The 144,179-nt window shown below is 46.8% G+C and overlaps 2 protein-coding genes and 1 long non-coding RNA gene across 6 annotated transcripts in view; 2 read left to right on the forward strand and 1 right to left on the reverse strand.

Annotated features, from left to right (window-relative positions):
• Positions 1 to 9,453, forward strand: part of LOC138661677 (uncharacterized) — a 13,539-nt gene extending 4,086 nt beyond the window's left edge. The window contains exon 2 of the long non-coding RNA XR_011317958.1: positions 7,738 to 9,453. This is a non-coding gene — a long non-coding RNA (uncharacterized lncRNA). The remainder of the gene's footprint in view (positions 1 to 7,737) is intronic.
• An 8,733-nt stretch (positions 9,454 to 18,186) lies between these two features.
• Positions 18,187 to 50,897, reverse strand: SAMD4B (sterile alpha motif domain containing 4B). 4 transcript variants are annotated; one of them, XM_069746524.1, is made up of 13 exons: positions 50,800 to 50,897; positions 44,479 to 44,800; positions 42,560 to 43,015; positions 42,241 to 42,480; positions 42,043 to 42,152; positions 41,655 to 41,741; positions 31,880 to 32,177; positions 31,716 to 31,801; positions 31,513 to 31,613; positions 30,649 to 30,847; positions 30,444 to 30,567; positions 19,854 to 19,937; positions 18,187 to 19,130 (listed from the first exon to the last, which is right to left on the reverse strand). In XM_069746524.1, exons 2-13 carry the CDS (start codon positions 44,672 to 44,674, stop codon positions 19,102 to 19,104), a joined length of 2,010 nt encoding a protein of 669 aa, XP_069602625.1. In that variant the 5' UTR covers positions 44,675 to 44,800; positions 50,800 to 50,897; the 3' UTR covers positions 18,187 to 19,101. The 4 variants fall into 4 exon arrangements, with proteins under 4 accessions (XP_069602625.1, XP_069602624.1, XP_069602621.1 ...); XM_069746523.1 differs by having other exon boundaries at positions 30,649 to 30,862; XM_069746520.1 differs by having other exon boundaries at positions 30,649 to 30,862; positions 31,489 to 31,613.
• Positions 50,898 to 52,812: 1,915 nt separating this feature from the next.
• On the forward strand, positions 52,813 to 83,746 carry GMFG (glia maturation factor gamma). Its single transcript, XM_069746525.1, is given in 7 exon segments — positions 52,813 to 52,935; positions 68,234 to 68,330; positions 68,423 to 68,472; positions 75,219 to 75,264; positions 76,239 to 76,325; positions 79,179 to 79,252; positions 83,604 to 83,746. Coding segments are annotated over 7 exon segments (540 nt in total). The 5' UTR covers positions 52,813 to 52,821; the 3' UTR covers positions 83,676 to 83,746.
• The last annotated feature ends 60,433 nt before the right edge of the window (positions 83,747 to 144,179 follow it).

The following is a 144,179-nucleotide window of genomic DNA, read 5'->3' on the forward strand; positions in this document are numbered from 1 at the left end:
CGTTTTGGAAACTAGACCCCCCAAGGAACTTATATAGATGTGTGGTGAGAACTTTGAATGCCCAAGTGCTTCACAGAAGTTTATAATGCAGAGTCATAAAAAAAATATATATATATATTTTTCCACAAAAAGGATTTTGTAGCCCCCAAGTTTTTATTTTCACAAGGGTAACAAGAGAAATTGGACCCCAGAAGTTGTTGTCCAATTTATCCCGAGTATGCTGATGCCCCATATGTGGGGGTAACCCACTGTTTGGGCGCACGGCAGAGCTCAGAAGGGAGGGAGCACCATTTGACTTTTTGAGCGCAAAATTGGCTGTCGTGTTTGGAGACCCCCTGATGTACCTAAACAGTGGAAACCCCCCAATTCTAGCTCCAACCCTAACCCCAACACACCCCTAACCCTAATCCCAACCTGATCCATAATCCTAATCACTAACCCTAACCATAATTACAACCCTTACCCCAAAACAACCCTAATGTCAACCCTAACCATAACCCTAATCAAAACCCTAAATCCAACACACCCCAATCCTAATCTCAACCCTAACCTCAAACCTAACCCTAATCCCAATACACCCCTAATCACAACCCTAACCTTAACCCTAATCCCAAACCTAACCCTAATCCCAAGCGTAACCCTAATGCCAACCCTAACCCTAATACCAACCCTAATCCAAACCCTAACCCTAATCCCAACTCTAACCCTAACTTTAGCCCCAACCCTAGCCCTAACTTTAGCCCCAACCCTAACCCTAGCCCTAATCACAACCCTAACCATAACCCTAATCAAAACCCTAAATCCAACACACCCCAATCCTAATCTCAACCCTAACCTCAAACCTAACCCTAATCCCAATACACCCCTAATCACAACCCTAACCTTAACCCTAATCCCAAACCTAACCCTAATCCCAAGCGTAACCCTAATGCCAACCCTAACCCTAATACCAACCCTAATCCAAACCCTAACCCTAATCCCAACTCTAACCCTAACTTTAGCCCCAACCCTAGCCCTAACTTTAGCCCCAACCCTAACCCTAAGGCTACTTTCACACTTGCGTTGTTTGGCATCTGTCGCAATCCGTCGTTTTGGACAAGAAACGGATCCTGCAAATGTGCCCGCAGGATGCGTTTTTTGCCCATAGACTTGTATTGCCGACGGATCGTGACGGATGGCCACACGTCGCGTCCGTCGTGCACTGGATCAGTGTTTTGGCGGACCGTCAGCACAAAAAAAGTTCAATGTAACTTTTTTTGTACGTCGCATCCGCCATTTCTGACCGCGCATGCGTGGCCGTAACTCCGCCCCCTCCTCCCCAGGACATAGATTGGGCAGCGGATGCGTTGAAAAACTTCATCCGCTGCCCACGTTGTGCACAATTTTCACAACGTGCGTCGGTATGTCGGGCCGATGCATTGCGACGGCCCCGTACCGACGTAAGTGTGAAAGAAGCTTAACCCTAAATTTAGTGCCAACCCTAACTCTAAATTTAGCCCCAACCCTAACCCTAAATTTAGCCCCAACCCTAACCCTAAATTTAGCCCTAACCCTAATCCTAGCCCTAACCCTACCCCTACCCCTAGCCCTAACCCTAGCCCTAACCCTACCCCTAGCCCGAACCCTAGCCCTAACCCTACCCCTAACCCTACCCCTAACCCTAGCCCTAACCCTAACCCTAACCCTAATTTTAGCCCCAACTGCTCTTCTCCTGCCGGCCGGCAGATGGAGACAGATGGCGGGCGCACTGCGCATGCGCCCGCCATTTTCTTTTGCCGGCGGCCAGGAGGAGCAGCAGGAGGACCCAGGGACACAGGTGAGTATGGCAGGGTCCCCGAATCCCCCTATTTCTCTGTCCTCTGATGTGCGATCACATCAGAGGACAGAGAATTACACTTTGACTTTTTTTTTTTTTGCGGTCGCCGGTAAACAGTTAATTACCGGCGATCGCAAAACAGGGGTCGGTAAAACCGTGCCCGATCATGCTCTTTGGGGTCTCGGCTACCCCCGGCAGCCGAGACCCCAAAGATTCTCGCGGGGCCGGCCGGCGGGCGCACTGCGCATGCGCCCGCCATTTTGAAGATGGCGGCGCCAACCGGGAGACACGAGGAGCATCGGGGGAGATAGGTGAGTATTGGGGGGCTACCTGGGACCCCTTTTTTCTGTCCTCCGATGTGCGATCACATCGGAGGACAGAGAAATTAAAAAGAGATCGTGTTTTGTTTTTTTTGCGATCGCCGGTAAACGGTTAATTACCGGCGATCGCAAATGCGGGGTGGGTTAAAAAACCCCCGAATCATGTTCTCTGGGGTCTCGGCTACCCTCGGCAGCCGAGACCCCAGAGAAAATCCGACTCTGGGGGGCGCTATTTACTTTTTCCACAGCGCCGTTAATTAACGGCGCTGTGGTTTAAGTACCCTTAGCGGCCGCCGTTAAAAGGCGTATTGGCGGTCGCTAAGGGGTTAAAACGTGGTTCCCAGAACTGGACACAGTATTCCAGATGCGTGCTGACGACGGAGGAGTAGAGCGGGATTATTACTGCGCGTCACCTAGACTCTATGCTTCTCTTAATACATCCTAGAACTGTGTTTGCCTTTTTTGCTGCCTCATCACTCTGTTGACTCATGTGCAGTCTGTGATCTATTAGTATACCCAATTCTTTTTCACATGTGCTGTTTCTTAGTTCTATATCTCACATTCTATAGTTGTAATTTTCATTTTTCTTGCCCAGATGTAGAATCTTGCATTTCTCCGTTAAATGCAAGATTCTACATCTGGGGGTGTGTGGGGGTCTGTGAGGGCATCATACTGTGTGCGTGGGGGTATCATACCGTGTGTGGGGGTCATGTGTGAGCATCATAGTGTGTGTGGTGTGATTTGTGAGGGCATCATAGTGTGTGTGTGTGTGTGTGTGTGTGTGTGTGTGTGTGTGTGTGTGTGTGTGTGTGGGGGGGGGGGGGTCTGTATCATACTGTGTGTGGGGTATCATACTGTGTGTGTGGGTTATGTGTGGGCATCATAGTGTGAGTGGGGATCATACTTTATGGGCCTAATAGAGATGAGCGAATCAAGACGTATTCAATTCATTTTAACATTTCTGAAAAATTCAGATTTGCCAGAATCCAAATTTTGCAGGATTCGATTTGCAGCAATTCCCAGAGAAGAATTGTAAAATTAAAAAATAATTGTACATACCTGTCCTAGTCCCGTCCCACACCTGTCCTGCCACCACAGCTCCTCGTCCCGGCACTCGTCTCTTCGGATTGGTTTTTGGTCCTAGGCCTCAGGACATTGATGTGACCAAGCGAGGCCAATTCAGCATCGGAAAATCTGGACCGAGGACCAAACCAAAGAGTGTAGCGGACACAGCTCCGAAGTGAACGGAGGACAGGGAAGGGAACTGTGGCGGCAAGGCGAGTGAGAAAAAAGGTTTAATATTGTTTTAACCCCTTCCAGGTCCACTGATTTTTATGCAGGGGTCTAGCGATACCTCAGGCAATACTAAACATGTTTTCAGACAGATATGATTCAGACCAAATTTTTCCAATTCAAATCTACTGGATGATGACAAATATTGCAAGAATGGTTCATCTGTGGTGCCTAATCTTCTGGGAGACAGGCCGAATCCCCAAAAGAGTAGCCGTGGTCCTTTAAAGGTGCCATCATGGTAAAAGGAATCGGCATTCGTCCTACTTTGCATGCACGCCCGTTTCGCCACAATGTGAACCCCCAAGTGGCATCATGACTAAGGGTCATAAGGCGAGACCTAGTTATCCAGTTCTTCTTGACAAGGGGTAAGTGTCGGAACTGGAGTTTTGGGGGATGCAGAATTATTACTTATTATTTTATACCAGTCTGAGCTCTTTTCTAAATACCGGTATATGTTTTTTAATAGTTGGTAAATTTCTTTATTTTCATCCTAATTTGCAAATGTCAATTCTGCACTGAAAATTTGCAACTTTTTTTTTCCCAGTCACTTTTTAAAAGTTGGTAGGGTTGACACAAGGGCAGGGAGACTATTGGTCGAGTAAAATTTGGGCAGAATTGACTCAGATGTGCCTAAGTGTGTGCTATTAATACACACTTCTAAATCTGCGTATTTAACCACTTGTAAAAAAAACAAAAAAAAAACAACTTTCAATGCAGAACATTTTTCAAGCATTTTTCATTTTTTTCTTAGAAGGGCTTTGGTGGCATCTCTAGATTTTGTTACCTTTGTAAACCGCACTTTCCTATAGAGAAACTGGGAGAATAAAATGCTACACCCGGAGCATGCAGCATGAAAAATAAGTCTGACTCCAAAAAATAGTAAAATTTCTACAAAACGTAACGCTTTTCTTTAATATATAGTGCGTTCTATACATCACACTATGGATCGGTCACCAGATTTCACAATACATTATTAGGCTAAGTTCACACTGGGCATTTTTTAATGCAAATTTTCAGCTGTGTTTTACAGCACCAGCAAAGCCTATGAGATTCCAGAAATCTCATGCACACACATTGTTTTTTTGTGTCATCAATATTTTGTGCTTTGCATGGTTTCATGGACAAAGACAATGTCACTTCTTTTAGCGTTTTTCACCCTTTGATTTGAATGGGTGGTGAAAAAAACGCACCAAAACGCCAGTATTGTGTTTTGCCGCATTTCTTGTGCCAAAACGTTTTTTTTTTCAACACTAAACTTTATCAGCATGCACAAGAGACAAATCTTGCATGCCAAAACTGTATAAAAAAACGCAGCAAAAATTGTAAGGAAAATATGCTTTTTTTCTGCAGCTTCTTTCCTGCCAAGAGATCAGGTTTTGTTGCAAAAACAAAAAATGCTGAAAAAATGCCTAGCACCCTTACTCTTAAATGGATCTTTTAGCTCTGATGAGGCTGGAGCATTCACTATAAATATCCGCATCAGAATGACTGTGTAAACCTTTTTGTAGGTTTAGACTGAATTTCTGACCACCTAACCAGACAGCTCCTCAGTTTTCCTCCTCCCTGCTTTTGCTGAATCTGCACCTATCTAGACAGATTGACAGCTCATCAGTGTCCCGCACTCCTGCTGCTGGGTCTCCACATCTAACTTGATTGACAGCTGCTTTTTCTCCTCCCTCCTGTTGAATCCCCCACCCATCTAGACTGATTGACAGCTTCTTTGTGTCTCTCCCTCCTGCTGAACCTCCACCCAATTAGCCTGATTGACAGATCCTCAGTGTCCCTCCTCCCTACTGCTGCTGAATCTTTAACCAATTAAACTGATTAACAGCTCCTCAGTGTTCCTCCTCCCTGATTCTCCTGAATCTCCTCCCACCTAGTCTGGCTGCCAGCTCCTCAGTGTCCCTCCTCCCTACTGGTGCTGAATCTTTAACCAATTAAACTGATTAACAACTCCTTAGTGTCCCTCCTCCCTGATGCTGCTGAATCTCCTCCCACCTAGTCTGGCTGCCAGCTCCTCAGTGTCCCTCCTCCCTACTGCTGCTGAATCTTTAACCAATTAAACTGATTAACAACTCCTTAGTGTCCCTCCTCCCTGATGCTGCTGAATCTCCTCAAACCTAGTCTGGCTGCCAGCTACTCAGTGTCCCTCCTCCCTACTCCTGCTGAATCTTTAACCAATCAAACTGATTAACAACTCCTTAGTGTCCCTCCTCCCTGATGCTGCTGAATCTCCTCAAACCTAGTCTGGCTGCCAGCTCTTCAGTATTTCTCCTCCCTGATGCTCCTGAATCTCCTCCCACCTAGTCTGGCTGCCAGTTCCTCAGTGTCCCTCCTCCCTACTGCTGCTGACTCTCTAACCAATTAAACTGATTAACAACTCTATAGTGTCCCTCCTCCCTGATGCTGCTGAATCTCCTCCCACCTAGTCTGGCTGCCAGCTCCTCAGTGTCCCTCCTCCCTGATGCTGCTGAATCTCAAACCTAGTCTGGCTGCTAGCTCCTCAGTGTCCCTCCTCCCTGATGCTCCTGAATCTCCTCAAACCTAGTCTGGCTGCCAGCTCCTCAGTGTCCCTCCTCCCTACTGCTGCTGAATCTTTAACCAATTAAACTGATTAACAACTCCTTAGTGTCCCTCCTCCCTGATGCTGCTGAATCTCCTCCCACCTAGTCTGGCTGCCAGCTCTTCAGTATTCCTCCTCCCTGATGCTCCTGAATCTCCCCCCACCTAGTCTGGCTGCCAGCTCCTCAGTGTCCCTCCTCCCTACTACTGCTGAATCTTTAACCAATTAAACTGATTAACAACTCCTTAGTGTCCCTCCTCCCTGATGCTGCTGAATCTCTTCCCACCTAGTCTGGCTGCCAGCTCCTCAGTGTCCCTCCTCCCTGATGCTGCTGAATCTCAAACCTATTCTGGCTGCCAGCTCTTCAGTGTCCCTCCTCCCTGATGCTGCTGAATCTCCTCAAACCTAGTCTGGCTGCCAGCTCCTCAGTGTCCCTCCTCCCTGATGCTCCTGAATCTCCTCAAACCTAGTCTGGCTGCCAGCTCCTCAGTGTTCCTCCTCCTTGATGCTCCTGAATCACCTTCCACCAAGTCTGGCTGCCAGCTCCTCAGTGTCCCTCCTCCCTACTGCTGCTGAATCTTTAACCAATTAAACTGATTAACAACTCCTTAGTGTCCCTCCTCCCTGATGCTGCTGAATCTCCTCAAACCTAGTCTGGCTGCCAGCTCCTCAGTGTTCCTCCTCCCTGATGCTGTTGAATCTCCTCAAACCTAGTCTGGCTGCCAGCTCCTCAGTGTTCCTCCTCCCTGATGCTCCTGAATCTCCTCCCACCTAGTCTGGTTGCCAGCTCCTCAGTGTCCCTCCTCTCTACTGCTGCTGAATCTTTAACCAATTAAACTGATTAACTCCTCCGTGTCCCTCTTTCCTGCTGCTGAATTTGCACCCATCTAGTGTGATTGACATCTCCTCACTGTCCCTCCTCCCTGCTGGTGCTGGATCTCCACCCATCTAGAGTGACTGACAGCTTCTTTGTGTTTGTTCCTCCTGCTGAATCTCCACCCACTTAGCTTGATTGACATCTCCTCAGTGTCCCTCCCTCCTGTTGCTGAATCTCCACTCACTTAGCTTGATTGACATCTCCTCAGTGTCCCTCCCTCCTGTTGCTGAATCTCCACTCACTTAGCTTGATTGACAGCTCCTCAGTGTCCCTCCCTCCTGTTGCTGAATCTCCTCTCACTTAGCTTGATTGACAGGTCCTCAGTGTCCCTCCCTCCTGTTGCTGAATCTCCACTCACTTAGCCTGATTGACAGCTCCTCAGTGTACCTCCCTCCTGTTGCTGAATCTCCACTCACTTAGCCTGATTGACAGCTCCTCAATGTGCCTCCTCCCGGAGATCTCACACTGCTCACCACAGGCTGCAACTGGCAGACTGTGTGGGCACTTGGACTAATGAGCTCTCTGTATCTCTAGCAGGACTCGAAAAGTGTTCATCTCAGTATTACACAGCCATACTTACAAGGATTTTCAAAGTAAGTACTCCAGTCTCATCAGGTCTGCAAGATCTATTAATAAGACATGCATTGTGCATTGTGAAATCTAGCAACAGATCTGCATTGAAGAGTTTTTCTACATTTGCCCAACTTGTCTGGTGCTGCAGCTCAGCCCATAAAAGGGATATACCTATATTATACCATGATGGCGTATCACTAGGGTATGCGACCGCTGTCTGATCAGTAGGGTACAGACCCCCGGGGCACTTATGGGTACTGGTAATGTATCTAATGTACAATCTGCTTGCTTGCAGGTCACTTAGGATGAAGATTTGGTTGGGAAATAACGTTGACTGGTAACAAAAGCGTTGTGCCAAAATGTCTCCACCAGCCGCAATCGAAGATGGAGAGAGGAACGGAGAGGACGATGGCTTCTACACTTGCATCGAGATCCATTTCAGGTGCCCCACCATCCCCGATCTCCTGGCCGCCACAAGTCTTCCCTACTACTGGGGTGCCCTGAACAAGAACCAGGCAGATACTTTATTACTGGGCCGCCCTGACGGGACATTTCTCCTCCGTAACTCCTCCCAGGAAGGTTGCGCATTTGCCGTCAGTTTCCGCCGCCGAGGACGTACACGTCACGCCCGTGTCCAGTACAGGGGTCAACATTTCAGCTTCCATTGGGGCAGTTTTCATTCTCCCTCTATCCGCCACCTACTGGAGCATTATAATGACCCCAGATCCTGCACATTTTTCGAGCCGCTCTTGTCCATGCCTTTAAATCGCACCAACCCCATAAGTCTCCAAGACCTCTGCCGGGCGTCCATCAACGCGCTCATCCCGCATGAGAGAATCGGGCGACTTCCCATACCGAGGGCTATGAAGGATTACCTGTTCGACTACCACTACACGGAGACATATCCAGCTACTGAAGAAGAACGTTGGTGAGGTCGATGATGGAGAGTCAATGACTGGGGATTATACGAGGGTCAACAACCTTAGTGGCGGCTGCATCCTATGGTCAGAACGGCACGGTTAGAGGTCCATCTATACCGGCTGCTCTCCTAAGGCTGGACTTACAAGTCCAAATTCCATTGTCTGAGCATGGACTGCCGTTTATTGACCGTATGGTGGTCTCCTGAGCCAAACTCATTGGCCTCATGTAAGGACAGAGTCAGACGGCTGTAGAAATCGGAGCAATATCAGAACGCAATGCTCGGACTGGCTGGCGGCTCTCCTGTCCAGAGCGAGACAGCTTCATAGAAATACATGAAGCGGTCACTTTCAGGTAGGGAGAGCTGCCAGCCAGTTCAATCTCTCTCCGATTTATACGGTGGTCTGACTTTACCAAAAGCTGCCGATTTTGGATCAAGAGAACCTCGGCCGTTCACGGATGGATCCGACCTAAAGTAGGGATCTGCAGTCCGTGGCTTTCCAGCCGTTACACTACAACTCCCAGCATACTTTGATAACCATAGGGTATCAGATCTTGAAGACCATTGCCGTTTCCTCACCAGAACTTGCTTTTAAGATCTGTCCCTCACATCACGGCCTTAATATCGGTGAATCTTGTACTATGTGACTCTTTACGGGCGCTCGGCCTCTTTTTTTGTTGTTGGAGGGATGTTCCTGTTTTATGTTACTGAATCTTTTCAGTTTTTTGTTTCATGGTTTTTATACTCTGCTAGCTGTCAGTGAATGGAAACATTCATGTTTGAAAGAAAAAAAAGAAACCCACCCATGAACTGGTTACGGGTGTCGGTTGTGGTACAGAGTATTAATTCTCTCCTGTCTCTCTGTTGGCTTTGACCAGTTTCTGCTCACTGACAGCAAGCACAAACTGTAGAAATGGTTAAAAAAAAAAAAAAAAAGTTTTAGTATCTGCACAAAACAGAATAATAAAAAAAAAGGAATATATGTGAACTATGTAATGAAGGATTGACAGATTGTCAGACTCCGGCGCTGAGTTCTAGTAAACACGGGTGATAATGACAGGATACTAATAAAAACTTTGTGTTACTGAGAAATGTGGTTCCGCCGGTTCCGTCACTTATGAAAGCAACGTGAGCGATGACAATCCTGGCTATTCGGCAGATGTGCGCGGATAGTTCCTGGTCTTATATAACAGGGGAGGCTCCGGCGGCTCCCCAATCACCTGTGTTCTCCCCGTACACAGGGTGCGCTCTGGCACACGTGTGTCTGAGCATGGCCGGCACATGATGTCACTGCGTTGGCTTCCCGCCCATGTGTTGCACCCGTTATGTAACATCCGTTCACATTATTACAACCTGTTCTCATCGGGTACATGGACACCTGCGTAAACAGAAGAAAAACTCACAGGCTGCTCCGGGCACAAATTACCTACGGGAAGGAAATTGTAGCTGTGATAATAAACAGTTTCCACATACTAAAGAACTGGAAGGCGGCAACAAAAATCTCATGTTGGAGGATCCGGAATATCCAGGAAGGGTTGTACAGTAGCAGTGTGTGCAAAAACATGGAGCTATTCACAAAAGCTTTATTATAGTTATTTTCGGCACTGGAAACGTCGCACACGGGGATTGGGCCGGCCGCACCATAGCCTCAATTTCGTAGGACTGGAACCAAGATTTTGCTCATTTACTTGAGGGTTTAGGGTCGTTGTCTTGTTCAAGCCCCCATTTCAAGGTCACATCCTCTTCAGCATAACACAACATGGACTCTTCAAGTATTTTAATATCTGCAAACTGGTCCATGATGCCTGGTATGCGGCAAATAGGTCTGGCACCATAGTTAGAGAAACCTGTCCATATCATGATGCTTCCACCATGCTTTACTGTGTGCAGAGTGTACTGTGGCTGAATGCAGAGTTTGGGGGTCGTCTGATGAATTGTCTGCAGCCTTGGACCCAAAATTAACAATTATACTTTCATCAGTCCACAATTTTTTTTTCTATTTCTCTTTAGGCCGGTTGATGTGTTCTTTGGCAAATTGTATTCGCTTCAGTACGTCTTTTTAAACAGTGGGACTTTACAGGGACTTCTTGCCAAGAGATTTGCGTCACACAGTCGTCTTCTAATGGTCACAGTCATCACAGGTAACGTGACTCTGTCTGTGATCAGCCCGGAGCTGATCATTAGCTGAGCCTTTGCCATTCTGGCTATTCTTCCATCCATGGGAATGGTGGTCTACTGTTTTCTTCAACGTCTCTCTGATTTGGCTTTCTATTGTAAAGCATTGGAGAGCATTTAAGCTGAACAGCCGATCATTGTCTGCACTTCTTTAAAAAGTTGATTGGAGAGGGTAAAACTTATAATCAACGTACACTTCTTCTGAACAATGTCTCGAACAACACATTTCTCAGGCTTTCAAGAAGAAATGCATGTACATGTCCTGGCTTCACCCTTCGATAAGGTCCACCTGAATCACACCAGTTTCTTCACAGAATGATTGACCTCACTAATTGATCTCCACACTGCTATTATTTTGAACACAACTGTAGCTCTCAATGACAATGGTGTAATACCGCAATTGGCCTGCGGGAGTGCTGTAGCACAGATGAACATTCGTTGATTGCAACGTGTAATTAATCAACTTAATTGTTTTGTTTTTTTTTTCAGAAAAAAGGGGGGTTGGAAAATTTTCCGATTTAGCTATGGGCACGGAAAAGTTTGTACAATAATAAATCAAGAAATCGGCTTGGTCATAGTTCAGCTTGGCCTGTGTAATGTGGAGCCAGTTTACTAGAATGGAAACCAGTGGAGGAGAAAAGGAAAGAGTTAGCGCTCACCATTAATGTAGTGACAATCTTGCCGAGAAGCGCAAGGAAAAGCATGGGATCCGGCTGAGGTAAACGAGAGCAAAAATCCAGCATGGAAGAAGTAAAATGTCCAATTTTATTGAAAAAATAAATCACATCCATAAGGCATCTTAAGTGCGGTTCTGGTCACAGTGGATATAACCGACTCGTTTCAGCTCCGATTAGACTGCCAAACAACCAATATACTCACACACTAGGTATTGTGCCCCCCATTCGACATCCATAGTCATTAACCCCTCTCTGACCTTAGACATACTATCCCGTTGAGGTGACCTGGGAATATCTGACCCTCGACGGGATAGTACGTCATAGCGATCGGCCGCGCTCACGGGGGGAGCGCGGCCGATCGCGGCCAGGGGTCAGCTGACTATCGCAGCTAACATCCGGCACAATGTGGCACAATGACATTAACCCCCGGCACACCCTGATCAAACATGATCGCAGTGTGCCGGCGGTATAGGGAAGCATCGCGCAGGGAGGGGGCTCCCTGAGGGCTTCCCTGAGACCCCCGCAGCAACGCGATGTGTTCGCGTTGCTGAGAGGATCTCTTACCTCCTCCTTCTCCTTGCAGGCCCGGATCCAAGATGGCCACGGCATCCGGGTCCTGCAGGGAGGGAGGTGGCTTCACAGTGCCTGCTCAGAGCAATGTTATAGTGTAAAAAAAATTTTTTTTCACATGTGTAAAAAAAAAATTAAAAAAAATCCCCCCCCCCCAAAAAAAAAATATTGTCCCTATAAATACATTTCTTTATCTAAATAAAAAAACAAAAACAAAAGTACACATATTTAGTATCGCCACGTCCGTAACGACCCCACCTATAAAACTGTCCAGCTAGTTAACCCCTTCGGTGAACGCGGTAAAAAAGAAAAAAAAAAACGGGGCAAAAAACAACGCTTTATTCTCATACCGCCAAACAAAAAGTGGAATAACACGTGATCAAAAAGACCGAAATAACCATGGTACCGCTGAAAGCGTCATCTTCAGCCCATCTGCAGATATAATGACCCCGCTCTTCTGGGAAGGTTTTTCACAAGATTTAGGACTTTGCTTGTGGGAAATGTTGCTCCTTCATCCAGAAGAGTATTTGTGAGGTCAGACCCTAATGTTGGGGGGAGGCTGGGTTCATAATCTCGTCTTGGATGGGGCAGAGGTTGGAGCTCTGTGCGGCTGCTCATGTTCTTTCCCATCCATGTCTATATGGATCTTGTGCACTGGGCGCAGTCATGGGGAACAGAAAAGGGTCTCCCCCAAACTGTTCCCACAAAGCTGAAGCTACAATTGGCTACTGTCTGGTGCTGAAGGATTAAGATTTCCCTTCACTGGACCTAAGAGGCCAAGGACAGCCCCGGATTACATCATAGGGTACTGAAAGAGTTAGCAGAGGAAATTGCAGAACCACTAGTCAGAATCTTTGAAAAATCCCAAAGAACAGGAGAAGTCCCAGAAGATTGTAGGAGGGCAAATGTTCCCAAAAAGGAAAGAAGATAGATCCAGGAAATTACAGGCCAGTGAGCCTTACATCTAAGATGTTTGAACAAATTATTAAACAGCATGTATGTAAGTACTTGGATCAGAATATGGTAATTAACCTGATGCAGCATGGGTTTGTAGCAAACGAGTCATGCCAGACTAATCTAGTTTCCTTCTATGATGGAATGACTGACTGGGTGGATCAGGGAAATGCAGTACATATAGTATATCTCAACTTCAGCAAAGCATTTGATAAAGTATCGCATAAGTGGGATACCACAACGCTGTCCTGGCCTTAGTGCTGTTCAAAATTTTTATAAATGATCTAGATAAGGGAACTGAAAATTAATCAAATTTGCAGACAATGCAAAGTTAAGAGGGATAGCTAACACTAGAGAAGACAGAAAGGATGCAGAAGGATCTAGATAATTATTATTTATATAGCACCATTGATTTCATGGTGCTGTACATGAGAAGGTGTTACATACAAATTACAGATATCACTTACAGTAAGCAAACTAACAATGACAGACTGATACAGAGGCACTAGTAAAGACACAACTTTATTTCGACAACGTATGTAAGTAGCAAAACACAGACAATTTAAAAGCATTTAAAAACATGTAATTATACAAAAGGCCCATAATAAGGCTACAACCCACACAGGACTAAACAATTTTTACTAGATATTATTATAGAAGGAGGTGGCTAATACCACCATGCCTACATAGACAGCTCTGCCACATTCCCAAGAGTATAATAATGATGTATAAATGTTCTATATTGAACTAGAGGTAACAGAGCCCTATTAGTACTCAGAATGTCCGTACATATACACCCAAGAAGATGAGTGACAGAGTACACTTGGTCCTGAAAGGACACATACACAAGCACACCTTGCAATCAGTCAAAACCGATATAAATAGGCTGAAAGGCTGTAAATAGTGTGAGATAAACACAGTCCCAAGGCCATTACAGCACTAAACAACGGTACCAAGGCAACACATGAGCCTAACAGACTGAGTATACCAGAGGCACGGTATCCAATGAAGCCCAAACAAGATGTGCAAAGCGGGTGTGCATGCAGACAAAGTCCTGATGTGGGCTGCGCAAAAGCCCAATGCGTGTCGCCAACAACAGGTGGCTTCGTCACCCCTGCACATCTTGTGCTTGTGTCCTTTCAGGACTTGGGAATGTGGCAGAGCTGTCTATGTAGGCATAGTGGTATTAGCCACCTCCTTCTATAATATCTAGTAAAAATTGTTTAGTCCTGTGTGGGTTGTAGCCTTATTATGGGCTTTTTGTATAATTACATGTTTTTAAATGCTTTTAAATTGTCTGTGTTTTGCTACTTACATACGTTGTCTAAATAAAGTTGTGTCTTTACTAGTGCCTTATCCTTATGTGTGGTGATCCCCTTCTACGAGACCGTCTCTGTTTCTTTTGTTTCAAATCATTGGTTTATTTACAGGTCTTGGTGTGATCCCACTGACCGTGGTGCCCCCTCTAAGCTTTTCTAAGACTGATACAGAGGGGCGAGGACCCTGCCCTTGCGGGCTTACATTCTACAGGATGGTGGGGATGGAGACAATAGGTTGAGGGTTGCAGGAGCTCCGCTGTTGGTGAGGCGGTAGCTTCGGTAGTGGTGAGGAGGCAGCGGGGTCAGTGCAGGCTGTAGGCTTTCCTGGAGAGATGGGTTTTCAGGTTCCATCTGAAGGAGCAGAATGTGGTGGATAATCGGATGTGTTGGGGCAAAGAATTCCAGAGGATGGGGGATATTCTGGAAAAGTCTTGGAAGCGGTTGGGTGAGGAGCGAATAAGTGTGGAGGAGAGTAGGAGGTCTTGGGAGGACCAGAGATCACGTGAGGGAAGATATTGGGAGATTAGTTCAGAGATATATGGAGGAGACAGGTTATGGGATGGCTTTGTAGGGCAGTGTTAGTAGTTTATTATTATGTGCACATTGTTATTCTAGTAGTGCATAATACAATATATGCAGGCCTTCTTGCCCCGTTTCTTACTTTCGGTCTTATAGGGTTTAATAGGAGTGCAGGGACAGCCATCGCACGATCGGGGGTGCCAGTCTCGTATTTCTTAGGGTGCCAACCTCCGCACCTAGGTAGGCACTCAGACAGAGTTGATATCTAGGGACCGGTCACTCATTTCCACACATCGGCTGAGTGAGCTTGTTGTGACATAGCAACACTTTTTGTCACTAATTAGATATTATCAATTTTGGTGCTGCTAGTTGTTTTTCATGAGGAAGAATACTGGGCGTACCTGTTATATGTGCACATAGATATTTTTGATGGAGGTTTTTCTAGCATTCCTACATCATTGCTCACCAGCTAGTTGGGGAGTGTAGGGTATTTCATTGGTTAGTTGGGGAGTGTAGGGTATTTCATTGGTTTTTCTTCCCTATCACCTCTCAACCCGGTTTACATAGGCATTTTTTCACGGAGGGGGGATTTATTCTATTTTTTATATAGATGGTTATATTTTAACAATAGGGGCTTCTTCTTTGGTAAGCAGTGGTAGGATAGAGTCAGAGAGTGTGTGGGTGTCTAGGTGTGGGAGGTTCCTGCGTTGGTGTGCATGTTGCTGGACATGGGTGACCAGTGAGGACAGGGATGGGAAGGTGAGCAGATGGTGGTCGAATAGAGGGAGAGAGGAGGTGGTGAAGTTGGATAGAGAGCAGAGACGGGTGAAGACCAGGTCTAATGAATGTCCATCTGTGTGGGTGGCTGCGGAGGACCACTAAGTCCAAAAGATGAAGTAAGGGACAGAAGTTTGGAGGCTGTTGCCTGAGGAGTATCAGTGGGGATGTTGAAGTCACCCATGATGATGGTAGGAATGTCAGCAGACAGAAAGTGAAGAAGCTGGGTGGAGAATTGGTCAATTAAGGCAGTGGCCAGGCCTAGAGGTCGGTATACGACGGCCACTTGGAGGGAGAGCAGATGCCGACAGAGTGGTCTTCAAAAGAGGGGAGGATAAGGGAGGGTAGAGGTGGGATTGGGTTAAAGGTGCAATTAGAAGAAAGGAGAAGGCCCACTCCTCCACCATGTCTGTTGCCGGGACGATAGATAAGCTTGAACAATGGGCAGCAACTAATAGAACGGTATTTAATAGGGAGAAATGCAAAATTCTACATCCGGGCAAGAAAAATGAAAATTACATCTACAGAATGGGAGGAATAGAACTAAGCAACAGCACGTGAAAAAAAAAAAAACACTTGGGCATACTAATAGATCATGTGCTGTAGCAGCAAGAAATAGGTAAACACAGTTCTAGGATGTCTTAAGAGAAGCTAGATCACGTGCAGTAATTATCCCCCTCTACTACTCCTTGGTCAGGCCTCATCTGGAATACTGTGTCCTGGGCACCAAATTTAAAAAAACAAAAAAAAAACAAACAAAAAAAACATTGAAAAACTGGAGCAAGTTCAGAGAAGAGCTACCAGGATGGGGAACGGACTATAAAGTATGTCCTATGAAGAAAGTTTGAAGGATCTGGGAATGTTTAGCTTGCAAAAAAGGCGAAGAGGAGACTTAATAGCTGTCTACAAATATCTGAAGGAATGTCACAGTGTAAAGGGATCATCATTATTCTCACTTGCACATAGAAACACGAGAAGCAATGGGATGAAACTGAAAGGGAAAAGATTCAGATTAGATATTCGCAAACACTTTTTGACAGTGAGGGTGATCAATGAGTGGAACAGGCTGCCACGAGAGGTGGTGAGTTCTCCTTCAATGGAGGTCTTCAAATAGAGGCTGGACAGACATCTGTCTGAGATGGTTTAGTGAATCCTGCATTGAGTCGGGGTTGGACACGATAACCCTGGCGGTTCCTTTCCAACTCTTGCATTCTATGATAACAAGCCCATGCCATTATCCTCCTTCACCATCTGTACAGCAGGCACCATGCAGTCAGGGGGTAACGTTCTCCTGGCATTTATCAAACCCAGACTCCTGCATCAGATACAGATGTGTGGTCGGTCACTGCACAGAACACGTTTCCTCCAGAGTCGGCGGCTTTACACCACCCATCTGACGCTCGGCATTGTGCTGGGTGATGTACGGCTGTATGCAGCTGCTCAGCCATGAAGCTCCTAGTGGAGGCACAGTTTGTGCTGTTATACCAGAGATCTGGACTCTGCAGTTATGGAGTCAGCAGGGCGTTGGTTACATTTTTGCCCTCTGCTCCTCAGCACCCACCACTCTGTCACAGAGTCTCCACTTTGTGGCTGCGGTTCCTTCCACTTCCCAATATCATCACTCACAGGTGAGGGGGGAAGATTTAGGAGGGAAGAAATGTCATGAACGGACTTGTTACCCCGGTGGCTCCTATTACAGGACCGCGCTGGTATCGGTGAGCTCTGCACCACCGGCCGTTCTGTTACGATAGTAAAAGGCAGACAGCACGGCGGAAGTTATACACCAGAGGGGCTGCTCTGTTATTTCAAGCAAAGTATTGGGGTATGTTCACATGCTGCAGACACCGGAGGGACCCGTCCATAAGGGGGTGTTGAAGAAGCAGGTGCAGGGATATGTCCAAGCACCACTAAGATGAACGAGAGTGTGAACAGGCTGCTATGGGATCTCCGGGTACGTAAAAGTTTAACAGAAGAGCCAAATGCTGCCATACAGTGTCGGCCATAGGACTTTACCGACACAAAAAACAAACAAACCCCGAAACATTGTTTTTACAGCATGATGTTGCAGAGTGGTCTCTGCTTCTCCATCCAATAGTGTTGAAAAACAGAAAGCCCAAAGAAAACCTCCCAAAAAAGAAGCTAAATTTAGATATAATTTAAGTGTAACCAGCATTTATTATTTTTGCCCCTTCCCCGTCCTACAGATCAATGAGGAGCCGAAGCCCAAGACCCCAAACTGATCGCTGCATCATTTTTTTTGGAATTGGTATTGTGGATGGAAGCAACAAAATCCATCCACACTGTGGCCACGATCAGACCTGGATCTTGAGACAGTAGGCTCAAATACTTTATGCACTAAGGCTAAAGCACCCCCACAATGCTTTAAAAGCGTAAGTAAAAAAAAATGAATAATAATAAAAAAAAAAATCTTCAAACTATATAGAAAAAATATATATAAAAAACCCCCTATAAAAATATATATAAAAAACCCCCTATGTTTGCAATGAACAAGCAGTGGTAAGTGTGTGTGTGTGTGTGTATATATATATCTATCTATCTATCTAAAGTTACCACTTCTTGGTCATTGCAACCCTAGAAAAAAAAAAATCAATACAAAGTGATCAAAACGTCATCTGTACTGTAAAAACTTCAGCTCGGCCTGCTGATGACAGGCGCTCACATACACCCACTAACAGGAAAAAAAAAAAAGATAAAAAGTTAAGCCTCTTTTTTTTTTTTTTTTTTACAGAGTTCTTAAGATTGTATACACCAGTAAGTGGGGCAGACATACGCAGAAGCAGTCACATATTTTTTTTTTTTTTAGATTTTCTTTTAATAATTTGTACTCATGGTTACCAGCCATAGTCATAACAAAAGTTATCCATAATAAAATGTATCTAAAATAAGAATTTTGTTTCTATCAGAAAAGGAGCCGTGTTTTTCTATGTTAGAAATAAATAGTTAGCGCTATTCGGAAAATACTTTGGAGAGGGTGGCCACAGGCGATGCCCAGCTCTTCACCTCCACGCTCCGCGTGTGGCACAGGGGGGCAGCTTCCGAGTCCACCGCTACGAGAAGAGGAGGAGGGAGGCGATGTGGAGCGGAGAAAGACGGTCAATCGCGAGGGATTACGGGTATAAGGTGTGCGCTGCGGACCCCAGAAGGGTGTGTCGTTACGTATGACAGCACCGCAATACCCAATTTGTAACAGTCCCCCCTCCTGTGACTGCACACAGCAGCGTCCTGTCCGACAGGCGCCAGTCCTTGTAGTGGGAACACCCGGTCGGGTTCCTTAGCTTAGTGTGCTCGCCCGGCCGAGGTTCCTTCCCCGGAGCTCCTGGCTCCACATACGATCGGCAAACCTCTTTGGCGGAGTGATGCTTCTTCCTGCTTACCACAACCAGGCTTCTTTGCCACCTGAATGGCGGCTTTAAGTGCGTGCATCAGAAAAGACTCTTCGGTAAGCCCCCCCCCCCCTCGTCATGGTCATCGGGTATAGACAGAAAAAAAAGCTCCTTCCTCAACATGAACGCTTAGCCGTGCCGCGTGGACTTAGATATTAAACCAAAGTTAAAAAAAAAAAAAGAAGTTATGATAGCTGAAAGGATTATTAGAACGCAGTGGGTGGATGATGTAGTGATGGCCTCGGGCGGGATCGGGGGGAAAGATCGCTCGCTTCCCTGGCCGAGGACATGGGGAAGGTCAAGGTTCTGCAGGTCCTCGTGGAGGAGGGTTGCCCCAGCGTCAGGTCAGATTGTCGACGTCTTGTCTGTGCCTTCTGTCAGAAAGGAAAAGAAGGTAAATGGGTTAGAAAGCTCATGACCATGAGCGCAGCACGTCCCCGACACATGCGAGTGCTTCCTCACGGAGCTGCAGTTTCCATTGATCCCATCTCAGGCTACACACAACGTTTCGATGACCTTTTATTGTCTTTCTCGAGGCGATTCCATTTTGGATTTATTTCTCGTTATGACGATTACTATATGGGTTAACTGATTTTATATTTTCATGGATCGCACTTTCAGGGATGTGAAGATACCAAAATATGATTTTTTTGTAATTTAGAACAAAAGTGGGGAAGGAAGGAGTCAAACTTTTAGACATTTTATTTTTGTTCCTTCAGGAATTGTTTGTTCCATCTACTGCTTTACTACAATGGTGACAACGATGGTCTTCTAAAAGGGAGTACCTAGATAGTGGCAGGTCCGCGGCACACCATGATCGCATCGGCAAATGGGCCACAATCAGAGAATGACAGCAGGACTTAAGGGGTTAAATAGCAGCAACCAGAGCCGGCTGCGGTCGCTGCAGTTAGGAGGCCGGCTGTGTTACCCAGTGTGGAGCAGACTCTGCTCCTCACCCGTCTTGACATGTACGTCACATCACAATGGGGTTGGTGTAACTTTGCGCTATGGAAGCGCTTGGTATATAAAGATTGGGGTAGACTGGGACCCGCTGTAGTAATAGCCCACCAATCTGCTCACCCCGGACGTGGCCTTACCCTCCAGCGCGTGCTCCGTCATACTCAGGCATAAAGACTCCAGTCGGGGGTTAATCTCCAGATCCGCCCCAGGAACCTGGCAATCTGAAGACAGACGAGCCTTTATCACTACAAGGCATACGGTTTCAGGTCTATTCATTTTCTACTCATTATTCCAACATGGAGCAGCCTTAAAGGGGGTTACCTCTAAAAGACATTATCACCTATCAGGAGGTGGTAGGCAACTGCTGGGACCCCCACGGTTTATGAGAACTTGGGTCCTGATCCCACATTAATCACATTACCAGTAAATGTGCTGACCCGATCAGACATGGAAGCCTCCTTTGACCTGTTAGGCTACTTTCACACTAGCGTTAACTGCAATCCGTCACAATGCGTCGTTTTGCAGAAAAAACGCATCCTGCAAAAGTGCTTGCAGGATGCGTTTTTTCCCCATAGACTTGTATTGATGACGCATTGCGACGGATTGCCACACGTCGCATCCGTCGTGTGACGGATGCGTCGTGCTTCTGCGGACCGTCGGGAGCAAAAAACGCTACATGTAACGTTTTTTGCTCCTGACGGACCGCTTTTTCCGACCGCGCATGTGCGGCCGGAACTCCGTCCCCACCTCCCAGCACCTTACAATGGGGCAGCGGATGCGCCGGAAAAATGCATCCGCTGCCTCCATTGTGCAATGCGTTAAACGCTAGCGTCGGAATCTCTCCCCGACGCATTGCGACGGGGAGATTCCGACGCTAGTGTGAAAGTAGCCTAAATGAAGAAAAAAAAAAAAAAAGCCTATCGGTGGCCAATAAAAGGGTTGTCCACTACTGGACCATCCGTTCTTAAAGGGTTTGTTTCCTCAACATGGTAAACTATTAGGCCGGCTTCACACTTGCGAGTTTTACGGACGTAAGAGCGCAGAAACTACGTCCGTAAAACTCGCAAAAAATACGGCACAATTATTCTCTATGCCTCTGCTCCTATCTGCCGTATTTTACTGATCAGTATTATACGGCTTTCTACGGCCGTACAAAATCGCAGCATGCTGCGTTTGTCACCGTACTGCGCAAGAAATACGCCAATGAAAGTCTATGGAAGCGTGAAAAATACGGATTACACACGGACAAGCAGTGTGACTTGCGAGAAATACGCAGCGCTGTTTGAGAGAAAAGCCGGTAATTCAGTGCGGTGTACAGTAAAATCACACTGACAGCTTACAGTCCAATAGGTAGAATAAATGTGTACACATAGAATAGAGATATATATATATATATATATATATATATATATATATATATATATATATATATATATATATATATATATATATATATGTCAGTGAGACACATATATGTATATATATTAATATTTTTACCAGCGCTATACAGCTTGAAAGCCGGTAATTCAATTACCGGCTTTTTCTTTCTCCTTCCTAAAACCCGACATGATTTGAGACATGGTTTACATACAGTAAACCATGTCTTCTCTCCATTTTTTTTTGCAGATTCCACACTACTAATGTCAGTAGTGTGTATCTGCAAAATTTGGCCGTTCTAGCTCTTAAAATAAAGGGTTAAATTGGCGGAAAAAATTGGCGTGGGCTCCCGCGCAATTTTCTCCGCCAGAGTAGTAAAGCCAGTGACTGAGGGCAGATATTAATAGCCTGGAGAGGGTCCACGGTTATTGCCCCCCCCTGGCTAAAAACACCTGCCCCCAGCCACCCCAGAAAAGGCACATCTGGAAGATGCGCCTATTCTGGCACTTGGCCACTCTCTTCCCATTCCCGTGTAGCGGTGGGATATGGGGTAATGAAGGGTTAATGCCACCTTGCTATTGTAAGGTGACATTAAGCCTAATTAATAATGGAGAGGCGTCAATTATGACACCTGTCCATTATTAATCCAATTGTAGTAAAGGGTTAAATAAAACATCAGAGAAAAGAAAAAAAAAAGTTGAATTCCAGCTCCTTAAAACATGACGTTTATTGTATCCAAATAAAAAATCCAAATGTCCATGGTGTGCAACCTCCCACCGGTAAGTGCCTGGGATGACAGAGATAAACGGCTACGCGTTTCGATCGGAGTGATCTTTATCAAAGCCATACCTGGATCAGGCAGCTTCTCCTACTTATAAGGAGGCTCACCCAACCAGATCATTCATTTGAGTCACATGGCAATTTGACAGGTCCTTTCATCTAAAATCATTGTTCTATATGTAACAACATAACAAAAATAAAGGATTAAAATCACATTCAGCAATAATGTAACATAACTTCATGTCTTTTATTCAATCCTGTTGGGACACAGGTGTTCAATTGGAAAATCCAATATGCTTCTCGTGTGAGAAGCCGGCGTCTAATGTCACCACCCCGACTAGGGGTATTAACCCGTTCTATGCCCTGAACCTGAAGAGTGACAGTGCTGCGTGCATGGTGCCTAACAAAATGTTTGGATGCTGCTGATATATTCCTGTCATTATTCTGAGTGTTACCTATGTCATATAAGTGTTCCCTAATGCGTGTTTTCAATTTTCTGGATGTACAGCCCACATACGACAGGTTACACTCTATACATTTGATTTTGTATACCACATTGCAAGAATTACAATTGATGTACTGCTTTATATCAAATTTGATAGTTTCATCCGCATTATAAAATGTCTTTTCAATACTGGCGAATTTACATGTGCTACAATTTCGTGTGCCACACCTGAAAAATCCTGGATAATTTAACCAGGTTCTGATGGATTTATTTTTGGAGCAGAACAAGCTAGGGGCTATTTTATTACCAATGGTCGGGGCTCTTCTCGACACCACATTAATGCCAGAATTTAGTATGTTATACAGCTGCGGATCTTCATATAAAATAGGTAAATATCTGTTGACAATATCTCTAATTCTAGCGAACTGCGGGCTATATTGAAAGCATATGTATGGCTTTTGTTCCATTTGTAAATTTCTATGCTTTTGTGCTGTAACTAGTTCTTTACGATCTTTTCCTGCTACTATTTTTTTGGCCCGATTAATTGTCCATTGAGGGTATTGTCGATGTGTTAATTTATTTGCTATTTGCTCGATTTCACCCTTGAGATCTTTTTCTGAACTGCAATTCCTTTTAATCCTGGTGAACTCACCCACCGGAATTGATTTAATTGTATGCCTGCTATGGCTGCTTTTGGCATGCAGTATTGTGTTACCCCTCACTGGCTTGTGATGTGTTCTGGTGACGATATTTGAATCTATTTGCCCCGTGAGCTCCAGATCTAGAAATGATATACTTTTGCTATCTGCCCTATGCGTGAATCTAATATTGTACTCATTCTGATTCAGGTACTCCATGAAGCGCGGTATGGCAGACACATCACCCTCCCATATCATGAGCGTATCATCAATGTATCTGCCATACCACGCCACATATTCCAAATACGGATTGTTCACGGAAAAAACGCACTCCATCTCCCAGACGGACATAACCAAATTAGCAAGGGAGGGAGAGTATTTCGCACCCATGGCCACTCCAGCTTGCTGCATATAAAATTGATTATCAAATGCAAAAAAATTACTAGTGAGCAAAAAATGTATTACCATCAGCAGATATTCAATCAAATCCTCAGAATACTGACTGAATTTGACAAGGTGATATTGGATCGCTCTGATTGCTAGATCGTGCGGGATGCATGTATATAAAGATATAACGTCGCAGCAGAGCCAGGAATAATTTTTTTGCCATATCTTACCATCAAAAATACGTAATACCTCCTTAGAGTCTTTTATATATCCAGGGGAACGTTTTACAAGTGGCTGGAGGAGAGAGTCTACCCATTGACAGAGTCTTTCATTGCAGGACCCGATTCCAGATACTATGGGTCGCATTGGGGGAATCCCCTCTTTTTTATGTATTTTAGGGACCCCATATATTATAGGAGTGACTGGACATTCAACTATTAGATATTCCATTTGTGTTTTAGTTAATACCCCCAGATCGAATCCCTCCTTGATAATGACATCTCTCTTTTTAATAATTTCTTGTGAGGGATTATTTGTTAGTTTTTTATACGTGATTTGATCAGATAATAGTTCCAGCATTTTTTTCTGATAGTCCACTGTGTCCAATACCACTACCACCCCTCCCTTATCTGACATTTTAATTGTAAGATCTGGCATATTTTGTAGCTCTCTTATAGCGTTACGTTTTTTTATAGATATATTCTTAGGGTTGTATTTATTATTAGTTTTTATTTCCTTGTTTAATTGTCTGAGTTCCCTTTCTATGTTTTCTTGAAATTTGTCCATACACTCAGATCTGGCCTGGATTGGATAATAGTAGGGATTTTTTGTAGTAAAATTCTTGGAAACATGCACCCGGTCACTATCCAGCAATGTATCTGAGCTGAGATCTTGTAGCGCAATTAGTGCTACTTGTTCTTTAAAGTCCATCTGTGAGTACTCATTATCCACCATAGGTGGTGCTACAGATCCTTCCTGACTTAATTCCTCTTCAGTATTTTGCTCCTGATAAAAATGTTTTCTGATGGTCAGGTTGCGGATAAATTTATTAGTGTCCATAATTGTTGCAAATAGGTCAAAATCCTGGTCAGGAACAAAATTTAATCCCAAGGATAAAACTTGGACCTGTTCTGATGATAAACTTCTGGATGACAGGTTAAGTACATTCGTATATTCATTTATCTTTTGTGCAGTTTCTTGTTGCGTGTAGTCATTCCCCCGTCGTTTGTGTTTTCTCCCCCCCCGCCTGCTGCGTTTTTTGGCTGGCGGTAGTTATTTCTTGGGGTGTATACTCTGTTTTCATTCAGGGAAATGTCTGACGCACTGGCCTGATTGTCTGATGAGTCAGGGTCTGACGAAGTAAAATATACATGCGATTTTTCTTTGCTCTTAGCGTTTTTTCGTTTATGGCGAGATTGACTATACTTCAGTATCGATCTCGGGGTTTTATTTATATTAGTCCAGTTACCCCAATCATACACTTTATTAGTCGCATAATCGTCAGAGTCTCTAGTAAATTTTCTTTTTTTCCGATCCATGATTTGTTCCTCCAAACCCATTATTTTTTCTTTGGTTTGTATCATAAGTGCATCAAACTGTGCACCTGTTTTATAATCATTCAAAAGAAGATTTACTTCATCTATTTCCTGCTGTATATTTTTCAATTTGTCCTCCTCGTGTTTAATAATAAGATTCATCAAATCCTTCGAACATTTGCTTAGAATAGAATTCCACTCCTCCAAGAATTCTGCTGAGTATACGGTTGTGGGTATTTTTCTAATTCGCAGACCTCTTGGGATCATGTTCTTAGCCACATAATTATTCAATGTGGTTTGATCCCACCACACTTTTGTTTCCTGCATCATAAGTGCATATCGCATGTATATTTTACTTCGTCAGACCCTGACTCATCAGACAATCAGGCCAGTGCGTCAGACATTTCCCTGAATGAAAACAGAGTATACACCCCAAGAAATAACTACCGCCAGCCAAAAAACGCAGCAGGCGGGGGGGGAGAAAACACAAACGACGGGGGAATGACTACACGCAACAAGAAACTGCACAAAAGATAAATGAATATACGAATGTACTTAACCTGTCATCCAGAAGTTTATCATCAGAACAGGTCCAAGTTTTATCCTTGGGATTAAATTTTGTTCCTGACCAGGATTTTGACCTATTTGCAACAATTATGGACACTAATAAATTTATCCGCAACCTGACCATCAGAAAACATTTTTATCAGGAGCAAAATACTGAAGAGGAATTAAGTCAGGAAGGATCTGTAGCACCACCTATGGTGGATAATGAGTACTCACAGATGGACTTTAAAGAACAAGTAGCACTAATTGCGCTACAAGATCTCAGCTCAGATACATTGCTGGATAGTGACCGGGTGCATGTTTCCAAGAATTTTACTACAAAAAATCCCTACTATTATCCAATCCAGGCCAGATCTGAGTGTATGGACAAATTTCAAGAAAACATAGAAAGGGAACTCAGACAATTAAACAAGGAAATAAAAACTAATAATAAATACAACCCTAAGAATATATCTATAAAAAAACGTAACGCTATAAGAGAGCTACAAAATATGCCAGATCTTACAATTAAAATGTCAGATAAGGGAGGGGTGGTAGTGGTATTGGACACAGTGGACTATCAGAAAAAAATGCTGGAACTATTATCTGATCAAATCACGTATAAAAAACTAACAAATAATCCCTCACAAGAAATTATTAAAAAGAGAGATGTCATTATCAAGGAGGGATTCGATCTGGGGGTATTAACTAAAACACAAATGGAATATCTAATAGTTGAATGTCCAGTCACTCCTATAATATATGGGGTCCCTAAAATACATAAAAAAGAGGGGATTCCCCCAATGCGACCCATAGTATCTGGAATCGGGTCCTGCAATGAAAGACTCTGTCAATGGGTAGACTCTCTCCTCCAGCCACTTGTAAAACGTTCCCCTGGATATATAAAAGACTCTAAGGAGGTATTACGTATTTTTGATGGTAAGATATGGCAAAAAAATTATTCCTGGCTCTGCTGCGACGTTATATCTTTATATACATGCATCCCGCACGATCTAGCAATAAGAGCGATCCATTATCACCTTGTCAAATTCAGTCAGTATTCTGAGGATTTGATTGAATATCTGCTGATGGTAATACATTTTTTGCTCACTAGTAATTTTTTTGCATTTGATAATCAATTTTATATGCAGCAAGCTGGAGTGGCCATGGGTGCGAAATACTCTCCCTCCCTTGCTAATTTGGTTATGTCCGTCTGGGAGATGGAGTGCGTTTTTTCCGTGAACAATCCGTATTTGGAATATGTGGCGTGGTATGGCAGATACATTGATGATACGCTCATGATATGGGAGGGTGATGTGTCTGCCATACCGCGCTTCATGGAGTACCTGAATCAGAATGAGTACAATATTAGATTCACGCATAGGGCAGATAGCAAAAGTATATCATTTCTAGATCTGGAGCTCACGGGGCAAATAGATTCAAATATCGTCACCAGAACACATCACAAGCCAGTGAGGGGTAACACAATACTGCATGCCAAAAGCAGCCATAGCAGGCATACAATTAAATCAATTCCGGTGGGTGAGTTCACCAGGATTAAAAGGAATTGCAGTTCAGAAAAAGATCTCAAGGGTGAAATCGAGCAAATAGCAAATAAATTAACACATCGACAATACCCTCAATGGACAATTAATCGGGCCAAAAAAATAGTAGCAGGAAAAGATCGTAAAGAACTAGTTACAGCACAAAAGCATAGAAATTTACAAATGGAACAAAAGCCATACATATGCTTTCAATATAGCCCGCAGTTCGCTAGAATTAGAGATATTGTCAACAGATATTTACCTATTTTATATGAAGATCCGCAGCTGTATAACATACTAAATTCTGGCATTAATGTGGTGTCGAGAAGAGCCCCGACCATTGGTAATAAAATAGCCCCTAGCTTGTTCTGCTCCAAAAATAAATCCATCAGAACCTGGTTAAATTATCCAGGATTTTTCAGGTGTGGCACACGAAATTGTAGCACATGTAAATTCGCCAGTATTGAAAAGACATTTTATAATGCGGATGAAACTATCAAATTTGATATAAAGCAGTACATCAATTGTAATTCTTGCAATGTGGTATACAAAATCAAATGTATAGAGTGTAACCTGTCGTATGTGGGCTGTACATCCAGAAAATTGAAAACACGCATTAGGGAACACTTATATGACATAGGTAACACTCAGAATAATGACAGGAATATATCAGCAGCATCCAAACATTTTGTTAGGCACCATGCACGCAGCACTGTCACTCTTCAGGTTCAGGGCATAGAACGGGTTAATACCCCCAGTCGGGGTGGTGACATTAGACGCCGGCTTCTCACACGAGAAGCATATTGGATTTTCCAATTGAACACCTGTGTCCCAACAGGATTGAATAAAAGACATGAAGTTATGTTACATTATTGCTGAATGTGATTTTAATCCTTTATTTTTGTTATGTTGTTACATATAGAACAATGATTTTAGATGAAAGGACCTGTCAAATTGCCATGTGACTCAAATGAATGATCTGGTTGGGTGAGCCTCCTTATAAGTAGGAGAAGCTGCCTGATCCAGGTATGGCTTTGATAAAGATCACTCCGATCGAAACGCGTAGCCGTTTATCTCTGTCATCCCAGGCACTTACCGGTGGGAGGTTGCACACCATGGACATTTGGATTTTTTATTTGGATACAATAAACGTCATGTTTTAAGGAGCTGGAATTCAACTTTTTTTTTTCTTTTCTCTGATGATTGGATCGTCTTCCTGCAGCGGAGTTCCGTGCACCTGCGGTGATTTACCGGTGAGCTGGCTACAAACTCTTTTTCTCTTTGTTAAATAAAACACACACATTATTTAAAATTATTTTAATGAAATAAAAACAAAGGTTGTTGGAGTATTTTATTCTACGCCCAATCCAGTCACTGAAGACCCTCGTTCTGTAAGTAAAAAAACATAATAAACCAACAATATCCTTACCCTCCGCAGATCTGTAACGTCCAACGATGTAAATCCTTCTGAAGGGGTTAAAACATTTTGCAGCAAGGAGTTCCGCTAATGCAGGCTGCTCCTTGCTGCAAAACCCCGGGGAATGAGGCTAAATATAGATCAATGATCTATATTTAGCTTCATTTGCGGTGAGGCGCCCTCTGCTGGCTGTTCATAGATCGTGGGAACTTAACTAGAAAGCTCCCAGGCGTTGGACGTTACAGATCTGCGGAGGGTAAGTATATTCAGTGACTGGATTGGGCGTAGAATAAAATACTCCAACAACCATTGTTTTTATTTCATTAAAATAATTTTAAATTATGTGTTTGTGTTTTTTTTTAACCCTTTACTACAATTGGATTAATAATGGATAGGTGTCATAATTGACGCCTCTCCATTATTAATTAGGCTTAATGTCACCTTGCAATAGCAAGGTGGCATTAACCCTTCATTACCCCATATCCCACCGCTACACGGGAATGGGAAGAGAGTGGCCAAGTGCCAGAATAGGCGCATCTTCCAGATGTGCCTGTTCTGGGGTGGCTGGGGGCAGGTGTTTTAGCCAGGGGGGGGCCAATAACCGTGGACCCTCTCCAGGCTATTAATATCTGCCCTCAGTCACTGGCTTTACTACTCTGGCGGAGAAAATTGCGCGGGAGCCCAAGCCAATTTTTTCCGCCATTTAACCCTTTATTTTAAGAGCTAGAACGGCCAAATTTTGCAGATACACACTACTAACATTAGTAGTGTGGAATCTGCAAAAAAATGGAGAGAAGACATGGTTTACTGTATGTAATCATGTCTCAAATCATGTCGGGTTTTAGGAAGGAGAAAGAAAAAGCCGGTAATTGAATTACCGGCTTTCAAGCTGTATAGCGCTGGAATAAATATTAATATATACACACACATACATTATATATATATATATATATATATATATATATATATATATATATATATATATATATATATATACAGTATACACACACATACATTATATATATATATATATATATATATATATATATATATATATATATATATACACAGTATTTTTTTTATATATATATATACATATATATATATATACATATATATATATATATACATATATATATATATATATATATATATATATATATACATATACATATATACATATATATATACATATATACATACATATATACATATATATATACATATATATATATATATATATATATATATATATATATATATATATAGTATATATATATATTTTTTTTCTTTTTGGGACACATTGATCACTTCTATAGCGGTATGTTGGTTTTGCAAGCCTGCGATAAAAACACGCAGTACGGATGCCATACGGATTACACACGGAGGATGCCAAAAAACGCTGACACACCGTGCCTACGGAGGAGCTACGGACCACTATTTTCGGGACTTTTCAGCGTATTACGGCCGTAATATACGGACCGTATTTTCATACGCTGAGTGTGAAGCCGGCCTTAATATTGCAAAGTGCTTGTAAAATCGAAAAACTCTGCAATTTTCTCGTTACTAAAAATCCTCTCCGATCTCAAGCTAGAGGGCATTTTAACACTATAGTTTACTGCACGTTGCCTTGGTTACTGACCACTTTTGCAATCTATCAATGGTGACTGTTCTAGACCTACAGAAAGAGTGCAGGACTGAAGCTGGATGGATCGGTGCCCCTGTGATACTGCACAGGCCGAGCGGCCTCATATAGAAGCCTGGCCGAGCATACAGTTGGGGCCAGCGGTGCGGCCATACTGGCACTGCCCCCCGACAAGTAGGAAACCAGGAGGCAGAAGAGCAGCGCGCTCCTAAAGATTGTGGGGCAAACCAAAATCTGAAAGATGTATGGCTTACTTCCTGGACTGTGTCCATCCCTCTGATATCGGGACTGTCTGCCGGGAGGCACCGGGCCGACAGAGGAACAGCGACAGTCCAGGAAGGAAGTATTGCTTCTTTTTTTTTTTTGCTTTATTTCCCCCAGATTTTTATTTTCCATCCGCTTCAATAACTTACCGGGGGGAAACTTGAGGATGCTCTGTGGAGACGTGTGCACGGGCAGCGAGTGGGTGCGCTGCACGGAGCTGTGACTCTGGCACGGCATACTGTTACTTCCTCCGGGATTGGCGAACCACAGATTCTACAAGAACAGAGAAGGTAAATGTTCTGCCCCATGGAGCGTGTCCCGCGCCATGTCAGCCAATCCCAGCTACTCGCTCACCTGTCGGCCCTGGCTCGCAGTGCTTTGGCTGGTAAGCGAATGTCGTGGAGAGACGCCGCCAATTGACCCGGGACTTATAACGCCAATGCGGGTAGGCGGTACAGCCCTCGGGGGCATCGGAAACGGGCGCTGCCCTCTTCGTGCCAAAGATGGCCCCACAGATCCAGCTATGGGGAGGGAGTTAGAAGCGAATGCCCAGCTGGAAACACAAGAACTGAACAATTAAGATGATTAGATTGAGTACTGTGGTGTGAATGTGGCCCAATCCCCTCCACAAATCTGAGCCCACCTGTGCTGCCACCTAGTGTTCAAACATTACTCTACATGTCTGGCAATGTACGATGCTTTTACAGCACATCACAGAGGGTCTCCTAAAATAGTCTAAGGAATTGGTGAAAGGTACGACAAAGCCAGACCAAGCAGCACAACCCTTTTTCCCTGCGACTTAAAAAGCCATACCCATTTTGGACATTTCTAGCATATTCATGAAACATGCCAAAAATGTCTGACGGACGTAGGGACCCTTAGGTATGGAGAGAGCAGGCACCTAGTGATCCGGGGGTGAGGCACTGTAACTCCTATAGAAGTGAAATGGTCACACGTGTCGCCATCTCCAAGCCACAATCTACTCCTCGGGGGGCCTCGTCTACACATGGATGCTTGGACCACCTTCGGGACCCATCAGACACTTACGGCGTATGCTGTGGATACCGCAGGGCAGGAATACGCTGTAGCTCTGATACATGAACCCTTGCCCACATATTACCGCTCTGAAGCACAGGGCACCCAGCATCTCTCCAGCTCCTCTCCTGCACCCTACAGCTCCCATATACAGCCCACCTGCACCCCTTCTGGTGTCTGTACCCCTGCATATCCAGCATTGTCTTGCGGGGTATTGTCCGGATCAGCTTCATGATCTGCTGTTTCCAGGAGCCGATTCTTTTTTTCTGTGTCTCGGTAAATGCCTGTTGGAAGCAATGACAGCGGAAATGTCAGTAAATGGAGCGAATGGTCACCACATACCACACGTCACAGATGCCAGGTGACTGGCGCCCGATCCTACTTGCCTCATGTGTTATACACTTCTCTAGAAGCTGCAGGTAACCGGATATATTATCTTCATCCGGCCGAGACACCAATAACTGTGTACAGACTGTGCGGAGAGAAAAATGTCAGCGCGTAGACGGGCTGGTCCATATAAAGAGCAATGTCCTGATGATGGGGTGCTCACCTTTACCCAGTACTCTCGTGAGCTGTCCGGGGATGTCGCCATCTGCTATCGGTGGCAGAGAAGTCTCCAGGTCCCCAGTCGGGGTACTCTGCTGCTGGAAGCCGTCCGCCGTCAGTCCTGTGGGCGGCTCGTTCTCATCCGAGCCTTTGCTGGCAGAGTCTGGATTTGGCCGGCGTTGGGACGTCTGCTCGCTGCTTGTCGAGTCTGTCTGATTAGGGCGGTAGAACTTGATAGGTGTAATAACGACCTGCTGAAGCTCTTGTAGAGCGTTGCGGACGTTTCCTCCTTCTAAAATATCCTGTAAAAAAACAAAGCTTAGAACTTAGTGGAACCAGTGGGGATAGTAGAAGTGATCCGTGCAGCTGGGAGCAAACCCTGAACAGAATCAGTTACCTTCCCCCTCTGGCAGCTAAAAATACAGTCCCTTTTTATTACCCCTACAAAAGAAATTATACTGCCAGGCTATAGCAAACAGCGAAGAAAGCCACTCCAATTGGTTTCTCCAGTGACTGAGCACCTGTGCCCACCAGCATAATCGTGCATGCAGATACACACTGCACACCAGGTGGCGCTATACCATATACTTCCTGGGTTTTGTCCTATATAGCCCCTTTAACCCCTTTCCCCCATTTTTTGCATTTTTGGTTTTTCCTCCCCTTATTCCAAGAGCCATAACTTTTTCATTCTTGTATTTCTTGGGTGTCAAGTTCTACTTTTGAATGACCCCAGAATAACTAGAAATTGTGGGAAAAAAAGAAAAGTGCAGTTCAACAGTTTTTTTTCTCTTTTTATTAAATGAGAGGGCGATTCTCAAGGGCACTACGCTAACAGAAATAAGAAAAAAACCCTGTACATTTGGAAAGTGCCGAAAAAGATGTGGAAATTTGTGCAAAAAAGGGAGTTTTGTGTACTCACCGTAAAATCCCTTTCTCTTAGCCTCTAATTGGGGGACACAAGACCATGGGTGTTATGCTGCTGTCCACTAGGAGGCGACACTATGCATAATCTGAAAAAGATTAACCGTGGCTCCTCCTCTGCAGTATACACCCCTGGACGGCGTCAGACTTCTCCAGTTTTGAGCAAAAGCATTAGGAGGAACGTAACATGAATAACATAACCATGCCTATAAGAAGGCAGCTATGTACGAGCTCAAGAAAACAATATGAGAACTCAACAGTAACAACGGCCCGGAAAGGGCAACAGGGTGGGATCTGTGTCCCCCAATTAGAAGCTAAGAGAAAGAGATTTTACGGTGAGTACACAAAAATCTCCTTTACTCTGTCGCCTCATTGGGGGACACAGGACCATGGGACGTCCCAAAGCAGTCCCAGGGTGGGAAGCAATGAACAAATATTGTGCAGACAGGCCCCTAAACTTAGGGCACCGCCGCCTGCAGAAACCGTCTACCTAGGCTCGCGTCCGCTGAGGACTGGGTATGAACTCTGTAGTGTTTAGTAAACGTGTGTAGGCTAGACCATGTGGCCGCCTTACACACTTGTGCTGAATGGCCCAGGAGGCCCCTACCTCCCGTGTAGAGTGTAATACCGGCTGGAAGAGGAGAATTCTTAAGGCGGTAGGCCTCTTGTATGGTGGATTTGATCCACCTGGCAAGGATAGCTTTGGAAGCTGGCAGACCCTTGCGCCCGCCTTTTGGAAGAAGGAAAAGAGAATCAGACCTCCGGAAGGACGCAGTTCTAGACACGTATATACGCGATGCCCTGACAAGGTCAAGCGTATGCAAAGCCTTCTCCACTCTATGAACCGGGACCGGACAAAGGGAAGGCAGAGAAATTTCCTCATTGAGATGGAAGTTGGACACAACCTTCAGAAGGAAGGATGGGACGGTACGGAGGACTACCTTGTCCTGGTGAAAAACGAGAAAGGGCCGTCTGCAGTAGAGTGCTGTCAGATCAGGCACCCTGTGTAGCGATGTGATTGTCACCAGGAAAAAAAAACAAACCACATTTTGGGATAGAAGGCGGAGCGGGACCTCCTTAAGGGGTTCGAAGGGTGGTTCCTGCAATGCTGTCAGGACCAGGTTGAGGTCCCACGTTTCTAGTGGTCGTCGTAGGGGGGAACTAATCGCCTTTGAAAAAGCACTGAAGGGCTGACACCTGGCTCTTAAGCGAGCCTAGGGACAGCCTGACCTCCAGACCCGATTGGAGAGAACCAGGTAGTTTGGGGAGGGAATACGGGAAAGGGGTCTGGCCGCAAGATTCGCACCAGGTAAAGAGAACTTTCAAGGTACGGTAATAGATCTTGGCAGAGGCTGGCTTCCGTGCCCTGATCATGGTCCTAATGACGTCCGTTGAGAGTTCTGCCTGGGATAGAACCCAGGTTTCAAGGGCCACGCTGTCAAATTGAGAGCCCATGAGTTCTGGTGGTAGAACGAGCCTTGTGATAAAAGGTCCGGGCGGTCGGGGAGGCGCCAGGTGGCGTCTGCTGGAAGTTGTAAGACGGCGGCGTACCATGTACGTCTAGGCCAGACCGATGCGATTAAGATGGTTGGAACTCCCTCTTGCTTGATCTTCCTCACCACTCTGGATATCAGGGGGAGAGGTGGAAAATGTACAGAAGCTGGAACTGGGTTCAGTCCTGAACCAGAGCGTCTGCTCCGAGCGACCGCGGATCGTGTGTTCTGGCCATGAAGATGGAGACCTTGGCATTGAAGTGGGATGCCTTTAGGTCTACATCTGGGGTCCCCCAGCGATGGCAGATCTGGCAAAAAATTTCGGGATGGAGAGACCACTCTCCTGAGTCTATTCCTTGTCGTCTGAGGAAGTCTGCTTCCCAGTTGTCCACACCCGGAATGTGGACCGCCGAGAGAACCGAGCCTGTGTCCTCCACCCAGTGGAAGATGTGTGACACTTCTCACATCGCCTGGGTACTGCGGGTCCCCCTTTGGTGATTCACATATGCCACGGCCGTGGCATTGACCGACTGTATTCTGATGTGAGAGGCTGACAGTAAGTGATGAAAGGCCCTCAATGCCAGGAGGATGGCACGAATTTCCAGGATGTTGATGGGCATGGTCGCTTCCATTGGGGACCACTTGCCCTGTGCCCTGTGGTGTAGGTGCACCGCACCCCAACCAGTCAGGCTCGCATCGGTGATCAGAAACTTCCATTGACCTGTGAGAAAGGATTTCCCCTTTGCTAGCAAGGTTGGCTTGAGCCACCAGTGCAGGGACCTCCTGGTTGACGACGTTAGCTGGAACTCCCTGTCGAGAGAAAAAGGATTCCTGTCCCAGGACTTGAGAACGGCTAGTTGGAAAGGCCTGAGGTGAAACTGGGCAAATGGGACCGCTTCTATTGCTGCCCCCATCCTGCCGAGGACTCTGATGGCAAACCGGAGATCGAGGGTGTTTGCGGAGGAGGGTGCGAACTCCTAGGCGGAGAGCCAGTATCTTGTCCCTGGGAAAGAGCACTAGACCCCTGGAGGTGTTGAATAGTATTCCCAGGAAGGTCAGAGACTGACTCGGGGTTGGTGATGACCTTTGTAAGTTGACTAACCAGCCCATGCGACTCAGTGTCGGTTGTGATTGAGACGCTGAGCTCGCAGTCCTTGAAGGTGGGAGCCTTGATGAGTAGATCGTCCAGGTATGGAACGACTACTATGCCTCTGGAGTGCAGGACGTCCATGGTGGCTGCCATGACCTTGGTAAACAATCTGGGAGCCGTGGCAAGTCCGAACGGGAGAGCCACGAACTGGTAGTGGTCCTGGTCGATTGCGAACCTGAGAAAAATGATGAGCAGGTGCAATCGGTATATATGCAGGTATGCGTCTAGTATGTCTATGAAGGCGAGATATTCTCCCTTCTCCATGGACGCAATGATGGACCGTAGGGACTCCATGCGGAAGTGACGAACCCGCACATATTTGTTGAGTTGTTTTAGGTCCAGTATGGGCCGTACACTGCATCCTTTCTTGGGGACTACGAATAGATTGGAGTAGAACCCTCGGAAGCGCTCGGCCGCGGTAACCGGTACTATGACTAAAGCAATTGTTACCATCCACCTCTCGTGTCTCCCCTTTTCCCCATAGTTTGTAAGCTTGCGAGCAGGGCCCTCACTCCTCCTGGTATCTGTTTTGAACTGTATTTCTGTTATGCTGTAATGTCTATTGTCTGTACAAGTCCCCTCTATAACTTGTAAAGCGCTGCGGAATATGTTGGCGCTATATAAATAAAATTATTATTATTATTATTATTATATTATTATGACTCCTGCTTGAAGAAGCGAGGAAACCTCTTGGTGGAAGGCACGAGCCTTGGCTGGCGGTTTTGGGGGAACAGAGAGGAAGAATCGGTTCGGTGGGTTGGAATTGAACTCTATTTTGTATCCGGAAGACACTGGTTCCCTGACCCACCTGTCTTCTGTAATAGGCAGCCAGACTTGCTGAAAGATAAAAGAGCCGCCTACGGGTGGGATGTCTTCCGGAGTCCGTGAGTCATGAGGAGGAGAAAGTCTGAGGTTTTCCTCCTTTGGGCTTTGACTGGTCTGCTTTTGACTTCCAGGTCTTGTCCGACCTTCGCACCAACAGTGAGTTGTCCCTGCATGGGGAACGGTTACAATTTTGTGCTGGATGTGAGACGGACTAGCCCGAAGAATTCCAAAAGGATCGAATCAGGTTTGTTACGCTTCTTGTAAGTGCGTTTAGGTTTCAGTTGAGGGAGAGAGGTACTCTTACCCCCGGTGGCGTTGGATATCATTGTGTCCAACTTTTCACCGAAAAGTCGCCAACTGGGATACAGGAGGTGTGGGAGGGCCTTCTTTGAGGCTGCGTCCCCTTTCCATTCCGCAGCCAGAGGATATGCCGAATCGTGATGCTATCCCCGCTACACCCCTTGCTGAATCCAGAGCTGCATGAAGCATGTAATCTGCTACAACTGCTATTTGAACTGCTTGGTCCGACAGCTCAGGAGCAGATGCTTGGAGACCAGCTTGTAAATTTTTGGCCCAAGCCAGGATGGCCTTGGCAGCCCAAACTGAAGCGAACGCAGGAGCCAGGGATGCCCCTGCCGCCTCGAAAATTGAACGAGCCATGCGTTCTATCTGCCGGTCTGCTGCGTCCCTGAGGGTTGAGCTATCTGGCAGTGAAAGGAGGGTCTGTGCTGCTACTCTAGAGACTGGGGGGTCCACTTCGGGTGGATCTGTGCTGGGGCGGAGGCCTTCTCTGGTCGGGGATTGCAGAGATCTGCATTGTCTGCTCCTGGAAGGGGACAGTCTAGCTGACCTGGAACTACGGTGTCTCTCCCTAGAAGGGGATCACCGTGTACTATGGGATGACGCATGGACTTGACCTATGGGTCCGCTTGCGTCCTGACCTAGACGTGGATGTGCCAGGTCATCCTGTCCCTGAGTCAAGCTCTCCCTTTGCTGGGTAACGGTCATAGCCGAGGCATGACGCTGCAGAGCCTGAAGCAATGTGGAAGTTTGGTTATCTATAGACTGCGTCATAGATTGCGACCTCTGAGCGACCCATTTCGGCGTGGCATTAGATACCGAGGCATTGGCAGGGGCTTCTTGGGGCTCTGACGCAGTAGTCTGGATGCAGTCCTGGCAGTGCGGTTATGTGCTGCCACTGGGGAGAGCGGTCCTGCAGGCTGTGCAGAATGTATAATAGCAGTCCTGCCCGGTTCTCTTGGACCTTGAGCCCAGCATAGTGCACAGAGTGCAGAAGGGCTGGCTCTACAGTGGACCCTTAGGGGTGACTATGCAGAGGTACCTATAAGGGAGCCTTATAGGGAATATGGATTCACAGCCGAGTAAAACAACCCAGCTGTGATCTTACCCCCGGAGACTGGCTGGCCTGGTCCTGCTGACTGGGAGGTGCAGGGTTATCCCTGCAGCAGAAATAGCCGCCGAGAAGAAGAGGAAGGGGGAGAAGGGGGCGGAGAGCTTAAAAAAGGCGGCAGAGCTGTGTAAAAACGTACCCTTTCTGTCTCGATCCGCCCCCTCTATGACACTGTAGATGTACAGTGTCATATTTGCATTCTGGGGTTGGGCCGGGGGCGGAGAGGAGGTGGCAGTTTCAGCTAGGCCGAAGCCGTGGCCTAAATTAGATGCCTGGGGCCCAGAAGGGCTCCAGGCCAGCGCAGAAGTCCGGGAGGGGTTGGATCTGAACCGGACCCCCCCCCCCCCCCCCGGATTTAAAGGCAGGATAGCGGTGGGGCTATAAGCGGAAGGGGGTCTGTGAGGGGTCCCCTGAGGCAGTATAGAGCTGGTGCTGCCGCAGATACAGGGGCGCAGGGAGCCCTGTGTCTCTGTTGTGCCATGCCTGCCTGCACTCCCCCCGGCCCTGACAGGAGCCCGCAGCTGGGCTGGGGTCTCTGCATGCAGGCGCAGTGTGGTGGCCCATTGCTGGGAGCTGCAGAGTGCTGCCAGTACAGGCCCTACCTGAGGCGTCTCAACCTAATGCCCCCAGAGGGGGATTAGGGAGGGTGCTGCTATCACCATCAGGGGGCTTTATCCTCGCCTCGACCTCAACCCAGAAACCAAAAGGAATTGGGGGAGGAGGGGGGGGCTCGACTTCGAACCAGCACCCGAGGGACTGGGGAAGGAGCGACATGGGGAATAGCCATCTCAACTTCAACCGGGCACCCTGTAATAGGGGGCCGAGGAAGGAGCCATGCCAGGCGAGACCCCCTTTTCTTCATCTGTAATCCCGTCGGAAAAACGGAGTAAAGAAAAAATTTTTAAGTGTGCCTCCTATGCGACACTAAGCAAACACTGGAGAAGGCTGACGCCGTCCAGAGGTGTATACTGCAGAGGAGGAGCCACGGTTAATCTTTTTCAGATTATGCATAGTGTCGCCTCCTAGTGGACAGCAGCACAACACCCATGGTTTTGTGTCCCCCAATGAGGCACATTGAAAAAGCATATATATATATATATATATACACACATTCACACACAGTTGTGGCCAAAAGTACTGACACCCCTGCAATTCTGTCATATTATACTCAATCTCTTCCTGAAAATGATTGCAATCACACATTCTTTGGTATTATTATCTTCATTTAATTTGTCTTAAATGAAAAAAAAACAAAAGAGAATGAAGCAAAAAATTGATCATTTCACACAAAACTCAAAAAATGGGCCAGACAAAAGTATTGGCACCCTCAGCCTAATACTTGGTTGCACAACCTTGAGCCAAAATAACTGCGACCAACCGCTTCCGGTGACCATCAATGAGTTGCTTCCAATGCTCTGCTGGAATTTTAGACCATTCTTCTTTGGCAAACTGCTCCAGATCCCTGATATTTGAAGGGTGCCTTCTCCAAACTGCCATTTTTAGATCTCTCCACAGGTGTTCTATGGGATTCAGGTCTGGACTCATTGCTGGCCACCTTAGAAGTCTCCAGTGCTTTCTCTCAAACCATTTTCTAGTGCTTTTTGAAGTGTGTTTTGGGTCATTGTCCTGCTGGAAGACCCATGACCTCTGAGGGAGACCCAGCTTTCTCACACTGGGCCCTACATTATGCTGCAAAATTTGTTGGTAGTCTTCAGACTTCATAATGCCATGCACACGGTCAAGCAGTCCAGTGCCAGAGGCAGCAAAGCAACCCCAAAACATCAGGGAGCCTCCGCCATGTTTGACTGTAGGGACCGTGTTCTTTTCTTTGAATGCCTCTTTTTTTCTCCTGTAAACTCTATGTTGATGCCTTTGCCCAAAAAGCTCTACTTTTGTCTCATCTGACCAGAGAACATTCTTCCAAAACGTTTCAGGCTTTTTCAGGTAAGTTTTGGCAATCTCCAGCCTGGCTTTTTTATGTCTCGGGATAAGAAGTGGGGTCTTCCTGGGTCTCCTACCATACAGTCCCTTTTCATTCAGACGTCGACGGATAGTACGGGTTGACACTGTTGTACCCTCGGACTGCAGGGCAGCTTGAACTTGTTTGGATGTTAGTCGAGGTTCTTTATCCAACATCTGCACAATCTTGCGTTGAAATCTCGTCAATTTTTCTTTTCCGTCCACATCTAGGGAGGTTAGCCACAGTGCCATGGGCTTTAAACTTCTTGATGACACTGCGCATGGTAGACCCAGGAACATTCAGGTCTTTGGAGATGAACTTGTAGTCTTGAGATTGCTCATGCTTCCTCACAATTTGGTTTCCCAAGTCCTCAGACAGTTCTTTGGTCTTCTTCCTTTTCTCCATGCTCAATGTGGTACACACAAGGACACAGGACAGAGGTTGAGTCAACTTTAATCCATGTCAACTGGCTGCAAGTGTGATTTAGTTATTGCCAACACCTGTTAGGTGCCACAGGTAAGTTACAGGTGCTGTTAATTACACAAATTAGAGAAGCATCACATGATTTTTCGAACGGTGCCAATACTTTTGTCCACCCCCTTTTTTATGTTTGGTGTGGAATTATATCCAATTTGACTTTAGGACAATTCTTTTTGTGTTTTTTCATTTAAGACAAAATAAATGAAGATAATAATAACAGAATTTTTGTCAGCAATCATTTTCAGGAAGAAACTGAGTATTATCTGACAGAAACACGAATTGCAGGGGTGTCAATACTACTTTTGGCCACAACTGTAAAATAAATTGTATATATATATATATATATATATATATATATATATATATATATATATATATATATATATATATATATATATATATATATATATATATATATATATATATATATATACATATATATATATATATACATATATATATATATACACATACATATATATATATATATATATACATATATATATATATACACATACATATATACATATATATATATATATATATATATACACATATATACATATATATACATACATATATACATACATATGTGTATATATATATATATATATATATATATATATATATATATATATATATATATATATATATATAAATAATCTTTGCTTGTGTTGCTTTATTTCCAATAACGCTTTCAGTTTTTGGTGGATAGTGCTGTGTGAGGGCTGGTTTTCTACCACCCTCAGCGGATGTTTTTATTGATATCATTTTGGAGTACATATGACATCCTGATGGTTACTTATTGCATTTTTTTGCACTGTTACGGAGTCTGCGAAGAAAAAGAAAAAAAAAAAAAAAAAAAAAAGATTCTGGCGTTTAGATTTTTTTTTTCCCCACGTTTAACTGTACTTCTTAGTGCCCTTAAGGGACTGGAACCTGTGATCATTCGATCACTTGTGCCTCTTGCAGCAATACCACACTGCTGTATAGCGGAGATCACGATCTCCTGTAAGAGGCAGCGAAGGGCCGGCTTTCACAGGAGTACTGTAATGACGAGTTAGGGGGGCTCAGCAGAGACCTCCACTCGTCACGGCAACCCTTGCGATTATGTCACAGGCGCGCCGATGGTCGCATAGATAGTGGCGTATAACAGGTTAACAGCCGCAGAGCTGCACCCGGGGCTGTTAGGAGGCAGATGATGACCGATTATCACAGCCATCATCTGCTAGGAAAAGTTGCGGGCTCGGGTTATGAGTCCCAAAGTCAGGAAGCTGAAATATGACATAACTGTGCGTCAGTTACCGTTAAGGGGTTAGTCGAGTTACGAGGTTGCTTTTTTGTGCTGCCCCCACTATTGGCCATGTCGGGGTTCTCTCTGTTGTAGCCGTGAACGTGAATAAACTTCAGTTCATGTTTTCGCAAAAAATAAAAAATCTGTGACAATAGCTGCTAAACACTTGGGATTTCTTAAAGAAACCACCCCAAAAAAATCGGAATAAATGTATAAAACTTGCAGAAAACTAAGATGTCTTTTACCTTCTCTAGTGAACGGAGGACGCTCTGTCTTTCGCGTAACTTCTGAATGCTCAGAGCGATTTTATGTCGGGCTCCCTTAGTAACATTCTGATGGAAAAAGAAGGAGAAACACAAATACTAAGAGCCGGGGACTTATCCTGGACACCAACAATAATCACACGAGATTTCCCCAGGGCCGTTATTTACTGTGGCCGTGTCTGACTATCCCAATGACTGGGCCGAGCTGCGTCCTTACATCCGGCGTGTGCCAGGACGGAGAATGACGTTTTGCATTTTGCTAGAGACACACAAGCACTAGATCCAATTACTTAAGAAATCAATTAACCCATCGGTATCTTAGGAATGCCCGTGTACACGGCGGAGGTGGAGGGACGTGTCGTCCGCTTACTTGGGATTCCAGGTGCTGCTCCGTCAGCATCATCATCTCCTCGTAGCTCATCTGCGCGAACAGCGATGCGTATTTATGGAGACGTAAACTTTTCAGCCAGGAGGGAACATCTGTAGAGGGCGAAAAAGTAAAATTGTATCAATAATCATCAATCAGATATAAATGGATAAACCCGATGCCATTTCTTGCGTTCCGTACCTTTCATCCCGCTCCCATCCTCTTGAAATGTGTTGCGTCCAGAGCCCAGCTCCTCTGTCTGCTCGCTTCCCGAAGAAGCCACGCTGCTCTGCGGGGAGAGGGGAGCATGGTCGGGGGTGAGGAAGACGGGGCGCCCGACAGCCTCCTCGCTCCCTCCCCACTCGTTAGACGATTGCTGGGAGGTAGGTATCAGGGACATGGAGCGCTTTAAGGGACTTGGGTGTATTTGGCAGGAAAGCACTGCAAAACAGAACGGCACGTGTGAGATCTAGCACCGGGGGTCCGCAGTCACCGCCGCTCCTCGGTGCTTCACTCCTACCTGAGCTGCCGCCCACATTCTGGATGGCAGAGGGCACTGAACTGGAAGAAGGAAAGGGCATGAGTCCATTTTCTCGCATTGGCTTTTCATGCCAGCTGTGCCCTGACTCTCCCATGCTGGGATCCCCCGGGGCCTGCCACTCATCAGAACCCTGCCGCATGTGTGTGCCGTGCCGGCTGTAACCTGCAGACATTCGCTCTTCCAGGTGGTTGAGCCACAGCGCCAGAGAGTTGCGATCGTCCAGCGTGGTGGCGGGATGGATCAGTGCATAGGACAGGAGCTGTCGGCTCTCCTCGATGTACAGGTTGCTCTCGGTGGTGTACGCCAGCACCTTCTGCAGCAGCTTCATGTACTCGCACTTGGCTTCCGTGTTGCGGGGCTGCAGTAGGGGCAAGTGGGACAGCAGCAGCGAGATCACCTTCTCCTTAGACTCCTGGTGCCACTGGCTGATGAGCGCTGCAGAGGAGGAGACAGAATACCAGATAAACATCACTATTACCGGTCACGGCTCACATTTCACCCCGCCGCTTCCTCTACAGGAATGTGGGACCGCTGCAGCCAGTCAGTGGTGATCAACGAGTCATAGCAACAGTCAGTATGGGGCTAAAGTGGACAAGGGAGTGAGGACTAACAGATGACCTGAGCAGTGCTTTTATTTATTTTTTTTATTAAGAGGGGGCCCTTTGAAAAAAAAGCAAAAAAAATAAAATAAAATAAATGACCATCACTAAGTGTTTGGCAGCAGCAGTCACTTGGGTTTCAGAACTTAGTGAGTGATGGCGGCACCTAAAAGGTATTGGCGGGGGATCAGTAAGAGGAGTGATTTCGTTATTTTACTGCATTACGAGTGTTTCTTGAACCCCTCCAAGACATATGGCGTATATTTACATCACCGGCCGTGTCCATCCCTTTAATGCAGGCTCACACACTGATGCCGCACCTTTACAGCCGAGGCCCTGTGCCTGTCATTGTGAATCTCCTGTGAATGCTGGCTCGTGGCCGCCGTTCATAGGAGAGCATAATTTCTGCTATAAGTAGAAGGGCTGAAACTCTGCTACTTATAACACAGGCGACAGGACGATCGCAGCTTCAAGTCTCCTACAAAAATTTTAAAAAGTTCAAATCACCCCCTTTTTGCCACATAAAAATAAAACAAAAAAATACACATTTGGTATGGCTTCGTTCAGAAATGTCCAAACAAAATATAAAAAATTAATCCGATCGGTAAATGGCGTAACAATAAAAATAAAATCTAGAGCCAGAATTACAATAGGAGGAGATCAAAACATTGTATCTACCCAAAAAAGGGACCAGGAGTGGCTAAACGTGTCCGACCAAGTCATCATGAGTTATATCACAAAAAGGATGTAAGTTACGGTACAATAGAAATGTGGGTCAGCACCGGCCCGGAATAAGATTTCTAGTGGGGCCAGCTGACCACAGACTAATGATGGCTGAACCCACCGGTATCAATGGTCCGCCTAATGTGTACGGGGCGCCGGACGACTGATGGTCGGGAGAGGTGTAGACTGGATAAGTCCAGTTTCGGACTGCAGATCGCATTGTTCTCCAGTCTCCGGCTCTCACAGGATGCAGGAGAGCTCGGCGGAATGAGCTCTGTGGATGGGAGACAGCAGGGATGGCGGTCTGTAAAAAGGTCTGTGGACCGCCATCTAATGTGTATGGCCACTCTACTGCAGCGCTCCTTTCCCGGCTCAGTTTTTATTCCAGTAAGAAGATTAATAACACCTTAAAGGCGCAGTACAAGATTTTAGGAAACTGCAAACGCCATCCCTGGCACATTTTCACATGGCAGTGGCCGGTTAAGGACAGTATGCAAAAGAACAGGATATTTATTAAAAAAAATTAAAAAAAAGAATGATCTTTCTGGCGGCAGTCAGCAAGTTGGTCTCACTCACCAGCGCTGTTGGCCTCCGTCTCGAGGATGTGGATCTCGGAGCAGTCCGATAGCGAGTGCTCCAGGCATAGCTGGAGGAAGCGCGCCTGGGTCCGGGTGATCCTCTTCAGGAGGGACAGCAGGGCCACCGTCTGCTCACACTCGTTCCAGCCCTTGAACCACTCGGATAGCGTGCTCACCTGGTCTCGGAATTTCATTGTGCAGGTGAGAAGGTCAACGACTGAGGGATGCGGGCGCTCCTATGACATGGCGTAACGTCGTCTGTACAGGGGGGGCCCGGTCAAAGGATGGCACATGGGGTGTAACGGGGTGTGACGTGTAACCTGGGAACACAGGGAAATAAAGAAGACGAGGGTTACGGCATCAGTCACGGTGTGCTTAGCATCATTACTATACAGCACATGTACCGAGGGTATACAGAGATCCAACAGCAATGTACACACAGTGCACATACACTACACACCAGGCACTGCACGCGCCCAACGCATACACACTGCACACACCAGGCACTGTACACACATTGAATATACACTGCACACCTCGTACACACCAGGCACTGCACACACACACACATCGCATACACACTGCATGCGCCCAACGCATACACACTGCATGCGCCCAACGCATACACACTGCATGCGTCCAACGCATACACACTGCATGCGCCCAACGCATACACACTGCATGCGCCCAACGCATATACACTGCACACACACAACAAATATACACTGCACACCCCATACACATATACCTAGTACAGTCTGTACACTCCCTGTATATACAGTGGCAGTCTGTACACTCCCTGTATATACAGTGGCAGTCTGTACACTCCCTGTATATACAGTGGCAGTCTGTACACTCCCTGTATATACAGTGGCAGTCTGTACACTCCCTGTATATACAGTGGCAGTCTGTACACTCCCTGTATATACAGTGGCAGTCTGTACACTCCCTGTATATACAGTGGCAGTCTGTACACTCCCTGTATATACAGTGCACAGTCTGTACACTGCCTGTATACCTAGTACAGTCTGTACACTCCCTGTATATACAGTGCAGTCTGTACACTCCCTGTATATACAGTGACATTCTGTATACTCCCTATATACCTAGTACAGTATGTACACTCCCTGTATATACAGTGACATTCTGTATACTCCCTATATACCTAGTACAGTCTGTACACTCCCTGTATACCTAGTACAGTCTGTACACTCCCTGTATACCTAGTACAGTCTGTACACTCCCTGTATACCTAGTACAGTCTGTACACTCCCTGTATACCTAGTACAGTCTGTACACTCCCTGTATACCTAGTACAGTCTGCACACTCCCTGTATACCTAGTACAGTCTGCACACTCCCTGTATACCTAGTACAGTCTGCACACTCCCTGTATACCTAGTACAGTCTGCACACTCGCTGTATACATAGTACAGTCTGTACACTCCCTGTATACCTAGTACAGTCTGTACACTCCCTGTATATACAGTGACATTCTGTACACTCCCTGTATACCTAGTACAGTCTGTACACTCCCTGTATACCTAGTACAGTCTGTACACTCCCTGTATACCTAGTACAGTCTGCACACTCCCTGTATACCTAGTACAGTCTGCACACTCCCTGTATACCTAGTACAGTCTGCACACTCCCTGTATACCTAGTACAGTCTGTACACTCCCTGTATACATAGTACAGTCTGTACACTCCCTGTATACCTAGTACAGTCTGTACACTCCCTGTATATACAGTGACATTCTGTACACTCCCTGTATACCTAGTACAGTCTGTACACTCCCTGTATACCTAGTACAGTCTGTACACTCCCTGTATACCTAGTACAGTCTGTACACTCCCTGTATACCTAGTACAGTCTGTACACTCCCTGTATACCTAGTACAGTCTGTACACTCCCTGTATACCTAGTACAGTCTGTACACTCCCTGTATACCTAGTACAGTCTGTACACTCCCTGTATACCTAGTACAGTCTGTACACTCCCTGTATACCTAGTACAGTCTGTACACTCCCTGTATACCTAGTACAGTCTGTACACTCCCTGTATACCTAGTACAGTCTGTACACTCCCTGTATACCTAGTACAGTCTGTACACTCCCTGTATACCTAGTACAGTCTGTACACTCCCTGTATACCTAGTACAGTCTGTACACTCCCTGTATACCTAGTACAGTCTGTACACTCCCTGTATACCTAGTACAGTCCGTACACTCCCTGTATACCTAGTACAGTCTGTACACTCCCTGTATACCTAGTACAGTCTGTACACTCCCTGTATACCTAGTACAGTCTGTACACTCCCTGTATACCTAGTACAGTCTGTACACTCCCTGTACACCTAGTACAGTCCGTACACTCCCTGTATACCTAGTACAGTCTGTACACTCCCTGTATACCTAGTACAGTCTGTACACTCCCTGTATACCTAGTACAGTCTGTACACTCCCTGTATACCTAGTACAGTCTGTACACTCCCTGTATACCTAGTACAGTCTGTACACTCCCTGTATACCTAGTACAGTCTGTACACTCCCTGTATACCTAGTACAGTCTGTACACTCCCTGTACACCTAGTACAGTCCGTACACTCCCTGTATACCTAGTACAGTCCGTACACTCCCTGTATACCTAGTACAGTCCGTACACTCCCTGTATACCTAGTACAGTCTGTACACTCCCTGTATACCTAGTACAGTCTGTACACTCCCTGTATACCTAGTACAGTCTGTACACTCCCTGTATACCTAGTACAGTCTGTACACTCCCTGTATACCTAGTACAGTCTGTACACTCCCTGTATACCTAGTACAGTCTGTACACTCCCTGTATACCTAGTACAGTCTGTACACTCCCTGTATACCTAGTACAGTCTGTACACTCCCTGTATACCTAGTACAGTCTGTACACTCCCTGTATACCTAGTACAGTCTGTACACTCCCTGTATACCTAGTACACTCCATGTACACTCCCTGTATACCTAGTACATTCTGTACACTCCCTGTATACCTAGTACAGTCTGTACACTCCCTGTATACCTAGTACAGTCTGTACACTCCCTGTATACCTAGTACACTCCATGTACACTCCCTGTATACCTAGTACAGTCTGTACACTCCCTGTATACCTAGTACAGTCTGTACACTCCCTGTATACCTAGTACAGTCTGTACACTCCCTGTATACCTAGTACAGTCTGTACACTCCCTGTATACCTAGTACAGTCTGTACACTCCCTGTACACCTAGTACAGTCTGTACACTCCCTGTACACCTAGTACAGTCTGTACACTCCCTGTACACCTAGTACAGTCTGTACACTCCCTGTACACCTAGTACAGTCTGTACACTCCCTGTATACCTAGTACAGTCTGTACACTCCCTGTATACTTAGTACAGTCTGTACACTCCCTGTATACCTAGTACAGTCTGTACACTCCCTGTATACCTAGTACAGTCTGTACACTCCCTGTATACCTAGTACAGTCTGTACACTCCCTGTATACCTAGTACAGTCTGTACACTCCCTGTATACCTAGTACAGTCTGTACACTCCCTGTATACCTAGTACAGTCTGTACACTCCCTGTATACCTAGTACAGTCTGTACACTCCCTGTATACCTAGTACAGTCTGTACACTCCCTGTATACCTAGTACAGTCTGCACACTCCCTGTATACCTAGTACAGTCTGCACACTCCCTGTATACCTAGTACAGTCTGTACACTCCCTGTATACCTAGTACAGTCTGCACACTCCCTGTATACCTAGTACAGTCTGTACACTCCCTGTATACCTAGTACAGTCTGTACACTCCCTGTATACCTAGTACAGTCTGTACACTCCCTGTATACCTAGTACAGTCTGTACACTCCCTGTATACCTAGTACAGTCTGTACACTCCCTGTACACCTAGTACAGTCTGTACACTCCCTGTATACCTAGTACAGTCTGTACACTCCCTGTATACCTAGTACAGTCTGTACACTCCCTGTACACCTAGTACAGTCTGTACACTCCCTGTATACCTAGTACAGTCTGTACACTCCCTGTATACCTAGTACAGTCTGTACACTCCCTGTATACCTAGTACAGTCTGTACACTCCCTGTATACCTAGTACAGTCTGTACACTCCCTGTATACCTAGTACAGTCTGTACACTCCCTGTATACCTAGTACAGTCTGCACACTCCCTGTATACCTAGTACAGTCTGTACACTCCCTGTATACCTAGTACAGTCTGTACACTCCCTGTATACCTAGTACAGTCTGTACACTCCCTGTATACCTAGTACAGTCTGTACACTCCCTGTACACCTAGTACAGTCTGTACACTCCCTGTATACCTAGTACAGTCTGTACACTCCCTGTATACCTAGTACAGTCTGCACACTCCCTGTATACCTAGTACAGTCTGTACACTCCCTGTATACCTAGTACAGTCTGTACACTCCCTGTATACCTAGTACAGTCTGTACACTCCCTGTATACCTAGTACAGTCTGTACACTCCCTGTATACCTAGTACACTCCATGTACACTCCCTGTATACCTAGTACAGTCTGTACACTCCCTGTATACCTAGTACAGTCTGTACACTCCCTGTATACCTAGTACACTCCATGTACACTCCCTGTATACCTAGTACAGTCTGTACACTCCCTGTATACCTAGTACAGTCTGCACACTCCCTGTATACCTAGTACAGTCTGTACACTCCCTGTATACCTAGTACAGTCTGTACACTCCCTGTATACCTAGTACAGTCTGTACACTCCCTGTATACCTAGTACAGTCTGTACACTCCCTGTATACCTAGTACAGTCTGTACACTCCCTGTATACCTAGTACAGTCTGTACACTCCCTGTATACCTAGTACAGTCTGTACACTCCCTGTATACCTAGTACAGTCTGTACACTCCCTGTATACCTAGTACAGTCTGTACACTCCCTGTATACCTAGTACAGTCTGTACACTCCCTGTATACCTAGTACAGTCTGTACACTCCCTGTATACCTAGTACAGTCTGTACACTCCCTGTATACCTAGTACAGTCTGTACACTCCCTGTATACCTAGTACAGTCTGTACACTCCCTGTATACCTAGTACAGTCTGTACACTCCCTGTACACCTAGTACAGTCTGTACACTCCCTGTATACCTAGTACAGTCTGTACACTCCCTGTATACCTAGTACAGTCTGTACACTCCCTGTATACCTAGTACAGTCTGTACACTCCCTGTATACCTAGTACAGTCTGTACACTCCCTGTATACCTAGTACAGTCTGTACACTCCCTGTATACCTAGTACAGTCTGTACACTCCCTGTACACCTAGTACAGTCTGTACACTCCCTGTATACCTAGTACAGTCTGTACACTCCCTGTATACCTAGTACAGTCTGTACACTCCCTGTATACCTAGTACAGTCTGTACACTCCCTGTATACCTAGTACAGTCTGTACACTCCCTGTATACCTAGTACAGTCTGTACACTCCCTGTATACCTAGTACAGTCTGTACACTCCCTGTATACCTAGTACAGTCTGCACACTCCCTGTATACCTAGTACAGTCTGTACACTCCCTGTATACCTAGTACAGTCTGTACACTCCCTGTATACCTAGTACATTCTGTACACTCCCTGTATACCTAGTACAGTCTGTACACTCCCTGTATACCTAGTACAGTCTGTACACTCCCTGTATATACCTAGTACAGTCTGTACACTCCCTGTATACCTAGTACATTCTGTACACTCCCTGTATACCTAGTACAGTCTGCACACTCCCTGTATACCTAGTACAGTCTGTACACTCCCTGTATATACCTAGTACAGTCTGTACACTCCCTGTATATACCTAGTACAGTCTGTACACTCCCTGTATATACCTAGTACAGTCTGTACACTCCCTGTATACCTAGTACACTCCCTGTATACCTAGTACACTCCCTGTATACCTAGTACACACACTGTCTCCGTCCAGGCTCCCGCACAGCTGCCATCACCGGGAGGAGAGGAGCAGACAGCCGAGCACACGCACACATTCTGTCACACTCACACATTCTGTCACACGCACTCCTCGCCCTCCACCACCAACTTCCCACACTCACACTCCTCACTTCTGCCCCTCAGTGAACAGCCTCCTGCCCGTTGCTATGGAGATGAGTTGGGGACAGGGGGAACGACTAGTGCTCCCTCCGCCTCTTCTACCTGATCGCGTCCCCACCGCTGCGTAACCCAGCCCTCCGCCTTCCTTCCCGCCCGACCCCCACACTGACCATAACACCCCTCACTCACCGCCCGGTCAGGCCTCTGCACTCCCCCGGGGAGCCACACAGGCAGCCACCGCTGCCAGCACGTCGCACGTTACGTTCTGCGTGCTCACCGACGTCACCACGCACGCACTACTGCACAGAACCAGCCCTCTGAAACTGATTGGCTGACGGATCAAAGCGACGAAGGGGAACATCAGAGGCCCCGCCCTTCGGACCCGCCTTTCACATCGACGCCTTGATTCTATTGGTCAGTCTCATTTTGAGTGACGGGAGTGGAACAATGCAGGGGGCGTGGCTTAAAAGTGACTGCTGCGGCGGGGACTCGGGAGTTGTGAGGAGGACTGGGGCGGAAGAGCGGGGAGGCACCGGGCGGTGCGGGGGCAGAGGGGCGACCGCGGGGAGGCACCGGGCGGTGCGGGGGCAGAGGGGCGACCGCGGGGAGGCACCGGGCGGTGCGGGGGCAGAGGGGCGGAAGAGCGGGGAGGCACCGGGCGGTGCGGGGGCAGAGGGGCGGAAGAGCGGAGAGGCACCGGGCGGTGCGGGGGCAGAGGGGCGACCGCGGGGAGGCACCGGGCGGTGCGGGGGCGGAAGAGCGGGGAGGCACCGGGCGGTGCGGGGGCAGAGGGGCGACCGCGGGGAGGCACCGGGCGGTGCGGGGGCAGAGGGGCGACCGCGGGGAGGCACCGGGCGGTGCGGGGGCGGAAGAGCGGGGAGGCACCGGGCGGTGCGGGGGCAGAGGGGCGACCGCGGGGAGGCACCGGGCGGTGCGGGGGCAGAGGGGCGACCGCGGGGAGGCACTGGGCGGTGCGGGGGCGGAAGAGCGGGGAGGCACCGGGCGGTGCGGGGGCAGAGGGGCGACCGCGGGGAGGCACCGGGCGGTGCGGGGGCGGAAGAGCGGGGAGGCACCGGGCGGTGCGGGGGCAGAGGGGCGACCGCGGGGAGGCACCGGGCGGTGCGGGGGCAGAGGGGCGACCGCGGGGAGGCACCGGGCGGTGCGGGGGCGGAAGAGCGGGGAGGCACCGGGCGGTGCGGGGGCAGAGGGGCGACCGCGGGGAGGCACCGGGCGGTGCGGGGGCAGAGGGGCGACCGCGGGGAGGCACTGGGCGGTGCGGGGACAGAGGGGCGGAAAAGCGGGGAGGCACCGGGCGGTGCGGGGGCAGAGGGGCGACCGCGGGGAGGCACCGGGCGGTGCGGGGACAGAGGGGCGGAAGAGCGGGGAGGCACCGGGCGGTGCGGGGGCAGAGGGGCGACCGCGGGGAGGCACCGGGCGGTGCGGGGACAGAGGGGCGGAAGAGCGGGGAGGCACCGGGCGGTGCGGGGGCAGAGGGGCGACCGCGGGGAGGCACCGGGCGGTGCGGGGACAGAGGGGCGGAAGAGCGGGGAGGCACCGGGCGGTGCGGGGGCAGAGGGGCGACCGCGGGGAGGCACCGGGCGGTGCGGGGGCAGAGGGGCGACCGCGGGGAGGCACCGGGCGGTGCGGGGGCAGAGGGGCCATCGCAGTCGGCCTGTTGCAGGTTTCTTATTCGGTCATTTTTTATTTTTTTTTATTTTTTTTAATAGATTTTTAGGTTTAAGGACAAAAATAAAAGAAATTTCCGAATGAAAAACCTCAGCTTATTAGTTCTTAGAAATAAGACAAAAAATATATATTTTTTTAAATAAATGATTTGCAGCACGCTGGAAAGTGTGAGGCTTGTAAAAAGTGTGCGCTCTGCTGCCATCTAGTGGTGAAGCACAACGATTGCCGTACATTTCCTATTGGCAGGTATTACTGCGCTTGTTTACAAAGTTTCTGCTGTTGCCGTTGGTAACTGCGATTTATCCCCGCCCTGTTGTCAGACTGGTGACAGCTCCCACAATGCACTGCTCTTCGGTATGAGGCAGCCGGATTCTGCGTCCACTTCGGGTGTGAACAGAGGTATAAAGTTATTTCAGGGCCAATTGGGCAAAGCGACGTTTCCATGAAGTTCTTCGCATATTTTTTTTCTTCCTTGGCAAAATGCCAGGCGTGTTGCTGAGTGTGATAACAGGATGTGGTGAGCAGATGTGCAGCGCCCCCTCCTCCTCCGGCCCCCCACATCCTGCTGTCATCCAGGTCAGGGGTACAAAACCCGCAGAGGGGACCCTGGGGGCAGAGGAGACGCCCGGGCGCAGGATGGTGAGCAGTGGGTGATAGCTTCCTGGTGATTCCCGACTGAGGGCGATGGGGTCTGTGACCTCCGTGCTCCCTGCAGCCCCCCGTAGTGTACGGGACAGTCGTACTGGTGCTCGGGGGCGGCGTTATCCAAAACATACCCTGCAGGGAATTGTTATCTAAGCAATTGTCTGATATCTTCTGTAAAATCGGGGATTTTATGTCTTATCCATAGGAGGTAATAAGTCGTTATACATCATCTGATGAGTGATCCCTACCTTATATGTATAACTGCGGTGAGTGATCCCTACCTTATATGTATAACTGAGCGGTGCGGTGAGTGATCCCTACCTTATATGTATAACTGAGCGGTGTGATGAGTGATCCCTACCTTATATGTATAACTGAGCGGTGTGATGAGTGATCCCTACCTTATATGTATAACTGAGCGGTGTGATGAGTGATCCCTACCTTATATGTATAACTGAGCGGTGCGGTGAGTGATCCCTACCTTATATGTATAACTGAGCGGTGTGATGAGTGATCCCTACCTTATATGTATAACTGAGCGGTGCGATGAGTGATCCCTACCTTATATGTATAACTGAGCGGTGTGATGAGTGATCCCTACCTTATATGTATAACTGAGCGGTGCGATGAGTGATCCCTACCTTATATGTATAACTGAGCGGTGTGATGAGTGATCCCTACCTTATATGTATAACTGAGCGGTGTGATGAGTGATCCCTACCTTATATGTATAACTGAGCGGTGCGATGAGTGATCCCTACCTTATATGTATAACTGAGCGGTGCGATGAGTGATCCCTACCTTATATGTATAACTGAGCGGTGCGATGAGTGATCCCTACCTTATATGTATAACTGAGCTGTGCGATGAGTGATCCCTACCTTATATGTATAACTGAGCGGTGTGATGAGTGATCCCTACCTTATATGTATAACTGAGCGGTGCGATGAGTGATCCCTACCTTATATGTATAACTGAGCGGTGTGATGAGTGATCCCTACCTTATATGTATAACTGAGCGGTGTGATGAGTGATCCCTACCTTATATGTATAACTGAGCGGTGTGATGAGTGATCCCTACCTTATATGTATAACTGAGCGGTGCGATGAGTGATCCCTACCTTATATGTATAACTGAGCGGTGCGATGAGTGATCCCTACCTTATATGTATAACTGAGCGGTGCGATGAGTGATCCCTACCTTATATGTATAACTGAGCGGTGCGATGAGTGATCCCTACCTTATATGTATAACTGAGCGGTGTGATGAGTGATCCCTACCTTATATGTATAACTGAGCGGTGCGATGAGTGATCCCTACCTTATATGTATAACCGAGCGGTGCGATGAGTGATCCCTACCTTATATGTATATCTGAGCGGTGTGATGAGTGATCCCTACCTTATATGTATAACTGAGCGGTGTGATGAGTGATCCCTACCTTATATGTATAACTGAGCGTTGCTGTGAGTGATCCCTACCTTATATGTATAACTGAGCGGTGCGATGAGTGATCCCTACCTTATATGTATAACTGAGCGGTGTGATGAGTGATCCCTACCTTGTATGTATAACTGAGCGGTGCGATGAGTGATCCCTACCTTATATGTATAACTGAGCGGTGCGATGAGTGATCCCTACCTTGTATGTATAACTGAGCGGTGTGATGAGTGATCCCTACCTTGTATGTATAACTGAGCGGTGTGATGAGTGATCCCTACCTTATAGGTATAACTGAGCGGTGTGATGAGTGATCCCTACCTTATATGTAAAACTGAGCGGTGTGATGAGTGATCCCTACCTTGTATGTATAACTGAGCGGTGTGATGAGTGATCCCTACCTTATATGTATAACTGAGCGGTGTGATGAGTGATCCCTACCTTATATGTATAACTGAGCGTTGCTGTGAGTGATCCCTACCTTATATGTATAACTGAGCGGTGCGATGAGTGATCCCTACCTTATATGTATAACTGAGCGGTGTGATGAGTGATCCCTACCTTGTATGTATAACTGAGCGGTGTGATGAGTGATCCCTACCTTATAGGTATAACTGAGCGGTGTGATGAGTGATCCCTACCTTATATGTATAACTGAGCGGTGTGATGAGTGATCCCTACCTTATATGTATAACTGAGCGGTGCGATGAGTGATCCCTACCTTATATGTATAACTGAGCGGTGCGATGAGTGATCCCTACCTTATATGTATAACTGAGCGGTGCGATGAGTGATCCCTACCTTATAGGTATAACTGAGCGGTGCGATGAGTGATCCCTACCTTATATGTATAACTGAGCGGTGTGATGAGTGATCCCTACCTTATATGTATAACTGAGCGGTGCGATGAGTGATCCCTACCTTATATGTATAACTGAGCGGTGCGATGAGTGATCCCTACCTTAAGGAGAGTAAAACTAATCCCAAACTGTTCTTCAACTATATCAATAGTAAAAGAATAAAAACTGAAAATGTAGGCCCCTTAAAAAATAGTGAGGAAAGAATGGTTGTAGATGACGAGGAAAAAGCTAACATATTAAACACCTTCTTCTCCACGGTATTCACGGTGGAAAATGAAATGCTAGGTGAAATCCCAAGAAACAATGAAAACCCTATATTAAGGGTCACCAATCTAACCCAAGAAGAGGTGCGAAACCGGCTAAATAAGATTAAAATAGATAAATCTCCGGGTCCGGATGGCATACACCCACGAGTACTAAGAGAACTAAGTAATGTAATAGATAAACCATTATTTCTTATTTTTAGTGACTCTATAGCGACAGGGTCTGTTCCGCAGGACTGGCGCATAGCAAATGTGGTGCCAATATTCAAAAAGGGCTCTAAAAGTGAACCTGAAAATTATAGGCCAGTAAGTCTAACCTCTATTGTTGGTAAAATATTTGAAGGGTTTCTGAGGGATGTTATTCTGGATTATCTCAATGAGAATAACTGTTTAACTCCATATCAGCATGGGTTTATGAGAAATCGCTCCTGTCAAACCAATCTAATCAGTTTTTATGAAGAGGTAAGCTATAGGCTGGACCACGGTGAGTCATTGGACGTGGTATATCTCGATTTTTCCAAAGCGTTTGATACCGTGCCGCACAAGAGGTTGGTACACAAAATGAGAATGCTTGGTCTGGGGGAAATTGTGTGTAAATGGGTTAGTAACTGGCTTAGTGATAGAAAGCAGAGGGTGGTTATAAATGGTATAGTCTCTAACTGGGTCGCTGTGACCAGTGGGGTACCGCAGGGGTCAGTATTGGGACCTGTTCTCTTCAACATATTCATTAATGATCTGGTAGAAGGTCTACACAGTAAAATATCGATATTTGCAGATGAGCGGTGCGATGAGTGATCCCTACCTTATATGTATAACTGAGCGGTGTGATGAGTGATCCCTATCTTATATGTATAACTGAGCAGTGCGGTGAGTGATCCCTACCATATATGTATAACTGAGCGATGCGATGAGTGATTCCTACCTTATATGTATAACTGAGCGCTGTGATGAGTGATCCCTACCTTATAGGTATAACTGAGCGGTGTGATGAGTGATCCCTACCTTATATGTATAACTGAGCGGTGCGGTGAGTGATCCCTACCTTATATGTATAACTGAGCGGTGTGATGAGTGATCCCTACCTTATATGTATAACTGAGCGGTGTGGTGAGTGATCCCTACCTTATATGTATAACTGAGCGGTGTGGTGAGTGATCCCTACCTTGTATGTATAACTGAGCGTTGCTGTGAGTGATCCCTACCTTATATGTATAACTGAGCGGTGTGATGAGTGATCCCTACCTTATATGTATAACTGAGCGGTGCGATGAGTGATCCCTACCTTGTATGTATAACTGAGCGGTGCGATGAGTGATCCCTACCTTATATGTATAACTGAGCGTTGCTGTGAGTGATCCCTACCTTATATGTATAACTGAGCGTTGTGATGAGTGATCCCTACCTTATAGGTATAACTGAGCGGTGTGATGAGTGATCCCTACCTTATATGTATAACTGAGCAGTGCGATGAGTGATCCCTACCGTATATGTATAACTGAGCGTTGCTGTGAGTGATCCCTACCTTATATGTATAACTGAGCGGTGTGATGAGTGATCCCTACCTTATATGTATAACTGAGCAGTGTGATGAGTGATCCCTACCTTATATGTATAAATGAGCGGTGCGATGAGTGATTCCTACCTTATATGTATAACTGAGCGGTGTGATGAGTGATCCCTACCTTATATGTATAACTGAGCGGTGTGATGAGTGATCCCTACCTTATATGTAAAACTGAGCGGTGTGATGAGTGATCCCTACCTTATAGGTATAACTGAGCGGTGCGATGAGTGATCCCTACCTTATAGGTATAACTGAGCGGTGTGATGAGTGATCCCTACCTTATATGTATAACTGAGCGGTGTGATGAGTGATCCCTACCTTATATGTATAACTGAGAGGTGCGATGAGTGATCCCTACCTTATATGTATAACTGAGCGGTGCGATGAGTTATCCCTACCTTATATGTATAACTGAGTGGTGCGATGAGTGATCCCTACCTTATATGTATAACTGAGCGTTGCTGTGAGTGATCCCTACCTTATATGTATAACTGAGCGGTGTGATGAGTGATCCCTACCTTATATGTATAACTGAGCGTTGCTGTGAGTGATCCCTACCTTATATGTATAACTGAGCGGTGTGATGAGTGATCCCTACCTTATATGTATAACTGAACGGTGTGATGAGTGATCCCTACCTTATATGTATAACTGAGCGGTGCGATGAGTGATTCCTACCTTATATGTATAACTGAGCGGTGCGATGAGTGATCCCTACCTTATATGTATAACTGAGCGGTGCGATGAGTGATCCCTACCTTATATGTAAAACTGAGCGGTGTGATGAGTGATCCCTACCTTATAGGTATAACTGAGCGGTGCGATGAGTGATCCCTACCTTATAGGTATAACTGAGCGGTGCGATGAGTGATCCCTACCTTATATGTATAACTGAGCGGTGTGATGAGTGATCCCTACCTTATATGTATAACTGAGCGGTGCGATGAGTGATCCCTACCTTATATGTATAACTGAGCGGTGCGATGAGTGATCCCTACCTTATATGTAAAACTGAGCGGTGCGATGAGTGATCCCTACCTTATAGGTATAACTGAGCGGTGCGATGAGTGATCCCTACCTTATATGTATAACTGAGCGGTGTGATGAGTGATCCCTACCTTATATGTAAAACTGAGCGGTGTGATGAGTGATCCCTACCTTATATGTAAAACTGAGCGGTGTGATGAGTGATCCCTACCTTATAGGTATAACTGAGCGGTGCGATGAGTGATCCCTACCTTATAGGTATAACTGAGCTGTGCGATGAGTGATCCCTACCTTATATGTATAACTGAGCGCTGCGGTGAGTGATCCCTACCTTATATGTATAACTGAGCGGTGCGATGAGTAATCCCTACCTTATATGTATAACTGAGCGGTGCGATGAGTGATCCCTACCTTATATGTATAACTGAGCGCTGCGGTGAGTGATCCCTACCTTATATGTATAACTGAGCGGTGCGATGAGTGATCCCTACCTTATATGTATAACTGAGCGGTGCGATGAGTAATCCCTACCTTATATGTATAACTGAGCGGTGCGATGAGTGATCCCTACCTTATATGTATAACTGAGCGGTGCGATGAGTGATCCCTACCTTATATGTATAACTGAGCGGTGCGATGAGTGATCCCTACCTTATATGTATAACTGAGCGGTGCGATGAGTGATCCCTACCTTATATGTATAACTGAGCGGTGCGATGAGTGATCCCTACCTTATATGTATAACTGAGCGGTGCGATGAGTAATCCCTATTTTACAGGTGCATCTTACAAAATTAGAATATCATCAAAAAGTTAATTTATTTCTTCACTACATAAAGTGAAACTCATATAGAGTCATTACAGACAGAGTGATCTATTTCACATGTTTATTTCTGTTAATGTTGATGATTATGGCTTACAGCTAATGAAAACCCAAAAGTTGTTATCTCAGTAAATTAGAATAATTAACAAAAACACCTGTAAAGGCTTCCTCAGCGTTTATAAAGGTCCCTTAGTCTGATTCAGTAGGTCCACAATCATGGGGAAGACTGCTGACCTGACAGCTGTCCAGAAGGCAGTCACTGACACACTCCACAAGGAGGGGAAGACACAAAAAGTCATTGCTATAGAAGCCGGCTGTTCACAGAGTGCTGTATCCAAGCATATTAACCCCTTTACCACCAAGGGTGGTTTGCACGTTAATGACCAGGCCAATTTTTACAATTCTGACCACTGTCCCTTTATGAGGTTATAACTCTGGAACGCTTCAACGGATTCCAGTGATTCTGACATTGTTTTCTCGTGACATATTGTACTTCATGATAGTGGTAAAAATTCTTTGATAGTACCTGCGTTTATTTGTGAAAAAAACGGAAATTTGGCGAAAATTATGAAAATTTTTGCAATTTTCCAAATTTGAATTTTTATGCAATTAAATCGCAGAGATATGTCACACAAAATACTTAATAAGTAACATTTCCCACATGTCTACTTTACATCAGCACAATTTTGGAACCAAAATTTTTTTTTGTTAGGGAGTCATAAGGGTTAAAATTTGACCAGCAATTTCTCATTTTTACAACACCATTTTTTTTTAGGGACCACATCTCATTTGAAGTCATTTTGAGGGGTCTATATGATAGAAAATACCCAAGTGTGACACCATTCTAAAAACTGCACCCCTCAAGGTGCTCAAAACCATATTCAAGAAGTTTATTAACCCTTCTGGTACTTCACAGGAATTTTTGGAATGTTTAAATAAAAATTAACATTTAACTTTTTTTCACACAAAATTTATTTCAGCTCCAATTTGTCTTATTTTACCAAGGGTAACAGGAGAAAATGGACCCCAAAAGTTGTTGTACAATTTGTCCTGAGTACGATGATACCCCATATGTGGGGGTAAACCACTGTTTGGGCGCATGGGAGAGCTCGGAAGGGAAGGAGCGCCGTTTGACTTTTCAATGCAAAATTGACAGGAATTGAGATGGGACGCCATGTTGCGTTTAGAGAGCCACTGATGTGCCTAAACATTGAAACCCCCCACAAGTGACACAATTTTGGAAAGTAGACCCCCTAAGGAACTTATCTAGATGTGTCTTGAGCGCTTTGACCCACCAAGTGCTTCACAGAAGTTTATAATGCAGAGCCGTAAAAATAAAACAAAAATTTTTTCCCACAAAAATTATTTTTTTAGCCCCCAGTTTTGTATTTTCCCGAGGGTAACAGGAGAAATTGGACCCCAAAATTTGTTGCCGAATTTGTCCTGAGTGCGCTGATACCCCATAAGTGGGGGGGAACCACTGGGCGCATGGCAGAGCTCGGAAGGGAAGGAGCGCCATTTGGAATGCAGACTTAGATGGATTGGTCTGCAGGTGTCACATTGTGTTTGCAGAGCCCCTAATGTACCTAAACAGTAGAAACCCCCCACAAGTGACCCCATATTGGAAACTAGACCCCTCAAGGAACTTATCTAGATGTGTTGTGAGAACTTTGAACCCCCAAGTGTTTCACTACAGTTTGTAACGCAGAGCCGTGAAAATAAAAAAACTTTTTTTCCCACAAAAATTATTTTTTAGCCCCCAGTTTTGTATTTTCTCAAAGGTAACAGGAAAAATTGGACCCCAAAAGTTGTCCTATTTGTCCTGAGTGCGTTGATACCCCATATGTTGGGGTAAACTCCTGTTTGGGCACACAGGAGGGCTCGGAAGGGAAGAAGCACTGTTTTACTTTTTCAACGCAGAATTGGCTGGAATTGAGATCGGACGCCATGTCGCGTTTGGAGAGCCCCTGATGTGCCTAAACAGTGGAAACCCCCAATTATAACTGAAACCCTAATCCAAACACACCCCTAACCCTAATTCCAACGGTAACCCTAACCACACCTCTAACCCTGACACACCCCTAACCCTAATCCCAACCCTATTCCCAACCGTAAATGTAATCTAAACCCTAACCCTAACTTTAGCCCCAACCCTAACTGTAGCCCTAATGGGAAAATGGAAATAAATACTTTTTTTAATTTTTCCCTAACTAAGGGGGTGATGAAGGGGGGTTTGATTTACTTTTAGGCCGGCTTCACACTTGCGAGTTTTACGGACGTAAGAGCGCAGAAACTACGTCCGTAAAACTCGCAAAAAATACGGCACAATTATTCTCTATGCCCCTGCTCCTATCTGCCGTATTTTACTGATCAGTATTATACGGCTTTCTACGGCCGTACAAAATCGCAGCATGCTGCGTTTGTCACCGTACTGCGCAAGAAATACGCCAATGAAAGTCTATGGAAGCCCCAAAAATACGGATTACACACGGACAAGCAGTGTGACTTGCGAGAAATACGCAGCGCTGTTAGAGAGAAAAGCCGGCAATTCAGTGCGGTGTACAGTAAAATCACACTGACAGCTTACATTAGAATAGGTAGAATAAATGTGTACACATAGAATAGGTATATATATATATATATATATATGTCAGTGAGACACATATATGTATATATATTAATATTTATTCCAGCGCTATACAGCTTGAAAGCCGGTAATTCAATTACCGGCTTTTTCTTTCTCCTTCCTAAAACCCGACATGATTTGAGACATGGTTTACATACAGTAAACCATCTCATATCACCATTTTTTTTGCAGATTCCACACTACTAATGTCAGTAGTGTGTATATGCAAAATTTGGCCGTTCTAGCTAGTAAATTAAAGGGTTAAGTGGCGGAAAAAATATATGTATATAAATATATATATAACATATCCCACCACTACACGGGAATGGGAAGAGAGTGGCCAAGTGCCAGAATAGGCGCATCTTCCAGATGTGCCTTTTCTGGGGTGGCTGGGGGCAGATATTTTTAGCCAGGGGGGGGGGGGGGGGCAATAACCGTGGACCCTCTCCAGGCTATTAATATCTGCCCTCAGTCACTGGCTTTACTACTCTGGTGGAGAAAATTGTGCGGGAGCCCACGCCAATTTTTTCCGCCATTTAACCCTTTAATTTACTAGCTAGAACGGCCAAATTTTGCAGATACACTCTACTGACAGTAGTGTGGAATCTGCAAAAAAAATGGAGAGAAGACATGGTTTACTGTATGTAAACCATGTCTCATATTATGTCGGGTTTAGGAAGGAGAAAGAAAAAGCCGGTAATTGAATTACCGGCTTTCAAGCTGTATAGCGCTGGAAAAAATATTAATATATATACATATATGTGTCTACTGACATATATATATATATATATATATATATATATATATATACAGGTCCTTCTCAAAAAATTAGCATATAGTGTTAAATTTCATTATTTACCATAATGTAATGATTACAATTAAACTTTCATATATTATAGATTCATTATCCACTAACTGAAATTTGTCAGGTCTTTTATTGTTTTAATACTGATGATTTTGGCATACAACTCCTGATAACCCAAAAAACCTGTCTCAATAAATTAGCATATCAAGAAAAGGTTCTCTAAACGACAACTAATTAACTCTAAACACATGCAAAAGATACCTGAGGCTTTTATAAACTCCCTGCCTGGTTCATTACTCAAAACCCCCATCATGGGTAAGACTAGCGACCTGACAGATGTCAAGAAGGCCATCATTGACACCCTCAAGCAAGAGGGTAAGACCCAGAAAGAAATTTCTCAACAAATAGGCTGTTCCCAGAGTGCTGTATCAAGGCACCTCAATGGTAAGTCTGTTGGAAGGAAACAATGTGGCAGAAAACGCTGTACAACGAGAAGAGGAGACTGGACCCTGAGGAAGATTGTGGAGAAGGACCGATTCCAGACCTTGGGGAACCTGAGGAAGCAGTGGACTGAGTCTGGTGTGGAAACATCCAGAGCCACCGTGCACAGGCGTGTGCAGGAAATGGGCTACAGGTGCCGCATTCCCCAGGTAAAGCCACTTTTGAACCATAAACAGCGGCAGAGGCGCCTGACCTGGGCTACAGAGAAGCAGCACTGGACTGTTGCTAAGTGGTCCCAAGTACTTTTTTCTGATGAAAGCAAATTTTGCATGTCATTCGGAAATCAAGGTGCCAGAGTCTGGAGGAAGACTGGGGAGAAGGAAATGCCAAAATGCCTGAAGTCCAGTGTCAAGTACCCACAGTCAGTGATGGTGTGGGGTGCCATGTCAGCTGCTGGTGTTGGTCCACTGTGTTTCATCAAGGGCAGGGTCAATGCAGCTAGCTATCAGGAGATTTTGGAGCACTTCATGCTTCCATCGGCTGAAATGCTTTATGGAGATGAAGATTTCATTTTTCAGCACGACCTGGCACCTGCTCACAGTGCCAAAACCACTGGTAAATGGTTTACTGACCATGGTATTACTGTGCTCAATTGGCCTGCCAACTCTCCTGACCTGAACCCCATAGAGAATCTGTGGGATATTGTGAAGAGAAAGTTGAGAGACGCAAGACCCAACACTCTGGATGAGCTTAAGGCCGCTATTGAAGCATCCTGGGCCTCCATAACATCTCAGCAGTGTCACAGGCTGATTGCCTCCATGCCACGCCGCATTGAAGCAGTCATTTCTGCCACGGGATGCCGCGCGTGCGCATTAGAGATCGCGGCGGCCATTTTCCCAAAGCCGAGTTTGCATCTCGGCTTTGGGAAAATGGCCGCCGCGATCTCTAATGCGCACGCGCGGCATGCCGCGGCCATTTTCCTGAAGCCCCGTGCAGCAGAGCACTCGATCTGCGCACGCGCGGCCCCAGGAAGATGGCCGCCCCCACCGATGCAAGGGATTACAGCGCAGATCGCGCGCTGCTTATTCACCATTACGCCACTACGCCACCAACGTAAAGCTGAGGAAGAACCAGCGATGTCACCACGCCCTCCCGACCTGACCAGCCTGATTGACAGGCGAAAACGGCGACTTTCGTAAGTTATATCTCAGCATAGGTGGGGAATCGGGGTACACTACATACACTATAGGAACACACAGCGCAGGCCCTATTTAACAGTATTTATAGCTCAATCTCAAAAAACGGGGTGACAGGTTCCCTTTAACTCCGCCTGATGCTGCTATCCTTGCTCCTTGTCAATGTTTCAGTGTTGGATCTGAGCTTCTCCTGATTGTTCCTGTGACCTGCTGCTCTGTATAGCTAAGTGCTTTTTGCTTTTTTGTTGCTTTTTTTCTGTCCAGCTTGTCTTTTGTTTTGCTGGAAGCTCTGAGACGCAAAGGGTGTACCGCCGTGCCGTTAGTCCGGCACGGTGGGTCTTTTTTGCCCCCTTTGCGTGGTTTTGCTTTAGGGTTTTTTGTAGACTGCAAAGTTCGCTTTACTGTCCTCGCTCTGTCTAAGAATATCGGGCCCCACTTTGCTGAATCTATTTCATCCCTACGTTTTGTCTTTTCATCTTACTCACAGTCATTATATGTGGGGGGCTGCCTTTTCCTTTGGGGTATTTCTCTGGGGGCAAGTCAGGCCTATTTTTCTATCTTCAGGCTAGCTAGTTTCTTAGGCTGTGCCGAGTTGCCTAGGTAGTTGTTAGGCGCAATCCACAGCCGCTTTTAGTTGTGTTTAGGATAGGATCAGGTGTGCAGTCTACAGAGTTTCCACGTCTCAGAGCTCGTTCTTTTGTTTTTGGGTATTTGTCAGATCACTGTGTGCGCTCTGATCGCTAGGCACACTGTGTCTCTGGATTGCCTTCATTACACCTTTCATTAGCAGACATAACAGTCAGCCACTCATGACCAATAGACAACGCCAGAAGCGTCTTACCTGGGCCAAGGAGAAAAAGAACCGGACTGTTGTCAATGGTCCAAGGTGTTGTTTTCAGATGAAAGTAAATTTTGCATTTCATTTGGAAATCAAGGTCCCAGAGTCTGGAGGAAGAGTGGAGGCCACAATCCAAGCTGCTGGAGGTCTAGTGTGAAGTCTCCACAATCAGTGATGGTTTGGGAGCCATGTCATCTGCTGGTGTAGGTCCACTGTGTTTTATCAAGACAAAAGTCAGCGCAGCCGTCTACTAAGAAACTTTAGAGCACTTCATGCTTCCCTCTGCCGACAAGCTTTCTGGAGATGAAAATTTCGTTCTTCAGCAGGACTTGGCCCCTGACCACACTGCCAAAAGTACCAATACCTGGTGTACAAACAGAAATAAACACTTGGAAGAGATCACTCTGTAATGACTCTATATACTATAGGAGTTTCACTTTTTGTATTGAAGAACTGAAATAAATTAACTTTTCGATGATATTCTAATTTAGTGAGAAGCACTTGTAGATGTGTAACACTGAGCGGTGTGATGAGTGATATGTATTGTATATGGATTTATACAGCCACCACTAGAGGGAGTTCACTGTATATGGATATATACAGCCACCACTAGAGGGAGTTCACTGTATATGGATATATACAGCCACCACTAGGGGGAGTTCACTGTATATGGATATATACAGCCACCACTAGGAGGAGCTCACTATATATAGATTTATAAAGCCACCACTAGGGGGAGCTCACTATATATAGATTTATAAAGCCACCACTAGAGGGAGCTCACTAAATATGATTCTATACAGCTAGTGCCGGTACTCCATTGGAGTTGTACTTGCATGTATTCAATGGGCTCCCCCTAGTGGAGGCTACAGGGTCACAAAAAGCAGGGAAAGGAGTTTACTTCCAAGTCTTTCCCCACCACTACAGACCAGGAACCACCGTTACACCATTTTCTAATCCCTGCTTCAATAATTGACAGGATGGAATTTTAACGAAAGAGCCTTCATGAGCAAAAGAACAAAAAGATTGCTCAGTTGGCAATTAATATATTGCACACAGAGAATACAGATGATGCAATGTCAGCCTTGTGGTTGTGGATTGCACACATCAGGATTTTGTAATCTGCAGAGTCTGATGGGGACTAGTCAGCGAGTAGAACTTGTGCTGCACTTTCCATCTGATGGGCTGCAAAGTCATTTGTTGACCATTGTAAATGCAGCGCAGTGTAGAAAAAAGGTAATATTCTTGTAATATGAAGCCTCCACTAGAGGGCGCCAATAGAAGATATATTGATTGTAAAGATAAAAGAGGACCTGTTGGGTGCCACTGAGTAGTGGTGGCAAAGTCTTAGGTGGTGTGACCCATACTCTTTAAGAAAATTCATACTACAACGGGAAAGGCAGTGTGCTAGTCAGCGCCATAAGTGCTTGCCTCAGGGCAATGCTGCCAAGAGGTGAGCAAGTGAGGGGCTATGACAAGCACTGAGTGTGTGCCAATACGCATTGAGAATGACACAAAGACTGTGTCAATGTGGAGGAAGAGCAGCTGAAGACGTTGCAAGCAGCCTATATATATAATGTCTGACTACTACTGCTAAGACAGTTTAACCATCTAGCGCCTTGTGACATGTAATATTGTGTAACAATAAAGGAACTTACTACCTACTGGGCAATCCCCACAAAAGACATGAAAATCGTGAACCCCTCCAAAGTCCCCCCTATATGCATTGTTTACACGTGAGGGATTCTTCATAGCCGTAGCGGTAACCACATGACAGCCCACATGAAGTTTTGAGGTGGTGTTGTAGACTCCTTTTGTTAAGGCTTCTACTAAATTCAAAGATCAGACAGAAGGAACTATGTGATGCCTCTTGGACTCCTAATTATACCTGAGAATGAGTATGGTGCCCATATCACTGGCACTAATATAAGATATTTAACTGGCACTTTCCTATACAGCACATGTAACACAGTGCTATTAGCAACCATGATTCATTAGACCATCTCACATGAGGCAATTAACTAGATGGCTCCAGTTCACACACAACAATAGGCTGACAACTGTGACACTTTAGCAAAACTTAATGTAGCCTGCTGGCAATGTCTTCAGCTGCTCTTCCTCCACCTTGAAAGTCTTCCTGTCAATGTCAATACATCTTGGCACATAATTCATTTTGCATTTCATCTAAATGTCATTTCAAAACCAAGTGAGTGCCAAGCATGAGCTCTCATTGGGCTGCTGCCTGGTTTCCTGGTCTTGTTACTCAAGCTATAAACCAGTGTAATTATATTAATGCGTCCCCCCACTCATATCTCAGCCAGTCTTTGGAGTATGGAATATGGAGACATAATTATTGCTCTTAAGATGGTGAGGACGTGTTGGGGCTTATTCATGGATGGATAAGTTCAGCTCATTTATTGTTATACAGGAGACCTGCGGCCCCGGCTTAGTGTTAGCGTCCATTTGTGTGAGCCATAGTACCCTCATTGTCTCTTCAATTATTCTTATTCCTGCTATTGAGCGACTCGAATCTTATACACACAGGGGATAGCTTATCCAGAGACTGCTCAGTTTAATTATAAGGGTTTTCCCAAGACCGGATGCACCCACCGATCAGCCAAAATCTGCTCTTGATGTAATCAGTGAACAGCTCAAAAAACTGTCACCAGCTCGAAAGTGATCACTTGTTTAATTTTATTTTATCCCCACTGCTCCCCTGATTATTCTGTTTTTTGTTTTATTAAAATCCACCATGCGGTTCCAGAGTTATGGGCCTTTATACTTAGTACTTATTCTTATGGTCTTCATCAGGGGGTGTGGCTGACAGGATCCTCTGGGGCGTGTGTTTAGTATTCTTTGCATAATTATGCTGTGAGCCATGCCCCCACGGTACAAACCTTATACATAAAGGTCCATATCTTTGGAACCGTATGGTGGATTTTAATAAAACAAAAACCGGATTACTCTGGGAAAAAATGGGAATACAATAAGAGCAAAAACTGGTCACTTTTGATTTGGTGACAGGTCATCTTTAATTACATAATGGACGTATGTAAAATATTAAGAAAAGGTTATGGGTATGACTGGGTGACTGAGCAACATGGAAGATGAAGACCCCCGTATTTCTGCCTTGGATTTGTAGTTGGCACTGCTGCAGATCCACACAGTTGTTGTTCTGTATGTCTATTTATTAGCTTTTTTCTTATTTCCATGGTAAACTACATTTTGTGATGGCACGAGAAATCCAAACAAAAAAATCCTGATTGAATACGTTTTTTATATTAAAAAAAAATAAATGTGAATTTCACTCTGATTTTGGTGTGGAATCCTCAATGAAATCTTTGTAAAAATGAATAAGTGTGAACCTATGTAAACGACTAAATGGGACATAAAAAATGATTTAAAAGATTCCAAGGTCAATGAGTTTTCCTGTCACCGTTCTGTCATCAGTCAGACTCGCTGGTGGTGTGTGACGTGGACCCTGATCTCAGAGAGAAGCTGAGGAAGTTCCGCTTCCGGAAGGAGACCAATAATGCCGCCATCATGAGTGAGTGACCGACTGTGAGGATCCCGCGGGACGCTCCTCAGGGTTGTGTATTACCGGAGGACAACAGCTCATTATTCTTGTCTCTTTCATAGTGAAGATCGACAAGGAGAAGCAGCTGGTGGTCCTGGAGGAGGAATTCGAGGTAAGTCATCCAAAAATGTGTTTCCCTAGAGTACAGGTTTCCAAGGTTTCCAAAATGTGGCTCAGCTGATGCCCAACTACAACTCCCGGCATGCCCTGATAGCCCGTGTCCTGGGTAAAAAGTTGCTACTGATGGTGAATGACAGTGTGTTATTGCCTTCTCTCTATATAGAGCGTTCGTGTGTGGGGGGGTCAGCTGAGGAGCGTGCATGTCTGTGCAGGGTCCAGAGGGACACCGTTGAGCTGACATTGTGTGGCCACCTATAGCCCTGACCCTAAGGCTGGAGTCACACCAGCGTATGGCATCGGATGCGAGACCATTGGATGTATATGCTGATGACCTCGGCTCTAGTTCTGAGAGTGTGAGAGGAGTGCGATGCTACCGTGCTCCGGTGGTCTCACGTGAGAGGATCACAAGCACAGGTGCGGGGGAGACGGAAAAAGTAATTTCTGCATCTCCTCCATTGCGGGAATCGCACTGCACTCGGGTGATATCCGAGTGCAGTGCGATGTTTCACACTCACCCACTGACTTATATGGGTGCGTGCGATCCAATTCTCCAATGCAATTGCACCATGCTGCCGAACCGGCATGAGAAAATTATGGCAGATGTGAGCTGCCCCATAAGTTAACATTGGGCACAGTGCCATCCGATTTTTTTCAGTGGATTGCACTTGCCTGATTCCCTTGCAAGTGGGAGCGAACCCTAAGGCCTCTTTCACACGTCAGTGTCTACGGTATGTGTGGTGACGTTTTCACATGTACCTGAGACACTTACACAGGTAGACCCATTCAAGTGAACGGATCTGTGCATGTCAGTGTGTTTCCATGGACTGTGTATTGTGGGCGCGGACACGGGCTGCAAAACGTCCCACACACGGATGTCATCAGTGTGAGACGTACCGGAACCTGGGCAGCAGCGGTACTGTTCGTGCTTTTGCCCGGTGCCGAGTGCTGAAGATGGCTTTCATCATTCTCCCCTGCGATCAGCGCGAGCAGGGGAGAATGTTGAGAGTTACACTCAACTGATAAGAGTGAGGGCAGGCGGTGGCTGATGGGTCTACTACTCCCATCAGTGTACACCTGTTGCCGCTAATACAGACGGCGACTGATGGGAGTATTCATCACCCGCCACCTGTGCTATAAATAAATTAAATTAAAAAATGACGTGGGGTTCCCCTGTATTTTTGCTAAACTGCCAGGCAAAACTCACAGCTCGGCTCTGCAACCCTCAGCTGTCAGCTTTTGCAAGGCTGGTTATCAAGAATAGAGGAGTCCCCACACCTTATTTTTAAATTATTTCAATAAATAATTTAAAAAAACGGCGTGGGGTCCTGCCCCCCATTTTTGTTGCTAAAGCTCATAGCTGGGGGCTGGTATTCTCAGGCTGGTAAGGGGCCATGGATATTGACCCTCTCCCCAGCCTCAAAATAGCAGCCCACAACTTTCCAGAAAAGGCGCATCTACAAGATGCACCAATTCTGGCGCTTAGCCTTGCTCTTCCCACTTAACCTTTGGCGGTAGCAAGTGGGGTTAATATTTGTGGGGTTGATGTCAGCTTTGTATTGACAGGTGACATCAAGCCCACGGGTTAGTAATGGAGAAGTGTTTATAAGACACCTGTCCATTACTAATCCTATAGTTATATGGTAAATAAAGACACAGCCAGAATAAAGTCCTTTATTAGAAATAAAACAATACACACTTTTACTTTTTTATTTAAATATAACAAACACAGTTAAACTCACCTAACGCCCATTCTTTTGTAGCCCTTGTCTGCTGTAAGGAAACAAAAATAAAAAACAAGCATATCCCTCACCTGTCCTTCGTTCTGTCCCACGCCATAATCCCTAGCAGGAGCAGCTCTCTGGTGTGAGCCATTTCTGGTGTTTGGAGTCCTGTTGCTGTGCTATCTATGGTGTGGAGCTTGGCTACACTGTCTGGAAGCTAAGTGCTGTATTTTCACCTTGTCCCTTTGGTGTTTGTCACTGTCCCCTGTGTTGTATTATCTGCAGTGGTGAGGCTAGTGCTCCTTGCCGGCCAGTGCACTAGCCAAGGCAGTATTAGGTGACAGCGAGGGACGTAGGTTTGTGACAGCAGCGGGGAGAAGGACCCGCTTAGGGCGTTAGGGGAGTGCAGGGACAGGCTCAGGTGGTGACCGTCTCCCATTTCCCTATCTGTAGGGTCTTTCTCTCCCCAATACCATCCCCTTGTGTGTGTGTGTGTTGCGCTGTCCGCTCACTGACCACCCATTGGGTCACAATACGATTGTGACAAATGAGCTGCTGAGAATCCAATTTCACCTGTCAGAAGTGTAGACTAGTGGCCCTTTTAGAAGAAAAGGTGCGGGGTCTGGAAGAAAGAATAGCAACTTTGAAACTCATCAAAGAGAATGAAGACTTTCTAGACAGAACAGAAGCATCTCTACTGGTCACAGAAGGTGCAAAAAGTGTCAGAGAACCTCCAAAAGCAGATGAGTGGAAGCATGTGACCAAAAGAAGCAAGAAGACCATGGAGAAATCACCAACCACACAACTGAAGAACCGATATCAAATCTTTGTAGAGGATGAAGATGGCACACCTAAGAATGAAGCAATACCAGCAAGCAAAAAAGAAAAGGGCACACAGCAACAAGTGACAGCAAAAAGTACAGCCAAGAAGCAACGAAGAGTGGTGGTGGTGGGAGACTCACTACTGAGAGGCACCGAAGCAGCCATCTGCAGACCGGACATAACTGCAAGAGAAGTATGCTGCCTTCCAGGTGCGATGATCAAGGATGTGACCGATAGGATACCAAAGCTCTTCAGCTCCAAGGACGTCCACCCATTTCTTCTGATACATGTTGGCACCAATGACATGGCAAGGAAGGACCTACCGACAATCTGCAAGGACTTTGAAGAGTTGGGGAAGAAAGTAAAGGAACTGGATGCACAGGTAGTTTTTTCTTCTATCCTTCCAGTAGACGGGCATGGCACCAGGAGATGGAACAGGATCCTTGATGCAAACAACTGGCTAAGACGATGGTGCAGACAACAAGGATTTGGATTCCTGGACCACGGTGTGAATTACTGGTATGATGGACTCCTCGCCAGAGACGGACTACACCTCAACAAACCTGGGAAACACACATTCGCCAGAAGACTCGCTACACTCATCAGGAGGGCGTTAAACTAGAAGAAGAGGGGACGGGAAGAAAAACATTAGACTCGAACAAAGACGACCCAGGAAAACATACTCAGAAGGGAGGTAAGAACATTTCTAAAACAATCCAAAGTGAGGAGATTGGAACAAAACAAAATCCTCTAAACTGCATGCTCGCAAACGCCAGAAGCCTGACAAACAAGATGGAAGAACTAGAAGCAGAAATATCTACAGGTAACTTTGACATAGTGGGAATAACCGAGACATGGTTAGATGAAAGCTATGACTGGGCAGTTAACTTACAGGGTTACAGTCTGTTTAGAAAGGATCGTAAAAATCGGAGAGGAGGAGGGGTTTGTCTCTATGTAAAGTCTTGTCTAAAATCCACTTTAAGGGAGGATATTAGCGAAGGGAATGAGGATGTCGAGTCCATATGGGTTGAAATTCATGGAGGGAAAAATGGTAACAAAATTCTCATTGGGGTCTGTTACAAACCCCCAAATATAACAGAAAGCATGGAAAGTCTACTTCTAAAGCAGATAAATGAAGCTGCAACCCATAATGAGGTCCTGGTTATGGGGGACTTTAACTACCCGGATATTAACTGGGAAACAGAAACCTGTGAAACCCATAAAGGCAACAGGTTTCTGCTAATAACCAAGAAAAATTATCTTTCACAATTGGTGCAGAATCCAACCAGAGGAGCAGCACTTTTAGACCTAATACTATCTAATAGACCTGACAGAATAACAAATCTGCAGGTGGTTGGGCATTTAGGAAATAGCGACCACAATATTGTGCAGTTTCACCTGTCTTTCACTAGGGGGACTTGTCAGGGAGTCACAAAAACATTGAACTTTAGGAAGGCAAAGTTTGAACAGCTTAGAGATGCCCTTAATCTGGTAGACTGGGACAATATCCTCAGAAATGAGAATACAGATAATAAATGGGAAATGTTTAAGAACATCCTAAATAGGCAGTGTAAGCGGTTTATACCTTGTGGGAATAAAAGGACTAGAAATAGGAAAAACCCAATGTGGCTAAACAAAGAAGTAAGACAGGCAATTAACAGTAAAAAGAAAGCATTTGCACTACTAAAGCAGGATGGTACCATTGAAGCTCTAAAAAACTATAGGGAGAAAAATACTTTATCTAAAAAACTAATTAAAGCTGCCAAAAAGGAAACAGAGAAGCACATTGCTAAGGAGAGTAAAACTAATCCCAAACTGTTCTTCAACTATATCAATAGTAAAAGAATAAAAACTGAAAATGTAGGCCCCTTAAAAAATAGTGAGGAAAGAATGGTTGTAGATGACGAGGAAAAAGCTAACATATTAAACACCTTCTTCTCCACGGTATTCACGGTGGAAAATGAAATGCTAGGTGAAATCCCAAGAAACAATGAAAACCCTATATTAAGGGTCACCAATCTAACCCAAGAAGAGGTGCGAAACCGGCTAAATAAGATTAAAATAGATAAATCTCCGGGTCCGGATGGCATACACCCACGAGTACTAAGAGAACTAAGTAATGTAATAGATAAACCATTATTTCTTATTTTTAGTGACTCTATAGCGACAGGGTCTGTTCCGCAGGACTGGCGCATAGCAAATGTGGTGCCAATATTCAAAAAGGGCTCTAAAAGTGAACCTGGAAATTATAGGCCAGTAAGTCTAACCTCTATTGTTGGTAAAATATTTGAAGGGTTTCTGAGGGATGTTATTCTGGATTATCTCAATGAGAATAACTGTTTAACTCCATATCAGCATGGGTTTATGAGAAATCGCTCCTGTCAAACCAATCTAATCAGTTTTTATGAAGAGGTAAGCTATAGACTGGACCACGGTGAGTCATTGGACGTGGTATATCTCGATTTTTCCAAAGCGTTTGATACCGTGCCGCACAAGAGGTTGGTACACAAAATGAGAATGCTTGGTCTGGGGGAAAATGTGTGTAAATGGGTTAGTAACTGGCTTAGTGATAGAAAGCAGAGGGTGGTTATAAATGGTATAGTCTCTAACTGGGTCGCTGTGACCAGTGGGGTACCGCAGGGGTCAGTATTGGGACCTGTTCTCTTCAACATATTCATTAATGATCTGGTAGAAGGTTTACACAGTAAAATATCGATATTTGCAGATGATACAAAACTATGTAAAGCAGTTAATACAAGAGAAGATAGTATTCTGCTACAGATGGATCTGGATAAGTTGGAAACTTGGGCTGAAAGGTGGCAGATGAGGTTTAACAATGATAAATGTAAGGTTATACACATGGGAAGAGGGAATCAATATCACCATTACACACTGAATGGGAAACCACTGGGTAAATCTGACAGGGAGAAGGACTTGGGGATCCTAGTTAATGATAAACTTACCTGGAGCAGCCAGTGCCAGGCAGCAGCTGCCAAGGCAAACAGGATCATGGGGTGCATTAAAAGAGGTCTGGATACACATGATGAGAGCATTATACTGCCTCTGTACAAATCCCTAGTTAGACCGCACATGGAGTACTGTGTCCAGTTTTGGGCACCGGTGCTCAGGAAGGATATAATGGAACTAGAGAGAGTACAAAGGAGGGCAACAAAATTAATAAAGGGGATGGGAGAACTACAATACCCAGATAGATTAGCGAAATTAGGATTATTTAGTCTAGAAAAAAGACGACTGAGGGGCGATCTAATAACCATGTATAAGTATATAAGGGGACAATACAAATATCTCGCTGAGGATCTGTTTATACCAAGGAAGGTGACGGGCACAAGGGGGCATTCTTTGCGTCTGGAGGAGTGAAGGTTTTTCCACCAACATAGAAGAGGATTCTTTACTGTTAGGGCAGTGAGAATCTGGAATTGCTTGCCTGAGGAGGTGGTGATGGCGAACTCAGTCGAGGGGTTCAAGAGAGGCCTGGATGTCTTCCTGGAGCAGAACAATATTGTATCATACAATTATTAGGTTCTGTAGAAGGACGTAGATCTGGGTATTTATTATGATGGAATATAGGCTGAACTGGATGGACAAATGTCTTTTTTCGGCCTTACTAACTATGTTACTATGTTACTATGAATGCAGTGTCAGTGACCGGTGGTGATGTTATCGAGGTTACTGTTGGTCACTGAGGCTGCGTTCCCAGCCGGGCTGAACTGCGGTGACCTCAGCAGCCTGAGAAAAAGTCAGTAAGTTCACTGCAGTTCAGAGGCCAAATACAGGGAAAACCCACGTAATTTAAAAATATATATACCGTATATATATATATATATATTATAGCGCAGGCGGCGGCTGATCAATACTCCCATCAGCTGCCACCTGCTCTCGCTGTTATCAGTTGAATACAACTCTCAATATTCTCCCCTGCTAGCGCTGATCGCAGTGTGATCAGGGGAGAATGATAAGAGCTGTCTTCTGCACCTGGCGCCGGGGAACAACGTGAACAGAACCACTGCTTCCCAGGCGTCGGTACATGTTGTAGTGATGCTGTACCAGGGCGGCACACGTATGCCATAAATATTACACACACAGACACTGACATCTCCAGTACCAGAAAAATCAGGACGTGTGAAAGATTCCTAAGACTAATTCCAGGGACTAAACTCAGAATTATGTGTTTCAGGACATTTCCCCCGATGATCTACAGAACGAGCTCCCGTAAGTCAGCCTCGATATCCGGACAAATCATCCTCATTACAGAGAAATTTTTGTACTTTAGATAGTTCCTGTCCGTTCTCCTCTAGTTCTGTACTATCTATCTATCTATCTATCTATCTATCTATCTATCTATCTATCTATCAATCATCTATCTATTATCTATCTATTATCCATGTATTATCTATCATCTATCTATCATCTATCTATTATCTATCTATTACCTATCTATCTATCATCTATCGTCTATCTAGCTATCTATTATCTATGTATTATCTATCTATTATCTATCTATCTATCATCTATTATCTATCTATCTATTATCTATCTATTATCTATCTATATATCTATCTATATATTATCTATGTATTATCTATCTATCTATTATCTATCATCCATCTATTATCTATGTATTATCTAGCTATCTATCTATCTATCTATTATCTATGTATTATATATCTATCTATTATCTATCTATTATCTATCTATCTATTATCTATTATCTATGTATTATCTATCTATCTATTATCTATCTATTATCTATCATCTATCTATCTATTATCTAGCTATCATCTATTATCTATGTATCATCTATTATCTATCTATCTATTATCTATCTATCTATTATCTATGTATTATATATCTATCTATTATCTATCTATCTATCTATCTATCTATCTATCTATCTATTATCTATCTATCTATCTATCTATCTATCTATCTATTATCTATGTATTATCTATCTATCTATCTATCTATCTATCTATCTATCTATCTATCTATTATCTATCTATCTATCTATCTATCTATCTATTATCTAGCTATCATCTATTATCTATGTATTATCTATGTATCATCTATTATCTATCTATTATCTATCTATCTATTATCTATCTATTATCTATTTATTATCTATCTATTATCTATCTATCATCTATCCAAATCTATAATTATTCTGTACAATGCATGTGATTTCCTTGACCTTCGGCCACGTTCCTGGTGTACAGTTATAGGTACGCGCACGATGACGGGAGGATCTCTTACCCACTGTGTATGATATTTTCCAGTCCAGTAGGTAAGTGAACATTAAAATAATGATATTATGGGATAAACACAAAAGCGGAGGCCTAGTTTTCTCCTTGCTGTCAGGTGTGGGTGGGAGCCGTCCTTTGTAGTGTTCCCCTTATCTGTCAGGGCACAAAACTAAGCACAGAGCAGCTCTTGCTCCGGAGGACCACAAAATTACAGAACCACGTGGCCGCTTTAGTGAGCACCATGCAGTACCACCTTTTTCCTGTAGTGGCCGCTAGATGGTTTTCCTTCAGAGAACACTTTTTAGATTGTTGTAACAAAGATTTTTTTTCACGTTTTTATTTTTTTCTCCCATCATACCTCAGTGTGGAGCTCCGGAATGGAGAAGCTTTTTTTCCTGTACACACTGTTGTCCTCTGCTGACATACCTGCCAATAGTGCAGGCGTCCTGCTAGTTATACCCAGATGCGGTGGTGAGCAGATCTGCACGATCCCTTTAAAGCGTGTGAAATGCCGGTCTTAAGTAAATGTGCTCCATTGGGTATAAATTCTTGTAGCACATTCTCTGAGCAGAGATATTGCCGGAGCTGCCATTAGATTTTCTCTAAAGTGGGAATTGTGACAAATTTATGGAAGCGTTTACGATTGATCCTGTGCTCGCCTGTAATAACTCAGCGCCGGAGTCTGTAGCTGCGGGAGACTCTGCCGGGTCTGGGAATGTTCAGCGTTATATGTGTTTCTGTCTGCAAATCACTTTATTTAAGAATGATGTTTAACCCGTGTAATGTGCCCCGCAGAGACAGCAAGCAGAGTTACTGGACCTGGGGGAGGGATATTGTCTCTAGTGACAGGTGGGGCGGAGCTTTGTCTACAGGAAGTGGGGGCAGGTCAGTGTCTCTACAGGAAGTGGGGCGGGTCATTGTCTCTACAGGAAGTGGAGGCGGGTCATTGTCTCTACAGGAAGTGGGGGCGGGTCATTGTCTCTACAGGAAGTGGGGGCAGGTCATTGTCTCTACAGGAAGTGGGGGTGGGTCATTGTCTCTACAGGAAGTGGGGGTGGGTCATTGTCTCTACAGGAAGTGGGGGCAGGTCATTGTCTCTACAGGAAGTGGGGGCAGGTCATTGTCTCTACAGGAAGTGGGGGTGGGTCATTGTCTCTACAGGAAGTGGGGGTGGGTCATTGTCTCTACAGGAAGTGGGGGCGGGTCATTGTCTCTACAGGAAGTGGGGGCGGGTCATTGTCTCTACAGGAAGTGGGGGCAGGTCATTGTCTCTACAGGAAGTGGGGCGGGTCATTGTCTCTACAGGAAGTGGGGGCAGGTCTTTGTTTCTCTACAGGAAGTGGGGGCGAGTGTTGTGAATTCTGTGGCTGAATTCACTCCTGTGGTCACAAGTGGTACTGCAGCTTCTGAGCTTCCTCCCTCAGGTGTTCTGGTGAGCTCGTTGGCTGCTTTGTTATTTAACTCCACCTGATTCTGTCTTCCTTGCTCCTTGTCAATGTTCCAGTGTTGGACCTGAGCTTCTGGATCTTTCCTGTGGCCTGCTACTCTGCTTAGATAAGTGCTTTTTGCTTTTGTTGCTACCTTTTCTGTCCAGCTTGTCTATTCGTTTTTGCTGGAAGCTCTGAGACGCAAAGGGTGCACCGCCGTGCCGTTAGTTCGGCACGGTGGGTCTTTTTGCCCCCTTTGCGTGGTTTTTTGCTTTAGGGTTTTTTGTAGACTGCAAAGTTCTCTTTGCTATCCTCGCTCTATCTAGAATATCGGGCCTCACTTTGCTGAATCTATTTCATCCCTACGTTTGTCTTTTCATCTTGCTAACAGTCATTATATGTGGGGGGCTGCCTTTTCCTTTGGGGTATTTCTCTGAGGCAAGTCAGGCTTGTTTTTCTATCTTCAGGCTAGTCAGCTCCTCAGGCTGTGCCGAGTTGCATAGGTAGTGACAGGCGCAATCCACAGCTGCCTTTAGTTGTGTTTAGGATAGGTTCAGGTATTGCGGTCTACAGAGATTCCAGGTCTCAGAGCTCGTTCTATTGTTTTTGGGTTATTGTCAGATCACTGTATGTGCTCTGATTGCTGGCACACTGTGTCACTGGATTGCCTACATAACAGGCGAGTCATTGTCTCTACAGGAAGTGGGGGCGGGTCATTATCTCTACAGGAAGTTTGGGCGGGTCATTATCTCTACAGGAAGTTCGGGCGGGTCATTGTCTCTACAGGAAGTGGGGGCAGGTCTTTGTTTCTCTACAGGAAGTGGTGGTGGTGGGTCATTGTCTCTCTACAGGAAGTGGTGGTGGGTCATTGTCTCTACAGAAAGTGGGGCTGGGTCTTTGTTTCTCTACAGGAAGTGGAGGTGAGTCATTGTCTCTACAGGAAGTAGGGGCAGGTCTTTGTTTCTCTGCAGGAAATGAGGGCAGGTCATTGTCGCTGCAGGAAGTGGAGGGTGAGTCTTTTGTCACTCTACAGGAAGTGAGGGGCAGGTCTTTGTCTCTCTGCTCCTGCTCAAGCACAACAGTGAAGTGGGCTCTCATTTCATGATGGCAAGCCATTGCACAATGGCAAGCACATTGCATGAAGGGAAAGAAAGTTCCAGCACCTACAGTGCTAGTAGAATGTTAATGAAGATGAGTTATAGCTGGTTACAAGACATGAGAATTGGCACAGAACATATTAGTCTGATATGTGCAGCAAAACCAGTTTTTCTCTTTTGGAGAATGAGGGCACAGTATGTATGCTCTTCTACAGGCTTTATGTGATAGGACAGGTAGAGTTTAACCCTTTCAGTATGATCAAGGGCATTCATTCAGAGGATCATCTCATGACGTGTTACACTGTATATGATACATATGTCTACCCCGTTGTGTTCAATGTCCCTTTAACAAGCCGTGTATTACTTACAGGGTGTAAACCCGAGCAGCAAATGATGTACGCCGGAAGCAAGAACAGACTGGTACAGATTGCTGAGCTCACCAAGGTACAAGGGCAGGAGGAAAGGGCAGAGCCTAGATGTGAGAGCACCCTCTAGGGGGTGAATATTTATCTACATGTGGGGGTGAGGACACTGGGTAAAAAGGAGAAACCTATAAAGATGAGGGTAAAACATACAGTTGCTACCATGGTTGGATTCACACCTAGGGCCCCAGTCCAGCAAGCAACACTGCTAACCCGAGACCACCAAAGGCCTCAGTGCGGTATATGTCAAGCAATAGTTACAAAAAGGGTCCTTTTGTCTCACTGTGCATTACATGGACTGACTTCTGAAATTATTTTGTTAGAAAATAGTATCTTAAAATGCCAAAAATAAATACAAGGTATATACAATCCGTATAATATAAAATCTATGCAGTCCATAGAGAATCGCACCCGACGCGCGTTTCAAGCTAGATGTGAAACGCGCGTCGGGTGCTATTTTGTATGTACTGGTGAGATTTTGTATTATTTGTGCCACTGTGCCTTACTCTGTATTCCATACTCATGGATTTATATTGCTTGTTATTTCTTTGATAACCCCCATGTATACTTATACATTCCACTATGTCTTATTATGATGCCCTTATTACATCGGTGTACATCACTAACATTTAGATCATATTGGGTTGTATATACCTTGTATTTATTTCTTGCATTGTAGCCCTATTGATTGTATGTACCCTGAAGGGCATACTTTATAGTATGATATTCCTCATCAGTCTAGCATCTTGTGTCTTGTATGTTTGTTCCAATTTCAATTATTGTTAAAATAAAACTTATATTTTTAATATATCTTATGCCTTGCACTTTCCTCTATTGTTTTTTTCTAGCTCTATGTGCAATTTTGGGCCCTTTTACTCTCTTGCTTATGATATTTATATAGATTTAATTACAAATATATGTTTTGTTTTTCATATCATAGTCTGTATTAAAAAAATACAAATCTTGCAATTTTCACAGTGGCCACTAGGGTTATTTTATACTCATGCTTCCTGTTCTTTACAGATTACAATGATTGTTTACACAAGATTCACCATTCATAATAGGTGATGTCACAGCTCACCTCCTCCTCCTCCTGTACAATGACTGATAACACCTATATATACAGTAGATAACACAGGATCCACCATTCACAATAGGTGATGTCACAGCTCACCTCCTCCTGTACAATGACTGATAACACCTCTATATACAGTAGATAACACAGGATCCACCATTCACAATAGGTGATGTCACAGCTCACCTCCTCCTCCTGTACAATGACTGATAACACCTCTATATACAGTAGATAACACAGGATCCACCATTCACAATAGGTGATGTCACAGCTCACCTCCTCCTCCTCCTGTACAATGACTGATAACCCCTCTATATACAATAGATAACACAGGATCCACCATTCACAATAGGAGATGTCACAGCTTACCTCCTCCTCCTCCTGTACAATGACTGATAACACCTCTATATACAGTAGATAACACGGATCCACCATTCACAATAGGTGATGTCACAGCTCACCTCCTCCTCCTGTACAGTGACTGATAATACGTCTATATACAGTGGATCACACAGGATCCACCATTCACAATAGGTGATATCACAGCTCACCTCTTCCTGTACAATGACTGATAACACCTCTATATACAGTAGATAACACAGGATCCACCATTCACAATAGGTGATGTCACAGCTCACCTCCTCCTCCTGTACAGTGCCTGATAATACGTCTATATACAGTGGATAACACAGGATCCACCATTCACAATAGGTGATATCACAGCTCACCTCCTCCTGTACAATGACTGATAACACCTCTATATACAGTAGATAACACAAGATGCACCATTCACAATAGGTGATGTCACAGCTCACCTCCTCATCCTGTACAATGACTGATAACACCTCTATATACAGTAGATAACACAGGATCCACCATTCACAATAGGTGATGTCACAGCTCACCTCCTCCTCCTCCTGTACAATGACTGATAACACCTCTATATACAGTAGATAACACAGGATCCACCATTCACAATAGGTGATATCACAGCTCACCTCCTCCTCCTGTACAATGACTGATAACACCTCTATATACAGTAGATAACACAGGATCCACCATTCACAATAGGAATTGTCACAGCTCACCTCCTCCTCCTACTGTACAATGACTGATAACCCCTCTATATACAGTAGATAACACAGGATCCACCATTCACAATAGTAGATGTCACAGCTCACCTCCTCCTCCTCCTCTACAATGACTGATAACACCTCTATATACAGTAGATAACACAGTATCCACCATTCACAATAGGAGATGTCACAGCTTACCTCCTCCCCCTCCTGTGCAATGACTGATAACACCTCTATATACAGTAGATAACACAGGATCCACCATTCACAATAGGAGATGTCACAGCTCATCTTCTCCCCCTCCTGTACAATGACTGATAACACCTCTATATACAGTAGATAACACGAATCCACCATTCACAATAGGTGATGTCACAGCTCACCTCCTCCTCCTGTACAATGACTGATAATACGTCTATATACAGTGGATAACACAGGATCCACCATTCACAATAGGTGATATCACAGCTCACCTCCTCCTGTACAATGACTGATAACACCTCTATGTACAGTAGATGACACAGGATCCACCATTCACAATAGGTGATGGCACAGCTCACCTCCCCCTCCTGTACAATGACTGATAACACCTCTATATACAGTAGATAACACAGGATCCACCATTCACAATAGGTGATGTCACAGCTCACCTCCTCCTGTACAATGACTGATAACACCTCTATGTACAGTAGATGACACAGGATCCACCATTCACAATAGGTGATGGCACAGCTCACCTCCCCCCTCCTGCACAATGACTGATAACACCTCTATATACAGTAGATAACACAGGATCCACCATTCACAATAGGTGATGTCACAGCTCACCTCCTCCTCCTGTACAATGACTGATAACACCTCTATATACAGTAGATAACACAGGATGCACCATTCACAATAGGTGATGTCACATCTCACCTCCTCCTCCTGTACACTGACTGATAACACCTATATATACAGTAGATAACACAGGATCCACCATTCACAATAGGTGATGTCACAGCTCACCACCTCCTCCTGTACAATGACTGATAACACCTATATATACAGTAGATAACACAGGATCCACCATTCACAATAGGTGATGTCACAGCTCACCTCCTCCTCCTGTACAATGACTGATAACTCCTCTATATACAGTAGATAACACAGGATCCACCATTCACAATAGGTGATGTCACAGCTCACCTCCTCCTGTACAATGACTGATAACACCTCTATGTACAGTAGATGACACAGGATCCACCATTCACAATAGGTGATGGCACAGCTCACCTCCCCCTCCTGTACAATGACTGATAACACCTCTATATACAGTAGATAACACAGGATCCACCATTCACAATAGGTGATGTCACAGCTCACCTCCTCCTGTACAATGACTGATAACACCTCTATGTACAGTAGATGACACAGGAACCACCATTCACAATAGGTGATGTCACAGCTCACCTCCTTCTCCTCCATCCCTATGAATTTTTGGAGTCAGTCTATTACTGTGAATGTACATGTGGATTTTCTGACAGAACAGGAAGTTTGAGTCTATAATAGCCCCAGTGGCCGGTGTGAAAATTGCAAAATTTGTAATTTCTTTTTAACCCCTTCATGACATATGACGTAAACATATATCATATGCCTTTGATGTTAGCTCGCACACTGAGCCCCCATCTTTCCTCGCAGATGATGGCTGATTTAATCAGCCATCATGTGCCCCTAACAACCAGGGATGGAGTGGAGCTCTGCCCGCGGCTGTGAGCCTGTCTGTCATTACGATCCTCCTCGGAAAGCCGGCCTGAAGGAGGTGGTGAATTTCTCTATACATAGCAGTGAAGAAAACCTATGCATGTTTGGTATCTACGTACTCGTACTGACCTGAGGGATCATATTAACAGATCAGTTTTCCTATATTGTGAACATGGTAAATAGAAAACCCCAAAAAAACAATTACGGAATTGGACTTTTTCTTTTGCAATTTCCCATTTTTCCCGTTTTCCAGTGCACTACATGGTAAAATCAATGGTGTCATTCCAAAGTGCAACTCATAAAAATACAAAGTTACGTCTCTTTGGAAGAAAGGGTGGAAAAAAACGAAAACAAACAAGCACCACGTCATGAAGGGGTTAATACAGATTGTGATGTGAAAAATTGCAATGAATTGTTAATTTTAAGTCCCATAAGTGATAACTCTGAAGGTCTTTCTTCTGCATTGTGACCTTGTGCAGGTGTTTGAGATCAGGACCACCAGTGACCTCACAGAAGAATGGCTGAAGGAACGGCTGAGTTTTTTTCGCTGAGATTGACCGAATTGACTTTTCTTGTGTCGGATCACAAATGGTTTTGACTAATAAACACAAACTCTCTGCTATGGCTGAGTATTGACCTGTTCTCTGCGGTAAGGAGGGAAGAAGGAGCAGGAAACGTTCCAGACACCAAGGATCAATCCGCTCTCATCACACAGGGAGATATTGGATTGCCTCCAGCCGGAGAGGCCGAGTCCGCGGTGCTGAGGCTTCTTCTCCAATGGGCGGCCCAATGTCTCCGGACTCAAGTGCCTCCTAATCTGGAGGTCTGACGTGTACTAGTCTCCATAGATCAGTCTGGAATTATGTTGTTATGTGGAGAGGATATCTGCGGGGGGTTCACATACTATCACATGCTGTCTCACACAATACTTTTCATGTATGATTAAAACCAAATCTATCATCTTTCTTTCTCTTTCCCATTTTCTCCTCCCAATCTTATCTCTTCCTTCTCTCTCTTCCTTCTGTCTCTCTCGTCCTCTCTTCAGTCTCTTTGTTTTCTATCTCTTTTTTTCTGTCTCACTCTTCCTTTTCTCCCCTTCCTCCTCCTCTCTTCATTCTCTCTGTTCCTTCTCTCTCTCCCTTCTCTCTTTCTTCCTCCTCTCTCTTCCTTCTCTGTCTCGCTTCCTCCTCTTTCTTCCTTCTTTCTCTCTTCCGCCTCTTTCTCTTCCTTCCTTCTCTGTCTCGCATCCTCCTCTTTCTTCCTTCTCTTTCTCTCTTCCGCCTCTCTCTTCCTCCTTTCTTCCTTCTCTCTCTTCTTTCTCTTCCCTCTTTCTTCCTTCTCTCTCTTCCTTTTCTCTCTCTTCTACCTTTCTTCCTTTTTCTTCCTTCTCTCTTTTCTCCTCTCTTCCTTTTTTCTCTGTCTTCCTTTTCTGTCTCTTTGTTCCTCTTTTTCTTCCTTCTCTCTCTCTTCCTCCTCGCTCCCTTTTCCGCTCTAGCTCTTTCTCCTCTCTTCCTTCTCTATCTCTCCTTTCTCTCTCCCTCCTTCTCTCTTCCTTTTCTCTCTGTCTTCCTTCTCTGTCTCTTTTCCTTCCTCTTCATCCTTCTCTTTCCCCCTCTTTCCCCCTCTCTCTCTTCCTTTTCTCTGTCTCTCTTCTTCCTCTCTCTTCCTTTTCTCTCTGTCTCTCTCTTCCTCCTCGCTCTCTCTTCCTCTCTAGCTCTTTCTCCTCTCTTCTCTATCTCTCCTTTCTCTCTCCCCCCTTCTCTCTTCCTTTTCTCTCTGTCTTCCTTCTCTGTCTCTCTTCCTTCCTCTTCATCCTTCTTTCTCCCTCTCTCTCTCTCTTCCTTTTCTCTCTCTTCCTTTTCTCTGTCTCTCTTCTTCCTCTCTCTTCCTTTTCTCTCTGTCTCTCTCTTCCTTCTCTCTCTCTCTCTTCCTCCTCTCTCTCTCTTCCTCCTCTCTAGCTCTTCCTTCACTCTTTCCTCCCTCCTCTCCTAGCTCGTCGTTAGACCACGTCACATTTAGAAAACCAAAACTACCATTTTTGGGGGGTGAACATGGGATAATAAGCTTCCCCCTGATGAGTCTGAACTTTTTTCTTACTCCAAAAAAATGATTTAAAAAATACCCCCAATAATACATGATCCCCATAATAAGGATATAACTAAAAGTCAAATGAAATTTAACCTGTTGCTGACACTATCATTATATGGAACTAGATGGAAGGCTGCGTTGTTGCATGATGCAACTATACAGCCTGCCATTCAGAAGAGACACTGAGCTGCGCGTGCTTGCTCAGCTCAGTGCCTCGTGGTGAACGCCTTTCACCTCAATGACGTCACCGCGAGCGTGAGAAAATTCTCTCTCTCACGGTGCTGTCAGAAAGATCATCGGAATTCACAACCAATGAACTCAGTTCAACTCACTCACATCAGTGCAAGTGCTATTAGAGCTTTTTCCATGATGTTCGCTCTGACGTAATTGAGGTGAAAGAAGTTCATTGGATCTGAACTCCAATGACCTTTCTGACGGCACAGCAAGTGTGAGAATTTTCTCACGCTCGCGGTGACATCAGTGAGGTAAAAGGAGTTCACCGTGAGTCACTGAGCTGAGCAAGCATGCACAGCTCAGTGTCTCTGCTGCATAGCAGGCTGAAGACACAAAAGAGAATAGTAAAACCAAAAACACTCAGTTTGAAAAAATGTTGCAGTAATCCGCAAGTGCTAGTAAAAGATGTAAAAAGCAGGGTATTTGGTTGATACGTTTTTTGCAAAAAATGTATACTAAGCTGCTCTACCAATCTTCACGGTATACCCTTATCAGAGCAGTCCTAACTAATGTATGCAATCCCTATCTGATGTATTTAAAAACCTGATCATCTGTATATAACCTGTGTGAACAGGGTTCAGAGAGGAAAAATCCATGTGTGCATACAAGGTAGAACAGCTATTGTGCAGATAGCCCAAGAGGAGTGGTGGAACTCCCCAGTCTTGTAGACACAAGAGAACAATTATGGAAACAGGAACACATGGGCTACTTGCACAGTTCACTGTGCAAGTAGCCCATGTGTTCCTGCATAGCAGGCTGTATAGTCGTATCATGCAACAATGCAGCCTGCCATCTAGCTGTAGCAGAGCGGGATGCGTGGCAGGACAAATGGATTATTATCTTCATGTCGGGGGGCAGTTAAGGATAATGTTGCTTTTTTTATTTTATTTTTATTACAGAGGACATTGGCTTCAGTGGATTGGGTGCTGCAGTGAGTATACATGTTTTTGGTAAATTTAGATTCATTAATGGAGTCTATGTCATTATTTCAAATAATAATATTGTTTCACAATTTGACTATGGGGTCACATATGGGAGAGTCTTATAGATGCCTCTCCATTACTAACCTCTGGGCTTAATGTCTCCTGACATTACAAAGGTGACCTCAACTGTTATGACCTGGTGGTCAGGACAATAATGGACCTGGTGGTTAAGAGCACACGGAATGACCTGATAGTTACTGATAATAAGGACGAGCTCTGGGACGTGGGAACTCTGCTGACCGCAATCCCTAAACCTATCAAACACACTAGAAATAGCCGTGGATTGCGCCTAACGCTCCCTATGCAACTCGGCACAGCCTAAGAAACTAGCTAGCCCTGAAGATAGAAAAATAAAGCCTACCTTGCCTCAGAGAAATTCCCCAAAGGAAAAGGCAGCCCCCCACATATAATGACTGTGAGTAAAGATGAAAATACAAACACAGAGATGAAATAGATTTAGCAAAGTGAGGCCCGACTTACTGAACAGACCGAGGATAGGAAAGGTTACTTTGCGGTCAGCACAAAAACCTACAAAAAGACCACGCAGAGGGCGCAAAAAGACCCTCCGCACCGACTCACGGTGCGGAGGCGCTCCCTCTGCGTCCCAGCGCTTCCAGCAAGCAAGACAACAAATTAAATAGCAAGCTGGACAGAAAAATAGTAAACCAAAGAAATACAAGCTGGAACTTAGCTTCTGATGGGAAGACAGGTCACAAGAACGATCGAGGAGTGAACAGACCAATACTGGAACATTGACAGGTGGCCAGGAGCAAAGATCTAAGTGGAGTTAAATAGAGCAGCAGCTAACGAATTAACCTCGTCACCTGTGAAACTCAGAAACACCCACCAGAGGAAGTCCATGGACAGAACCAGCCGAAGTACCATTCATGACCACAGGAGGGAGCCCGACAACAGAATTCACAACAGTACCCCCCCCTTGAGGAGGGGTCACCGAACCCTCACCAGAGCCCCCAGGCCGACCAGGATGAGCCAAATGAAAGGCACGAACCAGATCGGCAGCATGAACATCAGAGGCAAAAACCCAGGAATTATCTTCCTGACCATAACCCTTCCACTTGACCAGGTACTGGAGTTTCCGTCTCGAAACACGAGAATCCAAAATCTTCTCCACCACATACTCCAACTCCCCCTCAACCAACACCGGGGCAGGAGGATTAACGGATGGAACCACAGGCGCCACGTATCTCCGCAATAACGACCTATGGAACACATTATGGATGGCAAAAGAAGCAGGAAGGGCCAAACGAAATGACACAGGATTGATAACCTCAGAAATCTTATACGGACCAATGAAACGAGGCTTAAACTTAGGAGAGGAAACCTTCATAGGAACATAATGAGACGACAACCAAACCAAATCCTCAACACGAAGTCGGGGACCCACACAGCGCCGGCGGTTAGCGAAACGTTGAGCCTTCTCCTGGGACAATGTCAAATTGTCCACCACATGAGTCCAAATCTGCTGCAACCTATCCACCACAGTATCTACACCAGGACAGTCTGAACACTCAACCTGCCCTGAAGAGAAACGAGGATGGAAACCAGAATTGCAGAAAAACGGCGAAACCAAAGTAGCCGAGCTGGCCCGATTATTAAGGGCGAACTCAGCCAACGGCAAAAAGGGCACCCAATCATCCTGATCAGCAGAAACAAAGCATCTCAGATATGTTTCCAAAGTTTGATTAGTTCGTTCGGTTTGGCCATTTGTCTGAGGATGGAAAGCCGAGGAAAAAGACAAATCAATGCCCATCCTAGCACAAAAGGATCGCCAAAACCTTGAAACAAACTGGGAACCTCTGTCAGAAACGATGTTCTCCGGGATACCATGTAAACGAACCACATGCTGGAAAAATAATGGCACCAAATCAGAGGAGGAAGGCAATTTAGACAAAGGTACCAAATGGACCATCTTAGAAAAGCGATCACAAACCACCCAAATGACCGACATCTTTTGAGAGACGGGGAGATCCGAAATAAAATCCATAGAAATATGCGTCCAGGGCCTCTTCGGGACCGGCAAGGGCAAAAGCAACCCACTGGCACGAGAACAGCAGGGCTTAGCCCGAGCACAAGTCCCACAGGACTGCACAAAAGAACGCACATCCCACGACAAAGACGGCCACCAGAAGGATCTAGCCACCAAATCTCTGGTACCAAAGATTCCAGGATGCCCAGCCAACACTGAACAATGAATCTCAGAGATAACTCTACTAGTCCATCTATCAGGGACAAACAGTTTCTCCGCTGGGCAACGGTCAGGTCTATCAGCCTGAAATTTTTGCAGCACCCGCCGCAAATCAGGGGAGATGGCAGACAAAATTACCCCCCTCTTTGAGAATACCCGCCGGCTCAGGAACACCCTGAGAGTCAGGCACAAAACTCCTTGACAGGGCATCAGCCTTCACATTCTTAGAGCCCGGAAGGTACGAAACCACAAAATCAAAACGGGAGAAAAATAATGACCATCGAGCCTGTCTCGGATTCAACCGTTTGGCAGACTCAAGATAAGTCAAATTCTTGTGATCTGTCAAGACCACCACGCGATGCTTGGCTCCTTCCAGCCAATGACGCCACTCCTCGAATGCCCACTTCATGGCCAACAATTCACGATTACCAACATCATAGTTACGCTCAGCAGGCGAAAACTTTCTAGAAAAGAAAGCACATGGCTTCATCACCGAGCCCTCAGAACTTCTTTGCGACAAAACAGCCCCTGCTCCAATCTCAGAAGCATCAACCTCAACCTGAAACGGAAGCGAAACATCTGGCTGGCACAACACAGGGGCAGAAGAAAAACGACGCTTCAACTCCTGAAAAGCCTTACAGCCGCAGAAGACCAATTGACCACATCAGCACCCTTCTTGGTCAAATCAGTCAACGGTTTAGCAACAGTAGAAAAATGAGCGATGAAGCGCCGATAAAAATTAGCAAAGCCCAGGAACTTTTGCAGGCTCTTCACAGATGTCGGCTGAGTCCAATCGTAAATGGCCTGGACTTTAACAAGGTCCATCTCGATAGTAGAAGGGGAAAAAATGAACCCCAAAAATGAAACCTTCTGAACTCCAAAGAGACACTTTGACCCCTTCACAAACAAGGAATTCGCACGAAGGACCTGGAACACCATTCTGACCTGCTTCACATGAGACTCCCAATCATCCGAAAAGACCAAAATATCATCCAAATACACAATCAGGAATTTATCCAGGTACTCTCGGAAGATGTCATGCATAAAGGACTGAAATACTGATGGAGCATTGGAAAGCCCGAATGGCATAACCAGGTACTCAAAATGTCCCTCGGGCGTATTAAATGCTGTTTTCCATTCATCGCCTTGTTTAATACGCACAAGATTATACGCCCCTCGAAGATCTATCTTGGCGAACCAACTAGCCCCTTTAATACGAGCAAACAAATCAGACAGCAACGGCAAAGGATACTGAAATTTGACTGTAATTTTATTAAGAAGGCAGTAATCAATACAAGGTCTCAAAGAACCATCCTTCTTGGCCACAAAAAAGAACCCTGCTCCTAACGGTGATGACGACGGGCGAATATGGCCTTTCTCCAAGGATTCCTTTATATAACTCCGCATAGCGGCGTGTTCTGGCACAGATAAATTGAACAATCGGCCCTTATGAAACTTACTACCAGGAATCAAATTAATTGCACAATCGCAATCCCTATGAGGAGGTAGGGCACTGGCTTTGGGCTCATCAAATACATCCCGATAATCCGACAAAAACTCTGGAACTTCAGAAGGAGTGGAAGACGAAATAGACAAAAATGGAACATCACCATGTACCCCCTGGCAACCCCAGCTGGACACAGACATAGATTTCCAGTCCAATACTGGATTATGAACCTGTAGCCATGGCAACCCCAAAACGACCACATCATGCAGATTATGCAACACCAGAAAGCGGATATCCTCCTGATGTGCAGGAGCCATGCACATGGTCAATTGGGTCCAATACTGAGGCTTATTCTTGGCCAAAGGCGTAGCATCAATTCCTCTCAATGGAATAGGATACTGCAAGGGCTCCAAGAAAAAACCACAGCGCCTAGCATACTCCAAGTCCATCAAATTCAGGGCAGCGCCTGAATCCACAAATGCCATAACAGAATGCAAAGTGCGCTTAGGACAATCGGAGATAGCATGAGTGGAATCACCACAGTAAAATCATAGCCCATTCCGACGTCTGTGTTCTTGCCGTTCAGCTCTGGTCAAAGTCCTATCACATTGCATAGGCTCAGACCCATGCTCAGATAGTACCGCCAAATGGTGCACAGCTTTACGCTCACGCAAGCGTCGATCGATCTGAATGGCCAAGGACATAGACTCATTCAGACCAGCAGGCATGGGAAACCCCACCATGACATCCTTAAGGGCTTCAGAGAGACCCTTTCTGAAGATTGCTGCCAGGGCACATTCATTCCACTGAGTGAGCACAGACCACTTTCTAAACTTCTGACAATATATCTCCGCTTCATCCTGACCCTGACACAGAGCCAGCAAGATTTTCTCTGCCTGATCCACTGAATTAGGTTCGTCATAAAGCAATCCGAGCGCCAGAAAAAACGCATCAACATCACGCAATGCCGGATCTCCTGGCGCAAGGGAAAATGCCCAGTCTTGAGGGTCGCCACGTAATAAAGAAATAATGATCTTTACTTGTTGAACAGGGTCACCTGAGGAGCGAGGTTTCAAGGCAAGAAACAATTTACAATTATTTTTGAAATTCAAGAACTTAGATCTATCACCAAAAAACAAATCAGGAATTGGAATCCTAGTGTTACGCTCACGCCCTGACTGGTGGGCGTGAGCTCGGGGGTTTTGTGGCCCCACTGTGCCACAAACCAGACTACCCTGGAAGGGGCGTGACTATGACAGCTGCCTGGGTTTTCACTGGAGCATCTGATGGTGAGGACAGGCTTGTGCAGCAGGCAGCTGTCAGGTGCTACTCCAGGGTGGTGTCTGGCTGTGGCTGCTGATCCCACTTGGGAGACAGGAACACCAGGATTGGTGCGGGCATTAGGCAGGACTGGCAGAAGAGCACGGCTGGAACACAGACGAGTAGGCTGGCACGGCTGAGACAGGGCTGGCAGAGACACGGCAGAGAACACAGGGCTGGCAGAGACACGGCAGGAAACAGGACTGGCTAGGACAGCAGGAACACAGGACTGGAAGGCAGGGCGGGAACGGCAGGACTGGCAGGAACACAGGATTGGGAGGCACGGCAGAGAACACAGGACTGGTTGATGTGGTATATGAAGGAACAGGTAAGGGCCTGTTCACACTGGACGTGCAGGTACAGATATGTAGTTTGGAACACAGGGCTGGCAGAGACACGGCAGAGAACACAGGGCTTGCTAGGACGGCAGGAGACACAGAACTGACTTAGGACGGCAGGAGACAGGACTGGCTAGGACGGCAGGAGACACAGGACTAGCTGATGAGATATTAGAATCAGGCTGCACTCAGATGACACCCGAGTGCAGTCCAATTGTGAGTGAGATGAAGGAACAGGTAGGGATATATAGTTTGGAGGAACAGGTAGGGACCTGTTCACACAGGAGAGGAGTGAAAGACTGCAGATAGGAATGGAAAAGCAGCAAGCGGTAGCGTAGCGACAAAAGCTGAGCAGAGCCACAAAGAATGTGGAGAGAAGCTGCAGCAAGAGATACTGCAGAAGCTAAGCAAAGTGGAACCACAAGGATTGCAGAGGGGAACTGCAGCAAGAGGTTTCTGCAGCAACGGGAGCAGAGCAGAGCAAGACGGAGCAGAACCGCAGAAGTGCGGAGCAGCGGCAAAGCCACCAAGATGCAGAGCAGGCAGAGCCGCAAGAGTGCGGAGTGCAAGCAGACCGAGAACACAAGGAAAGACTCAGCAGGGAAGGAAGGCACACACAAGGAGACCGAGACAAGACTAAGGGTACCGTCACACAGTGCAATTTTCATCGCTACAACGGTACGATCCGTGACGCTCCAGCATCGTAACAATATCGCTCCAGCGTCGTAGACTGCTGTCACACTTTGCAATCTACGACGCTGGAGCGATAATTTCATGACGTATGTGCGATGTAGAAGCCGTTGGTTACTATGCGCACATCGTATACGATATATGTTACACCATGCGATCATGCCGCCACAGCGGGACACTAGACGACGAAAGAAAGTTTCAAACGATCTGCTACGACGTACGATTCTCAGCGGGGTCCCTGATCGCAGGAGCGTGTCAGACACTGCGATATCGTAACTATATCGCTCGAACGTCACGAATCGTGCCGTCGTAGCGATCAAAATTGCACTGTGTGACGGTACCCTGAGTACAGACAAGGCAATGGAACAAGACACAAGGACAAAGACACAGGGACAAAGACACAGGGACCAGGATATTCTGCCTCCTGGAGGGCGGACAAAGATAAAGGCAAATGCACAGAGAAAAGCCTCCAGAGAGGGAGCAACACAGAGCAAGACCTGGTAAACTCAGAAGCAAAACACTAACTGAGCAAACACATTGCACAGGCCCAGACCACAGGGTGGAGCTGCACTATATACAGGAGGCCGCTCGGTAATTGGTCAGGAACTGATTGGACAGGTGCACCTGATTCCTATAAGAACCAGAGAGTTCAGGCGCCGGCCCCCTATACACATAGCCATGAGGCATGCACAGAGCAGAGGAACAGACTATGGAGCTGGCCAGAAACAGAAACCACATCATGGCCTGGAGCAGTGGGTAAGATTGTGTGAGAGATGTGAGGCCATGCTGTGATGCCAGCAGAGTTGTTACAGTACCCCCCCCCCCCCCTTTACGGCCCCTCCTCTTCAAGCCCGCCAGAACAACCTGTAGAAGAAGGATAGGAGGACACATAGTCATAGCCATCACAACATTCCTCTCGTAGAATGAGGTATTTGAGACATTAGAGATCTCAGGATGCTCAGTCTCTTTGAGTCCAGTACGATCAGCTTCCCACACAGAAGACACAAGGGACAGGACTTCTTTCACCTGGTTAATTGAAAGCAGGGACTTGGAAGCTTGCGATTTGACCACAACATAATGTGATTCCTTGGAAACTGAAGACACGTTCACTGGATCCAACTTAAGCCCATCATTACAAGAAAATTGGACCTTCTCCTTTAGACCGGTGGGAAGCAGAGATGAGAATACTTCTGTCTTGGGATCTTCACCAAATAGCCAGATGGAAACTGGAGGCATACATACAGGAAACATCTTCAGCCTGGTACCCTGAAAAAACTGGACCTCCTCTTCTAGATTAGAGGATGAGTTAGTCTCTGTCTTAGTATCAAGTAGCCACTTGGAAGCAGAAGGCATACATTCAGGAAGCCCCATCAGCTTGTTACTCAGACAAAACTGGACCATCTCTTCCTCCGGACTGGTGAAGAACAGAGATGCAAGAGCTTCAACTTCAACTTCTTCATCCACCTGCCACATGGAATCTGAAGGCATCATTACAGGAAGCATCTTCTTCCCAAAGTTCAGGGAAAATTTTTTAAGTGACAGGGATGTTCCTGGGAACTGGTCACTGGAGGTGTGCGGAGAGGACGCCACTGTCTCCTTTACTTCAGTGAGGTCAGCACACCGTGACTCAATAGCCAGCTGATTAGGTGGAGAAGATATCAACACTGTAGGTTGACCTAGCAGTTTGGGAACAAGAAACTTCTGGAGACTTGATAGTTCCAAACGCAGAACCACGCTGGGTCTTTGGACCGGAACGGGCAGCAGAGTATCCGGTTCAGAACGACCGACGGGCGGACTGGTCAACCAGTGGGAAACAAATCTCTCCGCATACAATGCTCCGATTTGGAGCTGTAGTTGTCCCTTCAACACTGGACTGTTCATAAGTAGGACTCGGAAATCACCAAACACCTTCACAGGATTCTGGAGCAGTGGAACAGGAATCACACTTAGACTCCGTCTGGTTAGCAGCTTTAACACATCTGCAGGACCGAAGCTCCCACAAGGCACTGGAACAGACTCAGACTTTAGCGGAAGAGAGTTATTCTCACCAAGGGCAGTCTCTCCTACTGGCCCGAGGTTTTGGAGCTTTAGATCCCCTGGACAGAGGTCTTCCAGGTGTTCCTCACAACAGCAGCGACATAGTAAGCCCTTCTTACGACTGGTCTTAGACTGATGCTTTGCCAGTCCACTCTTGACAGTCTTTTTGGGTTCTATTAGAGTAGCTGCTTTAACGGGTAGAGGAACTGGAGGATCACGGACGGTCATGGCTTGACGTGGAGGTTTCTTCACAGGTTTCGCCCGTCTGGAGCGCCTCTCGGATCTAGATGGGGAAGACTTCACAGGAGCAACAGGACGAGGCTTGTCAAAGACTTTACGGAAGGCCACCAGGAAGGCCCCAAGACTCATGACGATAGGATCCCCTGCTTCCCAGAGGGGACAAATCCATAATAAAGCATCTCCTGCTAGGTAGGACATGATGTAGGCCACCTTAATCTGGTCAGAGGGAAAACAAGCTGCATTCTGCAGGATGTAGCGCAAGCACTGTTCCAGGAAGCTTTGGCATTCCTCAGGATTCCCATAGAACCTAGGTGGGTCTGCTGGGTTGTGCTCTTCCTCATAGGCCCGGAGTTGATCGTAGAGAGCGTTAGAAATTATGATTGGGCCCGAGGTCTCCTCAATTGGAACGACACAGGGCGGAACAAATTCTTCAGCTTGCTCATACCAGTAGACAGAAAGTTCATCATGCTCTGAGAGCGGTAGGACATGGGATACAGCGGAGGCCATGGCCTGTGCAAACTGTTACGCTCACACCCTGACTGGTGGGCGTGAGCTCGGGGGTTTTGTGGCCCCACTGTGCCACAAACCAGACTAATCTGGAAGGGGCGTGACTATGACAGCTGCCTGGGTTTTCACTGGAGCCTCTGATGGTGAGGACAGGCTTGTGCAGCAAGCAGCTGTCAGGTGCTGCTCCAGGGTGGTGTCTGGCTGTGGCTGCTGATCCCACTTGGGAGACAGGAACACCAGGATTGGTGCGGGCATTAGGCAGGACTGGCAGAAGAGCACGGCTGGAACACAGACGAGTAGGCTGGCACGGCTGAGACAGGGCTGGCAGAGACACGGCAGAGAACACAGGGCTGGCAGAGACACGGCAGGAAACAGGACTGGCTAGGACAGCAGGAACACAGGACTGGAAGGCAGGGCGGGAACGGCAGGACTGGCAGGAACACAGGATTGGGAGGCACGGCAGAGAACACAGGACTGGTTGATGTGGTATATGAAGGAACAGGTAAGGGCCTGTTCACACTGGACGTGCAGGTACAGATTTGTAGTTTGGAACACAGGGCTGGCAGAGACACGGCAGAGAACACAGGGCTTGCTAGGACGGCAGGAGACACAGAACTGACTTAGGACGGCAGGAGACAGGACTGGCTAGGACGGCAGGAGACACAGGACTAGCTGATGAGATATTAGAATCAGGCTGCACTCAGATGACACCCGAGTGCAGTCCAATTGTGAGTGAGATGAAGGAACAGGTAGGGATATATAGTTTGGAGGAACAGGTAGGGACCTGTTCACACAGGAGAGGAGTGAAAGACTGCAGATAGGAATGGAAAAGCAGCAAGCGGTAGCGTAGCGACAAAAGCTGAGCAGAGCCACAAAGAATGTGGAGAGAAGCTGCAGCAAGAGATACTGCAGAAGCTAAGCAAAGTGGAACCACAAGGATTGCAGAGGGGAACTGCAGCAAGAGGTTTCTGCAGCAACGGGAGCGGAGCAGAGCAAGACGGAGCAGAACCGCAGAAGTGCGGAGCAGCGGCACAGCCACCAAGATGCAGAGCAGGCAGAGCCGCAAGAGTGCGGAGTGCAAGCAGACCGAGAACACAAGGAAAGACTCAGCAGGGAAGGAAGGCACACACAAGGAGACCGAGACAAGACTAAGTACAGACAAGGCAATGGAACAAGACACAAGGACAAAGACACAGGGACCAGGATATTCTGCCTCCTGGAGGGCGGACAAAGATAAAGGCAAATGCACAGAGAAAAGCCTCCAGAGAGGGAGCAACACAGAGCTAGACCTGGCAAACTCAGAAGCAAAACACTAACTGAGCAAACACATTGCACAGGCCCAGACCACAGGGTGGAGCTGCACTATATACAGGAGGCCGCTCGGTAATTGGTCAGGAACTGATTGGACAGGTGCACCTGATTCCTATAAGAACCAGAGAGTTCAGGCGCCGGCCCCCTATACACATAGCCATGAGGCATGCACAGAGCAGAGGAACAGACTATGGAGCTGGCCAGAAACAGAAACCACATCATGGCCTGGAGCAGTGGGTAAGATTGTGTGAGAGATGTGAGGCCATGCTGTGATGCCAGCAGAGATGTTACACCTAGGCTCTGACATCGGATTCTGAACCACAAAATCTTGAATGTTTTGCACCCTTGTAGTGAGATTATCCATCCAAGAGGACAGACCTTGAATGTCCATGTTTACACCAGTGTCCTGAACCACCCAGAGGTAAAGGGGAAAATAGAGACAAAACACACTGCAAAGAAAAAAAAATGGTCTCAGAACTTCTCTTATCCCTCTATTGAGATGCATTAGTACTTTGGGCCACCTGTACTGTTATGACCTGGTGGTCAGGACAATAATGGACCTGGTGGTTTAGAGCACACGGAATGACCTGATAGTTACTGATAATAAGGACGAGCTCTGGGACGTGGGAACTCTGCTGACCGCAATCCCTAAACCTATCAAACACACTAGAAATAGCCGTGGATTGCGCCTAACGCTCCCTATGCAACTCGGCACAGCCTAAGAAACTAGCTAGCCCTGAAGATAGAGAAATAAAGCCTACCTTGCCTCAGAGAAATTCCCCAAAGGAAAAGGCAGCCCCCCACATATAATGACTGTGAGTAAAGATGAAAATACAAACACAGAGATGAAATAGATTTAGCAAAGTGAGGCCCGACTTACTGAACAGACCGAGGATAGGAAAGGTTACTTTGCGGTCAGCACAAAAACCTACAAAAAGACCACGCAGAGGGCGCAAAAAGACCCTCCGCACCGACTAACGGTACGGAGGTGCTCCCTCTGCGTCCCAGAGCTTCCAGCAGGCAAGACAACAAATTAAATAGCAAGCTGGACAGAAAAATAGCAAACCAAAGAAATACAAGCTGGAACTTAGCTTCTGATGGGAAGACAGGTCACAAGAACGATCGAGGAGTGAACAGACCAATACTGGAACATTGACAGGTGGCCAGGAGCAAAGATCTAAGTGGAGTTAAATAGAGCAGCAGCTAACGAATTAACCTCGTCACCTGTGAAACTCAGAAACACCCACCAGAGGAAGTCCATGGACAGAACCAGCCGAAGTACCATTCATGACCACAGGAGGGAGCCCGACAACAGAATTCACAACACTCAACCCCCCCAACTATCACCCCACTTGCCACCACACCAGGGAAAGTGGGAAGAGCAAGGCTAAGTGCCAGATTTGGCACATCTTGTGGATGCGCCATTTCTGGGGTGGCTGAGAGCTGATGTTTTTAGTCTGGGAGGGGGTCAATATCCATGGCCCCTTCCTAGGCTATTAAGACCAGCACACAGCTGTCTGTCCAGCCTTTGCTGGTTATTAATTATAGGGGGACTCTAAGCATTTTTTTGGAGGTCCCCCATTTTAATAACCAAAGGCTTAGTATACAACTGTGAGCTGATATTAATAGCCTTGGAAGCTCCATGGGTATTACACCCTTCCCAGACTAGAAACATCTGCCCCCAGCTGTCGGCTTTCCCTCTGCTGGTTAGTAAAATGGCGGGGGATCTCACGTCATTTTTTTTCCGGAAAATAATTTATTTACTGAAAAAAGTACAGTAAACTGAACACACAAAGCACTGATTATATATCTCATACTAGTCCCACTTTTCTGTACCGAAATCGGACTGTTTTGTAACAGTGATGGGTATGAGCCCAAAAATAGAAATATAATTTTTAATTGTTTGATAGAAAGGAACGAGCAACGTTTTTAATTTAAAGGAGAAGTGACCTGAAAAAGAAATAAGGGTACACCGAAATTCATGTAATCCCATAATCCAGAAAGTGCGATGATTTTCTATGCGTCCATATGAGCAACCAATAATCCAGAATATATCATCAGATACAATTACTGATTTCTTTAGAAGGAAGGTGAAAATATCTTCCTCCTCCGTAAGGAATAAACCATCACCGCTCCGTCTGCAATCCCACAGGTATTCTTCGCTATTAACGGGACGGAAGGGAAGGATTCCAGAAATGAGCTCTCTGCATCCGGTGAAATGTGTGTAACAATTATGCGCCGGTCCCAATGGAAATAAAAGCAATAATCCGGCTAGGTCTGCGAGGACTTTTATTGAAATTTGTTTGGTGTTCTTGTTGCCTAATTGTGTGCAATCAGTAAAACACACAGAGATCTGAAGAAAAGCAAAGACGCTCCGAGAAAAAAAAATCTCCATATTTTTTTGTGAAGAGCGAGTGGGCGTCAGAGGTTTCGACTTCCGTACGCTGGATCACCATTATACGGGACTGAGCGACTGCTGAAAAAAGCCCCGTTCATGGATTCACGCCTTCACCTTTCAGTGTCATCCTTGTCCATTTATCTCTAAAAAAAAATCAATGGAGACAAAACACCAGTGGGCACTTTCCTGGTCGTAGGTCACGATGAATATTCTCTGGTTATTGGAAAATCTGGTAACTGGAACTGTCCAGTGGGCCACCTTACAGCTCAGGGACCTCAATCCAAAACCTCCAACTATCACGGGTCGTTGATGGTTTTGGTCTTCTCATAGGGGTCAAAGGAACCTTTTGGGCCCTCCTGAGTGCCAGGTGCAACCCTTGCACCCACTAAAGTTGCGCCCCAAGACCATGACTTCCATCCTCACCCCCACCGCTAATGTACTTCCATCCGGTCAGGTGTTGGGACATAGTTATGGTGACAAGGAATTGACCACAAGAGTCCTTAGAAGTATCGGTCACAACCAGACCCTTGTGCCACCGGGGGAACCTACAACCCCTCTGCCACATAAGACGACACCAGAGTTATAAAGGGAGGGGGGACATTGTGCATTGTGCAGATTTTATATTGGGACACCCCCACTGTGGTAATTAGTGGGGGTCCCAGCATTAGGAATGTATCTGGCAGGGACAGCTATAGACGGGATTCACTGCAAATGCGCCTCCTTCTTTGGAGGACTCAAGTATTACCTAGATGCCAATGCATTTCAATAAGCAGCATGTAATACCCCAGTTAGCCAGCAGTGGCCACTGTAGGATAAATGTGTGGCGGTTTGAAGCCTCTTCCAGCGATCACCTGATTGCCAGCTTGTCTGTACCGATTTGAAACCAAGTCTCATTTCTGTGCACCCAAAAATAATTGATCTGGAATACTCCATTGGAGAGTAAACCAAAAATTTCTTACATTCAAAGAGAAAATGGCAATTCTTGATGACTGAGGGTCCGATTATATGGGGCATTTCCAGCTGTATCAAAATATGATCCAGCAGGTGGCGCCACCCTTTAGTAACTCTTGTTCGACAACTTCCTATCGGTGTTTTGCCGTATGAAGTCCTTGAAGGATCAGGAAATAAACCGCTCACGTTACAAAGGACATTAAACTCGGGAATAAAAGCCGGAAACTAAATTCCCAGTTGAGGTCTTTAAGAATTGAGCGGCACGGACAAAATAGTCCAGGATAAGCCTTCCAAGAAGATGGATTACAGCAGCGCAGGCCTTGTGGGATCGGCGCCACAGAGCAGACAATTTTACCTGCAGCGTAGAGCCGTGATAAGAAGCCGATGTCCCTGTATTCTGCTGCGCTCCTATTACCGACCTCATCTGTACCCCCTTTACCCATTCCCTAATCCATCCCATATCTCACCTGCCTCATTGCTTCACTGTATCGCTATAGGTGTGGTGGAAGTATAAATCACCGCCGGGCCCCTATATCCTAGGGGCCCACATGTAACGAGCCATAGTCTCCTATAATAGAGCCCATCAGAGGGACTTAAGTCTTGAACGGAGATCTTATAAGGTGCCTTAATATTTGACTGTTCCTGGTACTGCAGCTCCGCCCATGTAAGTGAATGTGTCACTGCCTGGTACTGCAGTTCCACCCATGTAAGTGAATGTGTCAGTGCCTGGTACTGCAGTTCCCCTATGTAAGTGAATGTGTCAGTGCCTCGTACTGCAGCTCCGCCCATGTAAGTGAATGTGTCTGTGCCTGGTACTGCAGCTCCACCTATGTAAGTGAATGTGTTAGTGCCTGGTAGTGCAGCTCCGCCCATGTAAGTGAATGTGTCAGTGCCTGGTACGGCAGCTCCACCTATGTAAGTGAATGTGTTAGTGCCTGGTAGTGCAGCTCCGCCCATGTAAGTGAATGTGTCAGTGCCTGGTACGGCAGCTCCGCCCATGTAAGTGAATGTGTCAGTGCCTGGTACTGCAGTTCCCCTATGTAAGTGAATGTGTTAGTGCCTGGTACTGCAGCTCCACCTATGTAAGTGAATGTGTTAGTACCTGGTACTGCAGCTCCGCCCATGTAAGTGAATGTGTCAGTGCCTGGTACTGCAGCTCCACCTATGTAAGTGAATGTGTCAGTGCCTGGTACTGCAGCTCCACCCATGTAAGTGAATGTGTCAGTGCCTGGTACTGCAGTTCCGCCAATGTAAGTGAATGTGTCAGTGCCTGGTACTGCAGCTCCACCTATGTAAGTGAATGTGTCAGTGCCTGGTACTGCAGTTCCGCCCATGTAAGTGAATGTGTCAGTGCCTGGTACTGCAGCTCCGCCCATGTAAGTGAATGTGTCACTGCCTGGTACTGCAGTTCCCCTATGTAAGTGAATGTGTCAGTGCCTGGTACTGCAGCTCCACCTATGTAAGTGAATGTGTCTGTGCCTGGTAGTGCAGCTCCGCCCATGTAAGTGAATGTGTCAGTGCCTGATACTGCAGTTCCCCTATGTAAGTGAATGTGTTAGTGCCTGGTACTGCAGCTCCACCTATGTAAGTGAATGTGTTAGTACCTGGTACTGCAGCTCCGCCCATGTAAGTGAATGTGTCAGTGCCTGGTACTCCAGCTCCACCTATGTAAGTGAATGTGTTAGTACCTGGTACTGCAGCTCCGCCCATGTAAGTGAATGTGTCAGTGCCTGGTACTGCAGTTCCCCTATGTAAGTGAATGTGTTAGTGCCTGGTACTGCAGTTCCCCTATGTAAGTGAATGTGTTAGTACCTGGTACTGCAGCTCCGCCCATGTAAGTGAATGTGTCAGTGCCTGGTACTGCAGCTCTGCCCATGTAAGTGAATGTGTCAGTGCCTGGTACTGCAGTTCCGCCAATGTAAGTGAATGTGTCAGTGCCTGGTACTGCAGCTCCACCTATGTAAGTGAATGTGTTAGTACCTGGTACTGCAGCTCCGCCCATGTAAGTGAATGTGTCAGTGCCTGGTACTGCAGCTCCACCTATGTAAGTGAATGTGTCAGTGCCTGGTACTGCAGTTCCGCCAATGTAAGTGAATGTGTCAGTGCCTGGTACTGCAGCTCCACCTATGTAAGTGAATGTGTCAGTGCCTGGTACTGCAGCTCCGCCCATGTAAGTGAATGTGTCAGTGCCTGGTACTGCAGTTCCGCCCATGTAAGTGAATGTGTCAGTGCCTGGTACTGCAGCTCCACCTATGTAAGTGAATGTGTCAGTGCCTGGTACTGCAGTTCCGCCCATGTAAGTGAATGTGTCAGTGCCTGGTACTGCAGCTCCACCTGTGTAAGTGAATGTGTCAGTGCCTGGTACTGCAGCTCCGCCCATGTAAGTGAATGTGTCAGTGCCTGGTACTGCAGCTCCACCTATGTAAGTGAATGTGTCAGTGCCTGGTACTGCAGCTCCGCCCATGTAAGTGAATGTGTCACTGCCTGGTACTGCAGTTCCCCTATGTAAGTGAATGTGTCAGTGCCTGGTACTGCAGCTCCACCTATGTAAGTGAATGTGTCTGTGCCTGGTACTGCAGCTCCGCCCATGTAAGTGAATGTGTCAGTGCCTGGTACTGCAGTTCCACCTATGTAAGTGAATGTGTCTGTGCCTGGTACTGCAGCTCCGCCCATGTAAGTGAATGTGTTAGTGCCTGGTACTGCAGCTCCACCTATGTAAGTGAATGTGTCAGTGCCTGGTACTGCAGTTCCGCCCATGTAAGTGAATGTGTCAGTGCCTGGTACTGCAGTTCCACCTATGTAAGTGAATGTGTCTATGCCTGGTACTGCAGCTCCGCCCATGTAAGTGAATGTGTTAGTGCCTGGTACTGCAGCTCCACCTATGTAAGTGAATGTGTCAGTGCCTGGTACTGCAGTTCCGCCCATGTAAGTGAATGTGTCAGTGCCTGGTACTGCAGCTCTGCCCATGTAAGTGAATGTGTTAGTACCTGGTACGGCAGCTCCGCCCATGTAAGTGAATGTGTCAGTGCCTGGTACTGCAGCTCCACCTATGTAAGTGAATGTGATAGTACCTGGTACTGCAGCTCCACCTATGTAAGTGAATGTGTTAGTACCTGGTACTGCAGCTCCACCTATGTAAGTGAATGTGTCAGTGCCTGGTACTGCAGCTCCACCTATGTAAGTGAATGTGTTAGTACCTGGTACTGCAGCTCCACCCATGTAAGTGAATGTGTCAGTGCCTGGTACTGCAGCTCCACCTATGTAAGTGAATGTGTTAGTACCTGGTACTGCAGCTCCACCCATGTAAGTGAATGTGTCAGTGCCTGGTACTGCAGCTCCGCCCATGTAAGTGAATGTGTCAGTGCCTGGTACTGCAGCTCCACCTATGTAAGTGAATGTGTCAGTGCCTGGTACTGCAGCTCCACCTATGTAAGTGAATGTGTTAGTACCTGGTACTGCAGCTCCGCCCATGTAAGTGAATGTGTCAGTGCCTGGTACTGCAGCTCCACCCATGTAAGTGAATGTGTCAGTGCCTGGTACTGCAGCTCCACCCATGTAAGTGAATGTGTCAGTGCCTGGTACTGCAGCTCTGCCCATGTAAATGAATGTGTTAGTGCCTGGTACTGCAGCTCCGCCCATGTAAGTGAATGTGTTAGTGCCTGGTACTGCAGCTCCGCCCATGTAAGTGAATGTGTCAGTGCCTGGTACTGCAGCTCTGCCCATGTAAGTGAATGTGTTAGTGCCTGGTACTGCAGCTCCGCCCATGTAAGTGAATGTGTCAGTGCCTGGTACGGCAGCTCCACCCATGTAAGTGAATGTGTCAGTGCCTGGTACGGCAGCTCCGCCCATGTAAGTGAATGTGTCAGTACCTGGTACTGCAGCTCCGCCCATGTAAGTGAATGTGTCAGTGCCTGGTACTGCAGCTCCGCCCATGTAAGTGAATGTGTTAGTGCCCGGTACTGCAGTTCCCCTATGTAAGTGAATGTGTTAGTACCTGGTACTGCAGCTCCGCCCATGTAAGTGAATGTGTTAGTACCTGGTACTGCAGCTCCACCCATGTAAGTGAATGTGTTAGTACCTGGTACTGCAGCTCCACCCATGTAAGTGAATGTGTCAGTGCCTGGTACTGCAGCTCTGCCCATGTAAGTGAATGTGTCAGTGCCTATTACTGCAGCTCTGCCCATGTAAGTGAATGTGTCAGTGCCTGGTACTGCAGCTCCGCCCATGTAAGTGAATGTGTTAGTACCTGGTACTGCAGCTCCGCCCATGTAAGTGAATGTGTTAGTACCTGGTACTGCAGCTCCACCCATGTAAGTGATTGTGTTAGTGCCTGGTACTGCAGCTCCGCCCATGTAAGTGAATGTGTCAGTGCCTGGTACTGCAGCTCGGCCCATGTAAGTGAATGTGTCAGTGCCTGGTACTGCAGCTCTGCCCATGTAAGTGAATGTGTTAGTGCCTGGTACTGCAGCTCTGCCCATGTAAGTGAGTGTGTTAGTGCCTGGTACTGCAGCTCCGCCCATGTAAGTGAATGTGTCAGTGCCTGGTACTGCAGCTCCACCCATGTAAGTGATTGTGTCAGTGCCTGGTACTGCAGCTCCACCCATGTAAGTGATTGTGTCAGTGCCTGGTACTGCAGCTCCACCCATGTAAGTGAATGTGTCAGTGCCTGGTACTGCAGCTCTGCCCATGTAAGTGAATGTGTTAGTGCCTGGTACTGCAGCTCCGCCCATGTAAGTGAGTGTGTTAGTGCCTGGTACTGCAGCTCCACCCATGTAAGTGAATGTGTCAGTGCCTGGTACTGCAGCTCCGCCCATGTAAGTGAGTGTGTTAGTGCCTGGTACTGCAGCTCCACCCATGTAAGTGAATGTGTTAGTGCCTGGTACTGCAGCTCCACCCATGTAAGTGAATGTGTCAGTGCCTGGTACTGCAGCTCCGTCCATGTAAGTGAATGTGTCAGTACCTGGTACTGCAGCTCCGCCCATGTAAGTGAATGTGTCAGTGCCTGGTACTGCAGCTCCGCCCATGTAAGTGAATGTGTCAGTACCTGGTACTGCAGCTCCGTCCATGTAAGTGAATGTGTCAGTACCTGGTACTGCAGCTCCACCCATGTAAGTGAATGTGTTAGTGCCTGGTACTGCAGCTCCGCCCATGTAAGTGAATGTGTCAGTGCCTGGTACTGCAGCTCCACCCATGTAAGTGAATGTGTCAGTGCCTGGTACTGCAGCTCCGCCCATGTAAGTGAATGTGTCAGTACCTGGTACTGCAGCTCCGCCCATGTAAGTGAATGTGTCAGTACCTGGTACTGCAGCTCCACCCATGTAAGTGAATGTGTTAGTGCCTGGTACTGCAGCTCCGCCCATGTAAGTGAATGTGTTAGTACCTGGTACTGCAGCTGCGCCCATGTAAGTGAATGTGTCAGTACCTGGTACTGCAGCTCCGCCCATGTAAGTGAATGTGTCAGTACCTGGTACTGCAGCTCCACCCATGTAAGTGAATGTGTTAGTGCCTGGTACTGCAGCTCCGCCCATGTAAGTGAATGTGTTAGTGCCTGGTACTGCAGCTCCACCCATGTAAGTGAATGTGTCAGTACCTGGTACTGCAGCTCCGCCCATGTAAGTGAATGTGTTAGTGCCTGGTATTGCAGCTCCGCCCATGTAAGTGAATGTGTTAGTGCCTGGTACTGCAGCTCCGCCCATGTAAGTGAATGTGTCAGTGCCTGGTACTGCAGCTCCACCCATGTAAGTGAATGTGTTAGTACCTGGTACTGCAGCTCCGCCCATGTAAGTGAATGTGTTAGTGCCTGGTACTGCAGCTCCGCCCATGTAAGTGAATGTGTTAGTGCCTGGTACTGCAGCTCCGCCCATGTAAGTGAATGTGTCAGTGCCTGGTACTGCAGCTCTGCCCATGTAAATGAATGTGTCAGTGCCTGGTACTGCAGCTCAGCCCATGTAAGTGAATGTGTCAGTGCCTGGTACTGCAGCTCCGCCCATGTAAGTGAATGTGTTAGTGCCTGGTACTGCAGCTCCACCCATGTAAGTGAATGTGTCAGTGCCTGGTACTGAAGCTCCGCCCATGTAAGTGAATGTGTCAGTGCCTGGTAATGCAGCTCCGCCCATGTAAGTGAACGTGTCAGTGCCTGGTACTGCAGCTCCACCCATGTAAGTGAATGTGTTAGTGCCTGGTACTGCAGCTCCGCCCATGTAAGTGAATGTGTTAGTGCCTGGTACTGCAGCTCCGCCCATGTAAGTGAATGTTTTAGTACCTGGTACTGCAGCTCCACCCATGTAAGTGAATGTGTCAGTGCCTGGTAATGCAGCTCCGCCCATGTAAGTGAATTTGTCAGTGCCTGGTACTGCAGCTCCACCCATGTAAGTGAATGAGTTAGTGCCTGGTACTGCAGCTCCACCCATGTAAGTGAATGTGTTAGTGCCTGGTACTGCAGCTCCGCTCATGTAAGTGAATGTGTTAGTGCCCGCCGGTACTGCAGCTCCACCCATGTGAGTGAACGTGTCAGTGCCTGGTACTGCAGCTCCGCCCATGTAAGTGAATGTGTTAGTGCCTGGTACTGCAGCTGCGCCCATGTAAGTGAATGTGTCAGTGTCTGGTACTGCAGCTCCACCCATGTAAGTGATTGTGTTAGTGCCTGGTACCTCAGCTCCGCCCATGTAAGTGAATGTGTCAGTGCCTGGTACTGCAGCTCCACCCATGTAAGTGAATGTGTCAGTGCCTGGTACTGCAGATCCACCCATGTAAGTGATTGTGTTAGTGCCTGGTACTGCAGCTCTGCCCATGTAAGTGAATGTGTTAGTGCCTGGTACTGCAGCTCCGCCCATGTAAGTGATTGTGTTAGTGCCTGGTACTGCAGCTCTGCCCATGTAAGTGAATGTGTCAGTGCCTGGTACTGCAGCTCTGCCCATGTAAGTGAATGTGTTAGTGCCTGGTACTGCAGCTCCGCCCATGTAAGTGAATGTGTTAGTACCTGGTACTGAAGCTCCACCCATGTAAGTGAATGTGTTAGTACCTGGTAATGCAGCTCCGCCCATGTAAGTGAACGTGTTAGTACCTGGTAATGCAGCTCCGCCCATGTAAGTGAACGTGTTAGTACCTGGTAATGCAGCTCCACCCATGTAAGTGAATGTGTCAGTGCCTGGTACTGCAGCTCCGCCCATGTAAGTGATTGTGTTAGTGCCTGGTACTGCAGCTCTGCCCATGTAAGTGAATGTGTCAGTGCCTGGTAATGCAGCTCCGCCCATGTAAGTGATTGTGTCAGTGCCTGGTACTGCAGCTCCGCCCATGTAAGTGAATGTGACAGTGCCTGGTAATGCAGCTCCGCCCATGTAAGTGAACGTGTTAGTACCTGGTAATGCAGCTCCGCCCATGTAAGTGAACGTGTCAGTGCCTGGTACTGCAGCTCCGCCCATGTAAGTGAATGTGTTAGTACCTGGTGCTGCAGCTCCACCCATGTAAGTGAATGTGTCAGTGCCTGGTAATGCAGCTCCGCCCATGTAAGTGAACGTGTTAGTACCTGGTACTGCAGCTCTGCCCATGTAAGTGAATGTGACAGTGCCTGGTACTGCAGCTCCGCCCATGTAAGTGAATGTGTCAGTGCCTGGTACTGCAGCTCTGCCCATGTAAGTGAATGTGACAGTGCCTGGTACTGCAGCTCCGCCCATGTAAGTGAATGTGTCAGTGCCTGGTACTGCAGCTCTGCCCATGTAAGTGAATGTGTTAGTGCCTGGTACTGCAGCTCCGCCCATGTAAGTGAGTGTGTTAGTGCCTGGTACTGCAGCTCCGCCCATGTAAGTGAATGTGTCAGTGCCTGGTACTGCAGCTCCGCCCATGTAAGTGAATGTGTCAGTGCCTGGTACTGCAGCTCCGCCCATGTAAGTGAATGTGTCAGTGCCTGGTACTGCAGCTCCGCCCATGTAAGTGAATGTGTCAGTGCCTGGTACTGCAGCTGTGCACATGTAAGTGAATGTGTCAGTACCTGGAACTGCAGCTTCGCCCATGTAAGTGAATGTGTTAGTGCCTGGTACTGCAGTTCCGCCCATGTAAGTGAATGTGTCAGTGCCTGGTACTGCAGCTCTGCCCATGTAAGTGAATGTGTCAGTGCCTGGTAATGCAGCTCTGCCCATGTAAGTGAATGTGTTAGTGCCTGGTAATGCAGCTCCGCCCATGTAAGTGAACGTGTTAGTACCTGGTACTGCAGCTCCGCCCATGTAAGTGAATGTGTCAGTGCCTGGTACTGCAGCTCTGCCCATGTAAGTGAATGTGTCAGTGCCTGGTAATGCAGCTCTGCCCATGTAAGTGAATGTGTTAGTGCCTGGTAATGCAGCTCCGCCCATGTAAGTGAACGTGTTAGTACCTGGTACTGCAGCTCCACCCATGTAAGTGAATTTGTCAGTGCCTGGTACTGAAGCTCCACCCATGTAAGTGAATTCGTCAGTGCCTGGTACTGCAGCTCCACCCATGTAAGTGAATGTGTTAGTGCCTGGTACTGCAGCTCCGCTCATGTAAGTGAATGTGTTAGTGCCCGCCGGTACTGCAGCTCCACCCATGTGAGTGAACGTGTCAGTGCCTGGTACTGCAGCTCCGCCCATGTAAGTGAATGTGTCAGTGCCTGGTACTGCAGCTCCACCCATGTAAGTGAATGTGTCAGTGCCTGGTACTGCAGCTCCACCCATGTAAGTGAATGTGTCAGTGCCTGGTACTGCAGCTCTGCCCATGTAAATGAATGTGTTAGTGCCTGGTACTGCAGCTCCGCCCATGTAAGTGAATGTGTTAGTGCCTGGTACTGCAGCTCCGCCCATGTAAGTGAATGTGTTAGTGCCTGGTACTGCAGCTCCACCCATGTAAGTGAATTCGTCAGTGCCTGGTACTGCAGCTCCACCCATGTAAGTGAATGTGTCAGTGCCTGGTACTGCAGCTCCACCCATGTAAGTGAATGTGTCAGTGCCTGGTACTGCAGCTCCACCCATGTAAGTGAATGTGTCAGTGCCTGGTACTGCAGCTCTGCCCATGTAAATGAATGTGTTAGTGCCTGGTACTGCAGCTCTGCCCATGTAAGTGAATGTGTTAGTGCCTGGTACTGCAGCTCCGCCCATGTAAGTGAATGTGTTAGTGCCTGGTACTGCAGCTCCACCCATGTAAGTGAATTCGTCAGTGCCTGGTACTGCAGCTCCACCCATGTAAGTGAATGTGTTAGTGCCTGGTACTGCAGCTCCACCCATGTAAGTGAATGTGTTAGTGCCCGCCGGTACTGCAGCTCCACCCATGTGAGTGAACGTGTCAGTGCCTGGTACTGCAGCTCCGCCCATGTAAGTGAATGTGTTAGTGCCTGGTACTGCAGCTCCACCCATGTAAGTGAATGTGTCAGTGCCTGGTACTGCAGCTCCGCCCATGTAAGTGAATGTGTCAGTGCCTGGTACTGCAGCTCTGCCCATGTAAATGAATGTGTTAGTGCCTGGTACTGCAGCTCCGCCCATGTAAGTGAATGTGTTAGTGCCTGGTACTGCAGCTCCGCCCATGTAAGTGAATGTGTCAGTGCCTGGTACTGCAGCTCCACCCATGTAAGTGAATGTGTCAGTGCCTGGTACTGCAGCTCCGCCCATGTAAGTGAATGTGTTAGTACCTGGTACTGCAGCTGTGCCCATGTAAGTGAATGTTTCAGTACCTGGAACTGCAGCTTCGCCCATGTAAGTGAATGTGTTAGTGCCTGGTACTGCAGTTCCGCCCATGTAAGTGAATGTGTAAGTGCCTGGTACTGCAGCTCAGCCTATGTAAGTGAATGTGTCAGTGCCTGGTACTGCAGCTCCGCCCATGTAAGTGAATGTGTCAGTGCCTGGTACTGCAGCTCCACCCATGTAAGTGAATGTGTCTGTGCCTGGTACTGCAGCTCTGCCCATGTAAATGAATGTGTTAGTGCCTGGTACTGCAGCTCCGCCCATGTAAGTGAATGTGTTAGTGCCTGGTACTGCAGCTCCGCCCATGTAAGTGAATGTGTTAGTACCTGGTACTGCAGCTGTGCCCATGTAAGTGAATGTGTCAGTACCTGGAACTGCAGCTTCGCCCATGTAAGTGAATGTGTTAGTGCCTGGTACTGCAGTTCCGCCCATGTAAGTGAATGTGTAAGTGCCTGGTACTGCAGCTCAGCCCATGTAAGTGAATGTGTCAGTGCCTGGTACTGCAGCTCCGCCCATGTAAGTGAATTTCTCAATGCCTGGTACTGCAGCTCCGCCCATGTAAGTGAATGTGTCAGTGCCTGGTACTGCAGCTCTGCCCATGTAAGTGAATGTGTTAGTGCCTGGTACTGCAGCTCCGCCCATGTAAGTGAATGTGTCAGTGCCTGGTACTGCAGCTCTGCCCATGTAAGTGAATGTGTTAGTGCCTGGTACTGCAGCTCCACCCATGTAAGTGAATGTGTCAGTGCCTGGTACTGCAGCTCCGCCCATGTAAGTGAATGTGTTAGTACCTGGTACTGAAGCTCCACCCATGTAAGTGAATGTGTTAGTGCCTGGTACTGCAGTTCCGCCCATGTAAGTGAATGTGTAAGTGCCTGGTACTGCAGCTCAGCCCATGTAAGTGAATGTGTCAGTGCCTGGTACTGCAGCTCTGCCCATGTAAGTGAATGTGTTAGTGCCTGGTACTGCAGCTCCACCCATGTAAGTGAATGTGTCAGTGCCTGGTACTGCAGCTCCGCCCATGTAAGTGAATGTGTTAGTACCTGGTACTGAAGCTCCACCCATGTAAGTGAATGTGTTAGTGCCTGGTACTGCAGTTCCGCCCATGTAAGTGAATGTGTAAGTGCCTGGTACTGCAGCTCCGTCCATGTAAGTGAATTTCTCAATGCCTGGTACTGCAGCTCCGCCCATGTAAGTAAGATTAAAATAGATAAATCTCCGGGTCCGGATGGCATACACCCACGAGTAATAAGAGAACTAAGTAATGTAATAGATAAACCATTATTTCTTATTTTTAGGGACTCTATAGCGACAGGGTCTGTTCCGCAGGATTGGCGCATAGCAAATGTGGTGCCAATATTCAAAAAGGGCTCTAAAAGTGAACCTGGAAATTATAGGCCAGTAAGTCTAACCTCTATTGTTGGTAAAATATTTGAAGGGTTTCTGAGGGATGTTATTCTGGATTATCTCAATGAGAATAACTGTTTAACTCCATATCAGCATGGGTTTATGAGAAATCGCTCCTGTCAAACCAATCTAATCAGTTTTTATGAAGAGGTAAGCTATAGGCTGGACCACGGTGAGTCATTGGACGTGGTATATCTCGATTTTTCCAAAGCGTTTGATACCGTGCCGCACAAGAGGTTGATACACAAAATGAGAATGCTTGGTCTGGGGGAAAATGTGTGTAAATGGGTTAGTAACTGGCTTAGTGATAGAAAGCAGAGGGTGGTTATAAATGGTATAGTCTCTAACTGGGTCGCTGTGACCAGTGGGGTACCGCAGGGGTCGGTATTGGGACCTGTTCTCTTCAACATATTCATTAATGATCTAGTAGAAGGTTTACACAGTAAAATATCAATATTTGCAGATGATACAAAACTATGTAAAGCAGTTAATACAAGAGAAGATAGTATTCTGCTACAGATGGATCTGGATAAGTTGGAAACCTGGGCTGAAAGGTGGCAGATGAGGTTTAACAATGATAAATGTAAGGTTATACACATGGGAAGAAGGAATCAATATCACCATTACACACTTAATGGGAAACCACTGGGTAAATCTGACAGGGAGAAGGACTTGGGGATCCTAGTTAATGATAAACTTACCTGGAGCAGCCAGTGCCAGGCAGCAGCTGCCAAGGCAAACAGGATCATGGGGTGCATTAAAAGAGGTCTGGATACACATGATGAGAGCATTATACTGCCTCTGTACAAATCCCTAGTTAGACCGCACATGGAGTACTGTGTCCAGTTTTGGGCACCGGTGCTCAGGAAGGATATAATGGAACTAGAGAGAGTACAAAGGAGGGCAACAAAATTAATAAAGGGGATGGGAGAACTACAATACCCAGATAGATTAGCGAAATTAGGATTATTTAGTCTAGAAAAAAGACGACTGAGGGGCGATCTAATAACCATGTATAAGTATATAAGGGGACAATACAAATATCTCGCTGAGGATCTGTTTATACCAAGGAAGGTGACGGGCACAAGGGGGCATTCTTTGCGTTTGGAGGAGAGAAGGTTTTTCCACCAACATAGAAGAGGATTCTTTACTGTTAGGGCAGTGAGAATCTGGAATTGCTTGCCTGAGGAGGTGGTGATGGCGAACTCAGTCGAGGGGTTCAAGAGAGGCCTGGATGTCTTCCTGGAGCAGAACAATATTGTATCATACAATTATTAGGTTCTGTAGAAGGACGTAGATCTGGGGATTTATTATGATGGAATATAGGCTGAACTGGATGGACAAATGTCTTTTTTCGGCCTTCCTAACTATGTTACTATGTTACTATGTAATGTGTAAGTGCCTGGTACTGCAGCTCCACCCATGTAAGTGAATGTGTCTGTGCCTGGTACTGCAGCTCCACCCATGTAAATGAATGTGTTAGTGCCTGGTACTGCAGCTCCGCCCATGTAAGTGAATGTGTCAGTGCCTGGTACTGCAGCTCCACCCATGTAAATGAATGTGTCAGTACCTGGTACTGCAGCTCCGCCCATGTAAATGAATGTGTTAGTGCCTGGTACTGCAGCTCCACCCATGTAAATGAATGTGTCAGTACCTGGTACTGCAGCTCCGCCCATGTAAGTGAATGTGTCAGTGCCTGGTACTGCAGCTCCGCCCATGTAAATGAATGTGTTAGTGCCTGGTACTGCAGCTCCGCCCATGTAAGTGAATGTGTCAGTGCCTGGTACTGCAGCTCCACCCATGTAAGTGAATGTGTCTGTGCCTGGTACTGCAGCTCCACCCATGTAAATGAATGTGTTAGTGCCTGGTACTGCAGCTCCACCCATGTAAATGAATGTGTTAGTGCCTGGTACTGCAGCTCCACCCATGTAAATGAATGTGTCAGTACCTGGTACTGCAGCTCCGCCCGTGTAAGTGAATGTGTCAGTGCCTGGTACTGCAGCTCCACCCATGTAAATGAATGTGTCAGTACCTGGTACTGCAGCTCCACCCATGTAAGTGAATGTGTCAGTGCCTGGTACTGCAGCTCCACCCATGTAAATGAATGTGTCAGTACCTGGTACTGCAGCTCCACCCATGTAAGTGAATGTGTCAGTGCCTGGTACTGCAGCTCCACCCATGTAAGTGAATGTGTCAGTGCCTGGTACTGCAGCTCCGCCCATGTAAGTGAATGTGTCAGTGCCTGGTACTGCAGCTCCACCCATGTAAGTGATTGTGTCAGTGCCTGGTACTGCAGCTTCGCCCATGTAAGAGAATGTGTTAGTGCCTGGTACTGCAGCTCCGCCCATGTAAGTGAATGTGTCTGTGCCTGGTACTGCAGCTCCGCCCATGTAAGGGAATGTGTCAGTGCCTGGTACTGCAGCTCTGCCCATGTAAGTGAATGTGTCAGTGCCTGGTACTGCAGCTTCGCCCATGTAAGTGAATGTGTCAGTACCTGGAACTGCAGCTTCGCCCATGTAAGTGAATGTGTTAGTGCCTGGTACTGCAGCTCCGCCCATGTAAGGGAATGTGTCATTGCCTGGTACTGCAGCTCTGCCCATGTAATTGAATGTGTCAGTGCCTGGTACTGCAGCTTCGCCCATGTAAGTGAATGTGTCAGTACCTGGAACTGCAGCTTCGCCCATGTAAGTGAATGTGTCAGTGCCTGGTACTGCAGCTCCGCCCATGTAAGTGAATGTGTCAGTGCCTGGTACTGCAATTCAGTCCAAGGAAGTGAATGTGTCAGTGCCTGGTACTGCAGCTCCGTCCATGTAAGTGAATGTGTCAGTGCCTGGTACTGCAGCTCCGCCCATGTAAATGACTGTGTCAGTGCCTGGTACTGCAATTCAGTCCAAGGAAGTGAATGTGTCAGTGCCTGGTACTGCAGCTCCGCCCATGTAAGTGAATGTGTCAGTGCCTGGTACTGCAGCTTTGCCCATGTAAGTGAATGTGTCAGTGCCTGGTACTGCAGCTTTGCCCATGTAAGTGAATGTGTCAGTGCCTGGTACTGCAGCTTTGCCCATGTAAGTGAATGTGTCAGTGCCTGGTACTGCAGCTCCGCCCATATAAGTGAATGTGTTAGTGCCTGGTACTGCAGCTCTGCCCATGTAAGTGAATGTGTCAGTGCCTGGTACTGCAGCTCCGCCCATGTAAGTGAATGTGTTAGTGCCTGGTACTGCAGCTCCACCCATGTAAGTGAATGTGTCAGTGGCTGGTACTGCAGCTCCACCCATGTAAGTGATTGTGTTAGTGCCTGGTACTGCAGCTCTGCCCATGTAAGTGAATGTGTTAGTGCCTGGTACTGCAGCTCCGCCCATGTAAGTGATTGTGTTAGTGCCTGGTACTGCAGCTCCGCCCATGTAAGTGATTGTGTTAGTGCCTGGTACTGCAGCTCTGCCCATGTAAGTGAATGTGTTAGTGCCTGGTACTGCAGCTCCACCCATGTAAGTGAATGTGTTAGTGCCTGGTACTGCAGCTCTGCCCATGTAAGTGAATGTGTCAGTGCCTGGTACTGCAGCTCTGCCCATGTAAGTGAATGTGTTAGTGCCTGGTACGGCAGCTCCACCCATGTAAGTGATTGTGTTAGTGCCTGGTACGGCAGCTCCACCCATGTAAGTGAATGTGTCAGTACCTGGTACTGCAGCTCCGCCCATGTAAGTGAATGTGTCAGTACCTGGTACTGCAGCTCCACCCATGTAAGTGAATGTGTCAGTACCTGGTACTGCAGCTCTGCCCATGTAAGTGAATGTGTTAGTGCCTGGTACTGCAGTTCCGCCCATGTAAGTGAATGTGTCAGTACCTGGTACTGCAGCTCCACCCATGTAAGTGAATGTGTCAGTACCTGGAACTGCAGCTTCGCCCATGTAAGTGAATGTGTTAGTGCCTGGTACTGCAGTTCCGCCCATGTAAGTGAATGTGTCAGTGCCTGGTAATGCAGCTCCGCCCATGTAAGTGAACGTGTTAGTACCTGGTACTGCAGCTCCACCCATGTAAGTGAATGTGTCAGTGCCTGGTACTGCAGCTCCACCCATGTAAGTGAATTCGTCAGTGCCTGGTACTGCAGCTCCACCCATGTAAGTGAATGTGTTAGTGCCTGGTACTGCAGCTCCGCTCATGTAAGTGAATGTGTTAGTGCCCGCCGCCGCCGGTACTGCAGCTCCACCCATGTGAGTGAACGTGTCAGTGCCTGGTACTGCAGCTCCGCCCATGTAAGTGAATGTGTTAGTGCCTGGTACTGCAACTCTGCCCATGTAAGTGAATGTGTTAGTGCCTGGTACTGCAGCTCCGCCCATGTAAGTGAGTGTGTTAGTGCCTGGTACTGCAGCTGTGCCCATGTAAGTGAATGTGTTAGTGCCTGGTACTGCAGCTCCGCCCATGTAAGTGAGTGTGTTAGTGCCTGGTACTGCAGCTGTGCCCATGTAAGTGAATGTGTCAGTACCTGGAACTGCAGCTCCACCCATGTAAGTGAATGTGTTAGTGCCTGGTACTGCAGCTCCGCTCATGTAAGTGAATGTGTTAGTGCCCGCCGCCGCCGGTACTGCAGCTCCACCCATGTGAGTGAACGTGTCAGTGCCTGGTACTGCAGCTCCGCCCATGTAAGTGAATGTGTTAGTGCCTGGTACTGCAACTCTGCCCATGTAAGTGAATGTGTTAGTGCCTGGTACTGCAGCTCCGCCCATGTAAGTGAGTGTGTTAGTGCCTGGTACTGCAGCTGTGCCCATGTAAGTGAATGTGTTAGTGCCTGGTACTGCAGCTCCGCCCATGTAAGTGAGTGTGTTAGTGCCTGGTACTGCAGCTGTGCCCATGTAAGTGAATGTGTCAGTACCTGGAACTGCAGCTTCGCCCATGTAAGTGAATGTGTTAGTGCCTGGTACTGCAGTTCCGCCCATGTAAGTGAATGTGTCAGTGCCTGGTACTGCAGCTCTGCCCATGTAAGTGAATGTGTCAGTGCCTGGTACTGCAGCTCCACCCATGTAAGTGAATGTGTCAGTGCCTGGTACTGCAGCTCCACCCATGTAAGTGAATTCGTCAGTGCCTGGTACTGCAGCTCCACCCATGTAAGTGAATTCGTCAGTGCCTGGTACTGCAGCTCCACCCATGTAAGTGAGTGTGTTAGTTCCTGGTACTGCAGCTCCGCTCATGTAAGTGAATGTGTTAGTGCCCGCCGGTACTGCAGCTCCACCCATGTGAGTGAATGTGTCAGTGCCTGGTACTGCAGCTCTGCCCATGTAAATGAATGTGTTAGTGCCTGGTACTGCAGCTCCGCCCATGTAAGTGAATGTGTCAGTGCCTGGTACTGCAGCTCTGCCCATGTAAATGAATGTGTTAGTGCCTGGTACTGCAGCTCCGCCCATGTAAGTGAATGTGTTAGTGCCTGGTACTGCAGCTCCGCCCATGTAAGTGAATGTGTCAGTGCCTGGTACTGCAGCTCCGCCCATGTAAGTGAATGTGTCAGTGCCTGGTACTGCAGCTCCGCCCATGTAAGTGAATGTGTCAGTGCCTGGTACTGCAGCTCCGCCCATGTAAGTGAATGTGTCAGTGCCTGGTAATGCAGCTCCGCCCATGTAAGTGAATGTGTCAGTGCCTGGTACTGCAGCTCCGCCCATGTAAGTGAATGTGTCAGTGCCTGGTACTGCAGCTCCGCCCATGTAAGTGAATGTGTCAGTGCCTGATACTGCAGCTCCACCCATGTAAGTGATTGTGTCAGTGCCTGGTACTGGAGCTCCGCCCATGTAAGTGATTGTGTTAGTACCTGGTACTGCAGCTGTGCCCATGTAAGTGAATGTGTCAGTACCTGGAACTGCAGCTTCGCCCATGTAAGTGAATGTGTTAGTGCCTGGTACTGCAGTTCCGCCCATGTAAGTGAATGTGTAAGTGCCTGGTACTGCAGCTCTGCCCATGTAAGTGAATGTGTCAGTGCCAGGTACTGCAGCTCAGCCCATGTAAGTGAATGTGTCAGTGCCTGGTACTGCAGCTCCGCCCATGTAAGTGAATGTGTCAGTGCCTGGTACTGCAGCTCCACCCATGTAAGTGAATGTGTCAGTGCCTGGTACTGCAGCTCCGCCCATGTAAGTGAATGTGTCAGTGCCTGGTACTGCGGCTCCACCCATGTAAGTGATTGTGTCAGTGCCTGGTACTGCAGCTGTGCCCATGTAAGTGAATGTGTCAGTACCTGGAACTGCAGCTTCGCCCATGTAAGTGAATGTGTTAGTGCCTGGTACTGCAGTTCCGCCCATGTAAGTGAATGTGTAAGTGCCTGGTACTGCAGCTCTGCCCATGTAAGTGAATGTGTCAGTGCCAGGTACTGCAGCTCAGCCCATGTAAGTGAATGTGTCAGTGCCTGGTACTGCAGCTCCGCCCATGTAAGTGAATGTGTCAGTGCCTGGTACTGCAATTCAGTCCAAGGAAGTGAATGTGTCAGTGCCTGGTACTGCAGCTCCGCCCATGTAAGTGAATGTGTCAGTGCCTGGTACTGCAGCTCCGCCCATGTAAGTGAATGTGTCAGTGCCTGGTACTGCAGCTCCGCCCATGTAAGTGAATGTGTCAGTGCCTGGTACTGCGGCTCCACCCATGTAAGTGATTGTGTCAGTGCCTGGTACTGCAGCTGTGCCCATGTAAGTGAATGTGTCAGTACCTGGAACTGCAGCTTCGCCCATGTAAGTGAATGTGTTAGTGCCTGGTACTGCAGTTCCGCCCATGTAAGTGAATGTGTAAGTGCCTGGTACTGCAGCTCTGCCCATGTAAGTGAATGTGTCAGTGCCTGGTACTGCAGCTCAGCCCATGTAAGTGAATGTGTCAGTGCCTGGTACTGCAGCTCCGCCCATGTAAGTGAATGTGTCAGTGCCTGGTACTGCAATTCAGTCCAAGGAAGTGAATGTGTCAGTGCCTGGTACTGCAGCTCCGCCCATGTAAGTGAATGTGTCAGTGCCTGGTACTGCAGCTCCGCCCATGTAAGTGAATGTGTCAGTGCCTGGTACTGCAGCTTTGCCCATGTAAGTGAATGTGTCAGTGCCTGGTACTGCAATTCAGTCCAAGGAAGTGAATGTGTCAGTGCCTGGTACTGCAGCTCCGCCCATGTAAGTGAATGTGTCAGTGCCTGGTACTGCAATTCAGTCCAAGGAAGTGAATGTGTCAGTGCCTGGTACTGCAGCTCCGCCCATGTAAGTGAATGTGTCAGTGCCTGGTACTGCAGCTCCGCCCATGTAAGTGAATGTGTCAGTGCCTGGTACTGCAGCTTTGCCCATGTAAGTGAATGTGTCAGTGCCTGGTACTGCAGCTCCGCCCATGTAAGTGAATGTGTTAGTGCCTGGTACTGCAGCTCCGCCCATATAAGTGAATGTGTAAGTGCCTGGTACTGCAGCTCCACCCATGTAAGTGAATGTGTAAGTGCCTGGTACTGCAGCTCCACCCATGTAAGTGAATGTGTTAGTACCTGGTACTGCAGCTCCACCCATGTAAGTGAATGTGTTAGTGCCTGGTACTGCAGCTTTGCCCATGTAAGTGAATGTGTAAGTGCCTGGTACTGCAGCTCCGAACATGTAAGTGAATGTGTTAGTACCTGGTACTGCAGCTCCACCCATGTAAGTGAATGTGTTAGTGCCTGGTACTGCAGCTTTGCCCATGTAAGTGAATGTGTTAGTGCCTGGTACTGCAGCTCCGCCCATGTAAGTGAATGTGTCAGTGCCTGGTACTGCAGCTCCGCCCATGTAAGTGAATGTGTCAGTGCCTGGTACTGCAATTCAGTCCAAGGAAGTGAATGTGTCAGTGCCTGGTACTGCAGCTCCGCCCATGTAAGTGAATGTGTCAGTGCCTGGTACTGCAGCTTTGCCCATGTAAGTGAATGTGTCAGTGCCTGGTACTGCAGCTTTGCCCATGTAAGTGAATGTGTCAGTGCCTGGTACTGCAGCTCCGCCCATGTAAGTGAATGTGTCAGTGCCTGGTACTGCAGCTTTGCCCATGTAAGTGAATGTGTCAGTGCCTGGTACTGCAGCTTTGCCCATGTAAGTGAATGTGTCAGTGCCTGGTACTGCAGCTCCGCCCATATAAGTGAATGTGTTAGTGCCTGGTACTGCAGCTCTGCCCATATAAGTGAATGTGTCAGTGCCTGGTACTGCAGCTCCCCCCATGTAAGTGAATATGTCAGTGCCTGGTACTGCAGCTCCGCCCATGTAAGTGAATGTATCAGTACTTGGTACTGCAGCTCCGCCCATGTAAGTGAATGTGTTAGTACCTGGTACTGCAGCTCCGCCCATGTAAGTGAATGTGTCAGTGCCTGGTACTGCAGCTCCGCCCATGTAAGTGAATGTGTTAGTGCCTGGTACTGCAGTTCCGCCCATGTAAGTGAATATGTTAGTGCCTGGTACTGCAGCTCCGCCCATGTAAGGCTACGTTCACATTAGCGTCTTGCGACACAGCGTCGACAACGCAACGCATGACGCATTGACAACGCACAAAAAAACGCACCATTTTTTACGCATGCGTTGAACGGATGCGTCGTAAAACGCAGCGTATTTTGTGCGTTTTTGTTGCGTTTTTCCGAAAAACGCAGCGTTTTCCGACGCATGCGTTGTCAAACAATGATGTCATTTTTTAACCCAATCTAGTGTCTAGACACTAGATAATACCACCAATAGATAGAAGAGGGTGGGTCTAGTGTCTAGACACTAGATAATACCACCAATGGTTAGAAGAGGGTGGGTATAATGGAATTGTAGTATATATACCCCGGCATAGATAAATTCCTACCATTGCGTGGTACAGCATCAAGATGGAGCGTCCCATGGAGAGTATCTACCTCAATATGGAGCTGGATTTTGCCATTGCTATTGCTTACGCTATTGCCTGTCATGAACAAAGGAAAAGAGATAAACTACAGAGAAGGAGTCGTCGGCGCTTTTGGCTACACCCTATAGTGGAAGTCCGAGAGAACCGTAGAGCCTTCCATTGTTTGTTTGGCGAGTTAAATGACAACCTGGATAAATATTTTGAGTATACCAGGATGTCTCAAAACAGCTTCCGCTATCTGCTGCGTCTGGTGAAAGGAGCCATTTCCAGGCAGGACACGCAGCTCCGGAAATCAATTTCACCCGAGGAACGTCTGCTGGTGACTCTACGGTACGTAATGTAGCAATTTGAAGAATTTTATATTTCTTCTTGCCCTTTTTTAAATAAGGTTTGTTTTTTTTTTTGGGGGGGGGGATTGGAATTGAAAATGAAATTATATTTTATAACTACCGTATATACTCGAGTATAAGCCGACCCGAGTATAAGCCGATCCCCCTAATTTTGCCACAAAAAACTGGGAAAACCTATTGACTCGAGTATAAGCCTAGGGTGGAAATGCAGCATTTACCGGTGAATTTCAAAAACAAAAATAGATCATTATTTCCCCATAGCTGTGCCATATAGTGCTCTGCACTGTTCATATTGCCCCATAGCTGTGCCATACTGTGCTCTGCAGCGTTCATGTCTCCCATAGCTCTGCCCCATACTGTGCTCTGCAGCGTTCATGTCTCCCATAGCTGTGCCCCATACTGTGCTCTGCATCGTTCATGTCTCCCATAGCTCTGCCCCATACTGTGCTCTGCACCGTTCATGTCTCCCATAGCTCTGCCCCATACTGTGCTCTGCAGCGTTCATGTCTCCCATAGCTGTGCCCCATACTGTGCTCTGCACCGTTCATGTCTCCCATAGCTCTGCCCCATATAGTGCTCTGCTGCGTTCATGTCTCCCATAGCTCTGCCCCATACTGTGCTCTGCACCGTTCATGTCTCCCATAGCTCTGCCCCATATAGTGCTCTGCTGCGTTCATGTCTCCCATAGCTCTGCCCCATACTGTGCTCTGCACCGTTCATGTCTCCCATAGCTCTGCCCCATATAGTGCTCTGCTGCGTTCATGTCTCCCATAGCTCTGCCCCATACTGTGCTCTGCACCGTTCATGTCTCCCATAGCTCTGCCCCATACTGTGCTCTGCACCGTTCATGTCTCCCATAGCTCTGCCCCATACTGTGCTCTGCACCGTTCATGTCTCCCATAGCTCTGCCCCATATAGTGCTCTGCAGCGTTCATGTCTCCCATAGCTGTGCCCCATACAGTGCTCTGCAGCGTTCATATCTCCCCATAGAGCTCCACATAAATCTGTGCCATGGCCGCTGCTGCTGCAATAAAAAAAAAACACACATACTCACCTCTCTTGATTGCAGCTCCCAGCGTCCGGTCCCGGCGTCTCTCCGCTCTGACTGATCAGGCAGAGGGCGCCGCGCACACTATATGCGTCATCACGCTCTCTGACCTGAACAGTCAGAGCGCAGTCGCCGGGAAGATGGAGCGGCGCCCGGCGGCTGGAACGTGGACAGGTGAATATAACATACTCACCTAGTCCTGGCGATCCTCGCGCTGTCCCCTCCTGTCACAGCTGGTCTTCGGTGCCGCAGATTCTTTCTCTATCAGTGGTCACCGGCACCGCTGATTAGAGAAATGAATAGGCTGCTCTGCCCCTATGGGAGGTGGAGCCGCCTATTCATATCTCTAATGAGCGGTCCCACGTGACTGCTGAAGAGGGGAAGAAGCTGCAGCACAGAAGCCCGTGGGACGGCAGGGGGAGCGCGAGGATCGCTGGGACTAGGTAAGTATTCCTCAGCGCCCTCTCCCCCTCACCCGCCGACCACATCGCTACCGTGACTCGAGTATAAGCCGAGAGGGGCACTTTCAGCCCAAAAATTTGGGCTGAAAATCTCGGCTTATACTCGAGTATATACGGTATGTAACTAAATTAAATTCATTTATTTTTCTTCTTGTCAGTTTCCTGGCTACCGGAGAGACCTTGAGATCACTGCATTTCCAGTTTCGTATTGGAGTCTCCACACTTTCGGGTATTATTGCCGACACATGCCGCGCATTGTGGGACAATCTCCAGGAGGACTTTTTACCAATCCCAACAACAGCGTTATGGGAGGCCAACGCACAAAAATTTGAACAACTGTGTTCTTTCCCTAACTGTATTGGAGCAGTGGATGGGAAGCACATTAGGATTACAAAGCCTGCAAGAAGTGGATCTCTGTTTTTCAATTACAAAAAATACTTTTCCACCGTGCTCATGGCAATTGCAGGTGCGGACTGCAGGTTTCTCGCCGTGGACATTGGAGCGTTTGGCCGTGCAAATGATTCACGGACATTTAAGGAGTCTGACATGGGCCGAAGATTATATGAGAACAATTTTAATTTCTCCCAGCCACGACCTCTTCCCAACACCGAAGGCCCGGCCATGCCATTTGTTGTGGTTGGGGATGAGGCTTTTCAAATGAGTGCCAACCTACTGAAACCGTACTCCACTCGGGGTTTGGACCGCACAAAAAGTATTTTTAATTATAGACTGTCCAGGGCCAGAAGAACTGTGGAGTGCGCCTTTGGAATCCTTGTCTCCAAATGGCGCATTTTAGGATCCGCAATAAATTTGAAAATTGAGACAGTGGATGAGGTGGTGAAGGCTTTTGTGGTTCTCCACAATTATATTATTGATAAAAAGAGAGTCAACGTGGAACTCGATGAACCCATACCAAATCCATTGCCTGATTACCAAGATCATCCTCTGAGGACAACTTTGGAAATTGCTCAGATGAGGGATCGATTTGCTGCATATTTTGTTTCAGATGTTGGGCGTGTTTCATGGCAAGATCAAATGGTTTAATTTATATTTCATCTTGCTTTTACTAAATTTATTGTGAATAAAAATCTAAACACTGTCATGTAAACACTGTTGAGTCCCTGACATTTTACCAGCCTATGTAATGTTCTTTAATGTGGTAATGTCCCCTGAATTTCTACTGTGTTGTGTTTTGAAATAAAGTTCTTTATAGTGCCTTTCCGTTTTAACCAAAAAATTCTCCCATATGTTTTTACAAATTAAACAAAAGTTTAAATAAATACAATGTTCTAGAAACAAATGTGTGTACCACAAAATTTAGTAATGTGAGCACCAGTACCCAAATTGACTGTGACAAAACAACCAAATTGTTCACATAGCCGTGTGTTCCATATTTTTAAAAGATAACATGATCGGCTCCCATCTTGTCAACCAATTTTAATCTTGCAGACTATTTGCATATGGAACCTGGCTTGACAAGGAGGGAGACGATCATGTTTGCTAAACTCTACTGAGTTTACACTATTGGACTCTGGATGCTGGAATACGTCCAGAGTGAAATAGTGGCGACACTTGGCCACGTGAACATTGCTACCACCTCACCTGACCAATAACCTTAAGGTACCGTTACAAAAGGATTAACCAACGATCCCGACCAGTGATACGACCTGACCGTGATCGTTGTTATTAGTCGTTGTGTGTTTGCTCGAGAGCTGTCACACAGACAGCTCTCCAGCGACCAAAAATGACCAAGTCCCCGTGTAATCTGGGCAAACATCGGGTTATGAAGCGCAGGGCCGCACTCAGGATGTTTCCCCTGTTTACCATTGTAAATGTTAAAAAAAAACAAATACATCCTTACATTCCGGTGTCTGCCACGTCCATCTGCCAGCCCTAAAGCACAGCACAGCGTTGACTTCAACGGTGTGCTCTGCTTTAACTTTACGGCCGGGAATGACAAGATGACGGCGAGTGACGTGATAGACACCGTAATGTAAGTATGTAGTATTTTTTTGTTTTTTACACTTTTTTCCGTGGGTAAACACTGCGCTAGTAAACCGATATTCCCTGGTTTCCAGCAAAGACATCGCTGGATCGGTGTCAAACCCCGCCGATCCAACGATGACAGCGTGTGATCAGTGACCCAAAAAAGGTCCTGATCATTCGCAGAGACCTACGATCTCCCAGCAGGGGCCTGATCGTTGGTCGCTGTCACGCCTAACGATTTCAGAAAAGATAACGTTGCTACGTGACAAAAAGCAACTATATCGTTAATGAAATCGTTGTGTGATGGTACCTTCACGGTAGGTTTGAAAATTGATATATTTTTTAATCCTCTTTGTGTTTGTAACATCTCATAGTACAATGAGAGCCAGCCCTAAAAAAAGTAGAACAAAAAATTGATAAAATTGGGTCAGACATTGCAGATCTGAGGTGTTACAAACACAAGATTTGTGTATACGGCGCACAGTGTGATTTGGTGCAAACTTCATTTTAGACAAGGAAACTACGATTTTTTCATCAAAATAATAGTTTTATTAATGGGGACACAAAAAGAAAAAATGGGTAACGGTTCTAAGGAGTAGGAACTTCAGCTACAAAGGGTGATTGATATCCTCCAGTTTGGGAGTGGGTGGAGGAGAACGAGGAGGAGGACGAGGGGGATGAACCACCATATTGCAAGACACTTGACGGTATGCCAACATCTGTCCACCCTGTGGTAGATGGTGGCGATAATGCTAACGCAGGAGGTGAGGGAGGAGGCACGACCAGTGTCCTTGGCAATGTGGACTGGCTATGACTACTCCTGCTCCGGGTAGACCCCGGCTGAGTACTGGGTGTGCTAGTTCTTGGAGCAGCCATAGCCGCCGTTGTTGTTCTGGTCTTCTTTTTTTTTCTCCTCTCTCCCTCTGGGTGCGGCTCAGCTTGCCGTCTCTGTGCCCTTGAAGGCCTGGCAGGAGCAGAACTTTGGGGCTCGGTTCTATGGTGGCGGCGGCGGTGGCCCTCGGCACGCGGAGCTCTGTGTGGGTGCTCTGCAGCAGGACTCGGAGCCATGCTAGCCAGCGATGGTACTGCGGGCATTGTAGTCGCTGACTGCATGACCCGAGCCTGCTGCAGAGCAGTCACGTATGCATTGTTGCAGACCTGCATCACCGAAATCTGGAGTTCCGGCGTAAGATGTTCCACCATGCCCTTCTCAATGGCACTAAAGAAATGTTTGGCCGGCCTCGAGAGCTCGGATTCCATTGTTTGAAGGCGCCGGTCGATATTGGACAGAGCTGTGTCCATTCTATCGCCCAGCGCCTTGAAACAATTCTGGAAGACCGTGCTCAAATGTAAAAATTCGGGCAGTAGCGGCCTGTCCGAGGCCCGCTGTCGCTGTCTGGAAGACCCGAAGGAAGGAGCGACAGAGGCCTCGGCCAGGGGAACATCTGATGGACCGGCTGCCAGTTCGCCAGATGGTGGTGCAGACCTGCTCTCGCTGTGGGATGGCTGTGACGGGTCAGATGGCGATTCACGAAGGACCGCTCCAGAGGGTCAGACAGGCTCGCGGGTGCTGCTGTGTGTTCTGTGAAAACATATGGAAACCATTAGTATACAAAATATAACATTTCACATTCGCCATCACCTGTGTAAAAGTTAACATTGCATCACACACTATAAAATTATAATTTTACCTAACTGTAAAGGGTTTTAGTTCAGTCTGTCAGTCGTAACGGTTTACTGATTGAACCGGCCAGCTGCCTGACATGGCTGATGCGACCAATCAGCACCGGGCACAGTCTTGGATATAATGCCCGCTCCTTACTCGCCGCAGTGAATGGCCGTCGCCCGCATAGTCCCCTGTCATTGATTAACACTACCGGCGGTATCCATTGCCGCCATTTATGTTAACCAATTTTTAATATTAACACTGCCTATGCCGCATCAATATTAAAAATAGAATACATTTCATTTTTAAAAAATCCGCACCCATGGTTGGCGTTTGTAAGGCCCAAATGGGTTACGCTTATCGTCGGAACTGCCATGACGTCACGGTCATGTGACCGAGACGTCATCACAGGTCCTGCGATCAGAGCAACCCTGGGAACATAACCTGCCGTGGACTAGAAGGTATGCCGTGTCTATTATTTTTCCATTTTTTTGGAATCTGTGATAAACCTGGATGGGCAATAACCTTAGCCACTATTATTATTATTATTTATTGTTATAGCGCCATTTGTTCCATGGCGCTTTACATGTGAGGAGGGGTATACATAATGAAAACAAGTACAATAATCTTAAACAATACAAGTCATAACTGGTACAGGAGGAATGAGGACCCTGCCCGTGAAGGCTCACAATCTACAAGGGATGGGTGAGAATACAGTAGGTGAGGATAGTGCTGGTCATGCAGCGGTTTGGACGATCGGTGGTTATTGCAGGTTGTAGGCTTGTCTGAAGAGGTGGGTCTTCAGGTTCTTTTTGAAGGTTTCGATGGTAGGCGAGAGTCTGATGTGTTGTGGTAGAGGGTTCCAGAGTAGGGGTGATACGCGAGAGAAATCTTGTATACGATTGTGGGAAGAGGAGATAAGAGGGGAGTAGAGTACTATGAAATATTGCCCGGGCCTGGCCAATCTACTATGTGTCTGTGTGCTGTATACTTCGTACTGGCCAAAATAAATGGCTGGGCAATAAACTACGTGGCTGGGAAATATACTACGTGAATATGCATGTTTTCCAATCGAGGTGTGGGAATAGGTACTATACTTACTCTCGGCTTTCAAGGACCGGTCTCAGGAACTGCAGAATACGACTGTACTTATATGTCGAGGTCCTTGAAGCAGCAGCACCACTACGACTCTGTCCCTCCTTTTTCATGACCCTCTTCAAACGGTCCTTCATGGAGCGCCATCTGGTCTTCAATTTTTTGACTGTGGAAAAGTCAAACAAAAAATTAAGGTTGAGAGAAAATTTTTAAATTGATAACGCAACCGTGTGCAATCCCACGAAAGTAGAAGACATCACAGACGGTTGTGTATCCTGGCAGGATGGGTCAGAGCAGCATTTCGGCAATACTTACCAAATTTACCTTTGACCGCGGGGGAATCGCTGTCGAAGCCATCCCACAGCAATTTTGCCACCTCAGCCCACAAACGCCGCAACACAGACTGGTCCGCGTGCCGGGGGTCACGACTGTCCCACAACGGGCCTCTCTCCTGGATTGCTCCGACCATGATGTCAATGTCAATTGGCTCATCTTGGTCCCGTTGTGAAACCTACCAGGAGCTGCCGGATCTGCCTGTCAAAGTATGCTGCCTGTGTGCCCATTTTAGACTTTTTTGTGAAATTTTATTTAATGACGCATGCATCGCACAACGCATGCACGACGCACGCACTTGCGTCCCGTGCGTTGTCAATTGGTTTCAATGGGGGATTGTAAGGCAATGACGACGCACGGGCAACGCACGCGTTTTTAAGATGCTACAAAAATGCAACATGTAACGTCGCCGACGCCCCGCCAGGTGTGGTAAAACGATGCAGGCGTCGTGCGTTTTACAAAAACTCATGTGCATGCGTCCCCCATGTTAAAGATAGGGGCGTATGATGCATGCGTCGTTATGCGTCGACGACGCTGCGTTGCAAGACGCTAGTGTGAACGTAGCCTAAGTGAATGTGTTAGTGCCTGGTACTGCAGCTCCGCCCATGTAAGTGAATGTGTCAGTGCCTGGTACTGCAGCTCCGCCCATGTAAGTGAATGTGTCAGTGCCTGGTACTGCAGCTCCACCCATGTAAGTGATTGTGTCAGTGCCTGGTACTGCAGCTCCGCCCATGTAAGTGAATGTGTCAGTGCCTGGTACTGCAGCTCCGCCCATGTAAATGAATGTGTTAGTGCCTGGTACTGCAGTTCCGCCCATGTAAGTGAATGTGTCAGTGCCTGGTACTGCAGCTCCGCCCATGTAAGTGAATGTGTCAGTGCCTGGTACTGCAGCTCCGCCCATGTAAGTGATTGTGTCAGTGCCTGGTACTGCAGTTCCGCCCATGTAAGTGAATGTGTCAGTGCCTGGTACTGCAGCTCCACCCATGTAAGTGAATGTGTTAGTGCCTGGTACTGCAGCTTTGCCCATGTAAGTGAATATGTCAGTACCTGGTACTGAAGCTCCGCCCATGTAAGTGAATGTGTTAGTGCCTGGTATTGCAGCTCCGCCCATGTAAGTGAATGTGTCAGTGCCTGGTACTGCAGCTTTGCCCATGTAAGTGAATCTGTTAGTACCTGGTACTGCAGCTCAGCTCATGTAAGGGAATGTGTCAGTACCTGGTACTGCAGCTCCGCCCATGTAAGTGAACGTGTTAGTGCCTGGTACTGCAGCTCCGCCCATGTAAGTGAACGTGTTAGTGCCTGGTACTGCAGCTCCGCCCATGTAAGGGAATGTGTCAGTGCCTGGTACTGCAGCTTTGCCCATGTAAGTGATTGTGTCAGTTGTTGTGAATTCTGTGGCTGAGTTCACTTCTGTGGTCACAAGTGGTATTGCAGTCTCTGGGCTTCCTCCCTCAGGTGTTTTGGTGAGCTCGTTGGCTGCCTTGCTATTTAGCTCCACCTGAGTCTGTCTTCCTTGCTCCTTGTCAATGTTCCAGTGTTGGATCTGAGCTACTGCATCTTTCCTTGGGCCTGCTGCTCTGCTAGATAAGTGCTTCTAGTTTGTTTTCTGTTTTTTCTGTCCAGCTTGCTATTAACTTTTGCTGGAAGCTCTGAGAAGCAAAGGGGTGCACCGCCGTGCTGTTAGTTTGGCACGGTGGGTCTTTTTGCCCCTTTGCGTGGTTTTCGTTTTAGGGTTTTTTGTAGACTGCATAGTTCTCTTTGCTATCCTCGCTCTGTCTAGAATATCGGGCCTCACTTTGCTGAATCTATTTCATTCCTACGTTTGTCTTTTCATCTTGCTAACAGTCATTATATGTGGGGGGCTGCCTATTCCTTTGGGGTATTTCTCTGAGGTAAGTCAGGCTTGTATTTCTATCTTCAGGGTAGTCAGCTCCTCAGGCAGTGCCGAGTTGCATAGGTAGTGATAGGCGCAATCCACTGCTGCTTATAGTTGTGTGAGGATAGATCAGGTACTGCAGTCTACAGAGATTCCACGTCTCAGAGCTCGTCCTATTGTTTTTGGTTATTGCCAGATCTCTGTATGTGCGCTGATTACTGCACGCTGTGTTGCCTGATTACCAGCCATAACAGTACAAGGAGCCACACCAATGATTCCCAATAGAGGGAAAAAAGAAATCCTGACATCATTTTTTTTTCTTAGCTCTGTCTTCAGTCTTTTTTTTCCCCTAGACATTAGAGTGCTTCAGGATACAGCTGTGGACATGGATATTCAGGCTCTGTGCTCCTCAATGGATAATCTCGTTGTAAATGTACAAAAGATTCAAGATACTATTGATCAGAAATCGATGCTAGAACCAAGAATTCCGATTCCTGATTTGTTTTTTGGTGACAGAACTAAGTTCCTGAGCTTCAGAAATAATTGTAAGCTATTTTTGGCCTTGAAACCTCATTCTTCTGGTAATCCTATTCAACAGGTTTTGATTATTATTTCTTTTTTGCGCGGCGACCCACAGGACTGGGCGTTTTCTCTTGCACCAGGAGATTCTGCATTGAGTAATGTTGATGCATTTTTCCAGGCGCTGGGATTGCTTTACGATGAGCCTAATTCAGTGGATCAGGCTGAGAAAAATCTGCTGGCTTTATGCCAGGGTCAGGATGATGTAGAAGTATATTGTCAGAAATTTAGGAAGTGGTCAGTACTCACTCTGTGGAATGAATCTGCACTAGCGGCTTTGTTCAGAAAGGGTCTCTCTGAAGCTCTTAAGGATGTAATGGTGGGATTCCCTATGCCTGCTGGTTTGAATGAGTCTATGTCCTTGGCCATTCAGATCGGTCGTCGCTTGCGCGAGCGTAAATCTGTGCACCATCTGGCGGTATTGTCTGAGAGTAAACCTGAGCCTATGCAGTGCGACAGGACTATGACTAAAGTAGAACGGCAAGAACACAGACGTCTGAACAGACTGTGTTTCTATTGTGGTGATTCTACTCATGCTATTTCTAATTGTCCTAAACGCACTAGGCGGTTCGATAGCTCTGCCGTTATTGGTACTGTACAGTCCAAATTCCTTTTGTCCATTACCTTAATGTGCTCTTTGTCATCGTATTCTGTCATGGCGTTTGTGGATTCAGGCGCTGCCCTGAATCTGATGGATTTGGATTATGCTAAACGATGTGGATTTTTCTTGGAGCCTTTGCGGTGTCCTATTCCGTTGAGAGGAATTGATGCTACACCTTTGGCCAAGAATAAGCCTCAGTACTGGGCCCAGCTGACCATGTGCATGGCTCCTGCACATCAGGAAGTTATTCGCTTTCTGGTACTGCATAATTTGCATGATGTGGTCGTGTTGGGGTTGCCATGGCTACAAACCCATAATCCAGTATTGGATTGGAACTCTATGTCGGTAACCAGCTGGGGTTGTCAGGGAGTACATGGTGATGTTCCATTTTTGTCTATTTCGTCATCCATTCCTTCTGACGTCCCAGAGTTCTTGTCGGACTTTCAGGATGTATTTGAAGAGTCCAAGTCTGATGCCCTACCTCCGCATAGGAATTGTGATTGTGCTATCAATTTGATTCCTGGTAGTAAATTCCCTAAGGGTCGTTTATTTAATTTGTCCGTACCTGAACACACCGCAATGCGCAGTTATGTGAAGGAGTCCCTGGAGAAGGGACATATTCGCCCATCGTCGTCACCATTGGGAGCAGGGTTCTTTTTTGTAGCCAAGAAGGATGGTTCGCTAAGACCGTGTATTGATTACCGCCTTCTTAATAAGATCACTGTTAAGTTTCAGTATCCCTTGCCATTGATTTCTGACTTGTTTGCTCGGATTAAGGGGGCTAGTTGGTTTACTAAGATTGATCTTCGTGGTGCGTATAATCTGGTGAGAATCAGGCAGGGAGATGAATGGAAAACGGCATTTAATACGCCCGAGGGTCATTTTGAGTATCTGGTGATGCCGTTCGGACTTGCCAATGCTCCATCTGTTTTTCAGTCTTTTATGCATGACATTTTCCGTGAGTATCTGGATAAATTCTTGATTGTTTACTTGGATGACATTTTGATCTTCTCAGATGATTGGGAGTCTCATGTGAAGCAAGTCAGAATGGTTTTCCAGGTACTGCGTGCTAATTCCTTGTTCGTGAAGGGATCAAAGTGTCTCTTCGGTGTGCAGAAAGTTTCATTTTTGGGGTTCATCTTTTCCCCTTCTACTATCGAGATGGATCCGGTTAAGGTTCAGGCCATCCAGGATTGGACTCAGCCGACATCTCTAAAAAGTCTGCAGAAATTCCTGGGCTTTGCTAATTTTTATCGTCGCTTCATCTGTAATTTTTCTAGCATTGCCAGACCATTGACCGATTTGACCAAGAAGGGTGCTGATTTGGTTAATTGGTCTTCTGCTGCCGTGGAAGCTTTTCAGGAGTTGAAGCGTCGTTTTTGCTGTGCCCCTGTGTTGTGTCAACCTGATGTTTCTCTTCCGTTCCAGGTCGAGGTTGATGCTTCTGAGATTGGTGCAGGGGCGGTTTTGTCACAGAGAGGTTCTGGTTGCTCAGTGTTCAAACCATGTGCTTTCTTTTCCAGGAAATTTTCTGCTGCTGAGCGTAATTATGATGTGGGCAACCGAGAGTTGCTGGCCATGAAGTGGGCATTCGAGGAGTGGCGTCATTGGCTTGAGGGTGCTAAGCATCGCGTGGTGGTTTTGACTGATCATAAGAACCTTACTTATCTTGAGTCTGCCAAGCGCTTGAATCCTAGACAGGCCCGTTGGTCGTTATTTTTTGCTCGTTTTGATTTTGTGATTTCATACCTTCCGGGCTCTAAAAATGTGAAGGCGGATGCTCTGTCTAGGAGTTTTGTGCCCGACTCTCCGGGGTTATCTGAGCCGGCGAGTATCCTCAAGGAAGGAGTCATTGTGTCTGCCATCTCCCCTGATTTGCGGAGAGTGTTGCAGAAATTTCAGGCTAATAAACCTGATCGTTGTCCGGCCGAGAAACTGTTCGTCCCTGATAGGTGGACTAGTAAAGTTATCTCTGAACTTCATTGTTCGGTGCTGGCCGGTCATCCAGGAATCTTTGGTACCAGGGAGTTGGTTGCTAGATCCTTCTGGTGGCCATCTCTGTCACGGGATGTGCGTGCTTTTGTGCAGTCCTGTGGAATTTGTGCTAGGGCTAAGCCCTGCTGTTCACGTGCCAGTGGGTTGCTTTTGCCCTTGCCGGTCCCGAAGAGGCCTTGGACACATATTTCGATGGATTTCATTTCTGACCTTCCCGTTTCTCAAAAAATGTCGGTCATTTGGGTGGTCTGTGATCGCTTTTCTAAAATGGTCCATCTGGTGCCCTTGGTTAAATTGCCTTCCTCCTCTGATTTGGTGCCTTTGTTCTTCCAGCATGTGGTTCGTTTACATGGCATTCCTGAGAATATTGTTTCTGACAGAGGTTCCCAGTTTGTCTCGAGGTTCTGGCGAGCCTTTTGTGGTAGGATGGGCATTGACCTATCTTTCTCCTCGGCCTTCCATCCTCAGACTAATGGCCAGACCGAACGAACCAATCAGACCTTGGAAACATATCTGAGATGTTTTGTTTCCGCTGACCAGGATGATTGGGTGTCATTTTTGCCGTTGGCTGAGTTCGCCCTTAAAAATCGGGCCAGCTCGGCTACCTTGGTCTCTCCATTTTTCTGCAATTCTGGGTTCCATCCTCGTTTCTCTTCAGGACAGGTTGAGTCTTCGGACTGTCCTGGTGTGGATTCTGTGGTGGACAGGTTGCAGCAGATCTGGACTCAGGTAGTGGACAATTTGACCTTGTCCCAGGAGAAGGCTCAGCTTTTCGCTAATCGCAGACGCCGTGTGGGACCCCGACTTCGTGTTGGGGATCTGGTTTGGTTATCTTCTCGTCATATTCCTATGAAGGTTTCCTCTCCTAAATTTAAACCTCGTTTTATTGGTCCGTATAGGATTTCTGAGATTCTCAATCCGGTGTCTTTTCGTCTGACCCTCCCAGACTCCTTTTCCATACATAATGTATTCCATAGGTCGTTGTTGAGGAGATACGTGGCACCTATGGTTCCATCTGTGGAGCCTCCTGCCCCTGTTTTGGTGGAGGGGGAATTGGAGTATATTGTGGAGAAGATTTTGGATTCTCGTGTCTCTAGACGGAAACTCCAGTATCTGGTCAAATGGAAGGGTTATGCTCAGGAAGATAATTCCTGGGTTTTTGCCTCTGATGTCCATGCCCCAGATCTTGTTCGTGCCTTTCATGTGGCTCATCCTGGTCGGCCTGGGGGTTCTGGTGAGGGTTCGGTGACCCCTCCTCAAGGGGGGGGTACTGTTGTGAATTCTGTGGCTGAGTTCACTTCTGTGGTCACAAGTGGTATTGCAGTCTCTGGGCTTCCTCCCTCAGGTGTTTTGGTGAGCTCGTTGGCTGCCTTGCTATTTAGCTCCACCTGAGTCTGTCTTCCTTGCTCCTTGTCAATGTTCCAGTGTTGGATCTGAGCTACTGCATCTTTCCTTGGGCCTGCTGCTCTGCTAGATAAGTGCTTCTAGTTTGTTTTCTGTTTTTTCTGTCCAGCTTGCTATTAACTTTTGCTGGAAGCTCTGAGAAGCAAAGGGGTGCACCGCCGTGCTGTTAGTTTGGCACGGTGGGTCTTTTTGCCCCTTTGCGTGGTTTTCGTTTTAGGGTTTTTTGTAGACTGCATAGTTCTCTTTGCTATCCTCGCTCTGTCTAGAATATCGGGCCTCACTTTGCTGAATCTATTTCATTCCTACGTTTGTCTTTTCATCTTGCTAACAGTCATTATATGTGGGGGGCTGCCTATTCCTTTGGGGTATTTCTCTGAGGTAAGTCAGGCTTGTATTTCTATCTTCAGGCTAGTCAGCTCCTCAGGCAGTGCCGAGTTGCATAGGTAGTGATAGGCGCAATCCACTGCTGCTTATAGTTGTGTGAGGATAGATCAGGTACTGCAGTCTACAGAGATTCCACGTCTCAGAGCTCGTCCTATTGTTTTTGGTTATTGCCAGATCTCTGTATGTGCGCTGATTACTGCACGCTGTGTTGCCTGATTACCAGCCATAACAGTCAGTGCCTGGAACTGCAGCTCTGCCCATGTAAGTGAATGTGTCAGTGCCTGGTACTGCAGCTCCACCCATGTAAGTGAATGTGTTAGTGCCTGGTACTGCAGCACCGCCCATGTAAGTGAATGTGTCAGTATCTGGTACTGAAGCTCTGCTCAAGTAAGTGAATGTGTCAGTACCTGGTACTGAAGCTCCGCCCATGTAAGTGAATGTGTCAGTGCCTGGTACTGCAGCTCCGCCCATGTAAGTGAATGTGTTAGTGCCTGGTACTGCAGCTCCGCCTGTTATGATCAGGTGGCCTTGGAGCAGCATGAAATGACCTTCGCTGGAGCAGTGGTAACTTTACTGACCGCAAACCCTGATCCTATCATCGCAACTAGAAGTAGCCGTGGGGTGTGCCTAACCAGACCTAGACACCTCGACACAGCCTAAGGACTAAATATCCCTAAAGATGGAAATAGGAAAACTCTCTTGCCTCAGAGTAGACCCCCAAAGTATAGGTAGCCCCCCACAAATAATGACTGTGAGTAGGAGAGGAAAAGACACATGCAGACAGAAAACAGGGATAAGCAAAGGAGGCCACTTCTACCTAGATAGGAAAGGATAGTACAGGATACTATGGGGTCAGCATAAAACACTACAAAATATCCACAGCAGAAAAATACAAAAACACCACCACCTAACTAAAGATGTGGAGAGTATATCTGCGACTCCAGCGAGTCCAACTAGACTGAGAAAAACATCAGGCACAGTCTAGCAGGAACAAAATAGAAACAAGATAAGCACAGAAAATAAACACACAGCTGTGTGTCTAAAAAAATGAAGAAAACACTTATCTTAGCTGAATTGGCAGCAAGCAGGAGGGGCCAGGCAGAGGACCAACACTTCCAAAGGAACATTGCCTACTGGCAAGGACTAATGAGTCCTGCACAGCTAAATACCCCAGTCCGAACTGCAATTAGCAGAAACACCTGTCCAAGACTGCTGCTCAGGAACAACCGCATTACCATCAACAACCACCGGAGGGAGCCCAAGAGCAGAATTCACAACATCCGCCCATGTAAGTGAATGTGTCAGTGCCTGGTACTGCAGCTCCGCCAATGTAAGTGAATGTGTTACTACCTGGTACTGCAATTCAGTCCAAGTAAGTGAATGTGACAGTGCCTGGTACTGCAGTTCCGCCCATGTAAGTGATTGTGTTAGTGCCTGGTACTGCAGCTCCGCCCATGTAAGTGAATGTGTTAGTACCTGGTACTGCAGCTCCGCCCATGTAAGTGAACGTGTTAGTGCCTGGTACTGCAGCTCCACCCTTGTAAGTGAATGTGTCAGTGCCTGGTACTGCAGCTCCGCCCATGTAAGTGAATGTGTTAGTGCCTGGTACTGCAGCTCCGCCCATGTAAGTGAATGTGTTAGTACCTGGTACTGCAGCTCCGCCCATGTAAGTGAATGTGTTAGTACCTGGTACTGCAGCTCCGCCCATGTAAGTGAATGTGTCAGTGCCTGGTACTGCAGCTCCGCCCATGTAAGTGAATGTGTTAGTACCTGGTACTGCAGCTCCGCCCATGTAAGTGAATGTGTCAGTGCCTGGTACTGCAGCTCCGCCCATGTAAGTGAATGTGACAGTGCCTGGTACTGCAGCTCCGCCCATGTAAGTGATTGTGTTAGTGTCTGGTACTGCAGCTCCGCCCATGTAAGTGAATGTGTTAGTACCTGGTACTGCAGCTCCGCCCATGTAAGTGAATGTGTCAGTGCCTGGTACTGCAGCTCCGCCCATGTAAGTGAATGTGTTAGTGCCTGGTACTGCAGCTCCGCCCATGTAAGTGAATGTGTTAGTACCTGGTACTGCAGCTCCGCCCATGTAAGTGAATGTGTCAGTGCCTGGTACTGCAGCTCCGCCCATGTAAGTGAATGTGACAGTGCCTGGTACTGCAGCTCCGCCCATGTAAGTGATTGTGTTAGTGCCTGGTACTGCAGCTCCGCCCATGTAAGTGAATGTGTCAGTGCCTGGTACTGCAGCTCCACCCATGTAAGTGAATGTGTCAGTGCCTGGTACTGCAGCTCCACCCATGTAAGTGAATGTGACAGTGCCTGGTACTGCAGCTCCGCCCATGTAAGTGAATGTGTCAGTGCCTGGTACTGCAGCTTTGCCCATGTAAGTGATTGTGTCAGTGCCTGGTACTGCAGCTCCGCCCATGTAAGTGAATGTGTTAGTGCCTGGTACTGCAGCTCCGCCCATGTAAGTGAATGTGTCAGTGCCTGGTACTGCAGCTCCGCCCATGTAAGTGAATGTGTCAGTGCCTGGTACTGCAGCTCCGCCCATGTAAGTGAATGTGTCAGTACCTGGTACTGCAGCTCCGCCCATGTAAGTGAATGTGTTAGTGCCTGGTACTGCAGCTCCGCCCATGTAAGTGAATGTGTCAGTGCCTGGTACTGCAGCTCCGCCCATGTAAGTGAATGTGTCAGTGCCTCGTACTGCAGCTCCGCCCATGTAAGTTAATGTGTCAGTGCCTGGTACTGCAGCTCTGCCCATGTAAGTGAATGTGTCAGTGCCTGGTACTGCAGCTCCGCCCATGTAAGTGAATGTGTCAGTGCCTCGTACTGCAGCTCCGCCCATGTAAGTGAATGTGTTAGTGCCTGGTACTGCAGCTCCACCCATGTAAGTGAATGTGTCAGTACCTGGTACTGCAGCTCCGCCCATGTAAGTGAATGTGTCAGTGCCTGGTACTGCAGCTCCACCCATGTAAGTGAATGTGTCAGTGCCTGGTACTGCAGCTCCGCCCATGTAAGTGAATGTGTCAGTGCCTGGTACTGCAGCTCCGCCCATGTAAGTGAATGTGTTAGTGCCTGGTACTGCAGCTCCGCCCATGTAAGTGAATGTGTTAGTGCCTGGTACTGCAGCTCCGCCCATGTAAGTGAATGTGTCAGTGCCTGGTACTGCAGCTCCGCGGCGAGGGTAATGCTTCTCATGATTTTAGCAGATATGCAAAACAATAAGTCATCTATTCTCTAATTCCTCCCATTAACCAATAGCACAATATTGTTAAAGATATTTTATCTAATAGAGTGGATCTGTTATGTATTGTGCTGCTTTTACATTCTAATTTAAAACAAATATTTTTACCAAGTTTGCATTAATACTTTAATTTATTACTTGTAAATAAATTATTTTTTTCTGTTTATAATTATTGTTTATGAAACAGTGTGATCAGCAGTGCTAAATGGGTGTGGTTGGAGCGTGGATATGTGTGTGACTAGTTGTGATATGGGTGTGTCCAAAAATGTGTCGCTGGGCATGCCGCAAATTTCGTCCCTCTTTCCCTTCTTCAAAAGTTAGGAGGTATGGGGGCGCACCTCCATGTTCACCTCAATGCAGTAAGCTGACTGACCCAGGAAGTAGTGGCACCGCAACTTCCAGGGTCAGAGAGGTCCTTGCGTCCGAGGTGCTGCAGCATCTGTGCATGTGAGGAGGACACATGAGGAGGACACAAGAGCAGGTGAGCGCTCATAGAGGTGAAGATGTGTGTGTGTGTGGGGGGGGGGGGGTGGAAGCTGGTGATGGGAGGCTGGTGCTGCTGTATACTGGTGAGAGGAGGCTGGTGCTGCTGTATACTGGTGAACAAGGGAGGTTGGTGCTGCTATATACTGGTGAACAGGGGAGGCTGGATCTGCTATATACTGGTGAACAGGGGAGGCTGGATCTGCTATATACTGGTGACAGGGGAGGCTGGTGCTGCTATAGACTGGTGACAGGGGAGGCTGGTGCTGCTATAGACTGGTGACAGGGAAGGCTGGATCTGCTATATACTGGTGAACAGGGGAGGCTGGTGCTGCTATATACTGGTGACAGGAGGCTGATGCTGCTATATACTGGTGAACAGGGGAGGCTGGTGCTGCAATATACTGGTGACAGGAGAGGCAGCACTATCATATTTGTATACTAATGTCTTTATTGTCAGCGCTTCGTTAGTAAAAGTGAGTGCTGTCTAAAATCAGCTTGCAAGTCTGCGCTTACTCACTGAGGCTGGTTTCACACTTGTGTTTTTTTCAAATCAGGAAAAATCAGGTTTTTCAGCCAAATCCTAATCCTTTCATGATCCAGTTTTTTGTCTATTCACTTTAATGGTGTCAGGAAGCAACCTGAAGTAACTGGATTATACCTGACACCATTAAAGTGAATGGGCAAAAACTGGATCCTGAAAGGATCAGGATTTGGCTGAAAAACCTGATTTTTCCTGATTTGAAAAAAAAAAAACGCAAGTGTGAAACCAGCGACACTGTATGAGTGCAGCAGCGCGCTCCAAGTGTCAGTGTGGGTGCACACAATGTGGCTGCAGGCTCACTCTGACGCCTGCTACCTGTCTGCTCTTGGCTTCCCTGTGAACACCTTCAGTAAAGCGGAGGGGTGAATGAGCAGACAGCATGTCTCTTTATCACTAGGCCTCTCCTCACTGGAGCAATGGTTGGGTCACCTATTTTAATCTCTTGATGACTTTGAAAAGCTGAAGGTGTTAAAAAACTCTCAAAAGACTGAACCTGTGTGCAGCAAGTGCAGACGTTCATTCTTTTAGTGCTTAATTAGCGCTTTTTTAAAGCGTTTTAAAGAGTACATCTGCCTTATATAGATGTCATGTGCACAGACTCAGTGTGTGACGTCAGTAAGGGGCGCGACCACGAAAAGTGCCTAGAACAACATGAAGGCCAAATACGGCCCTGTTTTAGGGTTAGGGGCGTAGGAGCCCTGGCTGTGTGCATCTTCCGTCGTGGTATATTGGCCACCTGGGGGTTCACATCTTTCACCAACAATGACGTTGACGCGCTCTCCTGTGGGTGTATTTCTCCGCTGCTTTGCCTCTTCTGGGGTGGAGCCACTTAAGACTCACCTGCCCATTTCTTGGGAGTCTCTGCCCGTTCTCCCTTGGCTCACTGAAACAGGGGTGGTTTCTTTTTCTTCTGCTTCATCCACCAGTGGTGGGCACCGCTCACTACAGGCCGACATCTCCAGACAAGTCCATTCCCAGGCCGGATAGATTTTTGCACCCTTTTAATCTGCCAGTGCCCACAACGGATACCAATGTGAGCCACCGTCCTCCATCTTGGGCAGAACTGCAGTCGCCATCTTTCTTTTTACAGGAACCTTCCCCGCATCCCTCAAGTCTTTTTGGTGCAGGATTGGATCCTGCTGACTACGTCAAATGTAAAGTGCCCAATTGCGACAGCCATGGGCGAGCTGCTATTCCATGACGCCTTGGAACTTTACAGAAAAGTCATGTCTCAATCCCAATGTGCTGATGTGTGTGAGGTGTGTTACACTCACTTGTAGGCCACAGGCCTCTGCTGTCTCCAGGCCGCCATCTTCTGGGGACACCCAGTTCATTTCAATACACAGCAGTTTACTGGACAGTTCAAGTTCATTAAATTGTAACATGCAGTATCAAGCACAACACTTCTCATTTCTTGTTTCCTTAGTACAGTATCTTTTCAACATTTCTATCCACTCTTCCAGGGCTATCCCTTCGCCCACTGATCCTGTCAGCTCCAGGGATTCCCAGTTCTGCAGTATACCCAAGATCGGTTACCTTCACCACATGCCGTTCCACGTCCATTTTCCTCTGTATGCCAGCTGATGAGACACTTTTTTAGCACTTATATAGAACTTGAGCTCCGGACGCTGCAGGAATGGCTGCAGGAAATTTTATAAGACATTGTGCTGCTCAGAACATTAGGTTCTCGCTTCTTGCTATCAGCCCACTGCACCTAGAACTTGACCCTGTCACCTTAGTTAACAAACTCCTGTGAGGCAGTGACCCCTGTTACAGCTAGGGGACACTGTATGTGCTCTCCAGAATGTGCAAGGAAGCGTAGTGAAGCAATGAGGGCGTACTACAGACACAGCTGTGGCTGTAATTAGAATAGTGAAGCAGTGACTGATTAAAAAGCCCTGTAGTAGTGGGGGAGGTGTGTCAGTGTGTTCTTGGAAGCAGACAGGGCAGTTGTCTGCAGAGCTCTCTCTATGTGGAGCAACACAGAGGCTAAAGGAACCAGAGAGACTGACACCCTGCGTCTTGGGCTGTCTTATGTGTACCCGGCTGCAATCCAGAGGATAAAGAGTGCACTGCGCTGAGTGAGTACAGAGACTTGTTACCGGTGTGCGGTCAACCAGGGAAACTGGACAGAGGGAAGTTCGGCCTGTGTATTGACTGCGTCATATAGCCATGCATTATTAATGGACTGTATGAAGAAGCCGTATATTATATTGACTGTGTGAAGTAACACAATAAAAGAACGTTTTGTTTGAACTTGCTTGGGTCACTGCCGTTTCACAGTGTATGGTCCTAGTGCTGCATCACACTCCCTATTTAAGTAGCTATCAGGAAGCAGTCCCTGTTGACTGGTACTTGACGCACCCACTATGGGCTATTCCCAAACTTTAGCTATATCTGTCCTTACAGTCTGTAGCTGAGCAGATCTCACTAACAAATACTATGTATTACACTTCTATAAGCTTATATTGCTTATCACACTCTATCTTACCCTATACTTATTCTGTACTGCACACTATCTTATGTCCTAAATAATAACCTATTATGTACTCTATACATTACCATATCACAATACAAGGCGAATCACATTATAACAGATTTCTACACAACCGAAGACCACAGAACAAGTTTACCCCTTCACTCTACACAATTTGTATAAAAAGACACATAACACTATTCTTACTATGTTTCTAAGGACAGGGCCGCCATCAGGGCACTACAGCCGTGACTGGCGTATGGGGCCCGGTGAGCAGAGGGGGCCCGCATCGGGCCCCCTCTTACCTGCTCACCGGGCCCCTACCGGCAGCCGCAGGCTGAACCGGGCCCTTAGCGGCGGCCGGCGCTACAGCTGTACGCTATTGACATGCGGGCCCGCGCCCGCACGTCAATAGTTAACAGCCGCCAGCCGCAGCGTGCAGGTCGCCGGCGTCTGACGTCAGGGCAGTAAAGCTGGACACAGGGTGGGGGCCGGGGGGCAGTAAAGCTGGACACAGGGTGGGGGCCCAGGGCAGTAAAGCTGGACACAGGGTGGGGGCCGGGGGGCAGTAAAGCTGGACACAGGGTGGGGGCCGGGGGGCAGTAAAGCTGGACACAGGGTGGGGGCCGGGGGGCAGTAAAGCTGGACACGGGGGGGGCAGAGTGCTGGGCAGAGTGCTGGACAGAGATGGGGCAGAGTGCTGGACAGAGATGGGGCAGAGTGCTGGACAGAGATGGGGCAGAGTGCTGGACAGAGATGGGGCAGAGTGCTGGACAGAGATGGGGCAGAGTGCTGGACAGAGATGAGGCAGGATTGGAAACAGATGGGGCAGAGTGCTGGACACAGATGGGGCAGGATTGCACACAGACTGGGCAGAGTGCTGGACACAGATGGGGCAGGATTGGACACAGATGGGGCAGGATTGGACACAGATGGGGCAGGATTGGAAACAGATGGGGCAGGATTGAGACAGATGGGGCAGGATGGATACGATGGAGACAGATGGGGCAGGATGGGGAGATCATATGGGGCAGAATGGATACCCATGAGGGCAGGATGGGAGAACATATGGCTGGAGCCTGGAATGAGACACACGGGGGCTAGGATGGCGAATATTACCATAGGGGCTAATTAAGGGATATTATTATTGCAGTAATGTATTTATTTTATTTTTTGAGTATACTGTTTTAAATGGGGGGGAGGTCCTGTTACTGTGTAGAGTGATACTATGTTGCCTTCTTCATGTGGTGTAATGTAGAAGTTGGGAAAATTAAGTAATGTGTTCTACAAGCGGAACTCGAGATAACTGTGTTATTTCCTGCAGAGACGAGTCCTGGCTGGATGAAGTGATGGCGGTCTGTGCTGGATGAAAGATGAAGGACTTCACCTAGAGACGTCACTGGTGAGTCAGTGTTACCTATACACTGACACTATACACTGTATACTATATACAGAGCTCCTTTGTATAATGTCACCGGTGATCACTGTATTACCTGTACACAGACACTGCATACTAATTACAGATCTCCTGTGTATAATGGCACTGCTGGTGATAGTATTGTGTTTTTTTTTTAATTACTGATCAGTATTGTAGTATTCAGTCATTGGTGGTAATATGTGGTCTGGTCATGATGCGGTGGTATTTGTTCCTTGTATTTTATATTATTCGATCACTGTGGTGGTAATATGTCATCTGGTCATAGTGCGGTGGTATTTGTTCCTTGTATGTAGTATTATAGGTCATTTTAAAAATTGAAAAATAAATAAAAATATACCTAAATTGTATTGCATATTTTAACAAATATTTAGTAGGTTACAGTAGAGTAGGGCCCGGCCAAAAGTGTCTACCGTGTTATGGTGGCGGCTTAAAAAATCTTTTGGCCAAAACAAAAGCTGCCGGCTATATGTGTGATCTGGTGATGGGAACTGTCAATGTGTGATAGGTGAGAAGTGGAGATTTTCCAAGAGAGAGCGGTGGGACTGTGGACAGTTCGAGGGGTGGAGCCTGGAGGCGGGGCTGGGGTGGAGCCTGGGCGAAGTTTCAAGGGGGCCCCGAAAATTTTGCCAGTATGGGGCCCCGAAATTTCTAGTGGCAGCCCTGTCTAAGGAGGTGGCAGGGACCCTCGACTGCCTCCTCTCTCCTACACACTGAGTCCATGCGGCACCCCAATGGTTCCCTCAAGTTTATGTGTAATGTTTCATGTATAATCATGTTTTATGTGCAATGTACTGTGAATGTTATGTGACTACATGTGTACATAATTAGTTCAGGGGTAGAAAGAGTTAAGAAATAGGCCCGATCCACAAGGCTTACAAGAGAAGGATTGCCTTTTCTTGCAGCAAGCTCTCCATGTCCAGGAACAGAGGGCACCCCAGTATACAAGCTGCCATGGACTGTCGGGCAGTGTGGATGGGCCCTGGTTCTGTGGGAATGTCTCCAGAAGGACTGTTGTGGTTCTCAAACACCAGGATGGGAGCTGAATATCGCAGGGATAGCGCAGGAAGCATTACTTTATTTTCCTCATGTTACCTCATATTCATTATAGTTTCTAACGTTGGACAGAATCGTGACCTGTGGTGTATCTGAGGATGTGTTTTCAGCGCGGAGAGCAATCCTGTGAAAGAGGTAACTGACTGTGCTGCAGGACCAGGACTTTGTCTTTCTTTGTGCAAGGGGCCAGGGTGCTCACTGACTGTACCTTAGTGGACTTGCCCACGACTATCACCCCGTGCCACCTTGTTACATTTGGTATAGTCTGCAGGATAGAACTCAGCAGCCCTGCCACTACATGACTGATTGAGAAGACCTTTGGGATTTGTGGACTGGTGACAGCCGTGAAAGAGTTAAAGATGGCATCTGACAGTGACCTTAAGATGGCGCCAAACACTGACAAGGAGACAGTGGTCTGTGGCAAGAACATGAAGGATGGTGCCGCCTTTCATGGGCATCATGGAAGAAACTTGGTGCCAAAGGAATTTGTGAGAAATGCCCACCCAAAATGGGTGCCGGTGAAGAAGAATCTCCAGCCTCCCCAATAGAGTGTGAGGAAACGGGTGGAGCAGTCAGAAGTAACTCCATCCAAAAATGGGTGGAGCCCAGAAGAGCAAGACTGTGTGCCTGGAAGAGGGACGCCATTAGCCAGCAAGTTACCTACTGAGAGCAGAGACACCGCGGATGCAAAGGAGCTGATGCCGGAAGGAATGATAGAGAAACTGGAAGTCATGGAGAGAGAGAACGTCGCGGCTATGATATCAAGTTCATGCGGCTGCAGCGGAGGACCGTTGCAGCTGACCGCAGCTCTGGTGAGTGAGAGGCCTGCGCCCACCTCAGATCCCACACCGACTCCTGCCCCTTCACCATCCCCGACGTCTGCATCCTCCGGCGACGTTTACCTGGATGAATCCAGGGTTCCCACAGCAGAAGAGGCCCAGTGGGTGGCAGGAGAATTTGAAGAAACGGCAGGAGCGCCGAATTTTGAAAGAGCTGCAGCAACCCGGCAGAGGAACCATGATCGTCTGATGACGTGAAGCCCCTACAGAAAGCCAGAGGGCAGAGGCGCCCTTAAAGAAATTGGTGGCGACAGTTAGGTCACGAGAGCAGGAGGCTCCAAGTTAGCTGAGTCGGCCGTTGCCGAAGGAAAGAAGTAGGAGGAACAGTGATGAGTAGTGTTGAGCGATACCTTCCGATATCGGAAAGTATCGGTATCGGTTGGGATCGGCCGATATTCAAAAAATATCGGATATCGCCGATACCGATACCCGATCCAAATGCAAGTCAATGGGACCAAAATATCGGAATTAAAATAAACCCTTTCTTTCCTTGTAGGTTCATTCTACATCAAGGAAAACAACTAAGAATAATGTAGGATGTAT

Source organism: Ranitomeya imitator, chromosome 2 (genome assembly GCF_032444005.1).
Source record: "Ranitomeya imitator isolate aRanImi1 chromosome 2, aRanImi1.pri, whole genome shotgun sequence".
Classification (NCBI taxonomy): domain Eukaryota; kingdom Metazoa; phylum Chordata; class Amphibia; order Anura; family Dendrobatidae; genus Ranitomeya; species Ranitomeya imitator.

Bases quoted from the DNA above. Each gene is read 5' to 3' on its own strand.
- SAMD4B (XM_069746520.1), bottom strand. From the start codon at position 44,674: ATGAAATTCCGAGACCAGGTGAGCACGCTATCCGAGTGGTTCAAGGGC. The intron at 30,863-31,488 runs GTGGGCTGTATA...TTAATTGTTCAG, and splicing joins AGACACCAGAAGGGGTGCAG to TTCTTGTGTTTCCAGCTGGG. The intron at 30,568-30,648 runs GTGAGCGAGTAG...CTGTTCTTGTAG, and splicing joins CTGCGAGCCAGGGCCGACAG to AATCTGTGGTTCGCCAATCC.